Raw genomic sequence first — 126,119 nt, forward strand, 5'->3', positions numbered from 1 at the left:
AATCAAGCTGCTGTAAAACATCTTATGCACTTCACTAGGAAAAATTGCAAGCAGTCTTTTTTCTGAGAATGGTGTGTTTTATAGTCCTATTGGACTCCTCTTTTAAACAAAGAGGCATGCTTATTAGTACATAGTATTGCAGAATAATGCTAAGTAAAGGAAAAAAACCAGGTCATAGTCATGGGATACATAAATCATGTTTATGTGCGCATGTTCTCCTCAGAGTGATTGTATGAGATGTTACATTCTCTCTATTTGCTGTCTACCTGCTTTAGTTTTTTTTTCATTGGCAAACTGAATCAAAGTGCAAAAAATGGTTGAGAAACGTGAATCCTGCTCCAGAGTGTCTCAGTGGCAGCCCCAGATTTAGGCCGTGTGGGTGGTTCCCCCGCACAGGGCGACAAAAGGAGGGGGCGCAAAATAATAATACAGTGGTACCTCAGGTTAAGAACGTAATTCGTTCCGGAGGTCTGTTCTTAACCTGAAACTGTTTTTAACATGAAGTACCACTTTAGCTAATGGGGCCTCCTGCTGCCTCTGTGCTACCAAAGGACGGTTTCTGTTCTCATCCTGAAGCAAAGTTCTTAACCTGAAGCACTATTTCTGGGTTAGTGGAGTCTGTAACCTGAAGCGTATGTATCCTGAAGCGTATGTAACCCGAGGTACCGCTGTACATAAAAAGAAGTTATTGTGAAAATTATAAATATTATGGGAAGGCACTAAATTTTGTCCTTGCTCAGAGTGTCATATTACCAAAATCTGCCTCTGTCAATGGGCAACATAGGTCCTCATATCTGAGAATGAGAACTAAGGAAATCTGCAGGGAACAAAACAAGTCCATTATCTGCTGGGGTGACATACGCGGCAGTGACCAGGATCCAAAGGGATACACATGATTATTGCATGTGTGCACTGTGGCTTTTCTGCTAGAGAGAAAGGCTTCTCAAAAATAAACCTGTCTTGGCTGCCCCAGCATCGCACCGTTCCAGGATGATGCATTTCTGCAAGCCCTGTTCAAGAGAGGCTCTCATTTTCATGGCCTCAGTACATTGGCGACAGAAATGGTGATGATCTGTGGCTTGCTGAATTAGAGGTTCCTGCAGGGTCATAAATGCTACTCTAAAGGAGAAATGCATTTTTGACAAGATGTTGCTCACAAAGGACTCCTTATTAGCCTTTCCTGTGCCAGCTCCATACAGCCGAATGAGACGGAGGAAGAAGTGAGCTGCAGAGTTTTGCAGCGCAGAAGGATGACTCTTTCTCTATACAGGCAACATTAATTGAGTAGTAAGAGGCAGGAGGGGGAAGCAGTGACGGTGTTCGAGGAACACTGCAGGGCAGATGTAGGCACAGCAATAAAGGGCAATACAGTAAAAAGAAGAGGCTTTTCATCAAAGCCTATTATTTAGCTTAGTGAACAATAATAGCTTAACTGCTGCTCAGACTGCTGCCCTCTGAAGTGCATATTATTTCAAGTATTTCTAGATATGAAACGAGGACGGCATGATCCTGCATTTTCAAAAATAAAAAGTGGGAGAAAATCAAAATGTTTTCTGACATTTTTCTGTACTTGAATTATAAGGACTTCGAAAGAAAGGGGGAAAAAAAGAAAGAAAGATCAGCACAATAGCTTAAAGTTTCCCTGAATGCCTATTTCCAGCCAAAGAAAATTGTGGGTTCAGATAACTGAGAAATGAAAAAGAGAGAGGCAATTTCTTAAAGGTTTGTCGTGTTAACCGGTTTTGCCCAGTTCTATTTTTTAAAAGCGTGACAGCTTTCTTGCATGCATCTCTAAAGTGATTGCCAGCTGCAATGTGGGTTTTGTTAACTTGAAATGCAAGAATGGGCATTTCCAAAGCATTTGTGTAGCACTTCACCAAACATCATTTGCTGAGGTGAATTTAGGATTAAAACTGTACACAAGTTAAAATGGCAACCTTACTGAAAACTAGGATTCAACCAGGCTGTCACAAGCTGGACCAGGCGTAAAGCCTAACTGGTGCTGCCCAACCTATGCTATGCTTCTTAGATCAACATTGTTTAATGTTTATTTATTACAGATTAAACCCCCTATGAATTTAGGCTTCATAACTACTGTAGCTACTGATCCCTTTCCTCTCCCAGGTCTTGTGTGTGCTTAAGGAGCCGAAGGCAAGGGAAGTGCCAGTATAGCACACAAAAGATGGGTTGACAGAGGCTGCTTTAGGGGATCACGACAAATTCAGTTGCACGGGGCAGGCACGGGGCATTGGGGCTGCTGCAGCAGGGGCCACCGCAACTATTGTTCAGAATGGAGCATGAGAGGTCGGGGCCTGCCAAATTTGGCATTGCACAGTGCACCGCCGAAATCCTAGACCCCAAGTTCTGCCACTGGGAATCAGGCAACACTATGGGCATCCCAAAGAGTGGAGGAGAAGCCGTGGTCGTTTGTTAAGGGGTGTTTGGAATTGCAACTCCGTGAGAGGTAAACCACAGTGCCCAGAATTTTTTGACGGAATGAATGTGCTTTGAATGTATCTTAAAGGTACAGTTCTAGTTACAGGTAGGTAGCCGTGTTGGTCTGCCGGGGTCGAAACAAAATAAAATAATTCCTTCCAGTAGCACCTTAAGAGACCAACTAAGTTTGTTATTGGTATGAGCTTTTGTGTGCATGCAGATACAGTGTGAGGTGTGGCTACGGGTTCTGGGATGGGGCAAACACCACTGGGAGGGTGAAAGCAAGAAAAGGTCCTCATATGTGCCAATAAGCTCATTAGCAGCTCAGATCCAGTTTTTTCTCCTTCCTCTTGGCTCCTGCAGCTGAGGCTGGATGCTGAAACATTTAATACTGTTCTTCCCAACACACTGTTAGGAATTGCTGATGCTGGGGGGTGGGGAGTTGCAATCCCTTCCCACAATTCAGTCTCCTGAATCTTTCCCATCCTAAGCGGAAATACCAAATCAAACCCTCTTCTGTATTTTTTGCATACACCAGAGGAGTGGACTTGGTCATCTAAGCCTAAGATCCCTTCTTTTTATGGTATTCATTTATTAAGCATATGGGCAGCTGTTGCAAAATACCATCATTGAACAACAGTGAAGAAAACGATACCCAGAGAAACTGGGATATATCAGAGCTTCATGAATGAAGCTATTTAAAAAGTTTGTGTTAGAAGAACAAGCAGTAGATAAAAAATTAAATGCATTCAGAACTCCAGTAGAGATAGGCATTGTTCTCAGGCATGTTTCGTGCTTTTTTGCAGCTCAATGTATGCATATTTCTTGTAGACAAGGCCTTAGGGAAAGAGGGAATTCAAATGAGATGTGCCATAGCTCAGCTGTCTGCGTCAGTCTGATTATCCTTTCATATATTCAAGAAGATTTACAAATGGATCGGCGTGCGCTTTCATTCTGCAAATGTCCTTGTCTGCACGATAGTCAGCAATTCCCAGCTATGGTCCTCTCAAGGACGCTTGTTCTTTGTGCAGAGAGGTGGCATGATCTTTATAAGGGAATATCTCTGGTTCCTTGGTGCTAAATAGCAAGGATAACTGATGGGTAATTTTGCCTGCATGCAGTATCAAGCCTCACTGTAAAAAAACTAACACAGAAATCAGACTTAGTTACACATACATGCACTAGCACACTGTGGAGGCCCACTATTCCTATGTTCCTTAAACTACAAAAGTGTCTTTAAGAATGATTTTATTTGGGGGGAAATTATCGCTCTATACTGCCCCCTTCTGGGCTACAATGGCGTTTTCTTGCTGTTTCTATTATGCAAGCACTTCTACTCTTTTTAGATAGTGCACTGCTCTCCTCATTCATTCTTATGTCCTAGTCCTGAAGGGTAACACATTTCTTTAGCCCAAAACATATTTAGAATAAATTTGCACAAGTCAACCTGTAGTTTCAACACAGTTCCAAGTACATACACATAAAAACAATGGCTTACTAATCTTGCTAAGCTTATTGTAACATATGCTGCATAAGGACTTTACAGTTGATTCAAAATACTATGGACTGCATTGCCATATTAGAACAAAGTATTCTTTGCCTTGTGATCTTGTTTTCTGCATTTTATTTTTCTTCCTTTGCAATCCATGGATCTACAACTTATCTTGAAGAAACTTTACTAGATAGCTGTTGTCAGTGCACCTCCAGATAAGCCTTCTTCAACCCTGAGTATACAGATATTATTGGAACTACAACTCCCATCATCCCTGAGGGTAGTCCAACAACACTTAGGAAGCCCAGGTTGAAGGAGGCTGCTGTAGAGTATAGCAAAGTCAAGAGTGGGCAGTGGGGTGAGGTGGGGAGGCAGCAGTCACCTGACCTCGTGATTGATGACTTTGCTCCTACTTAACAGAAAGTAAGGAGGTGGTGGTGAGGAGGTTGGTGCAGTGCAAACGCAGCAGCAGGAGTACTGAGTTGCCTCTGCTAGTACATTTGCAGCAGGGCTTGAGCTGTCAGGAGATCAGGTGAGCACCTTTGGCCCACCACCCCATCTGGCCCCCTGTTCCATCCTAGCACGTTCATATTACTTGTTAGCCCTTCAAATGGTCAACCAAATTACATTGTGGAGATTGTCCTAATATTTGAGATTGAGGAACTAGGAATAAAAAGGCCATTCTTTCACATCTGCTTGAGTCAGCAGTGTGTCATTGTAACATCACCAACACTGACAGAGACTGTTTTGATAGCATCATGATTATTACTGCAGTCTTTGTTTTCTAACAAAGTTGAACTTTTAGCTCACTTACAGTGTCTTCAAGTTTATTGTAGAGGGCTCACCAGCAGTAGATATGTATGTTGTCTGGAGGCAATCTTGAGAACAAAGCTCTGAACGACATACTAGCTATTCCAAATGTCACCTTATTTTTCCTTCTTACTGCATCAAGCCAACTACAAAACAGGGGTAAAATGCTTTGAATGCTATCCAGGAAAAGCAATGTATCAGTAGAGACAACTGACTCATGTAGCTTACCAATGGGTCATTGTTAGATTATTGGCTATATTCACAATAAAACCCAAACACTTTTTTAAAAAAAGCATAGTAAACAATATATAGAGACCAGTTTGGCTAAATAAGAGGCTTATCTTCAGTTTAGATTACCCTTCAGTAAAACCCACAACTGTAAGAATCATAAAACCATAGAATTGTAGAGTTGGAAGGGTCTCTAAGGATCATCTAGTCCACCCCCTGAATGTCAGAATATGCAGCTGTACTGAACCTACAACCCTAGTGTTATCAGCACCATGCTCTAACCAGCTGAGCTATCAAGTAGGCCACTTTTAACTCTAGACTACAATCATCCTGTACAATCATCCTATGGAAACACATTTCCTGTAAAAAGAACATCAGATGATGAACTTTATAGACATTTGATTATATGGACTGCATTCATAGACACATGCTGTCCCCTAATCTATAATTGTGTGTTTCAATGTATGGTTAACATCTTTAATTATTCTTTTAGGATGCATTACATTTAGTGAATTATATAAAAATAAGGCATTTTAGAAAGTAGGGCTTTCACTGTACTAAGAAGAAAATACTCAGAGAAATGTTAACTGAACCTATCATGTAACTAGATATGGACCTTATGGGCCTAACTTAGTCAGGTTTCACTTTGAGTAGGTGGGAAAGGTTCCAACCCTTTTCAGAGCATGTTTCTCACTGTGAGCTCTCCATGGTGCTGAGGCAACTGGCCATGTGTGACCTGACTAGAACTCATGTAGCTACAGTAGCAACTTGGGGGAGGGATCTGCAATGGTGTTGATGGGGACTTCTCTCCTAAGGCTCCTAACTTCAGGAGTGGGTGGTTTTATTTTTGCAAGGGAAAAGAGATAATCCTCACTCTCACACACATGCTGTATCCATGGTAAGGATCTACCCCTTGTGTGTCTGCAGTTTTTCAATAAAAAAAACCAGAACTGCAGCTAATGAATGTTTGTTTGGCCCTAAGGCAGGATTAGTAGTTTTGCTGCTGGCTGAGAACTTGATTTCACTATGCTCTGCTTGAATATTTGAAACAAAGACATCATGGATCTCAAGTACTCTATCTCATCCGAAGAAAAATAAACCCTGTAGCAGTATCCTGGATTCCCTGCTGCATTTAATGTTTCAGTAAGTGAATGTTGGCATAGGAAAACTTAACTGATTAACAAGTATTTATTTCTGGGGCTGAACTATTTGTAATGTTCATTATGAAGCTGCAGTCCTTCAGCTAAGAGCAGACACCAAAGTCCTGACCTTTTGTGTTCCTTGAAGTTCCCACAGTATTTTTGCAAGACTAGATGTATTAAACATAGCTTGTGGCCAGGTTCCAACCTGGGCAATTATATTCTGCCTTAAATCTCTTGTGCAGTTCTAAATAGTACTCTGCACTTCCTGACACCTTTAGCTGTGCTTATTATATACTGAATGCAATTGGAGCTGAAAATATAGTAGCTCTATTTAAGGAAAATACAAACTGAACATTATTGGCAAGTGAACAATGTTGGAGTAGTTATCACAAACAGGAATGTGCAAAGGTTTTCACAGCACAGTCCTATGAACATTTACCTGAAAATAGGTCTGTGTTCACTGAGGCTTACTCTTGAGCAAATGTGATTAGGGTTGCAGCTGAGGAGAGTGAGAAATTCAGTTTTAGTTCTGATACTCAGTGCTAAATTACCTGGAGTAGCTTTTCTGTCTTTTAAATGTAAGTACTATTTCTCACTGAAATAATGACCATGCAGGCACAGAGGCACCATTAATACCATGCAGGCAAATGTTTCCAGACTTGATTTGTAACTTTCATGGTCTTTTATGACTGTGGAGAAGGAGGAAAAGAATGTGTGTGCGCATGCACACACACACACACACACACACACACACACACACACACACACAAACTGTATGGAACTGTCACGAGCCTCTCATGTTCTTAGTAGCAATGATATGTGCAGTGCATTGGAAAGTTCAAACCTAATATCTCTTATGAGAAGGGAGTTGAGGCTGGGGGGAGGGGACCTTGGGTGACCTGGTGAATTCAGAGTCTGAACAATGATAGAGCACTTTCATAGAATCATGGGATCATAGAATTTTAGAGTTGGGTATGTTATAATAATGTCCCAATGGGAAAACCTGTGAAAGAATAATTGGAAATCTACTACGTGCTAAGCCATAAAGGAAAACTTGTTTATTTTTTTAAAAAAAAATATTTTTATTGCTTTTTTCCAGATAGAGTATACAGTCAGCATAGAAAAATAACAGTAATAGAAAAAGGAAAAAGAAAAAGAAAGAAAACAAAAGAAAACCATCTTTCCAGAATGTTTTCTCATAACCAACTGGACTTCCCCACATCTCCCTCACCCTGCATTTTTTACAATAAAGATATCAGCAAATTATTACCTTGTTTCATGCATTCCTTTGTACTTTCAAATAGTTATACTTTATGTTTAAGATACTTATCTGATTACTTTATCTTAAAATAAATATGATGTTACTTTAAACATTAGTCCTTTCATAATTATAACTTAGTTTCCATATCACCGAATCTTGTTGCTGAAGCTAAATTTTCTAAATCATGCAAACTCTTAACATTCATATAACTTATAATATTTTTGTAGATAGTCTTTAAATTTTTTCCAATCCTCTTCAATTGTTTCTTCTCCCAAATCTCGGATTCTGCCAGTCATTTCGGCCAATTCCATGTAGTCCATCAACTGCGTCTGCCACTCTTCCAGTGTGGGCAAATCTTGTGTCTTCCAATATTTTGCAATTAGTATTCTTGCTGCTGTTGTTGCATACATATAAAAAGTTCTGTCCTTCTTTAGCACCTTCTGGCTGACAATGCCCAGGAGAAAGGCCTCTGGTTTCTTAGGAAAGGTGTATTTAAACACCTTTTTTAACTCATTGTGAATCATTTCCCAGAAGACCTTCACATTTGGGCAAGTGCACCAGAGGTGAAAGAATGTCAAGGAAAACTTGTTTAAAAACACAACACTGGTGGTATTTAACTCCATGGAAATTAGCCAAAATGTACAAAAGAGCCAAATTAATTGTTGGAGATATGGAGACCAAACAGGCTCACTGTACCATATGTGGTGGCAATGTAGCAAAATAAAGAAATTTTGGGAGGAAATCCACTTTGAACCAGAAAAAATGTTAAGAATCTCATTTATTAGGAAACCAGAGGCATATCTATTGGGCATTACTGATTCAGATATTCCTAAAAAATTTAAAGATCTTTTTTTGTATGCAACAGTGGCAGTGAGAATTCTTATAGCTACAAGGTGGAAGAGCGTCATAATTCCTTCTAGACAAGAGTGGATACAAAAATTGATTGAATATGCTGAATTAGATAGTCTATCTGAAAAAATAAAAAATAAACTGAGAATTGAATTTGTATCAAAATGGGAGGCCTTCAGATCATATCTTAAACAAAATTATACCATGTTAAAATCTGTAGCAGCTTTTGAGTGATCCCAGCAGTTTTTAATAATTGCTTATATAAACATTTATAAATGTGAAAATATTAACATAAAAAACAGTATTTTGACATGGCAGTAAATTTATGTAAAAAGAATTAAGGAATAAATGGGAGGTCAGGTATAAAAGATAATGAGATTTTTATTTTTATTGTAACATGAAATTGCAATCACAAATTTTTGTCATACTTTTTATCTTATTAACAGATTGTGCAAATTTTATTTTCTTTCCTTTTCCCTCCCCTCTTAAGTTGTACCCCCTTTTGGTATTGTTTTCTTTTTGTATGTAATAAGCATTAAAAAAATAAAATAAAAAGGGGGGAAGAATTTTAGAGTTGGAAGGGATAGAATAGAATAGAATAGAATAGAATAGAATAGAATAGAATAGAATAGAATAGAATAGAATAGAATCATAGAGTTGGAATAGACCACAAGGGCCATGGAGTCCAACCCCCTGCCAAGCAGGAAAACCATCAGAGCACTCCTGACATATGGTTGTCAAGCCTCTGCTTAAAGACCTCCAAAGAAGGAGACTCCACCACACTCCTTGGCAGCAAATTCCACTGTCGAACAGCTCTTACTGTCAGGAAGTTCTTCCTAATGTTTAGGTGGAATCTTCTTTCTTGTAGTTTGGATCCATTGCTCCGTGTCCGCTTCTCTGGAGCAGCAGAAAACAGCCTTTCTCCCTCCTCTATGTGACATCCTTTTATATATTTGAACATGGCTATCATATCACCCCTTAACCTCCTCTTCTCCAGGCTAAACATGCCCAGCTCCCTTAGCCATTCCTCATAAGGCATCGTTTCCAGGCCTTTGACCATTTTGGTTGCCCTCCTCTGGACACGCTCTGGATGACCAGGGTCAACTAGCCCAGCCCCCTGTGATGCTGGAATCTCAATGGAAGCATCCATGACTGATGGTCATCCAGCCTTTGCTTTAAAACCTCCAAGGAAGGAGAGTCCAGAACCTTCCGAGGGAGTCCATTCCACCGCCAAACAGCTTGTACCATCAGAAAGTCCTTCCTGATGTTTAGCCAGAATCTCCTTTCTTGCAATTTGAATTCATTGGTTCAGGTCCTGCCCTCCAGAGCAGGAGGAAGCAAGTCGGCTCCATCTTCCATGTGGCAGCCCTTTCAATAACTTCCTGGTTATTTACTAATTCTTTCCAAAGCAGCAAAAGAGCAAATGCGTAGCTTTTTTTTCTAGAAGGAAAAGGAAACGTTTCATTTGTTAGCGTTGTTTTTAGCTAGGTGAATCAAATGTTTTATTTGTTTTCTATTTTAGGTATTTAATACAGGGGCCTCAACCAGGATACCCAGACCACAGAGGGAAAAGAAACCCAACTGTTATGCAGATATTAATCCTTAAGACTAAGAGAACAACAGTAACCCATAACCCATTAACTGCACCACATCATCACCCAGACCCAGCTGAGGTCCATGATTGTTGTTCAGCTGGTTGTTGCTGAAATGCTGGCTACTCAGCCAAAGCAGGCATAGATCAGTGCTGTTGTGGCATTTGTGAGGGAGGGTAGAGAACAGGATGGATCCAGACTAACAGCGCAATCCAAATCATGCCTACCTAGAAGTAAATGCTTTTAAATTCAATGGGGCTCACTCCCGGTAAGCTGAGTTAGGATTGCAGCCTTGACTTGAAGGTAAAGGTAAGGTTCACCGGAAGCGGCTTAGTCATGCTGGCCACATGACCCGGAAGCTGTATGCCGGCTCCCTCGGCCAATAAAGCGAGATGAGCGCCGCATCCCCAGAGTCATCTGTGACTGGACCTAATGGTCAGGGACCCCTGACCATTAGGTCCAGTCGTGGCCGACTCTGGGGTTGTGGCGAACCAGAGCAGCGCACGGAAACGCCGTTTACCTTCCCACCGGAGCGGTACCTATTTATCTACTTGCACTTTGACATGCTTTCGAACTGCTAGGTTGGCAGGAGTTGGGACCGAGCAACAGGAGCTCACCCCGTCGTGGGGATTCGAACCTCCTACCTTCTAATCGGCAAGCCCTAGGCTCTGTAGTTTAGACCACAGCGCCACCCACATCCCATGACTTAGGTCCCACTTATTTCAGTAGGAACTGGCCTAAACCCCACCTACATGGGAAGAAGCTCCACTGAATTCAATAGAACTTGTGTCTAAGTAGACACAGTTAGGACTGCAGCATAAATGTTCCTAGCTTCCGGTCCAGATCCAGCCCACTGTGCTTAGCTTATGCACCGAGTTTGTGAGAAGGCAGGGCAAGAAGGACTCTTGGGCAGCAACCGTGTCAATGAACAAGGAGGTACCTGTTCTCATCTTATTCACTTCAGAGGTGGTTCACACAAAACACATTGCCAATGAACTATACCCTAGGTTTGCCCGTTTACATTATAAACCCATAAAAATAATTCAAAAGATTCAAAGCATTTGGAACTTTGATGTTTTATCTCATTGGTAGCTGATTCAACTTTCTTCTCTGGATTTATTACACAGTAGGAGATCTTTGACTTGAAGAACTTGGGCAAAGAGAAGAGACAAACAAATATTGAACTAAATGTAAGTGTATATTTCATAATATGCTTGGTGTTTTATTAATTACAACCATCAAATTGCAAGTCAGAAAGAGGGTGGGTGGGTGCTCACACCTGGAAGACATTTAAATATTTTCATGCGGCATGCATCCATGTTCTTATTTTATAAAGTATTCTGGTTTGGCCTTTTCTAATCTTTACATAACTCACTTACTAAAAAAAAATATTGCAGGCTTTCCACAAGTAGCTATTTTCTGAAGTCGCCCCTGGAAATTTGTGTGATATGAAATCCATATGCTTACATTATGTCCTTCACACAGCCTTGATGCGCAAAGGCAGCAGTAGCATTGTGTGTGGCCACTTTTGCAGTTTGTAACCTAATGGCAGCAGTATTTATTTTCAGATTGATGGGCTGAAAGAGACCAAACCCTGGAAAATATCCATGAATGCTACCCAAATTATACTTGCGATCTCTTCTCCCAATCCACTTAATACATTTTTGAAGTCAAAAATGTTGTCTTGGTCACATGCTCAAAGCTCAAGCAAAGAAACTCCAGGGAAGTATAGAGATCCTATTACCATAGCAATATATAATAGGAAATCAACACACATCAGCTTCTTTAACTTGATTCAGAAGACAAATGAGAGGAAAGAGGAACTGAGGACCTGTGTTGTACAAAGGCTGTGCCAGGATGTGGCAGCAGCAATATGTTCATCAAGTTCCTAGCTTGGTCCTGGGACCACTCCTTGTTTAGGCTCGTGCTGGAGTCACTTTGAATCGTGGATCTGGAAGCGTTGTATCAGTGTAATTAAACTGTAGCAAAAGTATTATTTTTTGGGGAAAAAAATATTTTATTCCTTATTCTGAGGAAAAACAAGAGGATTTTTTTGTTTTGCTTATCAGTCATTTTCCTCTCACACCTCTAGGTCAGGCATGTCCAACCAGAAGTAGGGTGTGATCTGCGATCCAGTATAAAAACTGGCAGTGATCTACCACCCAGGGATGGGTGCAGGGTGGGCGGGCGCACGCCACCGGCTGCTTCTCCCGAGGGGGCAGGAATGGGAGCAGGGTGGGTGGGCGATGCCAATCCTGCCCTCCTTCCTCCCTCCACCCCCTCCCGTCAAAGAGAGCCACTCAGATGATTCTGATGCCAACCCTGCCTTCTCCCACTGCCTCCCTCCACCCCTGCACAGGCAATGCTCTTGCTGGTCCTGATCCCGCCTTCCCTCGTCAGCATGGGAGCACCAATGACTCACACTTCCTCTTCCAGTTTACTGTACAATGTTTCCTCAGATAACTAGCAAAAATGTGCATGTTCCAGGTAAGTGTGGAATTTGAAAATCTCGTTGCAGAGGAAGGTGTGCCATTCCCTTCATCAACATACCGCCCTGAAGTAAGAAAGAAATTTCCACAAACTAATGTGGGAAATGTTGCAAAATGCAATCCTGGCCCTCCCGAAGATCTGGATGGACGGTTCTTATAATGCAGGGGTCCCCAAACTACGGTCCGCAGGCCAAGTCCGGCCCGCCAGGCTCATAAATCCAGCCCGCCAGCCAAAACGCCCCGCCGGGTTTACCTCAGTGCGCGGGGACTGACTTAGCGGACGGCGAGGACCTTCTGCTAATGAGGGAACGTGATGCCATTTCTTCTTTCATCCCGGCCTTTTCCACATTCTGCATAATCTAAATAGGATCATTTGTTTGTATAGTTAGGTTACTTCCTAAACAAACAATGGAAAATTAAGAGACAGTCTTTTTTTAAAAGAAGAAGTAGTAGTAAGTGGTTTGTTCCCTATGGCTGGGAGTGCTAGGGTGGGAAGCATCCACGTAATCCAGTGACGATGCATCAGGGGAGCAAGTTGCTTGATTTAGTTCTTCGGGGGGAGAGATAGATAAAGAGAGAGAGAGAGAGAGAGAGGTTGCATTGGAAGTAAGCAAGGGCACCGCAGTTACTTGAACCCCATCCTGGAAACCAGGAGTGCCAACCACCAGTGCCTTTTGCTCTCTTTTTTGGCAATGCAACAAGGTGAAAAGCAAAACCTGAGAGAACACTCTGAATACAGAATGTTCTCTCGGGGGGGGGAGGGGGGCTTAAGTGTTATGAAGTTGCAGACAGAACACAATCAAGGATTTATCCCTTGCCAAGCATATTCACCTAGATGTGTTTAAGTCACAGAGTGCCATGTTGACTGCCATTAATTTGCAGGACACAACAGAGAGACTGGTTCCAGTCTTCAAACTCTTCCTTTAAGCTCACCTTTTTGTTTGTCCCTCTGAAGTGTGAATTCATGGGCCTGGAAGTTCCTTCTGCTGGTCTGTGAAAAGCAATCTGGACTCATTCGTTTGTCCCCAGCCCTTTCCCGCCAGTTCCGGAGAAATGTTTTTGGAACACAGCTGTTCTGACTGACCTGACTTCTGCAGGAAGAGCTGGCTTCACCTGAGTGTGGTGGGCTCTTGGGCAGAACTGTGAAGAGATCAAGTGGGGGGAAATGGAGAAGCCAGCACTAAAGGATTGTACTGAAAAAGATCACTGAATTGTGGAGTGTGAAGTTCACTTGCCGTTAAGTTTCCTGAAGGCTTGCAAAATTCTATTTCTTGCATCCCTGAGATGCACCTGGAAGAGACTAGGGTCTTCAGCAGCCCTCCCCTCCAGACACAGGAGCAAAAACAGCTGGTTACCTAAAGCAGCAAAGTCAATCCCACACTGCAGATGTTCACTTGATGTATCAAGAGTTCTGACACCGCCTCTTAATTGTCAGTGGAGCAGATCTGCTTCTGGCACAGGTAGGTCTGTGAGGTCTGTAAAAGAAGAACTGGAACAAAACAAGGCTGGCTGTCCCACCAAAAGGTGTACCTTATTGTGTGCTGATGGCACAGGAAAGGGCCTCCCCTGCAGTGGTGTCCCGACAAGAGAAGTCCCTCCTGCTGGAAGCACCGAGACAGACTGCATTGGCTTTCAAGATCGCAGCTCTTCTGATAAAGTGATTGGATAACCAACATTGCTCATTACAAGCTCTTTGGAATACGTGGTTTGCATATTTAATGTATGATTCCATTCAGAGCCTACCTTTTCTCCAATGGGCTCACGGTATTTGAATGGTCCCCTCACTGCGACCTGAAAGAATCTTTGTACAAAGAGTTACAAGCAGAACACAAGAGAGATTTTCTCCTTAGCCAAGCAAAAGGCTGCTACAATTACAATGGAGCATTTAGAGACCAGTGGTTAGTTATTAGTGCCTATAGCCACCTCTGAAAATTCAGAGGAAGCAGCCAGCCCCCACCCACCCACCCACCATGCACCCCCCCAGGGATCCCTCCAGCCCCCAACCTCCACCCACCCCTGCCCCCCCCAGGAAAGAAGCCAGCCCCCACCCTACCACACTGCCCCCACCCCCACCCCCAGGGAAGAAATCAGCCCCCATCCACCCCCCTGCACCCCTCAGAAGAAGCCAGCCCCCACTCACCCAAACACCCTCCCCCATTCCCACCCCACCACCAGGAAAGAAGCCAGCCCCCACCCAACCACCCCTGCCCCCCACAGGAAAGCCCCCCCAGGAAAGAAGCCAGCCCCCAGGAAAGAAGCCAGCCCCCACCCAAATACCCCTGGCCCCCAGGAAATAAGCAACCCCCCCAGGGAAGAAGCCCCCCAGGAAACAAGAGAGCCCCCACCCAACCACCACTGCCACCACCAGGAAGAAGCAAGCCCCCCATAAAAGAAGCCAGCCCCCACCCAAATACTCCTGCCCCCCAGGAAAGAAGCCAGCCCCCACCCAAACACCGCTGCCCCCCCCCAGGAAAGAAGCCCCCCAGGCAACAAGCCAGATGACGACCAGAATCCGAAACCAGGGGAGAGAAGCAGCGGAAGAAGAATGGAGGAAGTTTAAGGACTATTTAAAGAAATATTGTAAAATTAATGAAGTTTAAATTGATGTTGGATTAGTGAAATAAATGGTTGACAGCGGTAATGGTTAAGATAAGGAGAAAAACAAGAGCAAACTAAGTTAAAATATGAGAAGATTTGCTGAATAATCGATTAGAAATTGGATCCAGAAAGGGGTAGCATGAGGAAGTCGGGGAAGTAAGGCTTTAAGAAAATAAGCTTTGAAATTATACTTGTTATTATTTGTTTGTTATGCTTTAATGTATTGTTATGTTTTGTTTTTGTAACTATACGGAAAAAACCCTTAATAAAAAATTTTATAATAATAAAAAAAGAAGCCAGCCCCCACCCAACCACCCCTGGCCCCCAGGAAATAAGCAACCCCCCCCCAGGGAAGAAACCCCCCCGGAAACAAGAGAGCCCCCACCCAACCACCCTGCCCCCTCAGGAAAGGAGCCCCCAGGAAAGAAGCCAGCCCCCATCCGCCCAAACACCCTCCCCCATTCCCACCCCACCACCAGGGAAGAAGCCAGCCCCCACCCAACCACCCCTGCCCCCCACAGGAAAGCCCCCCCAGGAAAGAAGCAAGCTCCCCAGGAAAGAAGCCAGCCCCCACCCAAATACCCCTGGCCCCCCAGGAAAGAAGCAAAGCCCCCCAGGAAACAAGAGAGCCCCCACCAAACCACCACTGCCACCACCAGGAAGAAGCAAGCCCCCCATAAAAGAAGCCAGCCCCCACCCAGCCACCCTGCACTCCCCCCCCAGGAAAGAAGCCAGCCCCCACACAAACACCCTGCCACCTCAGGAAAGAAAAGAGCCCCCCAGGAAAGAAGCCCCCAGCAAAGAAGAGAGCCCCCACCCAACAACCCTGCCCCCATCCCTGCCCCCCAGGAAAGAAGCCAGCCCAAATCCAAACACCCCTGCCCCCCCCCCAGGAAAGAAGCCCCCCAGGAAAGAATCCAGCACCCACCCAAACACCCTGCCCCCCGGAAATAAATGAGCCCCCCAGGAAAGAAGCCAGCCCCCACCCAAACACCGCTGCCCCCCCAGGAAAGAAGCCCCCCAGGCAACAAGCCAGCCCCCACCCAACCACCTTTCCTCCTCAGGAAAGCCCCCCCAGGAAAGAAGCAAGCCCCCAGGAAAGGAGCCCCCCAGGAAAGAATCCAGCACCCACCCAACCACCCTGCCCCCCCCGGAAATAAATGAGCCCCCCAGGAAAGAAGCCAGCACCCACCCAACCACCCCTGCCCCCCCAGGAAAGAAGCAAGCCCCCAGGAAAGGAGCCCCCCCCCAAGAAAGAAGCCAGCCCCCACCCAACCACCCTGCACCCACCTCTCACCAGAAAGAAGCCCCCAGCGAAGAAGCCAGCCCCCACCCAAATACCACTGCCCCCCCAGGAGAAAAAAGAGCCCCAGGAAAGAAGCCAGCCCCCACCCAAATACCACTGCCCCCCCCAGGAGAAAAAAGAGCCCCAGGAAAGAAGCCAGCCCCCACCCAAATACCACTGCCCCCCCCAGGAAAGAAAAGAGCCCCCCAGGAAAGAAGCCAGCCCCCCCTCCAACCACCCTGCCCCCCCCCCCCCGCTGCCTCCAGGTGGGAGATCACTGCCAGTTTTTATCTTGGATTGTTGATCACGCCCTACTTCTGGTTGGAGCTGCCTGTCCTACTCCTTGGGAGCCACATTAGAAATACATTCAGAGAGGAGCTTATCTGTAGTCCCCAAGAAGCGTCCCACATTGGCAGCATCCTGAGCTAACATGAAATTAAATGGACCTATGCTGTCTTCTGCGCCTCTGCTTTGCTCTTTATCACATGCACAGCTTTCTTTCCCCCTGGATCCCCCTGGACCCTTCTCACTTTCAAGTCGTACCTCTGTTAAAATCTCCCCAATCTTGGTTTTTCTAACTTTGGCAACAGAAACCCCTTCCTGTTCTTTTTACGAAATGGCTTCTCCAGTTGCCTTTTAAATGAAAAGCCTTCTATTTTCTATATTTATTCTTTACGCTGCTTGAAGCCGACTTCATACCCTCCTACCCTTGACTGGGCTTCTTTTTACATCCAAGACTTGTTGGTTGAAAGGTAAAGAAACTTGATTTTGCCCCTGACATTCTTTCATTTCTCTTAATTTTCCCTTGGCTTTTCTAGTCATCAGGTGTTTTTGTTTATCTTGATTCTCTTTAAAATCTTCATCTTGGTATTGAGTTTTCAGTTTAAATTTTGCTTTTGGGACTTTCTCAAAGTCTACCATCTGTCCACAATGTATTCTCCCTGTTTTATTAGGATTATTTGATAGTCTTCTATTTTCTTTCAGTTTCCTTTAATTTAAAATGTTTTGCCTCTCCTAACACTTTTTCCAGAGTTACTGAAATAAGATATCTATCTATCTATCTATCTATCTATCTATCTATCTATCTACAAGCAATATTTAAAATTGTCAACTATGAAAGTGAAAATTCGTTGTATCTTTATAAAATTGTAAATAATATTTTTTCCATGCAGTACAATTCCTTTGTTTACTTTAAAAAAATATATATTAACTATAGTTTTGAAAAGAAATCTAACCTAAGCTGGTTTGAGTTTCCACTTCTTCCCCCAGCCTCTCTCTCCTACTCCCTCTGCCCATTAGCTTCTCCAGCCAGCTCTGACCAGTGAAAGGGTTGAACCAGTACTGTATCCAGGGACAGTCTCACTCATTAGAATCTGGCTCGCTCCTTCCACCACCTGTTGGTCAGTAAGGCACATAAAAAAGTCCCTTGGCGCATTAATACAGTGGATACAAATGTGTTTGTTTTCAACATGGGATCACTGCGCATGGGTGAGAAATTAGTACCGGCCCAACTCCCTAACAACAGGGTTGCTGGGATGCCAACTTGAATAAAATATGGGGTGGGGGGCAGTAAGCCCCACCCTACACAATCACATGGCATGGCACCCCCCATTTGAATGGCAATACCCATCACCTTTTGGGGGGAGTCCCAGCCCCCTCAAATATTTGGGGGGGGGGGCTTAAGAGGAGTTAGCTCCTAAACTGGGGTATATGTCATTCCTGGATCAATGTCTTTGCTTGCTTGGCCATGTGTAGCACCTGCTGTGCCTTTGAATGGCATTTTGCCCATGTATCACACTGATGGGAGCATTAAAGATTTGGGCAGACACTGCAGTCGGAGTTCGAATTTTTCATTGAGTGGGAGCCAGGAAACTCTCCTCCACTGTGTGCTTTTGTGAAGGTTCTCCTGACCCTCCCATGGCCAGTTTTGGGGATGATCTATGCTCTTCACTTTCCCTATAACAAGATGTTCTGGTTCCTCCAATAATTTCTAGCCAGTTGTAATTGAAAGTGGCATCATGAACAAACATATCCTAGGTTATCCAACCCCCATAAAACATGAATGTATAACCTGATAAAGGTTTTTGAATGACACTCTTTACTGTCAGGTTTGGAACTTAACAGGTTAAGAAGTTCCCAGGATGCCTCAATTCTGACGTCAGCTTGTAGAAGCTGGGAGGAGCCTGGGAGGAGTTTCTGTTCTGTTCCCCTCTGGTCGTTGAGGGAGAAAGACGTAGCCTGTAATGGCTGAAAGGAGCCCAGGAGATTCCTGGGGGAATGTCGGAATAAAGAGCTGAAATGGACAAACCTGGTCTCTGTGTGTTTGTCTGGAAGCTAAGTGAAGGACGTGACAGTTTCACACCGCTGTGTTTATCTCTGCTACTGGCGTGACTGGAGCTGACTGAGAGCGTGCGCAGGGGAAACGCGCCGGACCCAGCTGCGGTAATAAAAGCTAATTGTGGACCAATAAATCAATTAGCGGGGGTCGCGCCAATATACGAATTTCGCCACAGGTTATGGGTAATTACCGCTTGTAAAACTGTCACTCAAGAAGTGCCGGAATGCGTTTGAAGTCGGCAGGAGTCTTTGCCTGGTGCTAAGAGGCGAAGGAGCAGCTGCGGAGTTTAAAAGCGGCTGGCAAAAGGCCACAAAGTGGCTGCCTGTGTTGCTGAGTGCTGGGACCAGCTGGAGCTCTGGATCTGAGAGCTGAGAGCAGCAAGGAATCGTTTCTCCACGGAAGGGAGTGCCAGAGGAGCTGTAACTGACTGTAAGTACAGCTTGGGGCCCCTTGGGAGAACGGAAGAGGATGGCAGGCTGCCAGGTCTTGGAGGACATTCCATGCTCACTTTAAGAAGTTGGGCAACCTGGCTGCTGATTTGAAGTCTACTGTTCTGGGTGCCAGGAAGCCAGAGGCCACTTGGCTAGTGCTCCAGGGAGTTTTGTGAGGCTGGAGGCGGAAAGCAAGGGCCGGGAGATGGCTGCTTCAGAACAGAAGGCAAGATGGCGCTGACCACCTTCGTGAGAGCCGGTGCACAGCTGGGAAGGGCTGTGGGCCCCAGAGGGGGGGCAAAGGGACTATTGGCACTGTTGCTGTTGCTGCCAGGTTTGCAGAGTCTAAAAGGGCACTTGGAAATGTGCTGCAGTTGCTGTGAAGCTTCAGCAGGAAGCCAGAGCCCTGGACAAGAGCCTAAAAAGGCTGGAGCCCCTGTCCCTGATGCTTTAGCCACCAGGAGTGCTGCTGAGCAGGTCGGGGGGGCGAAGGATTCCAAAGGCAAGTTTAAGAGCCTGCTGGAATGAAGTGGCGGTTCAGAGGGGGCAAAGCTGGCAAGGAGTGCTTTTCCGGAAGAAGGAGAAGGAGGCCAGCGGGAAGAGCCCAAGGCAGTGATTTTCCACTGGAGTTCAACGTGTCTGCGTGAGGAGCTTGGAGAGAGGCAAGCTGCTGGGAGCCCTTTACCTACCACTGGGGGTGCAGGAAAGCGTCCTGGGAGCCCTGGGAGCAGTGGGGGGGCGGTGAGCAGTAAAAGCACAGAAAAGCCTCTTTTTCCAAAGGCTGCCAAGAGATGTTTGCGTCGAAAGTCGAAGCCTGGGAAACAGGACACAGCTACAGGCTTCAAGGCCAGCCATCTGCTGCAGCGGGAGTTACGTGCTGCAGGGGTGTCTGGGAACTCTGAGATAAGTCCAGTCTTCAGAGCAACGCAGGATGTTGCAGTTTCAGACGCTGCCAAGGACAGAGGCAGCGGGACGTTTGTTGCTTCCATGGCAACTGTGGAGAACAACTCCAGCCAGGACACAGTGACACGCTGGGTGTTTTGGTTTCTGCTATCAGGCAGCACCTGATAGGCAAACTGCGGAACTGCAGGGCTGTTTTCGACAGGAACAATTGTTTTGTTCGCAGACGGAATGAAAAATCAGTCTGTGGTGTGGCTAACGTGTTTTCTCTCCTTTACAGGAGGAGCAAGAGGTCTACGTGGTGCCGGGACTGAATTGTTGTCGGTTATCTGTATCTGCTCTAATGACGCAGGGGTTCAAAAATTTGCTTTGAAAATGACACCTGTTCCATTTTCAGAGGGGGGCGACAACTGATCAACAAGGCGAAGAGCAAGAATAATTTCTTTGTTCTGGAGACACCTCTGGAGGGTGGTGGGAATGCTGAAAAAAAAGCACAGGTGCAGTGTGCTAAGGTTCCCAAAGATGTGCAAAAGTTGCACAGGTGCACAAAAGGGTACAAACTCCGGAAATGTGGGAGGTCCCTAGGGTGCAGGGCATGCAAAGGTGCAAAGGTACTTGGTTTTCCCGGGTTTGGGAGGGTAGCCAAGGAAGCCTTTGAGCTTGTTCACACAAAGATCTGTCAGGACCCATGAGGTGTGAGAGTCTGGGTGGGGCCAGGTATGTGCCATTGCTGACAGATGGCCACAGCCAGGTTGGCTGGTGTCTCTCTCTCAAGTCACAGGGGGAGGTGGCGCAACTGATCAAGGATTGGGTTGCGGAGGTGGAACTAAGGTTTTCCACCAAGGTGCAAGGGTTCAAGAGCGACCGAGGGTCACAGTTTACTGGGTCTGCTCTGGAGGAATTTTTCAAGGAAAAGGGAATACGTCACCAGGTGACGGGTGCAAAGTCTTCTCAAGGGAGAAGGGAGGCTGTGGCTGAGCCCGGTGATGGGGATGAGGTCCAGAATCAGGGTTCAAAACCCGGTGATGGGGACCAAGTCCAGGGTCAGGGTTCAGGGCAGGTTTGGGCATCTCCAAGGGTTGTGAAAGGAGTGTCCAGGTGTGAGGCTTCATCTCCGGTAATGGAGAAAGCTCACAAACAGGGTGTCAAGTCAGAGGGGGAAGAGTCTGACGGAGAAGACACAACTGCTGGCCTTAATGGGTCAGTAGGGTATCAGGTCACAGGTGCGTGGAAAAGTGTCGCACAGTGTGATTCTGGGAATGTTGAAGGGGTTCAACAGGTGCCTGGGAAAGATGCCGGGAAGTGGCACAAGGCAAAGGGGAAGGTGTTGAACTCAGAAGGTCTTGCCAGAATGTGAGGCATAGAGGGGGTGTCAGGTTTGGAACTTAACAGGTTAAGAAGTTCCCAGGATGCCTCAATTCTGACGTCAGCTTGTAGAAGCTGGGAGGAGCCTGGGAGGAGTTTCTGTTCTGTTCCCCTCTGGTCGTTGAGGGAGAAAGACGTAGCCTGTAATGGCTGAAAGGAGCCCAGGAGATTCCTGGGGGAATGTCGGAATAAAGAGCTGAAATGGACAAACCTGGTCTCTGTGTGTTTGTCTGGAAGCTAAGTGAAGGACGTGACAGTTTCACACCGCTGTGTTTATCTCTGCTACTGGCGTGACTGGAGCTGACTGAGAGCGTGCGCAGGGGAAACGCGCCGGACCCAGCTGCGGTAATAAAAGCTAATTGTGGACCAATAAATCAATTAGCGGGGGTCGCGCCAATATACGAATTTCGCCACATTTACTCCTGGTTTGAAGCAGGGGTGCCAACTTGAATAAAATATTGGGGGGCCATGTAATCCCACCCCTCATTGACAAGGCATGGCAAACACATACCATATGAATAGCAATGTCCATCACCTTTAGAGGGGCAGCCCCCTCAAATATTTTGTAGGCAAAAGGACCTCAGCACCTAGGGGTTGTCTCTGAAAGTTTGGAGTGTCCTATGGTGATTTGTGAGGGACGCGGGTGGCGCTGTGGGTTAAACCACAGAGCCTAGGACTTGCCGATCAGAAGGTTGGCAGTTCGAACCCCAATGTCGGGGTGAGCTCCCGTTGCTCGGTCCCTGCTCCTGCCCACCTAGCAGTTCGAAAGCACGTCAGAGTGCAAGCACCCACCCAAACACCCTGCCCCCCCAGAAATAAATGAGCCCCCCAGGAAAGAAGCCAGCCCCCACCCAACCATCCTGCACCCACCCCTCCCCATGGAAAGAAGCCCCCAGCAAAGAAGAGAGCCCCCACCCAACAACCCTGCACCCATCCCTGCCCCCCAGCAAAGAATCCAGCCCCCCCAAAACAGCCCTGCCCCCCACAGGAAAGAAGCAAGCCCCCCAGGAAAGGAGCCCCCCAGGAAAGAATCCAGCACCCACCCAAACACCCTGCCCCCCCGGAAATAAATGAGCCCCCCAGGAAAGAAGCCAGCACCCACCCAACCACCCTGCCCCCCCCAGAAATAAATGAGCCCCCCAGGAAAGAATCCAGCACCCACCCAAACACCCTGCCCCCCGGAAATAAATGAGCCCCCTAGGAAAGAAGCCAGCACCCATCCAACCACCCCTGCCCCCCCAGGAAAGAAGCCAGCCCCCATCCAACCACCCCTGCCCCCCCCCCAGGAAAGCCCCCCCCAGGAAAGAAGCCAGCCCCCATCCAACCACCCCTGCCCCCCCCCCCAGGAAAGAAGCAAGCCCCCAGGAAAGGAACCCCCTAGGAAAGAATCCAGCACCCACCCAAACACCCTGCCCCCCCGGAAATAAATGAGCCCCCCAGGAAAGAAGCCAGCACCCACCCAACCACCCCTGCCCCCCCAGGAAAGAAGCAAGCCCCCAGGAAAGGAGCCCCCTAGGAAAGAATCCAGCACCCACCCAAATACCACTGCATCCCCCCAGGAAAGAAAAGAGCCCCCCAGGAAAGAAGCCAACCCCCCCACCACCCTGCCCCCCCCCCCCGCTGCCTCCAGGTGGGAGATCACTGCCAGTTTTTATCTTGGATTGTTGATCACGCCCTACTTCTGGTTGGAGATGCCTGTCCTACTCTTTGGGAGCCACATTAGAAATACATTGAAGTTCTGCCCATTCGGAGAGGAGCTTATCTGTAGTCCCCAAAAAGTGTCCCACATTGGCAGCATCCTGAGCTAACATGAAATTAAATGGACCTATGCTGTCTTCTGCGCCTCTGCTTTGCTCTTTATCACATGCACAGCTTTCTTTCCCCCTGGATCCCCCTGGACCCTTCTCACTTTCAAGTCGTACCTCTGTTAAAATCTCCCCAATCTTGGTTTTTCTAACTTTGGCAACAGAAACCCCTTCCTGTTCTTTTTACGAAATGGCTTCTCCAGTTGCCTTTTAAATGAAAAGCCTTCTATTTTCTATATTTATTCTTTACGCTGCTTGAAGCCGACTTCATATCCTCCTACCCTTGACTGGGCTTCTTTTTACATCCAAGACTTGTTGGTTGAAAGGTAAAGAAACTTGATTTTGCCCCTGACATTCTTTCATTTCTCTTAATTTTCCCTTGGCTTTTCTAGTCATCAGGTGTTTTTGTTTATCTTGATTCTCTTTAAAATCTTCATCTTGGTATTGAGTTTTCAGTTTAAATTTTGCTTTTGGGACTTTCTCAAAGTCTACCATCTGTCCACAATGTATTCTCCCTGTTTTATTAGGATAATTTGATAGTCTTCTATTTTCTTTCAGTTTCCTTTAATTTAAAATGTTTTGCCTCTCCTAACACTTTTTCCAGAGTTACTGAAATAAGATATCTATCTATCTATCTATCTATCTATCTATCTATCTATCTATCTATCTACAAGCAATATTTAAAATTGTCAACTATGAAAGTGAAAATTCGTTGTATCTTTATAAAATTGTAAATAATATTTTTTCCATGCAGTACAATTCCTTTGTTTACTTTAAAAAAATATATATTAACTATAGTTTTGAAAAGAAATCTAACCTAAGCTGGTTTGAGTTTCCACTTCTTCCCCCAGCCTCTCTCTCCTACTCCCTCTGCCCATTAGCTTCTCCAGCCAGCTCTGACCAGTGAAAGGGTTGAACCAGTACTGTATCCAGGGACAGTCTCACTCATTAGAATCTGGCTCGCTCCTTCCACCACCTGTTGGTCAGTAAGGCACATAAAAAAGTCCCTTGGCGCATTAATACAGTGGATACAAATGTGTTTGTTTTCAACATGGGATCACTGCGCATGGGTGAGAAATTAGTACCGGCCCAACTCCCTAACAACAGGGTTGCTGGGATGCCAACTTGAATAAAATATGGGGTGGGGGCAGTAAGCCCCACCCTACACAATCAGTCACATGGCATGGCACCCCCCCCCCATTTGAATGGCAATACCCATCACCTTTTGGGAGGGAATCCCAGCCCCCTCAAATATTTGGGGGGGGGGGCTTAAGAGGAGTTAGCTCCTAAACTGGGGTATATGTCATTCCTGGATCAATGTCTTTGCTTGCTTGGCCATGTGTAGCACCTGCTGTGCCTTTGAATGGCATTTTGCCCATGTATCACACTGATGGGAGCATTAAAGATTTGGGCAGACACTGCAGTCGGAGTTCCAATTTTTCATTGAGTGGGAGCCAGGAAACTCTCCTCCACTGTGTGCTTTTGTGAAGGTTCTCCTGACCCTCCCATGGCCAGTTTTGGGGATGATCTATGCTCTTCACTTTCCCTATAACAAGATGTTCTGGTTCCTCCAATAATTTCTAGCCAGTTGTAATTGAAAGTGGCATCATGAACAAACATATCCTAGGTTATCCAACCCCCATAAAACATGAATGTATAACCTGATAAAGGTTTTTGAATGACACTCTTTACTACTGGTTTGAAGCAGGGGTGCCAACTTGAATAAAATATTGGGGGGCCATGTAATCCCACCCCTCATTGACAAGGCATGGCAAACACATACCATATGAATAGCAATGTCCATCACCTTTAGAGGGGCAGCCCCTCAAATATTTTGTAGGCAAAAGGACCTCAGCACCTAGGGGTTGTCTCTGAAAGTTTGGAGTGTCCTATGGTGATTTGTGAGGGACGCGGGTGGCGCTGTGGGTTAAACCACAGAGCCTAGGACTTGCCGATCAGAAGGTTGGCAGTTCGAACCCCAATGTCGGGGTGAGCTCCCGTTGCTCGGTCCCTGCTCCTGCCCACCTAGCAGTTCGAAAGCACGTCAAAGTGCAAGCACCCACCCAAACACCCTGCCCCCCCGGAAATAAATGAGCCCCCCAGGAAAGAAGCCAGCCCCCACCCAACCATCCTGCACCCACCCCTCCCCATGGAAAGAAGCCCCCAGCAAAGAAGAGAGCCCCCACCCAACAACCCTGCACCCATCCCTGCCCCCCAGCAAAGAATCCAGCCCCCCCAAAACAGCCCTGCCCCCCACAGGAAAGAAGCAAGCCCCCCAGGAAAGGAGCCCCCCAGGAAAGAATCCAGCACCCACCCAAACACCCTGCCCCCCCGGAAATAAATGAGCCCCCCAGGAAAGAAGCCAGCACCCACCCAACCACCCTGCCCCCCCCAGAAATAAATGAGCCCCCCAGGAAAGAATCCAGCACCCACCCAAACACCCTGCCCCCCGGAAATAAATGAGCCCCCTAGGAAAGAAGCCAGCACCCATCCAACCACCCCTGCCCCCCCAGGAAAGAAGCCAGCCCCCATCCAACCACCCCTGCCCCCCCCAGGAAAGCCCCCCCCAGGAAAGAAGCCAGCCCCCATCCAACCACCCCTGCCCCCCCCCAGGAAAGAAGCAAGCCCCCAGGAAAGGAACCCCCTAGGAAAGAATCCAGCACCCACCCAAACACCCTGCCCCCCGGAAATAAATGAGCCCCCCAGGAAAGAAGCCAGCACCCACCCAACCACCCCTGCCCCCCCAGGAAAGAAGCAAGCCCCCAGGAAAGGAGCCCCCTAGGAAAGAATCCAGCACCCACCCAAACACCCTGCCCCCCCGGAAATAAATGAGCCCCCCAGGAAAGAAGCCAGCACCCACCCAACCACCCCTGCCCCCCCAGGAAAGAAGCAAGCCCCCAGGAAAGGAGCCCCCCAAGAAAGAAGCCAGCCCCCACCCAACCACCCTGCACCCACCTCTCACCCCTGGAAAGAAGCCCCCAGCGAAGAAGCCAGCCCCCACCCAAATACCACTGCCCCCCAGGAAAGAAAAGAGCCCCCCAGGAAAGAAGCCAGCCCCCACCCAAATACCACTGCCCCCCCAGGAGAAAAAAGAGCCCCCCAGGAAAGAAGCCAGCCCCCACCCAACCACCCTGCCCCCCCCCCCGCTGCCTCCAGGTGGGAGATCACTGCCAGTTTTTATCTTGGATTGTTGATCACGCCCTACTTCTGGTTGGAGATGCCTGTCCTACTCTTTGGGAGCCACATTAGAAATACATTGAAGTTCTGCCCATTCGGAGAGGAGCTTATCTGTAGTCCCCAAAAAGTGTCCCACATTGGCAGCATCCTGAGCTAACATGAAATTAAATGGACCTATGCTGTCTTCTGCGCCTCTGCTTTGCTCTTTATCACATGCACAGCTTTCTTTCCCCCTGGATCCCCCTGGACCCTTCTCACTTTCAAGTCGTACCTCTGTTAAAATCTCCCCAATCTTGGTTTTTCTAACTTTGGCAACAGAAACCCCTTCCTGTTCTTTTTACGAAATGGCTTCTCCAGTTGCCTTTTAAATGAAAAGCCTTCTATTTTCTATATTTATTCTTCATGCTGCTTGAAGCCGACTTCATACCCTCCTACCCTTGACTGGGCTTCTTTTTACATCCAAGACTTGTTGGTTGAAAGGTAAAGAAACTTGATTTTGCCCCTGACATTCTTTCATTTCTCTTAATTTTCCCTTGGCTTTTCTAGTCATCAGGTGTTTTTGTTTATCTTGATTCTCTTTAAAATCTTCATCTTGGTATTTTTATGAATTTTCAGTTTAAATTTTGCTTTTGGGGCTTTCTCAAAGTCTACCATCTGTCCACAATGTATTCTCCCTGTTTTATTAGGATTAGTTATTTGATAGTCTTCTATTTTCTTTCAGTTTCCTTTAATTTAAAATGTTTTGCCTCTCCTAGCACTTTTTCCGGAGTTACTGAAATACGATATCTATCTATCTATCTATCTATCTATCTATCTATCTATCTACAAGCAATATTTAAAATTGTCAACTATGAAAGTGAAAATTTGTTGTATCTTTTTAAAATTGTAAATAATATTTTTTCCATGCAGTACAATTCCTTTGTTTACTTTAAAAAAATATATATTAACTATAGTTTTGAAAAGAAATCTAACCTAAGCTGGTTTGAGTTTCCACTTCTTCCCCCAGCCTCTCTCTCCTACTCCCTCTGCCCATTAGCTTCTCCAGCCAGCTCTGACCAGTGAAAGGGTTGAACCAGTACTGTATCCAGGGACAGTCTCACTCATTAGAATCTGGCTCGCTCCTTCCACCACCTGTTGGTCAGTAAGGCACATAAAAAAGTCCCTTGGCGCATTAATACAGTGGATACAAATGTGTTTGTTTTCAACATGGGATCACTGCGCATGGGTGAGAAATTAGTACCGGCCCAACTCCCTAACAACAGGGTTGCTGGGATGCCAACTTGAATAAAATATGGGGTGGGGGCAGTAAGCCCCACCCTACACAATCAGTCACATGGCATGGCACCCCCCCCCCCATTTGAATGGCAATACCCATCACCTTTTGGGAGGGAGTCCCAGCCCCCTCAAATATTTGGGGGGAGGGCTTAAGAGGAGTTAGCTCCTAAACTGGGGTATATGTCATTCCTGGATCAATGTCTTTGCTTGCTTGGCTATGTCTAGCACCTGCTGTGCCTTTGAATGGCATTTTGCCCATGTATCACACTGATGGGAGCATTAAAGATTTGGGCAGACACTGCAGTCGGAGTTCAAATTTTTCATTGAGTGGGAGCCAGGAAACTCTCCTCCACTGTGTGCTTTTGTGAAGGTTCTCCTGACCCTCCCATGGCCAGTTTTTGGGATGATCTATGCTCTTCCCTTTCCCTATAACAAGATGTTCTGGTTCCTCCAATGATTTCTAGCCAGTTGTAATTGAAAGTGGCATCATGAACAAACATATCCTAGGTGATCCAACCCCCATAAAACATGAATGTATAACCTGATAAAGGTTTTTGAATGACACTCTTTACTACTGGTTTGAAGCAGGGGTGCCAACTTGAATAAAATATTGGGGGGCCATGTAAGTCCCAGCCCTCATTGACAAGGCATGGCGAACACATACCATATGAATAGCAATGTCCATCACCTTTAGAGGGGCAGCCCCCTCAAATATTTTGTAGGCAAAAGGACCTCAGCACCTAGGGGTTGTCTCTGAAAGTTTGGAGTGTCCTATGGTGATTTGTGAGGGACGCGGGTGGCGCTGTGGATTAAACCACAGAGCCTAGGACTTGCCGATCAGAAGGTTGGCAGTTCGAACCCCAATGTCGGGGTGAGCTCCCGTTGCTCGGTCCCTGCTCCTGCCCACCTAGCAGTTCGAAAGCACGTCAAAGTGCAAGCACCCACCCAAACACCCTGCCCCCCCGGAAATAAATGAGCCCCCCAGGAAAGAAGCCAGCCCCCACCCAACCATCCTGCACCCACCCCTCCCCATGGAAAGAAGCCCCCAGCAAAGAAGAGAGCCCCCACCCAACAACCCTGCACCCATCCCTGCCCCCCAGCAAAGAATCCAGCCCCCCCGAAACACCCCTGCCCCCCACAGGAAAGCCCCCCCCCAGGAAACAAGCCAGCCCCCCCAACCACCCCTGCCCCCCCAGGAAAGAAGCAAGCCCCGCAGGAAAGGAGCCCCCCAGGAAAGAATCCAGCACCCACCCAAACACCCTGCCCCCCCGGAAATAAATGAGCCCCCCAGGAAAGAAGCCAGCACCCACCCAACCACCCTGCCCCCCCGGAAATAAATGAGCCCCCCAGGAAAGAATCCAGCACCCACCCAAACACCCTGCCCCCCGGAAATAAATGAGCCCCCCAGGAAAGAAGCCAGCCCCCACCCAACCACCCCTGCCCCCCACAGGAAAGAAGCAAGCCCCCAGGAAAGGAGCCCCCAGGAAAGAATCCAGCCCCCACCCAAACACCCTGCCCCCCCGGAAATAAATGAGCCCCCCAGGAAAGAAGCCAGCCCCCATCCAACCACCCCTGCCCCCCCAGGAAAGAAGCAAGCCCCCAGGAAAGGAGCCCCCCAAGAAAGAAGCCAGCCCCCACCCAACCACCCTGCACCCACCTCTCACCCCTGGAAAGAAGCCCCCAGCGAAGAAGCCAGCCCCCACACAAATACCACTGCCCCCCAGGAGAAAAAAGAGCCCCCCCAGGAAAGAAGCCAGCCCCCACCCAAATACCACTGCCCCCCCAGGAAAGAAAAGAGCCCCCCAGGAAAGAAGCCAGCCCCCACCCAACCACCCTGCACCCACCTCTCACCCCTGGAAAGAAGCCCCCAGCGAAGAAGCCAGCCCCCACCCAAATACCACTGCCCCCCAGGAGAAAAAAGAGCCCCCCCAGGAAAGAAGCCAGCCCCCACCCAAATACCACTGCCCCCCCAGGAAAGAAAAGAGCCCCCCAGGAAAGAAGCCAACCCCCCCACCACCCTGCCCCCCCCCCCCCGCTGCCTCCAGGTGGGAGATCACTGCCAGTTTTTATCTTGGATTGTTGATCACGCCCTACTTCTGGTTGGAGATGCCTGTCCTACTCTTTGGGAGCCACATTAGAAATACATTGAAGTTCTGCCCATTCGGAGAGGAGCTTATCTGTAGTCCCCAAAAAGTGTCCCACATTGGCAGCATCCTGAGCTAACATGAAATTAAATGGAACTATGCTGTCTTCTGCGCCTCTGCTTTGCTCTTTATCACATGCACAGCTTTCTTTCCCCCTGGATCCCCCTGGACCCTTCTCACTTTCAAGTCGTACCTCTGTTAAAATCTCCCCAATCTTGGTTTTTCTAACTTTGGCAACAGAAACCCCTTCCTGTTCTTTTTACGAAATGGCTTCTCCAGTTGCCTTTTAAATGAAAAGCCTTCTATTTTCTATATTTATTCTTCATGCTGCTTGAAGCCGACTTCATACCCTCCTACCCTTGACTGGGCTTCTTTTTACATCCAAGACTTGTTGGTTGAAAGGTAAAGAAACTTGATTTTGCCCCTGACTTTCTTTCATTTCTCTTAATTTTCCCTTGGCTTTTCTAGTCATCAGGTGTTTTTGTTTATCTTGATTCTCTTTAAAATCTTCATCTTGGTATTGAGTTTTCAGTTTAAATTTTGCTTTTGGGGCTTTCTCAAAGTCTACCATCTGTCCACAATGTATTCTCCCTGTTTTATTAGGATTATTTGATAGTCTTCTATTTTCTTTCAGTTTCCTTTAATTTAAAATGTTTTGCCTCTCCTAGCACTTTTTCCGGAGTTACTGAAATAAGATATCTATCTATCTATCTATCTATCTATCTATCTATCTATCTACAAGCAATATTTAAAATTGTCAACTATGAAAGTGAAAATTCGTTGTATCTTTTTAAAATTGTAAATAATATTTTTTCCATGCAGTACAATTCCTTTGTTTACTTTAAAAAAATATATATTAACTATAGTTTTGAAAAGAAATCTAACCTAAGCTGGTTTGAGTTTCCACTTCTTCCCCCAGCCTCTCTCTCCTACTCCCTCTGCCCATTAGCTTCTCCAGCCAGCTCTGACCAGTGAAAGGGTTGAACCAGTACTGTATCCAGGGACAGTCTCACTCATTAGAATCTGGCTCGCTCCTTCCACCACCTGTTGGTCAGTAAGGCACATAAAAAAGTCCCTTGGCGCATTAATACAGTGGATACAAATGTGTTTGTTTTCAACATGGGATCACTGCACATGGGTGAGAAATTAGTACCGGCCCAACTCCCTAACAACAGGGTTGCTGGGATGCCAACTTGAATAAAATATGGGGTGGGGGACAGTAAGCCCCACCCTACACAATCAATCACATGGCATGGCACCCCCCCCCCCCCATTTGAATGGCAATACCCATCACCTTTTGGGAGGGAGTCCCAGCCCCCTCAAATATTTTTTTGGGGGGGCTTAAGAGGAGTTAGCTCCTAAACTGGGGTATATGTCATTCCTGGATCAATGTCTTTGCTTGCTTGGCCATGTGTAGCACCTGCTGTGCCTTTGAATGGCATTTTGCCCATGTATCACACTGATGGGAGCATTAAAGATTTGGGCAGACACTGCAGTCGGAGTTCAAATTTTTCATTGAGTGGGAGCCAGGAAACTCTCCTCCACTGTGTGCTTTTGTGAAGGTTCTCCTGACCCTCCCATGGCCAGTTTTTGGGATGATCTATGCTCTTCCCTTTCCCTATAACAAGATGTTCTGGTTCCTCCAATGATTTCTAGCCAGTTGTAATTGAAAGTGGCATCATGAACAAACATATCCTAGGTTATCCAACCCCCATAAAACATGAATGTGCTACACAAATGTATAACCTGATAAAGGTTTTTGAATGACACTCTTTACTACTGGTTTGAAGCAGGGGTGCCAACTTGAATAAAATATTGGGGGGCTATGTAAGTCCCACCCCTCATTGACAAGGCATGGCGAACACATACCATTTGAATAGCAATGTCCATCACCTTTAGAGGGGCAGTCCCCTCAAATATTTTGTAGGCAAAAGGACCTCAGCCCCTAGGGCAGGGGTCTGCAACCTTTAAGACAAAAAGAGCCACTTGGACCCGTTTCCGAAGAAAAAACAACAACTGGGAGCCGCAAAACCATTGCGACATTTAAAACAAATATATCTCTGGAGCCGCGATCTGACAGCGGGTAGGAAGGTGACGTCACAGCCAGTACAGCGCCCCCATGCAACGTCACAGCCAGTACAGCGCCCGCCACAGTGAGGAGTGTCGGGGCGCACGCATGCACCGCCCCCATGCGACGTCACAGCCAGTACAGCGCCCGCCACAGTGAGGAGTGTCGGGGCGCACAACGCGCCTCCTCCCCTCGCTAGTATCCGCCCCGGAGCCGCGGCAAAGATGTAAAAGAGCCACATGCGGCTCCGGAGCCACGGGTTGCAGACCCCTGCCCTAGGGGTTGTCTCTGAAAGTTTGGAGTATCCTATGGTAATTTGTGAGGGACGCGGGTGGCGCTGTGGGTTAAACCACAGAGCCTAGGACTTGCCGATCAGAAGGTTCGAACCCCAATGACGGGGTGAGCTCCCGTTGCTTGGTCCCTGCTCCTGCCCACCTCGCAGTTCGAAAGCACGTTAGAGTGCAAGTAGATAAATAGGTACTGCTCCGGTGGGAAGGTAAACAGCGTATCTGTGTGCTGCTCTGGTTCGCCAGAAGCGGCTTAGTCCTGCTGGCCACATGACCCGGAAGCTGTATGATGGCTCCCTCGGCCAATAAAGCGAGATGAGTGCCGCAACCCCAGAGTCGGTCACGGGGTCCCTTTACCTTTACGGTAATTTGTGGACTTGTGGAAGGAAATGTAAAATAATTATATGGACTATGAGCATCTAGTGAAATCTGATGGTGCAATTTTAATTCTCCTAGTTTCTACCTGTTACCCTTTTGAAATCATTCAGATCTTCTGAATGAAAACCTGTATGTATCTAAAGTTGTTTTTGCTTTAAAAGCTGCAACTGGCCGTTTTCTGCTTTTATTTTAGACAAATTTATTTTAATTTTAGACAAATTATGAATGTAATCCTTGTTTTGTAGGTGGCAACAGATGTTATTTATGAAACAGTTTCTTTTTTGGGTTTCCCAGTGCTTTTCTTCACTTAGGAACAGATGGAGTTTGATTTTCAGAATTACTATAATCTCGGAACAAAATGTCATTTTTATCCAGCAAGGCAATGACACAAGCAATGAAGACCCCATGTCATCTGGATCCTGAGGTGCAAGAATATTGCTTCTGTATAGGAGATTTTAACATGGTCATGGATTAGGCTGTTGTCAGAGCCAGAATTTTTCTATACCTGTATAAAATGCATGCAGGTATGGCACAATTTAGCATTGTTTCATGATAAACAGGTTATTTTCTAGCAGGCTTGCTAAGGAAAGAGTTTCTCAAATGCGTATCAGAGGAAGAACACAAGTTTTGCACCCCAAAGTCTCATGGAGAGGAAAAGGGGAAACCTGGACATTCCGGAATCAAATCAGAAACCAGGGTGGCTTCTGTAATTCGGGAGCTGTCCCTGGAAAATAGGGACACTTGAAGGGTATGCTGCTACCATTCTGCCACAAGGATTATTGTGGGCATGTTTAGCAGAAGAGAACACTATGAAAAAAAGAAACAACCCCTTGCATAGGAACCTGGAATGTAATAACCATGAACCTGGGTAAGTTGGATGTGGTCAAAAATGAGATGGCAAGAATAAATATTGACATCCTGGGCATCAGTGAACTAAAATGGACAGGAATGGGCGAATTCAGTTCGGATGACCATCATATCTACTACTGTGGGCAAGAAACCCGCAAAAGAAATGGAGTGGCCCTCATAGTCAACAAAAGAGTGGTGAAAGCTGTACTGGGATACAATCTCAAAAATGATAGAATGATCTCGATACGAATCCAAGGCAGACCTTTTAACATCACAGTAATCCAAGTTTATGCACCAACTACTGGTGCTGAAGAAACTGAAATTGACCAATTCTATGAAGACTTACAACACCTTATAGAAGTGACACCAAAGAAGGATGTTCTTCTCATTATAGGGGATTGGAATGCTAAAGTAGGGAGGCAAGAGATAAAAGGAACAACTGGCAAGTTTGGCCTTGGAGATCAAAACGAAGCAGGGCAAAGGCTAATAGAGTTCTGTCAAGAGAACAAGCTGGTCATCACAAACACTCTTTTCCAACAACACAAGAGACGACTCTACACATGGACATCACCAGATGGGCAGCATCGAAATCAGATTGATTATATTCTCTGCAGCCAAAGATGGAGAAGCTCTATACAGTCAGCAAAAACAAGACCTGGAGCTGACTGTGGCTCAGATCATCAGCTTCTTATAGCAAAATTGAAGCTTAAACTGAAGAAAGTAGGAAAAACCACTGGGCCGGTAAGATACAATCTAAGTCAAATCCCTTATGAATACACAGTGGAAGTGAGGAACAGGTTTAAGGATTTAGATTTGGTGGACAGAGTGCCTGAAGAGCTATGGATGGAGACTCGCAACATTATACAGGAGGCAGCAACAAAAACCATCCCAATGAAAAGGAAGTGCAAGAAAGCAAAGTGGCTGTCCAACGAGGCCTTACAAATAGCGGGGGAGAGAAGGTAAGCAAAATGCGAGGGAGATAGAGAAAGATACAGGAAATTGAATGCAGATTTCCAAAAAATAGCAAGGAGAGACAAGAAGGCCTTCTTAAACGAGCAATGCAAAGAAATAGAGGAAAACAACAGAATGGAAAGAACCAGAGATCTGTTCAAGAAAATTGGAGATCTGAAAGGAACATTTCGTTCAAAGATTACCATAATAAAGGACAAAAGTGGTAAGGACCTAACAGAAGCAGAAGACATCAAGAAGAGGTGGCAAGAATACACAGAGGAATTATACCAGAAAGATATGGATGGCTCGTACACCCCAGGTAGTGTGGTTGCTGACCTTGAGCCAGACATCCTGGAGAGTGAAGTCAAATGGGCCTTAGAAAGCACTGCAAATAACAACTGATTGGTTCAAAATTGGGAAAGGAGTACGACAAGGCTGTATATTGTCTCCCTGCTTATTTAACTTATATGCAGAATTCATCATGCGAAAGGCTGGGCTGGATGAATCCCAAGCCGGAATTAAGATTGCCGGAAGAAATATCAACAACCTCAGATATGCAGATGACACAACCTTGATGGCAGAAAGTGAGGAGGAATTAAAGAACCTTTTAATGAGGGTGAAAGAGGAAAATGCAAAATATGGTCTGAAGCTCAACATCAAAAAAAATGAAGATCATGGCCACTGGGCCCATCACCTCCTGGCAAATAGAAGGGGAAGAAATGGAGGCAGTGAGAGATTTTACTTTCTTGGGCTCCATGATCACTGCAGATGGTGACAGCAGCCACGAAATTAAGAGACGCCTGCTTCTTGGGAGAAAAGCGATGACAAACCTAGACAGCATCTTAAAAAGTAGAGATGTCACCTTGCCAACAAAGGTCCGTATAGTAAAAGCTATGGTTTTCCCAGTAGTGATGTATGGAAGTGAGAGCTGGACCATAAAGAAGGCTGATCGCCGAAGAATTGATGCTTTTGAATTATGGTGCTGGAGGAGACTCTTGAGAGTCCCATGGACTGCAAGAAGATCAAACGTATCCATTCTTAAAGAAATCAGCCCTGAGTGCTCACTGGAAGGACAGATCGTGAAGCTGAGGCTCCAATACTTTGGCCACCTCATGAGAAGAGAAGACTCCCTGGAAAAGACCCTGATGCTGGGAAAGATGGAGGGCACAAGGAGATGGGGACGACAGAGGACGAGATGGTTGGATAGTGTCTTCGAAGCTACCAGCATGAGTTTGACCAAACTGCGGGAGGCAGTGGAAGACAGAAGTGCCTGGCGTGCTCTGGTCCATGGGGTTACGAAGAGTCGGACACGACTAAACGACTAAACAACAACAACAACAGCAACAACAACAAAGAGTGGTTTCTGCAAAACTAGTTTGGCACGTTCTTCACCTTTTAAACTGGGGGGAGTGGAGTTCCCTTTTACTCTTAACAATTGGACAATCAGCATGTTTGTTTGCAAATGATTTTGACTATACAAACAGGAGACTGGGAAAGTGCTTTTTTTAAAAGGCACTTTCAGAAAAATAAAATCTGTACTGAACCTCTACTCCCCTCAAAATGTTTCCTTTGTATCATTTATTAAATCTCAGCATGGCTTTTTGGAGTGAGCTTCTTATTTTCTGACTTAGAACAAGGAAAAGCTGCACCTGAAGTAATCTGACCTGAGTTAGAGACCACCAATTGAAACCAAAGATTTTCTGCTGTCCTGTTGTGATAGCTGATGAAAATAGTGTGAGTAGTAACCTTTTCAATGTAAATAGAATGTGCCTTCTAGCGGCAGCTCTGGATTACCTTTTCCATTCCTCTTTATGTCCCTTTGATTCCCTGCAGAGACAAAGCTATAATCTTTACATTCTCTATTTAGATGGAAGGTGGTGCTGGATGCAGCTCCAGGTTCCTAAATAAAACTAAACCAGCACTTTTGAGGGATGATGAAAACTCCTGGCCTGCGAAGACACTCTGGAAGATGGGTTTGCCTTTGGCATGCATCGCCATACGCTATGTACCTACCAAACCTCACAGTAGGATTCAGTACTGTTAGATGAATAATCTCTGAAGTATATCATTTAATCACACACACACAAAAGTGCATCCAGATTCACAAATATTTGCATGGACTATATATATTAAAGCTCCCAGTATTGTGGGGGGAGGTTCAAGGAAAAATAAGAACAAAGGCAAAATGTTATTTGGTATAGTCAAATGTAAAGCAACAGTATTTGATTTCCAAAACTGCAGTGGTTTTCCCAACTCAAAAATAACTTTGCATGTCAACACAATATGACGCATATCGCCTCGTTAACTATTTGTATGTTAGCATGAGATTTAATTTTATCTACTCCTGCAATTTTTTAATATTTATTGTAGCCAGCTTCTGTTTATATGATGTTATTCCACTGTATGTCGGTGTTGCACCGTAAACAGTGTCTGAACTGTATAAAAAAATTTAAAATTTATGAACCAAACATTATGGTTTCAAGAAACTGAATCTTTAGCTATTCATTACCTGTGGCAACCTTTGCAGAAGATTTTTGCCATATATTAACCATGAATGTTTCATCTCAGTGCAACTACAGGTGAAACTCGGAAAAATTAGAATATCGTGGAAAAATTCATTTATTTCAGTAATTCAACTTAAAAGGTAAAACTAATATATGAGATAGACTCATGACATGCAAAGCGAGATATGTCAAGCCTTTATTTGTTTTAATTGTGATGATCATGGCATACAGCTGATGAAAACCCCAAATAAAAAATTTCAGAAAATTAGATTAAATGAAATCAGCAAAACAAGGACTGCAAATAGAGCAATATTGGACCTCTGAGAAGTAGAAGCATGCACATGTACTCAGTACTTGGTTTGGGCCCCTTTTGCATCAATTACTGCCTCAATGCAGCGTGGCATGGATGCTATCAGCCTGTGGCACTGCTGAGGTGTTATGGAAGAGTGCAGCCGTCTACCAGGAGATTTTGGAGCACTTCATGCTTCCTTCCGCAGACAAGCTTTATGGGGATGCTGACTTCATTTTCCAGCAGGACTTTGGCACCTGTCCACACTGCCAAAAGTACCAAAACCTAGTTCAATGCCCATGGGATTACTGTGCTTGATTGGCCAGCAGACTCGCCTGACCTGAACCCCATAGAGAATCTATGGGGCATTGCCAACAGAGAGATGAGAGACATGAGAACGAGCAATGCAGAAGAGCTGAAGGCTGCTATTGAAGCATCCTGGTCTTCCGTAACACCTGCATGGTTTTCATCAGCTGTACACCATGGACATCACAATTATAACAAATAAAGGCTTGACATATCTCGCTTTGCATGTCATGAGTCTATCTCATATATTAGTTTCACCTTTTAAGTTGAATTACTGAAATAAAAGAACTATGGATGGAGGCTCACAACATTATACAGGAGGCAGCAACAAAAACCATCCCAATGAAAAGGAAATGCAAGAAAACAAAGTGGCTGTCCAACGAGGCCTTACAAATAGCGGAGGAGAGAAGGCAAGCAAAATGCGAGGGAGATAGTGAAAGATACAGGAAATTGAATGCAGATTTCCAAAAAATAGCAAGGAGAGACAAGAAGGTCTTCTTAAACGAGCAATGCAAAGAAATAGAGGAAAACAACAGAATGCGAAGAACCAGAGATCTGTTCAAGAAAGAAAGAGAGTTCCAGAAAGACATCTACTTCTGCTTCATTGACTATGCAAAAGCCTTTGACTGTGTCGACCACAGCAAACTATGGCAAGTTCTTAAAGAAATGGGAGTGCCTGATCACCTCATCTGTCTCCTGAGAAATCTCTATGTGGGACAAGAAGCTACAGTTAGAACTGGATATGGAACAACTGATTGGTTCAAAATTGGGAAAGGAGTACGACAAGGCTGTATTTTGTCTCCCTGCTTATTTAATTTATTTGCAGAATACATCATGCGAAAGGCTGGGATGGATGAATCCCAAGCTGGAATTAAGATTGCCGGAAGAAATATCTACAACCTCAGATATGCAGATGACACAACCTTGATGGCAGAAAGTGAAGAGGAATTAAAGAACCTTTTAATGAGGGTGAGCGCAAAATATGGTCTGAAGCTCAACATCAAAAAAAACGAAGATCATGGCCACTGGTCCCATCACCTCCTGGCAAATAGAAGGAGAAGAAATGGAGGCAGTGAGAGATTTTACTTTCTTGGGCTCCATGATCACTGTAGATGGTGACAGCAGTCACGAAATTAAAAGACGCCTGCTTCTTGGGAGAAAAGCAATGACAAACCTAGACAGCATCTTAAAAAACAGAGACATCACCTTGCCAACAAAGGTCCGTATAGTAAAAGCTATGGTTTTCCCAGTAGTGATGTATGGAAGTGAGAGCTGGACCATAAAGAAGGCTGATCGCCGAAGAACTGATGCTTTTGAATTCTGGTGCTGGAGGAGACTCTTGAGAGTCCCATGGACTGCAAGAAGATCAAACGCATCCATTCTTAAGGAAATCAGCCCTGAGTGCTCACTGGAAGGACAGATCGTGAAGCTGAGGCTCCAAGACTTTGGCCACCTCATGAGAAGAGAAGACTCCCTGGAAAAGCCCCGGATGTTGGGAAAGATGGAGGGCACAAGGAGAAGGGGACGACAGAGGACGAGATGGTGGGGCAGTGTTCTCGAAGCTACCAGCATGAGTTTGGCCAAACTGCGGGAGGCAGTGGAAGACAGAAGTGCCTGGCGTGCTCCATGGGGTGACGAAGAGTCGGACACGACTAAAAGCCTAAACAACAACACTGAAATAAATGAACTTTTCCACGATATTCTAATTTTCCGAGTTTCACCTGTATACCTCAGTGAAGATCATATAGCCATCAGTTAAATATCATTGGGTGATGCATAACTTCATTCTTATTACCTTGCAACCAGAAAATCCATGAAGTTAGTTAGAATGCCTGCTTATATCTGACTTTAATGTGAGTTTGTTATGCAGGGAGGGGTCACCAATTTTGGTATATTCCCATTATTTCTCCCTTCTACCAGCTTAAGCAGGCCTTGGATACAGCAGTAATTCTTCTTACGTATCTCTCGCAGTCTAACTATAGGATTGCTCCGTCCATTTAACTAAAGTTTTAAAAATAATGGTTTAACAAATTCATTGATTTTGGGGGATGTTTTCAGATGAGAGTTTATTGCTGAATAGGTTCTGCTCACGGGCAAAACTATTTTTGTAGATTCTACGCGTCATCATCAGAATGTCAGCCCGTATGTCTTTTACATTTTCATGCACCATGAGAAACCTGGTAAGTGAAATATATCCCTTTTCAACACCAGAGTTAATAGGAGAAGTAGTCCTCGAAAGAAGCGCGGAACTTCAGGGAGAAAGAAGAGCGGCAGCGTCTGGCGGAGCAGTGCTTCGGCCGGGCGGAGAGCCGAGGCGCGCGGCGGCTGCGGACGAACACTCCGCCCCCTCGCAGGTGGGCGGGGCAAGGGCGGGCGGGTGAGCCGGAAGCGGAAGTGGTGTGGCGGCCGCGCTTTCTGCTGCGCGCGCGTGCGCCCGCCCGGCCTCCCGCCTTCCTCTTTCTCTCCGCCCGCGGCGCCATCAGGTAACAGCCCCGCAGCCAGCGCTGCTAGAGGGGCCGGGGGGGGGGGAGCGGGGCGGCTTCCCCGGGAAACGGCCCGGGATAGTGCAGCGGGGCGGGCGGAAGTCGGCTCCCGAGGCAGCCGTTAGGCGCGCGCGGCCGACAGCTCCTTCCGGCTTTGCTGGGGCGGGAGGCGGAGGAGGCGCCGCGCGGGTTCCTAGACCGGCCTGCCGCTCTAGGGCGCGCGGCCGGCTCCCTCTCCAGTCTCCGCCGCTGAGGGAGCCGCGAGGCAGGTGAGGGGCGGCGGGCGGGAGGGAGGGGGAGCTTGCATGTTGTTCATTTGTGGCACTTGCTCCCCGCAGAAAAACGACCCTGTTGTTTCTGTGCGTGGAATTTGTATATGCCGAGTCTTCACCCTTCGATCTCAGGAGGGTTCGCAGCATGAAATGAGAACACAAGAAGAAAGCCACAACCCTCAGGCCCATTGAAGGAGCCGAACGCCCCGGGGAGCAGGGTCGGGGTTTTCTGCCGGGCCCCTCAGGGCGCCCAGGGGGGGGTCCTGGGGGAGCACAATCCCCGAGGCCTCTGGAGAGGAGGCAGGGACCCCGCCCCCCCCCCCCCACTGATGGAGGGTTTGAACCCTGGCCTCTCCCAGGCCTCAAGTCAAACACTCTGGCCACGATCCCCATCATTATTCATATTCTTTATTGCATTTCTATACCACCTTTTGTCTGAGAATCACAGGGCTGTTTACCATATAAAAAAAAACAAAGATACATAACTTATTAACAAACAAAGCAATGACCCAGCCATCACCACACACACACACAGGGTTTTAAAGGCCATAGCTGGTTTAATGAGCCAAAGGAGAGAAGAAGAATTAGTCTAGGGGAAGAGGAATGTTTTTGCCTGGCACCTATGGCACACTGGCTCCAATTCTGGGGCTTGGATTGCCACCTCCTGTTTTTCTGGTCTTGCCTATGTTCTGTCAGCAGCAGCCTAAGCACAAAAGCACAGAGAAAATTCAAGGTGGTGAAGCTTTTCTTTTTTTATTTGGCATGGAGTTGAGTGGCAAGTAAAACATTTCTTCCTGCTGAACTCTTCAGAGTGTTATGGTCCTGTTTAAAATACAGGGGCACGGCCTGTTTTTAAATCTTGACAACAGTGAATCCTTGCAGCTTGCCATAGTCCTGCCTTGATCTTTGTTTTTATTTACCACCTACAGCACATTCCTCCTGTGAAGATGTGTGTGTATACTGCATAAGAGCTGCTTGATTTGTGTGGTGCCTGGGTTTCAAAGGTATGTGTGAGTGGTTGGTCACGGGGGCCAATTTGGAACGAATGTGAACTTTAATGCCCTTTTTAAACAAGTGGTTAAAATTAGGTAGAGTGACTGCTTTTTGTCAGTCCTAGGCAGGGCAAGAGTTTGATTTCTAAAAGAAAAGAGAGTTGTCAGTAAACACTTCAGCTGCTTAATGTCTGTAAGTTAGGCAGCTGTTAGAGACACCAGGAGCAGGGGCCAGTTAAGAGAGAGAAAATAATGGGACTCATAGATGGGCTCCAGCTAGCTGGCCAGTCAACTCTCAAGCTTCAGAATTATTCCTTATTATCCTAAATGTGGTGAGGGCAGGTACTTAGTAGTGTGGGAAATATAGTTTATGCATGTTTAGAAATACTGTCACCTTGATTTCTTCACCTGATCAGATTGGAGGCCTGATGTTGGGAAAGAGGTTCTGGGTCAGATTAAGCCTTGTGGCACTCTTCATTTGCACCACAATGGTTGAAAAGCTAGAGTGTTTGGTTTGCATCTAAGAGATGTGAGCTCATGTCTGCTTTCAGACATGATTATACAGTGTTGCATTGGGCAAGTGGCTTTTTCTCAGTTTTCTGTTTATACCAACCTATCTTACAGGGCTTTTGTTGGGAAAACAGACTATGAATAACAACCCTTGCTACTATCCCAGAAGCTAGAGGATGCTCTCCTCTTTGCCGCCACTGCATTATGACATCATCAACCATATATAGGAGCTGCTGCTTGCCTTCTCTGAAACATAGCTTCATCTTCCAGCATTCTGAAAGCATTAGGAGATAGATCAGGAACTTCTGGTTTGTGGTGGTACAAGTGGGAAGCTTATAATGATTATGTACTATAAGTAAACATGAATTCATGGTGCTTGAATGTTTTGACAAGTGAGAGGCACAGGTTCACTTCTCATATCATTCCAAATTATATGCCTCTGTCCTACTGAGGCAGACCAATCTTGCCCCCTACCCACCCAAGTTTCTCCATTTGGCCCCCCAGACCACTTTGGGCATACTTTCCAGCTGTACACCTGACATCATACAGGCAAAGCACACCTGACATCATACAGACAACCAGCTGCTTGTCAGGAACACCTGACAAGTGGCTGTGCAAAACAGGATTAAACTTATCAGCTGATGCAAAGGTAGGGCGATCCTGCTTGGCCCAGGTATGTAAGAGAGCTCCCTGCAGAAAACCTGCTTCGTTTGGCTGTGCCTTCAAAGCAGAGATGTGATACATATGTGCCCTGAAATTTAAGAGGTTGCACCCTATGATATTTCTATGCTGAACTTAGATATGTGCAAGATAGGTACAGTGACTGCTCACAACACCACTTGATAATGCATTCTTCGTTGATTTGCTATGCTAAGGTAGTAGCCGTTTTGCAGTCTTATCAGCACAGTCTATTTCTTTGGGGCTTAATCAGTCTCAAGAATTTACTCAAGTTACTTCCCAGTACCTGAGTAAATTTAAATTTCCAAAGCAAGGAATAATTGCTACCAACAGTTATTACTGTTGTGAATGGTCACTGTACACACTTGCATATTGCATTTTGCATCTCATGCTCGTCTTGTGCTAATGTTAACATTGGGTGATAAGCAGCTATGACTTGCTGCTTGTGCAACTGACTTATTGCACAGTTTAGATTTCCTTGTCTACCCAAAAATCTTTTACAGAGGATCAAGGGACTCTCTGGAGCAGATGGTATCACAGGGGACTTTGAGGGACGGCAGGTGAAGGGGACATTCTGTTGCATCCACCTGCGTGTTATTGGATGTTGCCTATTCTTTCCCCCCATACATCTGTTTTAGTCAACTGACACACTAAATGCTTCAGCTGATTAATTCCTGATTGTTAGAGAAACCAGGAAAAGGCCCACAAAAAAGTAGACAGCTATATGCTTTTGCTGAGATAAAGCACATTTCATGAGCTACATAGAGGCCTAATTTGAATGATTGTTTGAGGCATCTCAAACAGTTGGCTGTTCAAGACCTTTATGTAGTTGAAGAAGTGGGTGTTTAATTCCACCAAAGTTTATGCCATGATAAGGTGCCACAAAACCTGGGGTTGTAATTAACACAGTGCTAAAGAGATAGTATTGTCAGCAGAAGTATTTCTTCTTGCCTGATGGATCTCCTCTCTCTTCCCCCTGCATGCTGCTATGGGGATTTTCCTGATCCTCCAGAGCATCTTTGGGAAGTGTACACTGTGGCAGGAGAGTGGAAAAGCCCATTGCACTAGCAGGTATCATTGTGCTGGCTTCTGCTAGTGCAACAGTTTAGTTGAATGCAGCCCTTTGTTTTGGTGGGGAAATTTTAATCTTCATAGCACCTGGAATTTGGTTTCCTTAGTATCTGATAAGCAGGAAAGATAAAAGTAAATATGTTGTAGGTGTTAATAATTCAATCCATAAAAATAATGAAAAATATTCCTGAACGATACTAAACATTATTATTCTATATGGGATGAATGTGGGATGACTCCTTCCTAGCGTTGAACTAGATCTGTGATGGCTAACCAAGAAGAGTCCAAGAAGTAAATTCTAATTTGTGAAAAGTACCATGTAAGCATATGAGTACACATGCAGTAGCTACGGCCACCCAATGACTTGCTGTGCATTTGCTTCAAATATGCTGAACCAGGGGACAAGTGGGAGTATAAATCTAATGCATTCATAGCTGGACCACTGCGTGTCTCCAAGTGTGCCGCAAACATCCCTTTTCCAAACCCAAAATACTGTGTAAAGGAGGAAGTAGTCTTCCAACAATGTGATGTTTTCATATACCATCAAAAGTACCAAGTGACTGAAACTGTAAATTTATTTTAATTCCATACTGAAACTCTCAATGAACTATTTCTGTGGGAAATGTTGCTGCCTGTGTAGGTTCAACAGATAAGGAAACAGACAGGCAACTGGAGAACACATTGAGATACATAAAGCTACATTCTTTTATGGATGAAATGGTTTACATTTGTAGAATCTGATTACTCTTTTTGTGACTTATTTAGTTTTAACACTAAGGCATTACATAATGAACCATTTAGTGCATTTTAGTTTTTTTAAAAATCCATCACAAGTCACTGAATTATTACATAGTGTCTGGTAATGCAAGCTGCTCATTGCAAGTTGCTTGCCACCTATTTAAAACCACTAGATGTGAAGCATGGCTGATTACTCTTTTGCTTTATCTGTTCTAATACAGTAGTGCTGTACAATGGCTAAGAGAGTAGCAGAAAAGGAGCTGACTGACAGGAACTGGGATCAAGAAGAAGAAACTGAGGAGGTAAGAAAGGTTAGATGCTTTTGTTAGAAATAAAATTGAAATAGTTGCTAGAATCAATAGGAAGATCATGGAAAACTAAATGATTGCATTTTATTACTACGTTGGCACTGTATCACAAGCTAAACATAAAAAGAACAGATTACACCAGGTAAGCGGATTCTCCCTTGTAACTTTCATAGATCTATGGGCAACAATTAGTTGCAATCACATTCATAGAGCTAGTATCGGGGCTGGCTCATTCACGAGGCAAGTGATCCACAGGCTGCAATGGCTGCAGCACACCTCTTGGAGGCTGGACCTGCTGTCTCCTTGGCAGCTCCCCCACCCCCACCCTGCAGTGCCATCTCTACAGCAACATCTCAGCAGATAGGAGGCACTGCTTTTCTCCTCTCACCCCTAGGGAGGAAATGGCAGGAGCTGCCTTCTGGGGTCATCACCTCCCCCTTTACATCCTTTGATTCCCACTTCAGCTCTCAAGTAAGGTTGATTTGATTCCTCTCCTGGTTCCCGGTCCCTCTTGTTCCTGATGTAGATCTGCATTCACTCCTTCTTCCCTGGTGGGGAGGGGCACCATTTCATGGCTTGCCTCAGGTGCCAAAATGCATTGGACAAAACCCTGGATGGTTTTGTCAGTTATATGCAACGGATGTGTTTTGCCTAAGAGTTGCGGTGTGAGGATTACATTTTGTGTAGTGAAAATCAAGGCCTTTATTCTAGTCCTTTGTCAAACGAGTGCAACAGAAAAAAGCTTAGAGGTCCTGGGGTGTTTGTGGTGCTAGGCTTTTCAGTAATGGCCCATCTCAGAGCATCATTAAACCTTTTCACACCTTTGCAAATGGAATGCACTTCCTGAAATCATTCAAAATGCCAATAACCAGAGGTGTTTCTAGTCTTCCTTAGCAGCTACTACCTACATTTCCATAAATCCGTTTTATTGGATTGGAAAACTTGCAATCATCTCAATAGCCATAAGTGAAACCTAATAACATTAAAATTAGTTCAGATTTTTCCCTTTGACCTTAACTGTACATGAGTTGTGTCATATGTTGTATCAGCAACCTAATAACTTCATGAATGTATTCAACTTTGGCTTCTTGTTTCCGGTGCTCCAGGAATGGAGTTTCTCCCAACACTGTGTGAGAGAGACAGATGGAGATAATCAGATAATGATGGGGGAATTTCATTATCTGTTTTCCTCTTTGGTTGGAAGAAGGACCAAGCTCTCACCCGCAGTTTGCCTGGCGGTCTGGCACTTGCTTCCCCATGGAATGCAAGGACAGGCAAAGGCACTGGGTGCATGGAGTACTCTGGCTGCCACAAACCCGCCCCCCCCCCATCCCGTTCCTGGTTGTCCTGTTAATTGGGCTTTAATTGGAGCAAACTACAGGCCAGAGACGATGAGATAAGAAACTGAAAACAACCCAGCTACAAAGATGTAAAAGGTTTGGACTGAGAGCGGATTTCTGAGAGCAAAGGGCCTTCTCGGTAGTAGTGCCTGCCCTGTGGAACTCCCTCCCAGCAGATGTCAAGGCAATAAACAACTATTTCAACTGAAGGCGGCCCTGTTTAGGGAAGTTTTTAATGTCTGATGCTGCATTGTTTTTAATATTCGGTTGGAAGCTGCCCAGAGTGGCTGGGGAAACCCAGCCAGATGGGCAGGGTATAAATAATATATTATTATTATTATTATTATTATTATTATTATTATTATTATTATTATTATTATTATTATACCCTAAATCAGTTAGGATCCAATTTGGCATGTTCTGACATATTTAATGTGTTGATTTTACTTAGTTTTACTTATTTCACAAGTTTTCCTAATATCCCATAGTAGTTGCAATGAAAAATTTCATTAAGAAAAAAAAAGCATTGAAGCACACAATGTATTTTAAATGCTATATTCAAGCAGAAACCTGTTAAGTATATTGACATAATTTTTAATGTTATAAAGGTGGAAATTATTTGACTTGCTATTGATGCAAATTTGGGAATGTGATAAGCCCTTTATCGACAAAAGATTCACAAGTAGTTTTTGTAAAATGCTATTATTAAAACTGAATATACAATGTCTATTTGCTTATTATAAAATGTTGAGCCTTATAGTGTTAAAAGTGAATGTGTATTTTGACATTAGAGTTTTGTAATACAAGGGAATCAAGAAGCAATTTTCTGTGTGCAAGTGGAACCTTGTTTGTTCTAAGAATATAATATTCCTTGCAGGTGGGAACGTTCTCAGTGGCCAGTGAAGAGGTTTTAAAGAACAGAGCAATTAAGAAGGCAAAGCGTAGAAATGTGGGGTTTGAGGTACATAAATGCGCTAATTTTATAATAAATGTCTGGTTCTTGGCCCAACCATTTGTATTGCCAAAAATGCACAGGTAATTGTTTCTTATGTGGAAAGTACTGTGAATAATGATGCACAAATTCAGCCAAGTATTGAAATGGCTGAAGGTTGTTTTGACGAAATATAACATTTCCTGTTGAATTCATATTGTGTGAAATGTCCCCAAAGGAGAGCAGAATGTTGAAAACAGTTGGAGGAAGACAAGAGTGATAGAATACTTCCCATATTTATTTCACCAGTCTTTCTAGGAGCCAGACAGTTGCAGTTGGAGTTGCAGATGTTTCCAGTTTTCAGTTTGTCTGTTAAAAGCGATTTTATTGCTGGTGAATTCCATACTGATTGCATTCACATGACACAGCAAGCCAAACTGTGACTTACCAGGATCTCACAAATGTACATGCTACCAGAAAGGAGCCAGCAGCCACGTTGTTCCTCCATGGTCTTTTTACTGCCACACTGAGCTAAGCCAAAGTTTGCTGAGCCAAAGTGTGAACCAGGACTCATGATTAAGGTCTCACCTTGCATGCGAAGCCAAGCCTTTGTTTGTTAATGTGTGTGTTACTGTTGATTGCTCTCTATATTGAAGGGTGGGGATAGCCCTTCAGCTGGCTCAGGAGTAAGTGATTACTCTGAGCGCTCAGGTTTTGTCCACATGGGTTGGGTTTTCTTTAATCAGAAGATACCATTTGTCTTGTGATAGTGAATCTAATTTCACAATGGCTCAACATATATTGGCTGGTCCACACATACATGTACACTTCATTGGTACCCATGGGTTAAAGGCAAGTCAAATGTCTGAACTATCTTCATGGAAAAGATTCTTAATGTTTGGTGATAAGAACATTCCATACTTAGTTTCCAGTGATGTCTGGAATGATACATTTCATCATTTGATGAATATGTGTGTGAGAATCAGACAGGGACCAAATATAATATTTCCTGTAGAATATTTACCTTGTATAAGGGAAGCAAAGATTTTGTATGGGTGGACATTAACATAATCATACGGATGGGACTTTGTGGGGCTACAGCTGAAAAGTGAGATAACTGTTTGACATCTCTTTCAGGCTGAGAGTGGTGGAGCTTTTAAAGGTTTTAAAGGTTTCGTTTTGCCGTCTGGAGGTGGAGGATTTTCTGGCTTTGGCAATGGCACCGGAACAAAGCCTTTAGGGGGGCTATCCAATGGCGGCAGCGGCAGCATCGCAAATAGCTCATCATTCACCAATTTAAAGACTGCTGCTGAAACAACTACTACATTTAGTAAGTTCACCAGTAAAATTTTCTCATCAGACGATACTTGTAAAAATGCCTTTAATGATATTAAGGGAGCTGAAAGGTTTGTGTAAGTATGTGTCACATCCAGCCCTCATATCAACAAGCATATAGATGGAGGTGATCATCCACTTGGCATTGTGCGCTTCAAAAAGCTGTTGGGCAAAAAAAAAATATATCACATATCCATGCATGGTTAAAATGGTTAAATATGAGCCAAACATTTTGGCTGTTCAGTATATAAATCACTTACATAAGCTGATTATTTACCTATTGCTCATTTATCACATCTTGAAAGTTGCACTATTTCCCCCCACATTCCCCCCTCAAGAGATCTGCACATATATGAACATACCAATTACTACATATTTTTGTTTCTGTCCCCAAGGCTATTTAGGTTGTGTTAGAAAGTAGTTAAGTGTTCATAGGCATCTATATCTGGATATATTGTATATATTTTATTATACACACATATACTCATTATATTTTACCATTATTAAGTTAAATTATTATATATTATTGTAATAGCAAATTATAGTATGGAGCATATATATTTTTCTTGTTATATGTTGCCTAGGAGCACGTAAGGATTTATAGTGTCATTCATTTTTTCATTTCAATAAGTTATGAAGAGGGCTGGTCTGTCCTACCCTGAATACATTACTCATTTAGACCATTTGTGCAGTGTCCAAGTTCCTTATGAGCCAGTCTTCCACCTTTGGTATATCTTGACTTTTACCATGCTTGCTCTGCTATCATAGTGCTGCAATAAATGAATGATTATTTCTTCGTCTTCTTGAACAACTACTTCCTTCACATATAAAAGTGATACATTTATATCAAATGACCCATTAAAAGTTCTAAGTTGGGCAAAATATTTTAATTTCACCTATTTGCTCTTGGAGCTTGAACTGACTCTGGCTGGTTGGCAATGAGACCTTGGGGTCATAGTGGATACATTAACAAATATATTGACCCCAATATCATGATGGAACAGAGCTCTGGTTCCCAGTCTTACGATGGTACAGCTATCCAGATAGATAGATAGATATAGATATATTTTAAAAATTGGCATTACTGGGAACAAATCAGTAGAACAAATTCAGTAAATAGATTGGGGGGGAATGCATTCTAGAAATGGGTTCAGGTTAGGTTTTTGTATGCATACAACATTGTAAAGAAAGTTCATAAAATGCTCTTCTTTCTAATAGGTTCTGTGGTGTCCAGTGGTTCAGTGAATAATACTGTAACTGAGAAAAAGCCTGTAAGTGTGGAAGCAAATGGTGAGAGCCAGCAGCCCTTGTCCTCTGGATTCACTGAGAACAAAGCATGCAGCCCTGATTCTTATCATAAACAGTTAGCCGCTCTAAATTGTTCAGTGCGTGACTGGATAGTAAAACATGTAAATGTCAATCCACTCTGTGACCTGTCGCCGATTTTCCGAGACTATGAGAAATATTTAGCTGAGATAGAGCAACGCGGAATGAGTAGTGACAGCGGTTCTGAAAGTGACAGTAACAAGACAGTTGGAACTCAGCCTGGGTCTGCATTTGGGAGTCCAAATCTTCAGCAGAGTTCAACGTTTTTCTTCAATAGCAACAAATCTGAGAATGCACCAGGAAAGAAAACAGAAATGGAAAAGAAAACGGAACCAAAACTAGGGTCTATGTCAACTGTCTCCTTTACTTTTAGCAAGAGCGTAGACAACTCTGGTCTGAATTCTGGTGCATTACCTAGTTTCTCATTCTCTCCTGGAAGTGCAAGTTTATTTGGAAAAGATACAAGCCAAGGCAAGGTTGTTTCTTCATTTTCCAGCAAAGCACTAGATATTCAGACAGAAAGTGGTGGCAGTGAAGATAAAGGTAAACATTTATTGTTTTAGAAGTTGAGAAATGGGATTCAGTCCCATGTTTCATTGAAATCTGGTGAGCTTCCTGCTGATATGCAGAATTGGACCCCCTAGAGATCTGTTTCTCATGCCAGAGGACTCTAGGAAAGGGTGTCACTGAGGATTACAAATAATAGCTGGCTGCCCAGGTCAGCTAAAACTTATGGACCCCTGCAGGAATGCCTTTTAGTATTGGGTGACTTTGAATAGAATTTGGTGCTTTACTAGCAATCTGCGCTGCTTTTTTCTACTTTGAAACTTCCATAACAAATGTTTGTAGGTGAAATTATTGAAAGCCCTGCTTTGGTTCCCCTTCCATTTAAATAACCTTAACTATAGATTGGGTTAAGCAGGGGTTGGGGGATAGGAAAAGGCTAAGAGCACCTCCACTGCCCTGTCACATGATGATGGTAATTTTAATTAAAAAATAAATAATTGATAATAATAATTGATAATAATAATTATTTATACCCTGCCCATCTGGCTGGATTTCCCCAGCCACACTGTGGCTTCCAACAAAATATTAAAAATACAATAAAAAAATCAGACATAAAAAACTTCCATAAACAGGGCTGCCTTCAGATGTCTTCTAAAAGTCAGATAGTTATTTATTACAAAGAATCTCTCTCTCTATATATATATATATAAACCTTTTTGTTATTTACTTTATGGCAATTAGGAAAAAATAAAATAAGCTTTTAAAGTTACAGTTCAAGTAGATAATTTTAATCAAGAGTGTTCTTTAAGAAATGTAGAAAGCTTATAAGCCATATTTTAATGTTCAAGGCTTATAAATGTAAGTGTTGAAGTAGAAGTTGAGTGGGAAATGCAGCAGTGTTAGTGCTAATCAGCACAGTTTAAAATATATTCTAATATCCCCTGGGCCAGTTCACTCCAGCGGAGGTCCCTCCGTGGGCCAGATTGCGTGAGCATGTGCGCCCACAATTTCCGGCGTCTGCGCATGCACAGACGCGATTTCTGGCGCCGCGGAAGCAAGTCCCTGCACCGGTTTAGTGCAGCACGCAGGGACTCGCTGAGCAGGTGGCTCAGTTCAGGGGCAGCTCGTGGGCCGGTTAAACGACCCCTGTGGGCAGCTTGTGGCCGATGGGCCTTAGGTTGCCGACCCCTGCTAATATCTGTAACTTTTTTCTCTCTAGCACATTGTTTGAAGATTTTTTAGAAATATATTTTATACTGATGACCCTACCTTTTTAGACATACTGTGATCTTGCTCACATGCAACCAGAAGCTGAGCCATGGTTTGGCTTAGTGTTATGGTCGAACCTTGAGCTCATGGTTTGTTTTCCCCAAACAAGCAATGGTGAGTGGTAAGCCACAAACAGACCTTGGTTTCAGGTCACAGCTGTCTGGGGCAAGGCCAGCCATGAGCCCAGGCTTGGATGCAACGCCAAGCCATGGTTTAGCTGCTGTTTGTGGAGCAACGGAGGAAAAGTAAAGCACTTGTGAGTTGCTCCTTGTCAAGCCATAGTTTGGCTTTATGCCATGTGAACCAGGTAGCTGTATCTGATATCTAATATCCCCGTGTATTTTTAAAACATCAAAAGATTTTTATGTACTGCAGTGTCTTTTCTTGTATATACGTAACACTTACCTGAAATTATTCTTCCTACAGGGGGTGACGAGGAAGATGAGGAGCCACCAAAGGCAGTAGTGAATGAAATAAAGGAAGATGATGCCTTCTACTCAAAGAAGTGAGTTGTGTTCTTTGATACTACAGTGGTGCCTCGCAAGACGAAATTAATTCGTTCCAAGAGTTTTTTCTTCTTGCGAGTTTTTCGTCTTGCGAAGCACGGTTTCCCATAGGAATGCATTGAAAATCAATTAATGCGTTCCTAGGGAAACCGCCTTCAGACCAGGTCTGGGGACAGTCTGTCCCCCGACCTCTTCTGAAGGCTGGGTGGGGGGGGACAAGGGCTTTTCTTCCCATCGCCAGCCTTCAGAAGGCTGTTCTGAAGGCTGGCGGTAGGAAGAAAAGCCCTTCTCCCCCCCACAGGACTTCAAAAGAGCTGCGGGAAGTCCGGCGGGGGTCCAAGGGATTCCCTCACTGCCGCCTGCGTTTAAAAGGACTCTGGGGAAAGCAGCGAAGCGCGCTGCTTTCCCCGAGCGCTTCTAAAGGTGGGCGGCAGTGAGGGAATCCCTTGGACCCCCGCCGGACTTCCCGCAGCTCTTTTGAAGTCCGGCGAGGGTCCAAGGGATTCCCTCCCAGCCGCCCGCGTTTAAAAGCACTCCGGGGAAAGCAACAAAGCGCGCTGCGCTTTGCTGCTTTCCCCAGAATGCTTTTAAAGGCGGGGGCTGGGAGGGAATCCCTTGGACCCCCCCCCCCGGACTTCCCGCAGCTCTTTTGAAGTCCGGCGAGGGTCCAAGGGATTCCCTCCCAGCCGCCCGCGTTTAAAAGCACTCCGGGGAAAGCAACAAAGCGCGCCGCGCTTTGCTGCTTTCCCCGGAGTGCTTTTAAAGGCGGGGGCTGGGAGGGAATCCCAAGGACCCCCGCCGGACTTCCCGATGCTCGGGGAAAGCAGCGCGCTTCGCTGCTTTCCCCAGAGTGCTTTTAAAGGCGGGGGCTGGGAGGGAATCCCAAGGACCCCCGCCGGACTTCCCGATGCTCGGGGAAAGCAGCGCGCTTCGCTGCTTTCCCCAGAGTGCTTTTAAAGGCGGGGGCTGGGAGGGAATCCCAAGGACCCCCGCCGGACTTCCCGATGCTCGGGGAAAGCAGCGCGCTTCGCTGCTTTCCCCAGAGTGCTTTTAAACGCCGGCGGCGGTGACCATGCCCCGCCCCGTCCCCGCCGCCCGGCATCGGGGCATGGTCCCAATGGCGGGGGGAGGCATTCCCGCCCGCTGCCCGGCATCGGGGCATGGTCCCGATGGCGGGCGGCGGGGGGAGGCGTTCCCGCCCGCCCCCGGCATCGGGGCATGGTCCCGATGGCGGGCGGCGGTGGGAGGCGTTCCCGCCTGCCGACCGGCATCGGGGCATCGTTCCGAAGCCCGGCGGCGGCAGGAGGAGCTGTCCCCGCCCCGCCGCCAGCCTTCGGAGGAGGTCCGAGGACAGCGGGGAAGACGCGCTGCGCTTCCCCGCTGTCCCGGAGATTTCCCTATGGGCTGTCGTCTTGCGAAGCAAGCCCATAGGGAAATTCGTTTTGCGTAGCGCCTCCGCGACGGAAAACCCTTTCGTCTAGCGGGTTTTCCGTCTTGCGAGGCGTTCGTCTTGCGAGGTACCACTGTATTACCACGATCATGCTCTTACTGTAGAGAGTTCAGTATGCTTTCCCCCCTAATTTTGTATGTGTGAGTAAAAGTCTTTAGCAGTTTATAGTGCATTACAACTACAAACTAAATGAAATTTCTTTTGCCGAAGCTATTTTGTCTCTCTTTATACTACTGGAGTTCAAACTTTGATAATTCCAGGGGGTACAAGTTACAGGCTGCCTCTGTTTTGGCACAGAGTGACTCAAAGAACTGCTTAGTGTTTGTCTCACCCAAAGACCCACAGTCTTTTTGTCAGGAGCTCATTTTAAAACACTCTAAAGTTTAAAGGCAGTTTTATGTGCAGCTGGGGGGCTGCTGTTTCTCAGAGTAAATCTGAGGCCCTCTTGAGCTCATGGTTCTTTAAATCTTGGCCATTATTTTTGGTATACTCTGGAAGATTCTAACAAATAGTTTTATCATGTTGCAAAGACTTCTTTTCTGGAAGGACTATTTATATAACTATTAGTCTGGCTAGTTCCAGCCTGAGTTTAAATGTATTATTTGTTTGCATGCTGGTGTTTGCCACATACAAGCTATTTGGAGGCTTTTATTCACCTTTCACATTCATGCACGTTCTGTAAAATGAATCTTGTCTATGTTTCCTTTTTTCAGGTGCAAAGTTTTTTACAAGAAAGATAATGAATTTAAAGAAAAAGGTATAGGAACGCTACACTTAAAACATGCAGGAAATCAGAAGATTCAGCTATTAGTACGGGCAGATACCAACTTAGGTACGTTATTATTATTATTAGTTCAGTAAACTTCCAAGCCACTGCTAAGTCAAAGGCTTCTGGCTTCTTTCAAATAATTAAGATATTTATGATGGTCCTTTTTTGCTCTCATGCCTACAACTGTGTAGAATTTTACACATGAGTAAACAACAGGCACATCTAGCAGTGGCTGTGATTTGTGTCCCAAGTTGGATGTGTGCAGTTGCTAGCACATAGTTGGATGACTTCACAAATTATTTGTGTTTGGAATCTTGATGCAAACCAGCACTGACAGCCATTATTGCAAGTTTGGCTTATCAACCATGTAGTGTTTGGCCACTGGATCTCAGGAATTTGTTTTTCTTTTTTAATTGCTAAGTATTATCACAATGAGATCTTGCCCATTTTTAGGAATAGTGGCTAATGTGGTGAGGAAATGAGTTGAGGAAATAATGGAGGCTTGTAAGTCAGTAACAGAGCACAAGCTTTTTCCAGATAAAAACATCTCTTGTAGCAAGGAGCTGTGGCTGAGACCTTGAGAGAACCACTGCCAGGTGGAACAGCCTGTGGTTGGCTAGGTGGATCAGTAACACCTGATTTTCTCATACCTCAGGTCACCATACTACTACCTAGACATTCATATTTTGTATTTATTTTGCTCTTTTCCCAACTTCCACTCTGTTGCAGGCAACATATTGCTGAACATTTTGGTGCCTCCTAAGATGCCGTGCTCCAGAACAGGGAAGAACAACGTGCTCATTGTCTGTGTTCCAAATCCACCCATTGATGAGAAGAATGCTACCGTCCCTGTTCCTATATTGATAAGAGTGAAAACAAGTCAGGATGCAGATGAGTTGCACAAAATTTTACTGGAGAAGAAGGAGGTCTAAAAATCTGGGCTGTTGAAAATTACAGACGAAACTTGCCAAACTGCTGCTGCTCATTTCCCCTCTCTTGACTCTGCTAGTAACTTTTTAAACCACTTCTGACATTCTAAGGACTGTTTAGGAACTCTGAAGAGCTTTGGTAAGGGAAAGAAACTAAGATGGCCAATAAAAGCTTTTAACTTGACACAAGAGTCAGTTCTTCCTCCCTTCTAATTTGAATATCTAATGCATGAACCATATTTGAAGAAAACTTGCATATCAAAAAATAAACATTTTTATTATACAGAATAAAACTGATTTATACTCAAATGGTGTAAAATACTACACCGGAAATTGTGTAGGAAGAATTTTGTGTGGGTGGAAAGAAATTTGACAGACTTCTTTATCTTGCATCCAAGTTTGAATTGAAAAACTCTCCTAAATGTGAAATCACAGTTCAGATTATGTTGAAGGAACAAATGTTTTAAACTGAACAGTATAGTTTTTGTGTTTTAGTAACAGCTGTTAAAAATCAGTACCCTGATTTTTAAGGCCAAAGTTGCAGGTTGTTATTTTCTCATTCCCTAGAGAAACAGCTGAGGGAAAAGGTAGCATGGCTATATTTTTTTCAATCCAATCCTGTCTCTTGGATTTTATCAAACCTGGGGCATCTTGTGTTGAGGGATTTGATGGACTTTCTTCCATTGTAAAGCCTTATCTTCAGGCTTGAAAATTCTGTACAGTCCCCTTTAATGTCAAGGGGCTTGTGCAAGAGAGCTGTGAATTGTGCCCACACTATTTTGGGTGTGCGCCAGTGTGCATTTAACGGGATCAGCAGTCAGACCGTGAATACCCTGCTATTTAAATAGTTGTCTTACTAATGTAGCAGTCGCTAGTAAAGCCACACATAACCAGTCCACAAATATTGGTTATCATAGGTTCCGAAACATCTGAATCTTTAAAGTTCTAGTCGTACCTTAAAACTGGAAGGGAGCTGGGATGCTGTGGAAGCAGGGCCCGTATTGATTATGAATTGGTGCCTTTTTTGCATCAAGTTTTAAGTGTTGGACTTCCTAAAAAGTAAGTGTGAGAGTATTTCAAGAGTTCAGCACCCCACACTGAAATATCTTGGGGTACAGTCCAGCAAGGAGTAATCTGACCCAATCCCCATTAAAATAAATCAGAGTTACCATTTATGTTAGTGAGGTTTGGGCTAATGAGCTTCACACTGGATTGTTCTCTTTAGCATTCAAGATGGTGAACAATCAGAAATGCTAACTTGCATGTTAATATTATAAATGGGAACATGCATATGGAGTCCAGTCTTACTGTTAAGAGGCTCAGGTTGAATGGCCAAGAGCTTCAGTAATATTGTGTGCTCTTGTCTTTGAGAAATAGTGTCTTAAAAATCCTCAGTGAGCTTTGTTTACTCCCCTGTGTCTGGGCAAACAGCCTGCTCTTTTTCTAGAAAGCAGATAGCCTGTTCCCACACCCTCCTCTAACATAATTTTTACATTGAGAGACTGTTAATATTACAGGTATGCTATGTATTTTGCACTTGTCTGATTCCTAAAGTGCAACTGTGTATATGTAACAATTTTTCAGTTACTGAGTAGAATAAGAAATAGCATTTCATTGACATGCAGTTTGTTCTCATAATTTTTTTGCTATGTCTTACGTGATGCTGCTTCTGTAAGAAATCCAGAGTGCGCATGTTGCTTTTCAAAGTTAAAAGCAGCATGAAAGAATAATCGTAATGTCCATTAAATGTTTGCAAGAGCTGGTCAAAAGGTGTTGCTTGAAAGTGGTTGTGTTATGGAAAGTGGTCAGTTACTTCTTTCTTAGAGCAAGCATAAAATGGGATTATTTCACACTGCTGCTGAGGAAGGCATTCCAGAAATGCATTGGAATTTCCTGCACCTCTTTGAACGTATGTCTGCTGCATAAAAATGTGAAGATCCCTGCTGTGGGTGCACCTTGGCCATCCTGTGTGGGTTGTGACATGATGTAGCGAAAGCTTACCAGGCACTGCTCTTCACACACCCTCTTGGGGAAAGCTCCATCAGCCTTCCGCAACCTGCCCACTGCCAGATTCTTAGGCTGCAGCCCCATCTAGTAGGTTTTGGATGGAGCTCATGTGAGCTGTAGTCCAAACCTGGAGGGCACCAGGGTGGAGAAGGCAGTCATAGATACACAAAACAAATGCATAAACCAGCAGACTTTAAATCCTAAATGTAAGTGTTGACTTTGTGATTGGCCCATCGCTTTCAGTAATAAAAATTATTACAAGAATAACAATCTGAATTACTAAGTGGATCAAAATTGGCTTGCTAAGAAAGAAGGAGAATGTGCATAGACTTCGTTTTGTAGGTTTCTGATGTTGATCATGTTGGCTTGCTCCTGCTGTGAAAGGTAAGATCTCATTTTTGTGTGTTGGTTTTACTCTCTGAGTAAGTTTAAAAGGCTGTATAAAACTGGACGATCATTTTTCTTTTGCACAAAATTGTAGCTTTAATTATATTTAAAAATCTTAATCAAGTCTATTGATACTTGCTGCATAACAATAAGGCAGTGTCTTAATTTGCAGTCTGATCACTTGTCGCCTTGTAGACATAGTGTTTGTAGTCTGACTTTATTGCTGTAGGATTTAAGTGACTGTTGTTCGCCTGTTGCCTGTTTGCAAGATTGCCAACCAAACTTGCAAAATCATTTTTACATTTTGACAGAAGTAGAGAGTCTAAAGAAGTCCCATCTACTGATTTATTAGATACTGCTGCTTTGCACGTGCATAGTTTTCAGCTGGTCCCTGGTGTCTGACCTGCATCTCTTCAGACCGCAGGCAGGGGTTCTCTTGATTGGATTCATGTTGGGTAGAATGGTTGTAGCCTAGCCTTCTCCCTGACATTCAGAATGCTGTGCGGAAGGAATTATTTTGTAGGAAAGAGTGTTTTGTTACATGAGCCCCGTCTGCCACTCAGTCCAGATGCAGGCCTGCCACTCAAGGGAGAACTAGGGCAAACCTCAACTTGTTTGGGGAGTGTGCTATTTCTCTATTTTTTTAATTCTTCAAAAGGTTTGTCATCAAAATCCTGTATAGAAGGGGTGTGGAGAATATTTGGCTACTTTTGCTCTGTTCTCAGTCTGCTACAAGTAGTTTGTAAACTGAAAATCTGTCGCTACATATAAGGAGCAATAAGTACTGTATTGCATCTTGCTTTAACTCCCTTTGCAACATAATGTAATTTGACAACTGTTCTGTCTAATGCCTTAAGTTATTTTTAGCAGAAGTTGCTAAACTGTATACCACAAATGTAAAGATTTGATAAATTTCACAGTGCATGGAAACCATGTATAAAAGCTTAATGAACAGCTATCTGAACAATCGACATGAACCTTTCTTTCCATTTGACTGTCAACATTTTTGTTTGTTCCCCATCTCATAGGACGCCATCTGAAAGGCTAAACAAGAATTGGGACTTGCCTTTTATCATTTTTCACATGTCCATTTGCTAGCTGTAGTTCTTTCTAAGGAAATGTATAAAAATCCATGGAAATGTGAATAAACAAATAGGATGTGTGAACTCCGATCTGTACATGTTTGCATTCTACCTCCTGGGCTTGGTGGCGAAGATGGTCAGTGCAGCCAGGTAAAGAAGATGCTGCAGAAAGACCAGGAGTGTTATTGCCTTGACAATGAGGAGGGTAGTGAAGACTTACCAAAGTATTTCATCTTACAAGACCGTTTTTAAGCAAATGTAGTTCCTTGACTTCTTTTGCGGGGGGGGGGGTAGTATTGCTGGACTATGAAGCAGGATTTGTAATAATAGATGGATTCAATTATTTAATAGAATCTTATACTAATGGTGCTGAGAATTGCTAAATTACCATGTCTAGCCACAGCATGCACTGGTGATTTCTTGCATTGTGGTATTGCATAGCTCACACAATGCACTACAGTTCTGCTTTAATTTAAAGAAAAAATGGTTTCTGAGGCTCTGGAGAAGTTTGAAAAGAGTATAGATAATCTTATTTGTCATCTAGTGATTTGCAGAGGTCAGGCAGGGACACAACTCACTCTGTCCTTAGTAGAAGCAAAAGAAGTGCAAGTTGGAAAAACCCACTGCCATTTAACTAAATTTTGTATATTTCAGAATATAGCACTCTAAAGTGATGTTTCTACCATATACTTGTCTAATATCAATGCATACATATGACAACTTGAATTTCATGTTGCAGGAGGTGAAGACCCACAAGCATACTGTCCTAGGGATATGAACTCTAGCCAGAACTAAGCCAGCCTTTGCCAACCCAGTGCCTCATCAGCTCCAACCAGCATGCCCAATGGTCAGGGGTGATAGGTGTTGTATTCAAAATAATAAAGGGCCTGAGGTTGGGCATAGCCTTAAATTATGGGAAGTGTTTGTGTTTGAGAAACAACCAATTGGGACCAATCTGATAGGTGCTTCTTACCCAAGATCTACATACAGTGGAACCTAGGTTTACGTACCATCCTTGTGAATGCTTCGGGTAATGAGCTCTGCTAACCTGGAAGTAGTACCTCGGGTTGCGAACTTTGCCCTGGGATGCAAGCGGAAGTCGTGCACCGGAGGCACGGCAGCAGCGGAAGGCCCCGTTAGCAAAAGCGCGCCTCAGGTTAAGAACGGTTTCAGCTTAAGAACGGACCTCCGGAATGAATTAAGTTTATAACTGGAGGTACCACTGTATTGAATTAAGTTGAATTGTTTTTTACCCTTGTTGTATATGACATTTTAGCTTTCCTCTCATTTGTTGGGACTTAAACGTTACCTTGGCACACCAAAAAGGCGTGGTGTGACTAGTTCTTGGCATTCTTTTCAATGCCAAATACTCATGCTTTTTTTTAAAAAAAATCACCTTCCAATTTTGATAGATTTGCCAGGTAGATGTAGCTGCCCAAGAAATGCAGAGGCCAAAACTTGCAGATGCAGAGCTAGTTGTGCAATTTTTTGGCTCCAGGGTTTTTGCTACTTTGGATGTAGTAGTAAAATTTACTGCTTGCTGTTCCAGCATGAACAAGATGTTGAATGTCCACAGTTCAGTTTTTATGATCACAGTCAGCATCATGGTAGAATCCATCACAGAACAACATAGAATCCATGGCCCATATTGTAGGCATGGACTTCCGAATAATTTCTCACAAATCAGCATACACACACACTTAGCATAATGTTTTTAAGAATAATTTATTGGCAGTCACTGTTCATCATAGGTGTATGTAATATTAGTTTTTTCCTCATGTACAAAAGTGTTCCTGTTGCATTTTCCTTGCTTAGTGGGCTCAGCTACATAGCTGTAAAAAATTATAGCACAAAGCTGACTGAGGCAGAAATCATGCAACATGTATATCTGATCATACATAAAGTATGTGAAGCAGGAGGGACCACAGTGGTCATTTCAGTCTCTTTATCTTGGCCTCTCACTGTAATTACAATTAGTGTACAAAATACTATTTAAAGAGTATGAGTATAGGCAGTTTATTCCACTGTACACTTTCAGTTGCTGTTGCCTTAAGTGTAATAAATTCAATGGTGAATGAGCACTGACTACGGGCAGCTAATTTCTTGGGCAGATTCTAAACCACTGTGGTCAAAAAAGTTACATCATATTTCATCTCAATGGGATAATGTGCACTTTTGGGCCCAGGAAAGCACTATAATTGTTTGACCTACATATAATTGTGTGGGCAGTACTAGAGAGAAACTGGTTCCTATGACTTTGATGGTGATATGATGAGACAAACATTCATAATACCCATTCTAGATGGCATTCCATTGACAAAACAGGTCAAGGCTTGGTTCCCATCTGATTCTGTGTAAAAAAGGTAAAGGTACCCCTGCCCGTACGGGCCAGTCTTGACAGACTCTAGGGTTGTGCGCCCATCTCACTCAAGAGGCCGGGGGCCAGTGCTGTCCGGAGACACCTCCGGGTCACGTGGCCAGCGTGACATCGCTGCTCTGGCAAGCCAGAGCCGCACACGGAACACCGTTTACCTTCCCGCTAGTAAGCGGTCCCTATTTATCTACTTGCACCCAGGGGTGCTTTCGAACTGCTAGGTTGGCAGGCGCTGGGACCGAACAACGGGAGCGCACCCCGCCGCGGGGATTCGAACCGCCGACCTTTCGATCGGCAAGCCCTAGGCGCTGAGGCTTTTACCCACAGCGCCACCCGCGTCCCTCTGATTCTGTGTAGACTCATTTAAAAGTCACAAACAGGGTCTCAAGCTCCCATCATCTTTGACCCCTGGTACTGCTGGCTGGGGCTGACGAGTCCAACAACCTCTTTGGCGGGGGGCACAATTGTTCCCACCTTTGCTCTACTGAGTCACTGGGCCTCATGGCCCTCTCTGGGGCAGTGTCCAAAATCAACACTCATTCCAGAAATGTAATTGGATGGTGCAATCTAATGCATGTCTATACAGGAGCAAGTCCCACGGTGCTTTGTAGTGTGTGCGTGTGTGTATAGAGCTGCAGCCTGAAAGAAAAAGCAGGATCCAACAGCAACAGATTAACATCCTAAGAAAGTTCTTAAGATCTCTCTACCTAGACTAGTAGTGCTTAGAATGTTAAATTGTGGTTTCTGGAACCGACTGCAGGAGGTACTGGTTTTGTACTGTCATGGTTTTCATATTGATGTTTATTGTAGCTATTTGAATTTGATTTTGCTTGGGATTTGAATTACTGTGAACTGTTCTGAGAGTCAATTTCTCCATAGAAATTTAGGTTATAAAAAATAAGCAAGAAATTTGCAAATGATGTTCATGTTCAATGTACTGAAAGGTATTTCCATGTTGACTAGCAGCTTGAATATATCTTTGCATGAAAGAACAGTTCTTAGCATTCTGTTAGATGCTAGAATCAACATTTGCCCTGCTTCAGGTGTATAAATGAAGGTCCTCTGTTCATATTTAAGAAAGGAAAGGAATGCACTGTTTGTAGTTAAGGTAAATCCTGTCCATCACCCCTGATGGGAGGGAAGGCAGGCCTCATGGAGCAGGGATCCTAAGGCAGGCACAATGAGACAAAGGTCAGAGAGATGCACAAAAAACTAGGTTTATGGCCAAAGGCTGCTTTCAAAAAATAACCATTGGGAAGGCTACTGTGTGCTTCCCATGTGATAGCAATCAAGAATGCTTGTTCCTCAGTTATCACCCTAAGGATTATTAAGAGCATTCACAGTGTCTGTGCAGTGAAGTACCTCTTTGTTGCTAGGAGGCCATCCTATATGAATTAAATTACCTGCCATTGATTCCAATACAGGATATTCTAATACAGTGGGAAGAATTAACATTTAAAAAGCTCCAACCCCAATGTGATCAAGAAACAGATCCCACAAGTGGGCTATAAAGGTAAGAGTAGGTTTAGTTCTGCATTGTTACGAGTCACCAGGAAGCCACCTTGGGCCAAAGTGTACCGCTTTTCCTAAATGGCTTTCACAAACACCTCAGAGGTAGAAAGCGAAGCCCTAGTGAGGGGGAACTGAGTCAACGGAGGGCAATATCCATCTTCTACCGCCTAACACTCTGCAGCCTAGCTCTCACCGCTCGCTGGTCTCTGTTGAAATGACTCTAGTGTGCCTTATAATCAACAAATCCACAGACACTATTCCCACCTATTGGATATTTTGCTCATACGCATTTCTGGCATCTCATTATGACCTGAATTCATGTCTCTTACTGAGAAATCTGAGTGCAAGAGTTTCTTCTGCCTACGCACTAGCTGCTGAAGGTAGCAAGTGAGCTTATCTGGAGTGCTTAAATTTACATCGTTGCTCTAAAGAGACTGCCCTCTTACTCATAGGAGCGTATACTAAAGTTGCAGTTCGGGTGGACGGACAGGAAAACCATTTGGTGTTCCAGCGTACAAAGTACTGAACACGCCTGGGTGAATAAGGCCCTGTGGTAACTGAATAGTTCATTTAAGGTATTTAACATTAACCATAAAAATTGATCTAGCACTTAGAAAAAGCAGACCACACCGTCTGAAGGCAGCAGGGGGGGGGGGGGGAGAGCTGAAACCTTGAGATGTAAATTACGAAGTGGTTTGGCTGATGTTTGGTAGTAAATAAAAATTAAGGCTGTGTCTAACTAGACAGACTTGCCTCTGGTACAAATGTGGTTTGTGCCAGTATATACAGCAGGGGCAGGGAACCTGTTCCCTTCAAGGCGTTTCTGTAGCCTGGCAAACTGAAGCAGTCAGTTTTCAGCTGCATCTGTTGACGTAAAAACACTCAGGTAATCATCAAGTAACAGTACAAATCTTGATCAGAGTCCCTACAGTTCTGAGGTTCTTAAAACTCTGAGTTGGGCAGGGCTGTGCAAAGATCTGGTCAAAAGCACCCAGGAAGGCTCCGCCAACCCCCCTTTGGATGGCTTTAAAAGGGGATTAGAAAAATTAGTGGAGATGATGACTGTGAATGGCTATTAGCCACAAAGGTGATATTCTGCCTCCAGGGTAGGAAGCAAAACTGAAGACCAGTTGCTGGAAACAGCAGGAGAGATGCTCTTGTGCTCCAGTCCTGCTTGCAGGCTTCCCACAAGTATGGGACTGGCCACTGTGAGAACAGGATGCTGATCTAAATGGGTCACTGGCCTGATGTGGTTTTGCTGTCAGGTATTTTATGTAGCTGCTAAGTTGCTTTGAGATACTGTTCTATAAAGTGACAAATAAATGCAATAAATAATTGATAAGCATACAACCAGTCATGACAGATTTTTTTTTTACTTCCTTTTGAATCCGAAAACCTTACGTAGTGTGAATGAAGTATGAGGAGACCCTGACGGACGTTCTGACTGGTCCTGCTCCAATGATGTAAACCAGCCCACGACCATTGCCTATAAAGGAACGGGTAGAGCAATGACTTGGCAAAGCTGCCTCAACACTTCTCTGCCTCAGCCACTTCTGAGCATTAAGTGGCTCAGCCCACAAAACACTTCTCAAGAGAGTGCAGCATAAATTTAGGGTGGAGGGGATTCTTTGTGTCATTAAAGTCCTTCAAACCCAGCTGTGTACAGCTGCACATTATGTTCACATATAATCACAGAGCTATTTGAAATTTAGATTTTACATATAGAGCTGGATTTTAAAAGGCACAGAATAGGCTGGCAACAGCCCAACCACAGTCCAACATTTATACCTAAACACAACCCCTGCAAGAGGTGGTTGCATTGTATCCCCACTGCTGCATGAACCTGACATACAGAAAGGCCTCCAGATCAGCCCCAGAAGCCCCAGGCATTTCAATAGAAATATGTGGGCATGGGAGCATCTTCACGTTTCTATGTATCCAGCTCTTTATGCCACTTTAGGGGGACTAAAACAGGCCTCACCAGCACAATGTGGTCTAGCCTTTACTTTCTGAGGTAAAGCGTGACAATAGCTGGCAGAGGAGGAACCCCGCTCTAAGCAAAAACTGACATTAATCTGCAAAACTTGGAAAATTTAAACGTGCCTCTAGGAGTGAGATGATCTTTTCCCCTTTTAATCTTTCGGCGATTTGAATTTCAAAGGTGCATATAATAAGAACTGTAGGTAGGCATTTTGCTGAAGAATTACATGTACAATGCCAGCCTGAAAGAGATACGGATTATATCCATCTCTGATCAGTTTAATGAGGAACAGTAAAAAAATAAATGAACAATTAAGACTTCAGTTGCATTTTTTTCCAAGAATGCTCAGTCTAAAGAATCCCTCCCCCCTTTTCAGTGGGACTTGCATTAAAGTCACCAGCCTGCCTCTGAATTACATTATCTTAAGGCTACAATCTGATGCACACTAATTTAGGATTAAGCCCTGCTGAGCACAGGGGGGCTCACCTCAAAGGAAACATGCATATAGGACTGCACTGTCAGTTTGGAAATGAAGGTGGACCTATTCTTTTACCCTCATTAACTGCATTCTTGATTTGGCAGGGGTTTTAAGGTATTCCCATTTCATATTCTCACCTCTTCCACATGTCATTTCACTGACTGATGACCTAGGATGAGGGGCAGGGAAATTCAGAACTTGAGTCGCAGCAGGAAAAGTAGTACGAAAAGTGACAGAGGCCATTTTTGGCAGCAGCACCTTCTTTGCTGTAACGTGCAAGTGTACTTTGTTCCAGCATGGTGGACGTTCCAGGTTTTTGTGTGTGTTTTTTAAAAAAATCCACAGTGGTTGTAAGTTTATTTTATAGCAATTTTTGTCACTTGTTTGCAACTGCTGTTTTAAGGAAGCACCAGTTTTAAGAGCTAAGATATACCATCAGCAGCCACACACAATTTGTTTCTTGGCTATACCACTTCAGACAGTAGGCAGAGAACTTCGTGTCTTAATGTCTCCAATAAAACCCTGCCACGTACAGAGTAGTTCCGAAGGCGGCTGACTTCTGCCCCCGACACATTGACTTTTTGTGTGTGCAGGAAAGGCTTTGGTCATTCCTGTTCCCCTTAACATGTTAGACCATCCCAACAGCCCCTGTTTCACCTGCAGTAACTCAGTCCATGACCAGGTGCAGCATGCTAGGCTCTCAGGCGAAGTGGCTCAGTGCAGGAATGAGAGTGAGGGAAGCAAAGGCTTCAGCAGGAAGAGGGATTCCACAACAAATATTCAATTACAACTGCAAGGGGAACAATCCATGATATAAAGAAATAGTTGCATTTGAGGTGCTGAACTACTTAATGCCATAGGTAAAGTTCACGACAAAAAATAGTCGTGGAAGGAAGAAAAATAGTAGTCCAGGGTTTGTGTTCCATGGTATTAATCTCCCTACAGAGAGCAAAATCCCACGAATTTGAGTGGCACTTGCTTGTTTACATTCCCAAATGCTCTCTGCCAGAGGAATACTCTATATTTGTTGCATTTGCTTTAGAATGGAAATGGCACTAAATTTTTTAAATAAAGAGAAACACACCCATCCCTGCACAACACACACACATTTTTTCTTCCTACCCTTTATAGCTGCCAATCAGACTTGTTAATCCATGTTTTGGCTATAATGCATTATTTTAAAAGGCAGGGCAGTGACAAAGGACAGTTAATGAGATTTACAATTAAAGGAGCCATTTCAAGAACTGGAGTTTGAGCAAGCTGAATTTCAGGATGAAGGCAGCCATACTGTTATTCCAAAGAACACTTTCAGATGATTTTTCACTTAAGGGGGAGAGCCAGGCTCATTCCCAGCACCACAACTGGGATGATGATCACACAGAGCAGGAAATGGCACACTGGAACAGTCACCCTGCTCATCCTTCCCCATGTGAGTTATTCAGGCTGTCCATCATTTTTAAAAAGAAAAGAAAGAAATTAGCAGACCTGGGCGTGGTCATGTTGCTCCACAAACACTTCAAATGCAAAACTTATTTGGGGATTGAGAAATGGGGGTGGGTGGGAGAGAGAGAGGGTATTTATGACAAGACAACCACCAACAGATGCTCTCCATGGGCAGATCTTTTAAACTCAAGTTTAAGAACCTTTTTAAACAACTCACCTCAGAACAGTACCTATGTTTGTAGAGCAGCGAAACCTTTGCTATAAGCAAACAGGTAAGCGTCTTATGCATCCTCTGCTACAACTGCAACATACTTGGTTCTGCAATCAGCACCCCACAAATACCCACTCTCTGCCCTTGCCAGGATTTCCTTTTTCTTTCTTTTTGCATAATGTCACAGTAGTGTTCTAGAGAATTTTAAATAATTAGGCTTCTGTATACCAAAGCACAGCGAATCACAGAATTAGCAGAACCAAGATCCAGGAAAACGAGTTTCATTATATAGTACTAATGAAAAGTTTGATGTATAAAAGATTTCTAGTAGCCCACTTCAATTAGTTTTAATTTCCAATGGTGTGGTAACTGGCTGAGGTCTGCTGCGTTTTTTGGTACTAGAGTCTTTAAGTTTGTGTTTCCTGCTTCTCATATGCAGACATTCTATGCTACTAGAGACAGGTTTGCTCCTAGAAGTAATAGCCATAATGAAACCAAATCACATTTAGCACATTTCTTCAAAGTGTTGAGCTCACTCTTTCAAGCCTTTTTGGCTGTACTTTTCGCTGATCTTTGGTAGGTGAAGATGTCATTGCGGAATCAGTTTTTGCTACGTGAGCTTTAAACCTATATCACTCATGGGAAGTGTAAAGACCAAGACTTCAAGTTCCATTTGGTCTGCTCCATTTAAGTCCCCAACTTCCCTTTGCTGTTATACTATTCTGCTACCCTATCAACTTTAAAACACATACACAAAGTTGTTTTATGATGCAACAAAGGAGTGTTCTCAACCATCTCTCAGAAGTTCATTGAAGTTCATTGGTACATCAGTATGAAATCCTATGGACATTTCTCTCGAAATATATAAAGGTTAATACATTCTGTACAGGTTGGTTGGTTTTCAGTTATGAAGTAAACACTGTAACAAATGGTTCATAAAGCATAGTTTTAAACACAGCCCCAACTTTTGTGTTGTTGGGGGCTCTTTTTGTTCTTTATTTCCCCCTTTGTCTTCTTTATTGGTCAAGTTATTTCTGCCAGTCATAACTATAAAGAGGTGTAGTCTTTTTTTTAAGGGAGTATATAGTATGTATAGCAGAGGGAGGAAGGAAGAGGCACTTTTTGAATGGCTGGCTGGTAATTCCCAAAACATCCCTTTTTTCAGTGTTATGTTAAGTTTCTGACGCTAGGTGGTGCTGCTGTGACAGAAGAGCACTGTAGTTGTTGTTTTTAGGCACTTGGCTGCATGGCTTCCAAGGCAGTGCCCAGCTCTCTGCTATGTCATCAGAATCGGTTTCTGCCGCACCTCCAGAATATCTAAGCAAACAAGAAAGATGACAGGATCGTGGTGAGGATTCCGGGCCACAGTTCTTTGGCTACAATATCTCAATGGGTAAAGATGGTTGGGCCTCATTCGCAGAGATCTTGAAATCATTGGGGTGCTTCCACATACCATGTTTTTCGCTCCATAAGACACACCTTTTTCTTCCTAAAAAGTAAGGGGAAATGTCTGTGCGTCTTATAGAGCGAATGCGTGGTCCCTAGAGCCGAATTGCCCAGGGGCAAAAAGCAGATCATGCTTCTTCTTTCTTTCTTTCTTTTTTTTTTGAAAGAGGGAAGTGGGTGTTGAAACAAAACGCTGATCGTTTGCCGATCAGGGGACGCTAGAGATAAAGCAGGCTGCCTGGGAGTGGGGAGGTAAAGACAGAAACTTGCAGAGTGGGGAAACAGGAAGACTAAACCAATAAGGAGAGAAATTAGAAGAAAAGGAGGAGCAAAAAACTGCTCCAGCTAAGGAGAAGACACTAAGGCAAACAAGAGGGAAGGGAGTGTTGAAAGGAAACAGCTGGTCGGTGGGATCGGAAGAGAGATAAGGGACGCTAGCGATAAAGGAGGCTGCCTGGGAGGGGGGAGGTAATAGCCCATGGATCCTCAGGATTTTTGCATTGGGTCACCCCAAATTCACCATCAGATCACATGTCTGTGGCCAAAGCATGAACCACAAAAAACATACATCCACTGTTTCATTCAGAATAATTTTTTTCTTCTTGTTTTCCTCCTCTAAAAACTAGTTGTGTCTTATGGTCAGGTGCGTCTTATGGAGCGAAAAATATAGTAAGCTAGAACCCTCACATTTTAAACCACATGTACTCAACATTGGCTTAGTGTTTAAAAACAACAACCCAGGAGGGGAACATTATTTCCTTTCGGCTGAAATTGGGAGGTAGACAAAACATACCCCCAAATGGTTAAAGTGCTTCCACACTGTCACAAAAGCTGAAATTTGAAACGCACACACAAACATTCAAAGACACCCTGACTATCAAGGGCGGTGAGTCTAATGGGGAAAATGTACCTTTCTTTCTTGAAATGAAGGTGCTGCTGCTGCCATCACAACCATCCAAAGCACAATGGCTATTTGGCAGAGGTTGAAAATGGGGTATTGCTTTGAACTATCAAAACAAGAGACATTGTGAGTTGGATGCTGGCTGTGGGCTGAATCCAGCCCTGCTGGGCTGCTTGCACAATGAGACTTCTCTCCCCTGCACACCTTCAGATTCCGGTCGGAAGAGTTGGCGGATCCTCCAAAAACCGAAGCAGGTTTTGAGGGTGTGCAGGAGAGGAGAGGAACCTCTATTGCAGCATTGGACGCAACCCTAAATTAATTGCACTGAAGTGCAATGGAATTTGAATTATAACTAATTTTTCACACTGATTTCAACAGGTTCGAAGTGCAACTAGCTCAGTACGGATCCAATGCCAACGTCCCTAATTCCATGAATGTGGGTTAATACTGCTGTGACAAGCTGTAGCACAGGCTCTCCTATGTGGTCCCAGGGCTGCTCAAACTCTCCTAGAGGTGCTGGATGGAACAGAAGAAGAAGCTCACTTCAGTACTTAATAGATAATGGCTGAATTCTCTTCACCACTTGCCAGACAGATCAGCAGCAGCTCCAATTGTTTGGGGTGTCTTCACTTACCCAGCTGTGCTCCCTTTTAGAGTTAATTCACGCTTTTGAGAGAACTGTCACTTGGACAGAAGGGGCACACTCCACTGGAAATGTCTCCTCCATGTGCAGAATGGGAGATGTTCCTCCATACCTGCCACTCATTTCAGCAAGGCACGTGCAGGAGACGCTGCTGGTGAGCGTCAGGGTTGTCCCGTTCTGAAATGTGGATGAGGCTTTTCTCACCTGTTAAGATCCGATGCAATGGCAATGTGACATAGGTTAGGTGTGCATAGAGAAGGAAGTTTCCATCTGTTCTGTTTAGCTTCAGCCATGAGCCCACCAGAGATCTTCCCGTTCCAGACAAAGACCGCGAGCGTAGGTTTGTTGCGTTGTGCAGATCTGCCAAAATACAAGAAGGCTGCAGGAAGTAAGCAAAACATTACTGCCCCCAATACCATTGTCCAGCAAACAGACTGCAAGGCCCTTCAAGGGCAGCACCCCATTTGCCAACCCTGCCTTGGGAAGCTCACAAGGCAAGGGATGAATATCACAGTCTTGCACCCAGCAATCACAGGCCTCCTGCCCTCTGAACAGGAGAGGCTCCGTTCAGCACCTAAGAGCTGTGTGTGTTTTATATACAAATCAGCCCATTATTCAACTCAATACTACCTTCTCTGACTTGGAAACTCTTGAAGTTCCCTGCTCGGTTCCCTGTGATTCGGTTGCTGGAGGCATCATGAGCAGAAGGTAGAACCTTTTCTGAATTAAATGCATGTCCTTTATCACTGATTTATTTACAATGCCATCATCAGGAATGTAGGATGGCAAATGTCTTTCTAAGCAAGTCTATCTTCCTCAAGATCCTAAGCCAGTTAGTCAAAAGTCCTTCCCACTACACAGAATAGCTTGTTCTGCATCACCTTAGACCTGACCTACAAACGCAACAGAAAATGAGTTGATAGAATTCTGCAATGGTAAGTTGAACCAACACATTTTGCATTTCGGGGGTGGGGAGCCATTTCTGAAGGTTCCCTCACTTAAAAGCTCCCTGCAAGTAGAAAACTAGCAACTCCTGGGAGAAAAGGTTCTGGTCTTGCCCTCCCCCACTGGGCTAGTTTTCCGCTTGCAAAGAGCTTTTTAAGTAAGGGAACATTAAAAAACGCAATTTCCACCGCCTTCAATATGAAACGGTAATGTCACCTCATTATCCTGCATGTGTATCAACCTCAGCAGATTTCTTGTCCAGTCCTGCTAATTTCACAAGATAACCTCCCACCATAATGTAGTGTTTTCCACAGTTGTGAATACCACAATCGGATCCACTAGGAGGTTCCATGGGTCAAAGTGATGATAATAAGCAAATAAATCTAAGTTTAGTTTGCAAAGGCATGAACTCTAGTTCTCACTGGGACTACTACCTTAGTTCATCTTTTCTCATTTTTGTGTGTCACACAGTTGGGCTGAGAGAATCCCAGCCTGATTTAGTGACATCAGTGTACTCCCCAGCAGCAAGCATCCCTTAAGCCCCGCCATGCCTCAAGATCACTCTTCTCTCACCTCCACTATCATCATCCCTAAAGAACTCTTCGCTGTCATTGGCAGAATGGGATTTCTTCATTTCAGCAATTCGATTCCGCGGCACTTTCCTTTTGAGGGATGGGGAGAAGAAAGAAGGGCGGTTGTTGCGTTCCGGAGTCGGAGGTGTGCTGAATGAAGTGACCTGAAAGAAGAAAATCAGAAATAAATTGGGAAGGAAGGTTATGAGATAATATTGACTGCTCTGTGTTTTGATTGACATTGTATTTTATTTTGAACCTCATTCAATGGTTATCTGCTCTGAGTTGCAGTCTGGTGGATATAAAAACTGCTTCCTGAACACTGTTTTGAAAATGCATTCTTCTGGCTACTGAACAAACACACATGAACAAACCACCGTTTATGTACAGTGACCATTTAGGGACAGCTGACCTTTTAATGCAAAATATCCAGTACTTTAATACAGTGATTGCCAACTGGCAATATAGAAGACATACCTGGACTTCAAAGGCAATTTTACTTAGAACCTCTAACTTTAACAGAGAAGGAGATATTTAAAGGTTTTCTGACAGTTTCACTTTAGAGTCAAACTTGTTTCCAAAGCTGCAAGATGAATTCTTTCTACTGTTTTGGTTTTTATTTGATGCAGACATCCTGCCCAACAGAGGTAGATTTGAACAGCAAAGATACACTTCTGGCTCCTCAACAAACGGAGTTCTCCAGAGTCCAAGATTGGAGAACTTAACTCACTCTCTCATGCAGAGGTGAACCTGGGTTTGAATCTTCCTCTGTCCCATAGGGAGACGTGTCACCAGTTGAAACGCGACTCACGGCCATTTCCGCGTGTCCTTTTCCTTGTGGCCCTTTCATTCGCACAAATTCCATATTATTGTATTTGTAAAAGCCAAAGGACATCCTTTGTGCCATTTTCGCTGCAACGCTTACCTAGAATGAACAGTAAAAAGGTAAGAGTGGTTATGGGAATCCCAGACCAGGGAAGGTTGATGCCTGCCTTGCTGTCATTCAGGTGCCAGGTTGAGGCATTTTGTTATCTCAGGGGTTAATAATAATTTAGATCTGTGGAAAAGCCAGATTCATTTCTGTGGAACTGGCACTTCTAAAACTCTCCCTTAATGTCCATTCCGTGCTTTTCGTTCTGCCCGGACGCTGAGGTCCAGCGCCGAGGGCCTTCTGGCGGTTCCCTCATTGCGAGAAGCAAAGCTACAGGGAACCAGGCAGAGGGCCTTCTCGGTAGTGGCGCCCGCCCTGTGGAACGCCCTCCCATCAGATGTCAAAACGATAAACAACTACCTGACATTCAGAAGACATCTTAAGGCAGCCCTGTTCAGGGAAGTTTTTAATGTATGATATTTTAGTGTTTTTTGGTTTCTATGGAAGCCGCCCAGAGTGGCTGGGGAAACCCAGCCAGATGGGCGGGGTACAAATAATAAATTATTATTATTATTATTATTATTATTATTATTATTATTATTATTATGAACTTCTGGGGCAGCTCCTCTTCTCTGGAACTTCCTGCCTATTAATATTTGGCAAGGACAATCATACTCTTATTGACACCTGCTAAAGAGAGTTCTGTTTACCTAAACAAGTATTTTTATTATCTACATTTGCTTAAAAAATTTTTTGATCTATATTTTGATCATTTTATTGTGTCTGCTGTGTCTAAAGTCTGCATTTACTGTTGTTTCATATTTGTGAAGCACTTTCCACTAGTTTATGCCACTATACCTACTGCAGCCTTCTATGGGCAGAGATGCCCTTTTCAGTCTTATCCATGTTCTGGCCACGTTCAGTTTCAATAACTGTAACTGAATGTGGGCGAACCCTTGGAAACATTTGGAAACTTCAGCTGGCTCAGAATGCAGCAACCAGGTTGTGGACCAGGACTTGCATATCTGAGCATATTTTGTCTGCACTAGAAAATCTTATCTGGCTTCCACTTACGTCTTGGATACAATTTGAAGTGCTGATTTTAGCTACCAAACTCTTAAAAAAGAAAAAAAAAGTGGCAGCACTGTATCTAAAGGACTTCCTTCTTTCATACAAAGCTATTTGTTTATTAAAGGTCGTCTTTGGTGATCTTGCTCCAGGAGCTTCCACCTTCAGATATTAGGTGGGTGACAACTGGTGTGAGGTCCTTATCTGTGGCAGCCTATGGAATTCTCCAGGCAGTCTGGTTTGTTTATACACAACCATTTAGGCACATAGCTAAAAACAGAGGATAATCTAGAAAGTTCTTGAAATGCACAAAACATTTTTGCATGAAGCTGGCACAACAGCCTGCATTTGGACTGAGAGTTTTCTACACCCAAACACCTTTCACATTTCCAAGAGAACTCAAGTGGATTTTGCTTCTCCTAGTAACAGTTTATGGCTCCTTAAGAAATTCTGGCTTTACCTCCAAAGAGTCAGAGGCTTAGGAGTAAACTGGGACTGAACCCTCCCTGCTCCCCGACCACATAAGCACTTTTCTCCCAGTGAGCTGTAGCAATGCAGCACAACAAGGTAAAGTGAGGAAGGGACCAGGGTAAACTTTCCCCCCATGTTGTTGTAGAAAACAGGCACCCCACTTCCCAATAGTCACTTTAGGCATAAATGAGGCAAATGCAAGAATACCTAGTGCAGTCACCTGTGAGGTATCAACCTAGCTAGGCAGGTGACCATCACCAAAAGGGCTCTCACCCCATTGTCTTTTTTTTAATGCTTTTTTGAATTCAAAAAAGCATACATTCAGAAAAAGAAAACTACATATTCCCACATGCTTAGTTTCTTTCCTTATACACAATTTCTATAACAGCTTCCCATCACCCCATCGTGGATCCTAAAGGCTTTAATCATGTGCCACACTTTTCATTATCAGTCCAAATCAATCTCCATTATTTTATTTTCCTATAGTTTTCCATATTTCTGCAGGGCTCTCACCCTATTGTCATAGACCTTCTTGAGGGCTTCGTAGCGGATCGATCCCTGGAAGATAACTCCTTGGAAGGTGTTGCTTTTGTCACTGGCCACCAGCTCCACACAGACCATCTCACCTTCTCCTACAGTCATATCGCTGAACACCTAAATGAACATCCAAAAAACTTGCACTTAGTAGAAAGAGGGAAAAACAGTAGCTCTAGATAACTAAAACTTCATTTGCTGCCGCCTATTTTACATAGAGGGACGCGGGTGGCGCTGTGGGTTAAACCTCAGCGCCTAGGACTTGCGGATCGCATGGTCGGCGGTTCGAATCCCCGCAGCGGGGTGCGCTCCCGTTGCTCGGTCCCAGCACCTGCCAACCTAGCAGTTCGAAAGCACCCCCGGGTGCAAGTAGATAAATAGGGACCGCTTACTAGCGGGAAGGTAAACGGCGTTTCCATGTGCGGCTCTGGCTCGCCAGAGCAGCTTCGTCACGCTGGCCACGTGACCCGGAAGTGTCTGCGGACAGCGCTGGCTCCCGGCCTATAGAGTGAGATGAGCGCACAACCCTAGAGTCTGGCAAGACTGGCCTGTACGGGCAGGGGTACCTTTACCTTTTTATTTTACATAGATTGCAAAATACAAACGTCCTTTTCAAAGCACACGATGCAGGACTTTGTTTCAGAAAAGCAAATTGCAAATAATAATAATAATAATAATAATTTATTATTTATACCCCGCCCATCTGGCTGAGTTTCCCCAGCCACTCTGGGCGGCTCCCAATCAGTGTTAAAAACAGTACAGCATTACATATTAAAAACTTCCCTGAACAGGGCTGCCTTAAGATGTCTTCTGAATATCAGGTAATTATTTATCTCTTTGACATCTAATGGGAGGGCGTTCCACAGGGCGGGCGCCACTACCGAGAAGGCCCTCTGTCTGGTTCCCTGTAGCCTCACTTCTCGCAATGAGGGAACCGCCAGAAGGCCCTCGGCGCTGGATCTCAGTGTCCGGGCTGAATGATGGGGGTGGAGACGCTCCTTCAGGTATACAGGACCTGATTGGCCTGGAAGCACTAAAACCTGTAGCAGTTAAAAATGTATCCTATTTTATTTTTTTGAGCAAGGAGGGCAGTAGGGGGAAGAGCATTAAACATGAAATTGCCCAAAATGCTCACAAAGGATAACTTAATACAATATAATGCCGGGGGCGGGGGGAGAAATTGAGGGTTGTGTGAACAGAAAGGGAACCAATTTTCATTTATTTCCCCTTCCCCACTGAAGACACCTCTGCTCTTCCTAAATGGGGCATGGGGTGGGGGCAATCATCAGAAAGTGCTTCCCTCCCAATTCTGCTGACAGAAGGTCTACTGTCCACTGAGGAACACAAGACAATCATGGTAAGGCTGCAGTCCTCTGGACCCCTGGGAGGTACAGGGAGAGAGAGAGAGAGAGAGAGAGAGAGAGAGAGAGAGAGACCACACATCAGGTCTCCCATCACCACCTTGTCATCAGCTGAGCCAAAAGGTGGTATATGGGGGGCCTTCTTATTCCCCCTAAAGACCCCCAAGTCCAAGGGAAATTTAAGAGCTGACTTGAATCTCTCCCTTTCATTTCTAATGGGAGAGAAATAGCAAAGAGGAAGAGAAGGAGAAGGAGGAGGAGGAAGAAGAAGAAGAAAGGACAATCTCTAAGCCTTTGGCAATATCTGATAAAGCTAAAGGGACCCTGACTGTTAGGTCCAGTCATGGACAACTCTGGGGTTGTGGCGCTCATCTCGCTTTATTAGCCAAGGGAGCTGGCGTACAGCTTCTGGGTCATGTGGCCAACATGACTAAGCCACTTCGGGCGAACCAGAGCAGCGCACGGAAATGCCATTTACCTTCCCGCCGGAGCAGTACCTATTTATCTACTTGTACTTTGACGTGTTTTGAACTGCTAGGTTGGCAGGAGCAGGGACTGAGCCATGGGAGCTCACCCCATCGCGGGGATTCGAACCGCCAACCTTCTGATCGGCAAGCCCTAGGCTCTGTGGTTTATTTGATAAGATACTGCAAAATTTTGACATGCAGTTTATTTAACTAGGTTAAACAGTTACTGAGCTTTTCCAAGTCTTTCCTTTGGGCTTTGAACTTGCTTTACAGTATTTTGCATATATCTGTCTGCAAGTGATTAACACATGTAGGTAAGGTTCCTCTATGTTTACAGGTCCTCTATACCAACAGAGAAGCTGAGAGCCAGCCTAGGCTCAGAGGGGAGACCGTCAGGAGCCCCACATAATCTGCTCCAAGCTTTCTAAGGAAAAGGAATACAAGTAGAGGAAACAAACAGATGTGTCCAGATGTTCCCATGCAGTGCAGTTACGTTAAGTAAACACAGCACTGTTGGCTGGAGCTACCACAACTATTTGAAATTAAAGACAAGCACAAGAAATGGCATCTGTTCTTGTGAGTGACCTACCTCTTCAAAGTTGTCAATCATAAAAAATATGTTTGGATAGCTGATCTTCGATTCCTCCCCTTTGCTATCCATAGGGTGCTTACTTGGAGATGCAAAGACTTGCTGGAATAAACCATTTGGAAGATGTTATTAGCTTGCTGCATGGACATTGGCATGTACATGAAGGGAAAGGGGCTGAGATCAAGGCTGTCCCTTCAAGTTTCTCACCTGGGATTTCTTTTTATGAATGTGGATATCCCCTCCATCTGAACGAGTACACACCGCACAAGTCACTATGTAATCCAGCTGAAACAACACCAAGGCGTTGGAAAAGAAGCATTAATGGTTGTACACAACCAAAGCAGAATGACAGCCTTAAGAGCTTTTTCATTAAGCTTTCTTCCCCAGAGTCAGCAACTAAAGGAGAAAATGTGACCTTCCAGTTTCCATTTCCTCTCTGATTCATAAATACTCTGGTCTGCTTTTTAAAGGCAAGTTCCTTCCCCAGTCAATGTCTAACTGCTCTGCAGATACCCTCCTCCCAGGACACGCACAGCCTAGTTCAAAAACAGCACTTTTATCAAACGAGGATCATGCAACCAGAGATTTCAAATCAACATACAATTCCTCACCTCTGCAGCTCCTCACCAGGTGCACAATTTCTACTTTGCCCATTGTTTCCACAAGTCTTCCTCCTCTTCTTGCTGACGTTCCCTCATTCAGTCCCTTCTTACATCCTCTTTCCCCAACATTCCTTGATCTGCAGCCTTTCCCAACCACTGTCTCCTCTTCTTCTGAGTTTCCTCTTTCCTCTATACTCCTCCTTGGCCAAACCTTTCTGCTTACCTTCACCCTTCCTAAGATCAGAGCAGGTCAGCCAAGGGCAGGAGTGCCAGCTCAGCCCCCAATCATGGGTGCCCGGGGTCGTGGGTGCAATGCAGCGTGCATGGCCCTGGCACTGAAATTTGTGGGTGCTCAGGCCCTTCATGGAGAATTTTGTGGGTGCTCAGGCCCCAGGGACTTGGCACCTCTGGCCAGCGGCAGCCAGAGACACTTCTACCTGCAAAGGTTTCACCATCACAACTTTAATATCCCTACTCTGTGACAAGAAATATAGCAGGCCAGAGAACAAAGGCCAACAGAAAGAGGAGGACTTCTCCAAGGGCAAAACCAGCCTGAAAGGGGAACAGAAAGCTACATCCGCAAATCTGAAACCTGGGGGGAGGGGGGGCAGAGGGATTTTATTTTTTTAAGTGCAGACACCATCTTCAAAATTTTGTACAGTGGTACCTCGGGTTAAAAAAGGGAACACAGCACATGACAAACATTCTAGAATGACTCAACATCTATTTTATGGAATCTGAATCCAGTCTTTCCTTAAAGAGTGCTCAAGTCAGCTAAAACCACAGATTAAAACTAAATGTAAATCAACAATATAACAGCTTTAAAAACTGAATCATTTATCTTTTTTAAAAAAGTCAAGATTCCAAATTTTTAGCAAGAAAACTCCCAGGCTGTACATGATGTCTAGCATCTTCAATGAGTAATAAAACTGCAGAGAAGTCTAGACTGTCAATTAAGTGGAAACAAAGATCCGTCTCTGTACTCCAACATACTGTGCAACAGCTAAGGCAGGAGCTGCTAACCTGACACAATAGGAGACAATTGTCTTCTAGATCAGAAATGACAGGCACAAGCTCAATCTAGAACCATGTATATTCCAACATAGCAATCTCACCAGCAATTGTTTTCATCTATAGCTGATATAATTCAGAATGGATGTCCACTGGTGCACAGCCAATGTATGATTACAGTAAATTGCAGACAAATGAAAATATTAAATCAAGGTTTAAAACCAACAATGGCTTAGCATTATGTAGGAACACAACCAGCGTGGAAAGAAGAGACCAAGGTGGCCCAATTAACCAGGGTTAAACAAGAATGTTAAGATTCGGAAAATCCAGTCTTCAACAGTTGTGCTTAGGTTTGTGTGGCCACCTTATCTCCAACCACCAAGCTACAAAGACACAACCAAAGAACAAATGGAAAACAAAACAAACTATGGGGGCAAAAGTCATGGCTTATCAGTGAGACAACTTATGGTTTGCTGAACAAACCTTGTTTTAAGACCAATGATGGCTTAGCATTACATCGGAACATAGCCAGAGTGACTAGGGCTGATCACATGGACCTTTCCCACAGTTTGGACAATCCCAGGATGAAGAGAGTCCCATGTGATCATGCCTGCCAATGCCACTGCAGTCATTTATACACTTTATTACTGCTGTGGAATGAACCCACAAGTAAGTAGTTTCCATCTTCCTAGCATATGTATTATTTAGAACCAGGGTAGAGAACCCGTGACTGCCCAGATGTTGCTGGACCCCTACCAAACCTGAGAATCAAGTCATAAAGGCTGAAAATGATGAGGGATGAAGTCCAGCACTGGAAAAGCCAGAAGTTCACCACCCCTGATTTAAGAGGATACCCGAACACTTTCTTTTTGGTGGTTTGGACAGTTAACTAGACACTTACAACGCTAAGAAAAAATAGACAAGGCATTAGCAAAAGCTACATACAGAAGGGCACACACAGAATGGAGTAAAGCTGGACCTCTGAGGTTTATGTGATGGGTGTGGGTTAGTGATTGTGGATATGAGAAGAGCAGAGCCCAGGCACATGAACTGGCTAGGCAGAGGAATGATTATTTCACAAAATCCAAGACTGGTTCTTGTGCCTCTACCTGCCATGCTACTGAATAATGGAAGGTGGCACAGTCAGCTTCTGGATCCCCTCCCTTTACCCTTAAGTATCTGAGAAGCACTGAAGTTGTGCTCCCCACCCCCTCCCACGAGAAAATCAAGTTGCCACCTCTGAATGCAAATTCTGGGACAGAGCTGATTTTCTTTCCAGACTTAAGGAACATTCCTGTATTGCAGGGGCCTGGACAAGACGACCTTCAGGGTACTGTTCTTTCCAACCCTACTATTCAATATTTCTATTATCACCCCAAGAAGGCACTTTAAGAAGTTCTCTCTTTCCCCTTCTTGGGCCTGCTGGACAGCTTCCATTACATTATCCTATTTGCACTAAGGAGAAGGACGATGCTTCTTCTGAATAATCCCCAAAATACTGGTCTTGCCTTGCAGCCAGCTAGGAAACAAAGCTGCACCTGGAAATGGTAGGCACCATTGGTCTTTGACTGATTCCTTAGATGCCTTCCTCCAGCTTGGAGCAACAAGCAACACAGCTCACCATCAATTCACAAGTGACACATAAGCCCCAACACTCCATGAAGAGCTCATAGATGGATGACCACCTTGGATGCAGCCTTATACCATTTAGCTCAGTATTGTCAACACTGACTGGCAGTGGCTCTCCAGTGTCTCAGGCTGGAGACATTCCCACCCCTATCTGGAGATGCCAGGAACTGAGCCTTTTGCATGCAAAGGAAATGCTCTACAGCCTTTGCCCTTGACCAGGCAGCCCGGCTGTCAAAATGCAGGCAATTTTGGACAGATGAAAATCCTATATCCGGATGAAGCAAAGGGCACAGGGCCAATGAAGCTGCCTTCCCTTCACAACCACACACAGACAAAAGACCTGTGTTCCATAAAGGGAAGGGGCTTCCTATATTAATAAATCAGAGCCTGGAGAAACAGAAAGGTTAGGCTACCTTTTGAAGGATAAGGTTCAAGCAGACACTTTCCTCCCAGTCGATATCTGGATCTCCCAGGCCAGGCAGCTTTTTAGAATCCCTGCGGTACACTTCCACTTCAACCTGCTGAGGGGGGAAACCAAAAGGTGTCTTTAAGTAACGGGAAAAGTCATATTTGAGTGGCTACAAATTTATTAAAAGCAAAGGGAGCCCCTGCCCACAGGCTCACAGTCAAGGAACATAAGCAAAGGAGAAGGGCAGGGAGATTATTCAAAGCAGTGGTGATTCAAGGTTGTAACTTCCAAAAATTGGGTTTGTACCTCAGATTACCACAATTCTTTTCTGTAACTGAGAGGAACAGTGATAAGAAGCAGTGGTGCCACCACTACTCTAATTCAAAGTAACCGTTATGACCTCCAAATACTTCTCCCTTTGGACTTTAACTCAACCAGCTCCCAAACTCTCTCCTCCCCCCTTTAAAGTTTAATATGAGAGGTGTTATAGCTCAAGGCTGCCTAGAAGTTCCACTCATTTTGCAGCTTATGCACAGTAAACCTAAAGAATTGCAATAAATAAGCTGTTTTTGCAATTCCAGAATGCAGCACCAGATATTTCTCAACAGGAGGCTATGGAGGTTACTGAACAGACTGGGAGGAGTTGGGCCCTTATATCAATTGTATGTGCAATAGTTGAGTTAGCACTTAAAAAGAACTTTTTTTTCAATTTCAGGAAGAATTGCACGTATAGCCAAAAGTAAGATTCTGTTCTGGTTGCTGTTGCCAACTCCTTCTTTCCCAGGCCACAGATCAAAATCTCGCCCAACTCTTGCATGAAAATCAGGGTGTCATCCAGCTGAGAATAAAAATTTTCTTTAATGTCTTCATCGGCATCCAGTGTTGGTGCATAAGCGCTTAGAATAGTAGCCTGTTGGTTTGGGGCGAGTTTTATTCAAAGGTTTGAAAATCGCTCATTAGTAGGGACTTCTGACAAGAGCTTCACAAGATTATTTTTGATAGCAAAGCCTACTTCATGTATTCAATGTTCTTGTTCATGTAGACCTTTCCAGAAGAATCTGTAGCCTCCTTTTTCTTCCTTCAGTTGTCCCTCTTCTGCTCTTCGAGTTTCCTGAAGTGCTGCAATATTAATGTTAAATTGTCTCTTGTGATGATGGCAGTTCTGTGTTCGGAACGCTCATTGTCTGTGTTATCCAACAAAGTCCGTATATTCCATGCTCCAAATTTCAACTGTCTTTTGTGATCGCTGAGTGGTGACCCCACTGGGCACAGTTATCCAGTCAGGGGAAAAGGGAGACAGACTACGTTTTGGGCGCCTTTTCTAGCCCTTGCCCCTATTCAGGGTGAGCAGAGTGGATCCTAAAAAGGGCTGCTCAGTCATGGATACAGCTGCCAAGCTGCTCAATTGCCTCATTCCTTGAGTCAGAACGACTGAATCTGTATCCACCGCCCATGTGCTGGTTCATGACTAGGGGCTTCCAGATTTTACACTGGGAGGAGGACAACAGGAGAAGGCAGGATAATGCTTCTGAGAAGGCTGCTGGATGAGTGGACCACAGAAGGACCAGATGAGGAGGGCAGACAGTGCGTGACTTTCAAGGAGACACAAGATTTCCACACCAGAGAGGTCAGGCACAAAGCAGCCCTTAGTGAAGCCAAGATCCAGAGAGTGCCCAGGGCAGTGTGTGCTGAGAGTCAGTTCAGAGGCAAAGACTGGAGGAAGAGGAAAGGGAGAGGAGACAGGGAGGCAGCTAGGTCAGAGGGACTAGCCACATGAATGTTGAAATTTCACCTCACTGCAGAGAATGGGCACTGTTGCCGAGGAAGGTGACTAGCCAGACATCAGGAGGGTGACAGAGAACAGCAACATGGGGATGCAAAGGACAGCAGAGGGTAAAAAAGCAGCAGGATAGGGATGTGGGGGGGGGGGAGCAGGGAGGAGGAGGAGGCAGCATTGGTGGGCTGTGTCATAGGGAGGAAGGCCATGTTTCAGCAAGGAAAAGTAATTGAAAGGATCAAGGGAACAGACTATGGAGGATGACCACTTTCTCCATAAGGTCACAGCAACAGTTGGGGATGCTCAAGGATTTGTCCAGGCCACAACTTCAAGTGAAGTGACTTGATTTGCACATCCCAGACTAATCTTCTTTGGTTTTTGCACTTCTCAAAGTTTGACAAAAACACAGTTCCCAGTTCAGAGAAATTATTAAAAAACAAAAGCAAAATGCATACAAAAAGGCAGTGTGGTTTTATTCATATAGCACTGATAATTATTTTATTATATTTTACATAAACACAACTCAGGGTTGTGTCTGATTAAGTAGTTTATAAAATTATTCTAAATCAATAACATTATTTTGTGGACAACTTATGCGAAAATAAGAATGTTTGCACAGTTTGTTTGTTTTTTGCAGGCGCAGCATGGAGTATGAGAAGGGGAAGAGGAGCTGGGCAGAGAGATGGGCAGAAGAAGGTGCCACTTGCCAAGGGAAAGAAATATGCTTTCCATGTTAACAATACATCTTTGTTTGGGGCCGAATGCAACATCCCAGCAGTGTCCACACCGTAAGCACACGCAGAGCTCTTACTGCTCATCTTATTGTAGAGTCAGGAAAAGAGGGGCTTCCAAGAACACAGAAGGTGGCCATCCTTGGTCTATATATCTAGGGGCTCTCACCACACGGGTTCAGGGCACCGACTGTTCCACTGTGTTGAAGACCCAAGATCAGCCATGGTAGGAGAAGCAAAGAGAGCCAAAGGAGGTTCTCCTTCCTCCCACTGTCTTGTCACCTCCAAACACTGTGATTTCTCATTTTCTCCAACTTAAAGACCACAAATTGATGGCATATCAAGCTGCCACTTTCTGCTCTCTCATTGAAAACAAAATTGTCACAGCTACCTATGCCACAATGAGCCAACACAAGCATGCACAGATCCACATTTCTGCCATGACAGGAAGCAATCATTCTGCAGGAAATGGAAAATTTTGCATCCTCCTCCTCCTCCTCCTCACACAACCACCTCTGCACTGGTGAGAAGATTTACTCTATACAGTGCTTCCAGCTTTCAGGTCGCATTTTATGTCAAATCAATATACATTATCATATAAACATCTGGTTGCACTTTGCCTTAAACGAGACTCATAAAAAGGAAGAGACATTTCATCAACCTGTAATCTATCACTAAATCAAGCTTTTAACCTATCAGAAGGAAAGAATACGCTGCTAGAAGTGGTGTTAGTGATGCCTAAGTAAAGGAGGGAATGACTCATGTATATTTCCCTGCTTCTCTTCCGCTCCAGCCTTCCTCATTTCCTGCTTCGCTCGATAGCTCTTCACTCCATCTCTCCCACTCCCTGGCTTGCCTTATTTCCCCCCAGCACATTGATGCTGCCACAGCAGCTGCCACCTACTCAATTCTTCACCTGGGCAGATGAGTTGGAGATACTGACGGATGCCTAGAAGAGCCATTTTATTTCCTCTCCGGCAGTTCTAAGAGAAACAGAGTAGTCCAGATTTAGGATAACAAATATCCTAGAAAGAGAGGAATGTATAGCCCTGTGCAATAGTTCTTCAAACATTTTTTTCTACCTTCTGTTGCTTAGAGGTGCATGGTGAGGAATTCCTGTGCACCTCACACAGGGTATAGGTAAAGGTAAAGGGGCCCCTGACTATTAGGTCCAGTCATGACTGACTCTGGGGTTGCGGTGCTCATCTCGCTTTACTGTACAGCTTCCGGGTCATGTGCCCAGCAGGACTAAGCCGCTTCTGGTGAACCAGAGCAGGGAAACGCTGTTTACCTTCCTGCCAGAGCAGTATCTATTTATCTACTTGCACTTTGAAATGCTTTCGAACTGCTAGGTTGGCAGGAGAGGGACCAGGCAACGGGAGCTCACCCCGTCGCAGGGATTTGAAACGCCAACCTTCTGATCAACAAGTCTTAGGCTCTGTGGTTTAACCCACAGCGCTACGCGCGTCCCTCACACAGGGTCTAGTGCCACATAAACTGAGCATGTGCCCTGACCCAACCAGGATTCTCTGGTAGCTGCATATGGCAGGGGAAAGGTGCCAGGACTGGGCAAGCTCTTTGTCAGAAAAAAGGCTTCTCATGAATGCTTCTCATGAATGCACCCCACCTCAAGAAGCTTCTGAGGAACTCCAAGAGCTCTCCAGCACACATTTTGAAATCCACTGTGGTATAGCCTTGACCCTGAGCAAATTCTCAGGTAGCAGGAAGTTTCAAATATAGTTGTACCTTGGAAGTCGAACGGAATCCGTTCCAGAAATCCGTTCAACTTCCAAAACATTTGGAAACCAAATTGCAGCTTGGAAGCTCCTGCAGCCAATCAGAAGCTGCGGAAGCCCTATCAGACATTTGGCTTCCAAAAATAGTTCGCAAACCAGAACAGTCACTTCTGGGTTTGCGGCATCCGGGAGCCAAAACATTCAAGAACTAAGCTGTTCGAAAACCAAGGTACGACTATACACAAGTACATAAATAAACACAGAAACAATTCCTGTCTCACAGAGACAGTTCTTCACGTTGCGTCAATGTGTTTTGATGCAGCATATGTGTGATTTGCTGCTCTCTCACAAATGGAATGGTGTTCTATATGAGAATAAAGATGAGCAAAGCCCTGAAGTCTCTATTGGAGCCCTTAAGTCTAGGGCTGGGAAATACGAAGCCCAGGGATGGACTGTGGTCCTCCCAGTCTCTCTAGTTAGCCCTTGAGACTCTCCCAAGACCAGGCCCCTCTTGTCTTGCTCTGTTTTTGCCTGGCTGGAATGTATCCCTGAACTGCAAGAATGGTTCTTGTTTGCCTGGAGGGAGAAGAGAGAGAGAGAGAGAGCAGAAACATTGGACTATTCACAGTTGAATGTGCCCCGTTGCATCTGTTGCCCATAGCCTGACCCACTTCTGCCTCTGCCCATCACTGCCATCCATCCCCCAGAAGATTGCCTGTGAGGGAACGCAAGTCTCTGGCTGAGAAATGTTTGCTACCCATGAGCTATATCATACAATCACTTTCTAAAAACAACAACATCAGGTTACAATCTTTACATTTCATAATGTCCAATCTAGAAACAAAATGCATTTGTCTTCTGACTTCCAAGTGGATTTTTTGTTCATCACAAAATAGCTCCAAATCAGGTTGATTTAAGGGTACTTGTGGCCAGCTTCACAAACTTTATATTCAAGGAAATGTGGTGAGCGGTTGTTAAGTGGGTATGTTTCATTTCCTCTGGAATTTTATAACATGAGCTAATACCTACCACATGATCGCAAGCACCGACTGTCATACAAATGGCCTCCGGGTTCTAAGTGCTATAACGTGGCAAAGCACCCCAGAACACATAATTGTAGTATTCTTTTCCCATTTCATTGCCTAAGATCATGATGGCCAAATATTTCATGTAAAAATATCTTTAATTTTTATAAGCCAGCAAATCACACACATCCCAAGAGTCTATCCAAGCTTTACAGCATCTCTCAGAATGCAGGCAGTGCCAAAACACAAATTGCACTTAACCTGAAGGAAAATGTGCCTCTTGGGTGTAAGATTCCATTACCCAACTTACCTTCTTCCCATCTGTATTGTCTCCACCAACGTATGACAGTTTCCTTCGGACATAGAAGAGCATGTCATCTTGCCGGGGGGCCCATTTCTCCATAAAGTAAGTGGAAAACATCCAAGTCCAGAATACAATGCGGTCATCTTTGAAACAACCTTTTAGAAAAGAGATCCATATTGGTTGGTTGGTTTGATTTACTCCTTGTCTGCCCTTCGCCCTAAGGTCCCAGGGCAGGTTACAACATTAAAACACAATACAGTAGGCCCACAACTTACATGCATTTAACTTGTGTGTCTTCAGCTTTACATATGTGGTAAATAAAAAAGAAGTGGAAAGGAGGTGGGTTTCCAGGAAAAATGACTTTGGAAATCCCAACCACCACTGAAGCCAATGGGTTTTGACTAGAAACAATTTGGGCTTTAGGCACGATCCCTGGAATGTAACCGCAGCATAAGTTGCAGCATTACTGTATTTAAAAGCAACAGCTTACAATCACAATCAAGATGACAATTAAGAACCACCGAACCCACATTGCAGCGGTTTTTAAAACACCAAATGCCTGACCTTGTAATGCTGGCCAATTTTTTCCATTTGTTTCCTAGCAGGATCCTACCCAGTTAAGTCCCACCTTTTATTATGTGGCAGCCACGCAAACCTCATATGTAACGCAACTTCCTTTGAGAGTGGAGGTTTGAAGCAACTGTCTCCCTTGCCAACCTGCCCCAGGTGAGCTGCAGCTCCAGTTGGCTCTCCCCAACCCCAGGGAGTGAGAGGAGGAGAGAAAACTGGCCAAGAGGACAAAGTATTGAACTGACTTTGCGCTGGGCCTTTGGAGGAGGGCATCTCAGCGGCAAAAAGGAACAGCAATGACATTTAGGAACCCATTTTTACAGCGGTGTCCCTGCTTGCCCCAGCAGTAATTTAGATCAACCATTATTAGTCGTTGTCATTAATACGAGGCAATCGTTTTCAGCTTATAGACAACTTGAGCAAGGCAGCTTCCTTGCTTTGGCCGCCCTCCGCTTCAGCTGCCATAAGCATGCTGATTTCAGAGGAGGGGAAGTGGAAAGGAGAAGCACAGCTGCTTCCTCACACTGAGATGACTGGAGGTGTCCCGTCCCCCCCAGGACAGGGTGTTTTCAGACTGCTGGCTTATTGAGGTCCCGTTGTGTTTGCAACAGTGACCATCACTCAGCTCCAGCACTACCAGAAGGAAGACTTCATCCTGAAAAAATGTACAGTATTTCTGTTTGCTCAGATATCATAAGGGGGAGAGAACAGAAAAGTCAAGCATCATTAGAAAGGCCCCTTGTGCAGATCATGTGAAACCCAGCTTTTATCACTATTTACTACAGGTTATTGCTGAGACTTGTCAGCTGGTGATGGAGGCTTGCAGCTCACTGCCAAGAGAGTCTTGGCAAGACCCCACATAAAAAGCAAATCATTTAATTACCACTCCTGCATTAGCCTGCATGAAATATGCTACCATCTTGAAAAGGTCCCCTCTTAATTACCCTACAGGGACCCAAAACGGCACGGGGGAGAGGAAGGGAAGCTGCACACCCAGTCCCTGCTGCCAACTGAAGCACTTCTAGCAGAAATAAAAACAAGATCATTTGTAGGGTGAATGAGGACAATCTCGTGAGCAGAAACAACTCACCGATTTTGAAAGAGCAGGAGTCACTTTGCCTCTACTCCTAGGCAAAGGCACAGCCATAAAACTCAAGTGACAAAGCTCTTCCTTCAGGCTGAATATCTGAAAGCTGTTTCCTAGCGGGGGATGTGAAAACCTGCATACCAGTTCTCTGTATGCAGGGTCTTTTCTTTCAGGGAGGACCACTTTAATTAAGCAATCTTTAATTATCCAAAAATTTAAAAGATTCAACATTTATAATGCAATTTTATATAGTGCTGTTTCTGAGTGCTCAGAGTTCTTCCTGTACATCTTTTAAAGAATCTTTTCCACACCCCTGCAATGTTAAGTCACCATTATCAATAATAATAATAATAATAATAATAATAATAATAATAATAATAAATTGTATTTATACCCTGCCCTCCCTGGCCAGAGCCAGGCTCAGGGCGGCTAACACCAATAAAATCACAGTAAAAACATAATAGGGGGGGAAAGAAGGGGGGGGGGAACCAATTTAAAATACAGGTTAAAATGCAATTTAAAATGCAGCCTCATTTTAAAAGTAGACGATAGATCAAAACCATAAGGGGAGGGAAACAGAAGGGTCAGACTGAGTCCAAAGCAAAAGCCTGGTGGAACAGCTCTGTCTTGCAGGCCCTGCGGAAAGATGTCAAGTCCCGCAGGGCCCTAGTCTCTTGTGAAGAGCATTCCACCAAGACGGGGCCAGTACTGAAAAGGCCCTGGCCCTAGTTGAGACCAATCTAACCACCTTGCAACCTGGGACCTCCAAAATGTTGTCATTTGTGGACCTTAAGGTCCTCGGTGGGGCATACCAGGAGAGGCGGTCCCGTAGGTACGTGGGTTCTAGGCCGCATAGGGCTTTAAAGGTCAAAACCAGCACCTTAAATCCGACCCTGTACTCCACCTGGAGCCAGTGCAGTTGGTAAAGCACTGGATGAATGTGATCCCGCAGCAAGGACCCACAGATGGTGAGCCAACTCAGATGACATCATATATTTAAGGCAGAAGAGGTGAGATCTGAAATGGGAACTTCTTAACTGATAGCCACTATGCTGTACTAACTCAATAAAGAGAAGCCGCCAAGAGAGGCTAACTATAAAATATAAACACACAGCAGCTTGTCATAAAATAAAACCTGCCTCCCTCAAAAAACAATCTCATGGTGCTTCAGTTGGCTGAATAAGAACCTGACCATTTTCAAATGTCTTATATAAGTAGACCGTGGCACTGCAGCTCACTATAGTTGCATCTGTGGGGTGGGGGACACCTGAGCATAGACCAGGGACATCCAGGTTCAAATCTCCACTCAGCCACAAGGTTCACTGGGTACCTTGACCAGACCCTTGAGGAACACTTGAGGGAGGTGGGCATGTTTAGCCTGGAAAAGAGGAGACTGGGGTGACATATGAGAGCCTTCTTCAAATATCTCAAGGGCTGTCACGTGGAAGATTTCTTGTTTTCTCCTGCTCTGGAGGGAAGGACTTGAACCAACAGATTCAAGTTACAAGAAAGGAGGTTCCAACTAAACATCAGGAAGAATGTTCTGACGGTAAGAGCTGCTCAACAGTGGAATGGATTCCCTTGGGAGGCTGTGGACTCTCCTTCCATTGAGGTTTTTAAGCTGAGGTTGGATGGCCATCTGTCATGGATGCTTCAGTTGAGATACTTGCATGGCAGGGGTTGGACAAGATGACCCTCACACTCCCCTCCAACTCTATATCAACTTCACATCTTTACTGAGACTGCTTGAAATCTGGATCTAAAATTGCAGGACACCTGAAATGGACAGATGAGCTGATAAAAAAATTCTGCTGCAATGAAGACAGCCAACCTACACATGCTCTGAACTGGCCTATTATGTCCCTAAGGCTAATGTGAATGTACAAAATAATTGCTTGCCATGGTTCATGGAGAATCACAGCAATGCCCTGAAGTGGTTAAACTGAGAGTTCAACTGAGATGCTAAAGCCCAAGTAATAATTGCTACGGATTCTTTCCATGCCTGCACCTGCCCACTTTTAACATATTTCCTTACTCCTTTAAACTGGAGAAACAATCTGTATAAATAAAGCATCTATTCTGAAGCATCTCTCCCTGATACATTTTTATTAGGACTGAATAAAATGGCTTTGTTCAGCTGATCTAGACTTAGTGAGTGGTATTCATCTAAGTTTTACTCAGAAGATCTACTGAAATTGAGGGACCTAACTTAAGTCATGCTCATTAATTTCTGTGTAAAACTTAGTTGAAAAAAATCCAGTACAGTGGTGCCCCGCAAGACAAACGCCTCGCAAGATGGAAAACCCGCTAGACGAAAGGGTTTTCCGTTTTGGAGGCGCTTCGCAAAACGAATTTCCCTATGGGCTTCCTTCGCAAGACGAAAGCCCATAGGGAAATCTCCGGGACAGCGGGGAAGCGCAGCGCGTCTTCCCCACTGTCCTCGGACCTCCTCCGAAGGCTGGCGGCGGGGCGGAGAGACCTCCTCCCGCCGCCAGCCTTCGTTTCTCCGCTATCCCGGACGGCTTTTGAAGGCAGGCGGGGAGGGAGCAAAGACTTTTGCCCCCCGCCGGCCTTCAGAAGAGGTCCAGGACCTCTTCTGAAGGCCGGCGGGGGGCAAAAGTCTTTGCTCCCCCCTGCCTGCCTTCCCGACGGCTTTTAAATTGCCCCGGGACAGCGGAGAAGTCCTCCGCTGTCCCGGGGCGATTTTAAAATGCTGGCTGGTGGCAGCGAAGCCTCCGCTGCCGCCCGCCAGCATTTTAAAATCGCCCCGGACAGCGGAGAAGTCCCCCGCTGTCCCGGGGTTTTTTAAAATGCTGTCCGTCCCCCCAGCCTTCAGAAGAGGTCGGGGGACAGACTGTCCCCGGACCTGGTCTGAAGTCGGTTTCCATAGGAACGCATTGATTGATTTTCAATGCATTCCTATGGGAAACCGTGCTTCGCAAGACGAAAAACTCGCAAGAAGAAAAAACTTGCGGAACGAATTAATTTCGTCTTGCAAGGCACCACTGTAGGTTGCTGGTTTTTAAAAAAGTGTTCAGGTGCTGCTGAGATTTCTGTACTGCAGGGGGTTAGACTAGATGACCATCAAGGTCCCTTTCAACTCAAGAATTCTATAATTCTTCTGGTAATCTAAATATAAGTATGTTTTGCAATCTATTCTCCATTTCTGTAATATTCCTAAAGGTTTGTGGTACTAATGTCAGGACTCAAGTCTGCAACAAATCCTGAACTTGATACCTGAGAAAAGTCAATGACAAATTCAGTCTGTGTAGCATAAAACCGATTACAGTCAACAGCAGGAACTAAAGCCACACCATCCGCGATAGGCCAGAATGCATCAGCCGACACGTCCCCAACTTCTGTAGGTGTCCAGATTTGGCTAGTTGGCTAGTTTGCTGGGCAAAGGAATAAGGGACTCTGCTGTTGCGACGGTTTGTACTTCTTCAGACTGCTTTCATTTTCCTGTGCATCTGCCTTGCCTCACTCCCAAGTTTGCTAGAAGAAGGACCTGCCACATAGCTTTTCCATCAACTGATTTATAAGCCTTTTATTTTACCTTCTCCTTCATTAATTCCAAACCCAACTGCTCGCTAGTTCTGAGATGGCTCATTGCCATCATACTGCAATATTACTATTAATATCACAAGCAGTGTACCCTTCCCACAGTAGAGAAAGCACACACAGGTTAGAAAAGGCACCCTTCATTAAGCGTAGCAAATTTACAACAAAAGCAAATTACAAGGCAGCAGCCTTTGGGCCAACCTGTACTTCTGTTTTACTTGTGATCAATCTTGTAGCACATATAACCCATTTCTGGTCATCTTCTTCTTGAGCCCTTGCAAACAGCAGAATCATTTTGTGCATGGTATTGAACTCATGAGACTCTGTAATATGAAATACATTTATCTGTGTCCTTGGGAGAGCTGTTGCTAGTCCAGGTAGACAATACTTACCTAGATGGATAACACACTACAGTATAAGGCAGCTTCCTTCCTTTCCTCCTGACATCCTTCTCCCAAGCAGAGAGAGTGAAGTTTAAGAGCTACCCTGCAGATACGAAGGTTCATGCATTCCAAACTGTTTCCAACAGCACCACCCAGAAGCTTCTGGGAAGATCAGAAACAAGGCATGGAAACAGCCACCTCTCCTGCCTTGCGCCCCTTGCATTTGACACTCAGATATGCTGACTCTATGGGCTCTATGCTCATATGCTCTAGGCTCAATGGGGAAATATCTGCTTTGCATGCAGAAGGTCCCAGGTTCAATTCCTGGCATCTCCAGGTAGGACTGGAAGAAATTCTTGCCTGAAACCCCAGAGAGCAGCTTCTGAGCCACATGGATCAGTGGTCTCATTCAGTACAAGGCAGCTTTCTGTTCCTCTGAACATGCAGTTAATCATAGCTAACAGACCTTAAGACACATCTTCTGAGCAAATTCCTTACCCACTTGGAAAGCCATCTGAACTAGTGATATGTCTTAGCAGTAAATAATCTAACTACGCATTCGATGGAAATGTATTTTTTCTGCATCTATTACTAATCACTTTGAGTACTGGGTGATCCCAAAGTTCTAGTATTATGAGAGGAAAATATATTGCCCCACAACACTGATTGCTCTGCTGGTCTCCCCTCCCACCCCCCAAAACTCTAAATGCTACTACAGTGGTGCCTCGCAAGACGAAATTAATTCATTCCGCAAGTTTTGTCGTCTTGCGATTTTTTTCGTCTTGTGAAGCACGGTTTCGGGAAAGTTTTGGAAAAGCTTCAAAAATCACCAAAGTCTTTAAAAACCTCAAAAAAGGCTACCACACCGCGTGCTATGAGCTGCTCCTCGAAGTCAAGTCACAACTGTATTAACGGTGTTAAGAAAAAGGAAACAAACTTGCAAGACGTTTCCGTCTTGCGAAGCAAGCCCATAGGGAAAATCGTCTTGCGAAGCAGCTCAAAAAACAAAAAACCCTTTCGTCTAGCGTGTTTTTTGTCTTGCGAGGCATTCGTCTTGCGAGGTACCACTGTAGAGAGTATTGTACTGGAAGCACAAGTGATTCTGACAAAGGATGCAAAGGATAATAAGGCTGTAAGCCACACAGAGTTCAATACAGCTTACTTTCTTGTGATGGCACTTTGGGTAGCAAGACTGCATCCCTGGATCACCTCAATTCTGATTTCTGATTTTGCAGATTCTTCATGACATCAGAATTTGTGTCACATACATTTATTTCTACATTCAGACACACCATTCCCTGAAGAACACCAACTGCCCCAAACTGAGGAGGATGAGTCAAAGACATGGGCCTCTGTAGCGGATCCCATCACTCACTGCCCCAATTAAAGCTGTAGTGAACCTGGCTCTGCTGCCCATCACAGCCTGCAGTATTTTCCCGTGTATAATACGCCTCCATGTATAAGACGGCCCCTATGTTTTTTAACCCAAAATTAAGAAAGTAAGTTGTTTTTTTTGGGGGGGGGGAGGTCACTTCCGCCAATTGCTCACCCACCTGCCCGCCACTGCCGATCGCTTGCCACAGCCACTGCCGATTGCACACCTCACCACAGCCACCAATCGCCTGCCCACTTGCCACCACCAACAGCCCACCCACCTACTTGCCGCAGCCGCCAATCGCCTGCCCAACTGCCACAGCCACAGCCAATCGCCGGCAGGCCATGCTGCAGCCACCAATCACCCGCCCAATCACCGCTGCCAATCTCCTGCTTGCTGCTGCCATTAATCGCACGTTTCCCCCCCCCCCTCTGCATTCACCATCCATGTATAAGACGACACACAACTTTTGCCTAATTTTTTGTTTAGCAAAAAGCACTGTCTTCTACATGGAAATATACCGTCATTTAGCGAAATTGTAGCTTACTCCAACTGTGGCTGGTTCAGACAAATGAGGATCAAATCATGATTTCGGATGAAAAACTCTCCTGAGACTCACCACTGATAGTTCTAATAATGCTGAACTGTGACTTAGTATTGTGTCTCAGCCAGTGTCAGAGAAACTTTTCTATGACTGAGAGTTTGGCAAATTCTGTGGAGTGTTTTAGAGACAGAAGGTACATGAAGGAGCAAGCCACCTACTCACAACTGTCTTCTGTGTATAGAAACAGATATTTATTTCCATATAATCACCTCTAGATAAACACTGCTGTTATTGTATTCTGTGCTAATGAGTGGCTTGGCTGAGGTACTGTGCAATGTTATCAATGTCTGTGTACTGTATGATACTTCTCCCTAGAGATCTGAAGGCCTGAGGGCATGGCGTCTGACAATTCTTCTTATCCAGGTGCATTTATCAGTTCAGGGTGAGGTTTCTGGCCTCGTTTAATATGATGAAAAGGTTGTGGATTTAACTTCCACGTGCTACATGGCTAATGTTCATAATGTCACAATACATCAGAAATGAAAACTGCATCCTAGTAAATGCAGCCACCGTACGGATAAAGGAGTTTGCTACAAGCACTGACTTATCCATCCTTACTTTGTACAAATTCTTACAATGTGAGGTTGTTCCCTGTTTGTGAAATGCTGTCCCCAAGGAGGCTTGCCTGGCGCCTTCACTATACACCTTTAGGCGCCAGGTAAAAGCCTTCTTCTTTCACCAGGCCTTTGGCTAAGCAACATCCAATGTCCTTTTAAAATGTGGGGTTGGGGGGGGCGTCGTATTGGATTGTAGTTGTTTTTGTTTTTATTATGTATTTTGCGTTTTTATATTGTGATTTTATGTTGCGACCACCCTGAGACCTGCGGGTATGGGGAGGTACACAAATTTAATAAACAAAATAAATAAATAAAAATTAAAAGGTTTATTATCCAGTTATTTCCTCTCCACATGTATTATCTTGTTGTAATCTTTACAACAACCCCACAGTTCAGTATTGGTTATCCCTACATTATTTGTGTGTCTCTGCATTTACTGGAGATAAATCTAGAGGAGAAATTAATTTTGCTTCAGGTTTTAATGTGAACCCACCCAAATTACATTTCCTGAACCCATCTGTGACCGAAGCATAGTTGTCCTTTGGAATTTGCACTTCTCAGTATTTTGTAATGCCAATAAAAGTGTGTACAAAGATGTGTATATAAGTGCAGTTACTGTGCAAAAACCCACTACAGTGGTACCTCAGGTTACAGATGCTTCAGGTTACAGACTCCGCTAACCCAGAAATTGTACCTCGGGTTAAGAACTTAGCTTCAGGATGAGAACAGAAATTGCGCAGCAGTGGCGCGGCAGCAGCAGAAGGCCCCATTAGATAAAGTGGTGCTTCAGGTTAAGAACAGTTTCAGGTTAAGAACAGACCTCCAGAACGAATTAAGTATGTAACCAGAGGTACCACTGTATACTAGAGACAGTGGCTTGTAAAAATACTGTACTGTATTAGCCAATTGTGTTTTTAAAATGTATCTTTTAGGAGAAATGTGCATACACTTTATGCAGAAATGAGAGTGAAGGGCACTCAACACTGTAAAAATGAGAAATTGGGAAAAGCCAAAGGCAACACATTCTTCCCTCTCTAGCTGAGCCGAGGCTCTCCCAAGGCTTCCTGGAGAGTTCAGGGCAGAGGCGAGATTTGAACTCCACTCATTCTTGATTTGTAACACTGTCCCTAAACCACAACACTGCTTCAGCTCTCTCTCATATACCACGAAAGAATCTCCCCTTCCCAGCCAGGGTCTCAAGCAGCTGTAGATTGGTTTTTAAGACAAATATTACACTAAACATCAATCACTATGAACAAGAAACAGAAGCACAGTAAGAGGGGAAACAGTACTTTTCTGCTTGTACACAATGGAAATTGCCACACGGATTTTCAATAAAGGAAAAAGATTACCAACATTCTATTCCATTATTCCAATACAATTTAAAGTGTTTCCAGTCTCTTTCGAAGTTATTAACACTCCACAGAGTGTTACGTTAAAGAATTCTGATAACTTGTAAAGTAATGAGCATCGAACCCCAAACAACCTTTTGAAAAATCTCTTTGGTTTCCTGGCACCGGCAACAGAAGTCAGTGTGGGAAGTTATTTTGGGCATTGCTACAAACTGCTCTTTATTCTACTCACCGTTACCTACAGAATTGACTGGATGTTACATGCATGTTGCAGGATGACCAGTACAGGTTCTCCAGAGAAATGCGAAGGGAAGGAAATGTGTTGGCTCTCTAGAATACGGCTTCGTTAACAGCACAATACTTATGCAACACATTTCAAACATTTGGAATGTTTTGCTTATGTTGTCTCAATAGCTGATCAGAACAAGAGTTTGTAAATGTGTTGGTCGTGGTGTCTTATGTGCAACGGCTTTTGCGTTCTTTTCCATTAATTTATTCTCTCTACACTCACATTGTGCTATTCACATACGGATCTTATACAAACACAATGTCCAAACAGCTGGCCCAGTACAATCTGTGCTGGCCAAACTCCTTTCCATCTGTAGCATGCAGACCCACAGGGCCCTATGTCTTGGATACTAACAGCTGGAAAGGCCCATAAACTTTCTATACCATCTTGGTATCTGAGCCAGTGGATTATGAATGGCTTGCATCAACTGAAGACAGAGTTGTTGTGGCCAGTGGTTGCAGAGGCTTTGACGTTTGCAGCCTGTGTGTACTTTATTAATACTATTCTACTTAACTAATACCTAATTAGTAGTTTCTTACCCATGTCAAGCATCCTGAGCCAGTGGATATAAAACCAGTTTAATACAGCCATAGAGCTTCTGCGGCCAGTTTCTATGTTTTCCTCGGAAGGTGGTGGACTCTCCTCCCTTAAAAGAATGTTTCAGAGAGAGATGCTTCAGCATAGAAGCTTTATTTATGCAGATTGTCCAGTATAAAGGAGGCAGGAGATGTGTTAAAAATGGGCAGATGCAGGCACGGAAGAACTCAGCAGCAATTTTTACTTGGGCTTTAGTATCTCTGTTGAACTCCCAGTTTAACCTCTTCAGGGCATTGCTGTGATACTCCATGAACCATGGCAAGCAATTATTTGTACATTCACATTAGCTTCAAGGATGTAATAGACCAGTTAAGTGAACTGTAGCGTAAGAGAGCAGACCAACAGATATGTAGGTTAGGCAAGGCAGTTAAACGCCACTCATCTCATATAAAATCCTCCAAAATTTCACACTTGAAAACAGAGATACTCTTGTGTAATTGTGGTATTCATTTTCACACACCAATCTGAACACACATATTCCCCTGAACATTTACAAATTGTGGAATTCTCTTCCCTGCCTGCTCTACGCTATGAACATTCATTGTACAGAATCTGTGAGACTATGCACATGGGCACTATGTACCAAGCCCTTCATGATGTTGGCACCCGTCTGCCTCATGAGACAATGGAGTGTGCCTCTACGGGTGAGATCAAACTGCTACATTAGCAACATCCATGGTGCACAAGCCTGGGCCATGTGTCTGGGGGTCCTGGGCTGCCCAGCCACCAATATCCTCCTCTCGGCTTCACTCATGTGGTCCAAAGGAAAGCAGAGCAATATGCTAGGCACCAGCTTGGCTGCAGAGTTGCCGGAGGAAGCTGTACAAGACACCATCCAACCATCTTAGGTACTACACTCTGAATTTGTGTAGGGTTTACAAAGATATCCCTCAAGGCACTGGAGGTTTAGGACCAAAGTTTTCCTTCTCCTAGATGGGCTACCTTCCCAGGTAGATGAGACCCACCTGCCCCTCACTGTGCTCCACAGCATGTGGAGTAACCGCCTTCTTGACCACTGGACCCATTACTGGTCATGTCCACTAAATCCGCTGGAGCCTGTCTTTGCACACAGGGGAAATCACCATCTCACCAAGGCTCACCTGGTTTAGCTGGCCAGTCACATGCTGATCGCTTCTAGAAGCCACAGGTAAGAGCTGTATCAGTCCAGCGACTGTTTGTATGGGAAAGTTGCATGCCAGCCCTAGGCATGCTTACTTGCAAGTATCCCACTGCAAGTTCATTCCACGAGGTTTCCTTTCAAAGTGACAGGACTTCAGACTTGCTTATTCCCCATTTACTTCAATGGTGCTTGAAAAGGAATGAGTCGGGCACTGTAAAGCAGTTCTACTGACCTCAGTGGAAAATTTAGGAGGAGGAGGAGGAGCTTGGAAGCTAGAGGAGGATACCTAGTTAGAAGACGGAGCCTGGTAGGGTGTGATTGGGACACACTAACCACACAGCACCTTGAGGGTGGAGCGTGTTAATAGCAAATATTATTGCGAGGTAAAAATAGCTTGTTCTCTCCATTTTAGCTACCTGCATTGAGACCTTCCTCCTTCCCCTGGAGAAACTGAGGCCAGAGAGTCTAGCCCAGGGGTCAGCAAACTTTTTCAGCCGTGGGCCGGTCTACTGTCCCTCAGACCACGTGGTGGGCTGCACTATATGGGGGGGGGGGGTGAACGAATTCCTATGCCCCACAAATAACCCAGAGATGCATTTTAAATAAAAGCACACATTCTACTCATGTAAAAACATGCTGATTCCCGGACCGTCCGCAGTTCGGATTGAGAAGGCGATTGGGCTACATCCAGCCCCTGGGCCTTAGGTTGCCTATCCCTGGTCTAGCCTGTTCAGTGTTTTAGCCATTCCATTCTGTTTCCCTCCCACCTGACTTTCCTTCCCTCCGAAACAGTTAGTTAGTTACTCACAAACAAACGGGGTTGTTTTTTTGGTGGGGGAGGGTTGAGAACTCCAGTGAGAAAACATTGGCACAGCACTAGGTGAAACCCACGCTTACCAGAAGCTGTATACTCTGGTATTATCCTTATTCAGCTAAACATATTAAGCAGTGGCGTAGCGTGGGGGGTGCAGGGGGGGGTGCGGCTGCACCGGGCGCAACATCTGGGGTTAGTGCAAATCCACAGGTTAGGGGGCACAAATCCACGGGTTAGGGGGCGCAAATTACTTGCCTTGCCCCGGGTGCTGACAACCCACGCTACGCTACTGATATTAAGAAACACCCAGCCCCAGATTTCCTGCGCACATCAAAAGTGTTTGTAGGCTCAAGGGTTTGGAATGAACTTATAAAGCTCAAATTGCTAAACCCTTTAGCATTTACAGGAAAAAAGCATAAAAGATTATAATGAAAATATTAGATTAAGCAATCCACTACTACCGAGTTTATTCTTGATCCTCTTATTGACACACAGGCTGAGCTGAAAGAACTCACTAATCTTAGGAAATATCACAAACAAGTCGCATTGCCCCACTAATGTTTAACAGGGGAACAGGCTGCCTCAGAAGGTTGTGGACTCTCCACTGGAGGTTTCCAAGCAGAGGCTGGATGGCCACCTGCCATCTTGAGATTCCTGCAGTGAAGGGGGGTGGACTAAATGACCATCAGGCTCCCTTCCAACACTACAATTCTATGGCTCTGTGATTCCACGTTGTCTCTTTTTCTCCAAATTCCTTTGCCACAGTAACATCATCATGGGCTATATAGACACCATTTGCTACATGATCCCCAGTTGGCCAAGTGTATCTGTTAGTGATCCAGAAAGAAAGAAAACCAGCAAGAAGAAGTGGGAGTGCCAATGAAGCAACCCCAGGAAAACAGCAGCAGCAAACCTTTTGGGGAAAAGTTGAATATTCTCATAATTAAATGTTATGGGGAAGAGTTGCTTTATCCTCCTCCCTCCCTCTCCCCCAGGTCAGAGAGAGAACCCTTTCTAGCCTGAAAATCAAACCAGGATATTCTACCCAGCCCAAAGATGCTGCTCAAAGTAACACATTAAATAAATCTGAGACAAATTTGTAAATGTGAGTTTAAAATGCACACGTGCATTCGTAGGAGAACAGTAATTCAATAAATGCCTCATTATCTCATTAAACAGCAGCCCTTAAGAACACAAATAGGCCTGTGACTGTCTTTCAGTTCGGAAGAGGCTCCCACACCGCATGTTTTCACTCGGCTGCCAGGTCCCAATGCCCTTTCAATGGACTGACCTGCTCTATTTCTTCACTGCTTCACATGCCAACCCAATTTTTGCCCGTCTGCAGTGTATGAGTCACTGGCAAACACACTCCTACACCTCACGCCAAACTCGTTACTCATACAACGAAGAAGCTGCCAGGCAGAAAAGTGGGACAATGGAGTCAAAGACTGTGGATCCAACTGCTGCAGAGGAGGAATCCAACTCTAAATTTCTGACCGCTACACATGGGCCGAAGTCATCTATGCTCCTCTGAGTGCCTTGCTCAGATACATGCTCAGCAGCAATAAGAACAGCAAAATGCCAAACAAAGAATTAAAACCAAAGCCATGTATACATTTATCATACACACACACACACACACACACCTAGATCTGCTATTGTGTCTATATACACAGACATGTGAACTCACATACTATATGTATGTTCTTGGAAAGAACTACGTTTAGGAACAAGCAATAACCGCTCTCAGAATCTTGACTGGGGACAGCTCCATGCTACAGACAGGTACTTACTACAAGTAGGTTGCTTGCTCTGCAGCACAGACCAATATAAGGTTGCCAGACGTCCTCCTTTCCCAGGCACAGTCCCCGGATTTACAAATCAATCCCCTGACAAAATCCTATCATTCCTACTGAAGTTGAAAGGTGTCCCCGAATTCATTGGAAAAAAGCTGGTAACCTTAGACCAATATCCCTGTGTTTGCTCCACAAAGTTAGCAATGACCTCGTTGTTGTTGTAATTGTAGCATTTATTTACAGGAAGTAAAAACCGGGCAACATACCATGGGTTAGAAGCAACAACATTAGTTCTTGTGTTTTTAAACGCCCCTATGGAAACACACACAGAGGGCAGAAAACATTAATGGTTCATGCTACACAGGCCAACCCAGCCGTGCATTGCCTAGACCAGCACTGTCCAACAGGTCGATTGGGATCGACTTGTAGATCATGTGATTGCTTCTCGTCAATTTCTGTCGATTCATCTCTCTCCCCAAGCAGCCCTTTCTCTGAGGAGCCAGCACACAGGGCTTCTCTCTCTCCCTCTTTATCTCTGAAGGAGAAGAAGCAAGCGGAGGGAGGCGTACGCAGACAGAGAGGCTGGGCAAGAGAGAGAAGGCCTGCATGCTGGCTCCTTGGGAGAAAGGGCTGGTTTGGAGAGAGAGAGAGAGAGAGAGAGAGAGAGAGAGAGAGAGATGGACACTCCAGGATCCAGCCCTTGAGGAGAGGACTGCCTTGCCCCCCCCCTTCCCACTGTAAACCGAGGAGCTCTCTCACTGAGGCTTACTCCCGAGTAAACACACGCAAGGGAGAGGGGATCCTTTCTGGCTGCTGCCATCCTGCCCACACAGGGCGGGGTGTGGGTGTGCAGCCCTGTGCGCTGGCTCCTCAGAGAGAGAAAGGGCTGGTTTAGGATAACTCGAAAGGAAGGGGTGGGTTGGATCCAGAGGAAAGGGCTTCTACAGGTTTCATCCAGTTCTTAAGGTGGTGCTCGAAGGCTGTCAACTCAGCAGTTGAGTTTACCCAGTTTCTGTTTCGAACTATGGAGGAAACCGCTGTGGTTGACATGCGTCCCTGACTCATTTGAAAAACAGCAAGAGTCCTGGGGTACTTTAAAGACTTAACACATTTTTTATGGCATGAGCTTTTGTGAACAACAATCCGTGCATCATGTTCTGATTGTGTAGGACCCTGTCCTCAATGCTATTTCCTTATGTTATTACAAGTATACAAAGTATTTATTTTTTAAAAATATATTGATTTATGATGAACTTTACAGGTTTTATGGAAGCGACTATCATTTGTTATTATTTTTATCATAAGCTCAGGCAAATATAATAAGTTTAAGTTGAAGAATGACAATGGGAGAGAGTGGCAGATCACTGCCAGTTTGTGATATTGGATGGTAGATCTCAGGCTACGTGCAGTTGGATCTGCCTGGTCCTGACTATTCCCTGAGTGCCAAGGTTGCATCCCAGACAAGGAATGCACACGACAGAGAGTTAACCCTTTACTGTTAAAGATAACACATTTGTATATATATAATACACACACACACACACACACACACACACACACACACTCTTTATATACACTTTATATACCAAACATGCAGCTGTGAGGAAACCATTTCTGTCCTGTGGGTGTACTTGCCAGCCAATTTCACTGGATCACCCTGGTTTTCTGAGAGAGGGAGAGAAACTTCTATCTACTTTCTCCACACCACACATCATTTTATATGCCTCTATCTTGTCCTCCTATGCTCCTTTTTTCCTAAACTAAAAGCCCTGGTTGTTCTACTTTCTTCAAGAGAGAATGTGCTTCAGTCCCCTTTCCCCTTTGTGCATGTTTTCCAGCTCCACCTCCTTTTTCAAAGGGAGTGATGGGAACTGCAAGTGGTTCAGATTTCTAACATGATAGGCAGGTGGATCAGGTTACAAGTAATCACAACTGTATCCTGCCCCTTCTCCAAGGAATTATGGGCTGTGCATATAGGGTGAACCCTCTCCCCAACTGGTTTGGCGGGGGGAGAGAGAGAACAAACCTCACTCAAGTGTCCTTTGAGGCTGAGCAGATATTTGAACCCAGGCCTGCTCCTGTCCAGGTCTGACCCACCCTCCAGTATAGACCACAGGCACCTGGCTCCCAGAACCCTCTTTTGCCTTTGTCCTCTGTGAAGAGAGATGCTGAGGCAACTCCCCTCCAGCATCTCCCTTAGTGTCTAAAGATACTAACTGACAAGGCTTAAAATAAGAAAATCCAGGGCAGCCTTAGGGCAGAGTGAGAGATGTGCAAGAAATCCACAGCACAGAATTCATAGAATCATAGAATCGTAGAGTTGGAAGAGACCACAAGGGCCATCGAGTCCAACCCCCTGCCAAGCAGGAAACACCATCAGAGGACTCCTGACATATGGTTGTCAAGCCTCTGCTTAAAGACCTCCAAAGAAGGAGACTCCACCACACTCCTTGGCAGCAAATTCCACTGTTGAACAGCTCTTACTGTCAGGAAGTTCTTCCTAATGTTTAGGTGGAATCTTCTTTCTTGTAGTTTGGATCCATTGCTCCGTGTCCGCTTCTCTGGAGCAGCAGAAAACAACCTTTCTCCCTCCTCTATGTGACATCCTTTTTTATATTTGAACATGGCTATCATATCACCCCTTAACCTCCTCTTCTCCAGGCTAAACATGCCCAGCTCCCTTAGCCGTTCCTCATAAGGCATCGTTTCCAGGCCTTTGACCATTTGGGTTGCCCTCCTCTGGACATGTTCCAGTTTGTCAGTGTCCTTCTTGAACTGTGGTGCCCAGAGCTGGACACAGTACTCCAGGTGAGGTCTGACCAGAGCAGAATACAGTGGCACTATTACTTCCCTTGATCGAGATGCTATACTCCTATTGATGCAGCCCAGAATTGCATTGGCTTTTTTAGCTGCCGCGTCACACTGTTGGCTCATGTCAAGTTTGTGGTCAACCAAGACTCCTAGATCCTTTTCACATGTACTGCTCTCAAGCCAGGTGTCCCCCATCTTGTATTTGTGCCTCTCATTTTTTTTGCCCAAGTGCAATACTTTACATTTCTCCCTGTTAAAGTTCATCTTGTTTGTTTTGGCCCAGTTCTCTAATCTGTCAAGGTCATTTTGAAGTGTGATCCTGTCCTCTGGGGTGTTAGCCACCCCTCCTAGTTTTGTGTCATCTGCAAATTTGATCAGGATGCCCTTGAGTCCATCATCCAATTCACATTTCAAGAACGGGCCAAGAAACCTAGTCAGCATTTTAAGCAGCACAGGCACTCCTGAAATAGAGTGCAGACTCTTTCGTCAGGCATACGAGGCAACCATATGCAAAACATCATGGTAACACATTAGCTTTAGGAATCTTAGCTTTGGGGAATCTGGTCTAAGCCATGCCTGCTGTGCTAATTCTACAGCAGGAGGGACACCTGTTGCCCTCTAGTGGTTGGAGGACTGCAACTCCCATCAGCTTGCACCACCATGACCAATGGTGACCAACGATGGGAGCTGTTGCGCAACAATATCGGCTGCCCCAGCCTCGTTGTACACCTTCAAACTTGCTTTTGGCCATTGCAGTTGGTGTCCACTTCATGTCTCTAGAACTGTGTCTCACCTTGTGGTTCTCAAACTGAGAAAGCCTTCGCAGTATTAGCCGAGGTTGCTTTATCTGAAGGTCAGTAGTGGTGCAGCAACAGGTAGACCACTACCACCAATCTGCCTCTGCAGTGCAGCACAGGAGCGATGGCCATGTTTACGCTCTGTTTATACACTGCAGCAATGAAGCCCGAGCATGAGCTGCCTGCAACCAAGAGCACTGCCCAGAATCCTATGCAACATGCAGAGGTTCTTCAGCAGATAAAGGTTCATTTATAATCCACAGATTTAAGGGGGGGGTGAATAGGAGCCAACTCTTAGGGGCCAAGGTCTCTTTAGCTCCCAATAAAATATTTGAGGGGGCTGGATCCCTCAAAGTTGAGGGACATTACCATTCAGATTGTGTGTATGCACTACATCTTGAGATTGATTATGCAGGGTGGGGCTTACCTGCCCCCCATATTTTATTCAAGTTGGCACCCATGGGGGGGGGAGTAAGTTTCAGGAGCTGCTCTCACCCCAAATACATTTAGAACTTTCCCCCTTTCAACCTCCCATCTAAGCTAAGTGGTGAAAGAAAAAGGGGAAAGATAGGAAGTCACTCATCTAGGCATCTTTCTTTTACTTTCTACAAGTAACAGTTTAATTTCACCCACCAATTAAATGCTATACAACACTCTTTAAAATGCCAACCTTAAAATGTCCACAATCCATTGAACCTGCTCCATAAGCAAGATAAAGTTGAACTATTTCTTTGTTCCCAATGTAATCTAAAATACCGTACTGGTCTGGTTTGCAAGGCGGACTAAGCCAAAACTTGGCCTGATGAGACTGTGTGAGCTCCCAGACACAGTGCCCCTCCCTGGTAGCTTTCACTGCTGCAATGCACTGAGAGAAGGCAAGGCTTGGTTCAGTGATGTTGTCCAATGTGGTTAAGCCGGGGGCAAAACTAGGCTCTATTTCCCATGGGTGAAAGACCCAGTTTGGCACACCCAAGTGCATTTGTGTACACACACACACACACAGGCTGGGACCCTCAATGATGCGCCTCTGGAGGCTTCACCTGGGGCAAAAATCCTAGCTAGCCCCTCCTCCCCCATATCTAGGGCTCTGGGTCAAGCTCTCTCTTCTCACTAACCATAAGCTGATCTTGGCAAGAGCCTGTGGTTAGTGAGCAGAGAGAGAGAGCTTAACCTTGATTCCTGCTTCAGAGAAGTTGCTCAGCTAAATCTTGCTTAGCCTAGTACAGCAGAACACCTCTTATTTCCTTGCTTTCCCTCTCAAAGCAATTAAGAATATTTCCAATTAAAGGGCATCCAGCATGTTGAATCTCTTTCTCAACCAGAAGCCTTTGTACTCTTAATTACAGGTTTGCTCAAAATCTTTGGTTATAAGATTAAAATGCTGAGATACAAAGAGAATCATTTAAAGGGGCGCCTAAGGCCGATACTGCATTGCAGGGAGCTTTAAAAACATCTTAGAAACCACCTGATGAAGGAAAAAGGAAAATCATTGCCCTTGCCTATTTTATTTATACAATTCGTATCCCACTTTTCTATAAACAATTATATCCACAGCACCTTACAAGACCCAAATAATGTTAAAATAATCACTAAATTTAGTACATGCAATTACAAAGGAAAAAGCAATAAAATGCAGCAGCAGACTAACACAAAATGGCTAAAGATTAAACGCTTGCTTTAATTGGGAGAGTTTTTAAAGCTCAGCTGAAAACAAGAAGAGCAGGAGTCCAACCCATCTTCTCAGGGAAGGAATTGCAGAATGCTGCGGCCACGGCCCAAAGGCTTTGCAGCTGCCTGTGGTCTCCCTGAGGGTGCCAAAGAGCAGGGCCTCTGAAACTAAGCTTAGAAACCAGTCAGCTTCATGTGTGGAAAGAGGACTCAGGAGCTGTCCTAGCTGTGGATCATTCAGGGATTTTAAAAGGTTAGCATAACTTTGAAAGCACTTTAAACTGAGCCTGGAACAGGACAGCCAACCAGTTTGAGGTAGCATCGGATGAACTACTGAATATTCTTGGATCTCCAGCTCCACTCAGAGACATTTTGCAACAGCAGCAATTTCCAAAGCATCTTTAAAAGGCGACTGCAAGGGCAAGGAACCTCTGGTTCTTGATCAAACCTTGGCCCAAGAGGTTGTTGGGGGAAGTCACACCCACCTGCCATACACCTGACTTCATACACAAGTAATTTCGTTGTCCATGAGAGGGGGCAATGACAATAAAGATATTATTATTATTAACATCATATATGACATCAGGTGTGTGGCAGGGCAGGGCAGGGCAGGCCTTCACAGGAACTGCTGGGGGCATATAGTGGGCTCCGATTTCTTCTTCGCAAGGGGGTCCACTCCCAACCGTCCCTTGGCTGATGAGGAAGAGGAGAGTGCCTTGTTCAAGGATGGGGAAATAATTTCCATTCACCAGAAACTGCTTCACCCTCTTAGCACACCTATAGAGAATCCACAGTAATCCATTGTGAATGGATCTAGCACGAGAATTATCATGGCCAGTTCTGATTTGTCTCACTAGCTGAAGCTTGTGCTTTTCACCAATATCATCATCTGAATAGCCAGACCTTTGGGCTATTCTGTTCCTGCTGCCATTTGGACTGTATATCCATGGTAAAAATATAAGGTCTTGTTTGTTTTGCTTTAGGTTTTATATTGTGGTTTTGGCTTTTAATATAGTCATGAGGGGTTTGGATGTAAACATTTTAAATAAATAAATAAATAAATAAATAAATCAAGCATCAAGCAGGGGGGGGCCACTGGATCTACAGGCTGTAGTTTGGATCCTAAACTGCTTGACGTGGGGGGTGGGGAGAAAGATTGTCATTCCAGTTAGGACAATATCTAGTTGGATCATAATTATTTTACAAAAATGACTTTAAAACCCATTCTACACTACCTTGGCCTGAGGCAATACAACCCAGACACAAGGGAAAACTAGGCCAGAACTGAAAGTGGGAGAGGTGGCAGTAATCCCTTCTTCCATAATCTAAAAATCTACACACTTCCAGCAGAGGTCACGCCAACCCTCCAAAACTATTTTTCTCCAGTTATATCTCACATCTTTTTGTTTTAGACAGCTGTTTGCCAGATGGGGCGTGATAGCCATTTAAATACATACAATAAAAATGGTGAGAAGAATATTAAAATATAAAAAGAGCCCTGCTGGGCTGGAACAAAGCTCCCTCTAGCTCAAGATCCCCCTTTTCCACAGTGACCCACCAAATGCCTCTGGGAGGGGCAGAACGAGGGCCTCTTGCTCTTCCCCCTGGCAAAGTGAAATGGAGTGGCATATCATCTCTGAAACCTGGAAGCTGCATACAGCCACCATCAAACACGGCTAATAGTCAATGACAGACTTTTGTCTAATGAATTTGTCTAATTTCCCTTTAAAGCCATCAAACCTAGTCATAAGCAGTCTTTCTCAACCTGTGGTTCTCCAGATGTTGTCGAACTACAACTCCCATCACCCCTAGCTAGCAAGGCCAGAGCTCAGGAATGATGGGAGTTGTAGTCCAACAACATCTGGGGATCCACAGGTTGAGAACCGCTGTTTGAGGCATAGAAGTTCATAAACTGAGGCTATTCCTTTGGTCTGTCCTGAACTTCCTGCCAAGCTGGTTAATCAGAGGACCATGAATTCCAGTGTTCGGAAGAAGAAAACCCTCTGTGTCATAGAATCATAGTCATAGGTCTACACTATCTGTTTTGAGGTGCAGTGATCAGAACTCTGTACCTTCTTCAAACTGTTTCCTTTAATTCTCTTTAATTGCCACTGCCTGCTCATCATCATCATCACTTTTAATTTGTATACCCTCTTTCTATCTTACAATACCCAAGAATAGAAGCTGAAGAAACAAAAAATGTACAACAATCTAATGCAATACAAAAATGTGATAATAAAACATAACTTTAAAATAAGCAACCTACATAAAATAAAATAACATTCAACAATCATTAGAATAGTATAAGATAATATTTAATATTATTTTAATATATAATATTAAATATCAGCATATAAAAATTAAAACAGAAACCCACTCTAAATAATTTCTAAACTACAATCAATAAAACAACGGCAAGCCACACTGCATAAAATAATACAATACAAACTGAGAAGTAGAGACTGGAGGGTGGAGCAAGGCAGGTGGAAGGAGGCCTTGCCTGATGAAGTCTCTTCCCTCACAGTTCTTCCTCCAGGCACAGCTTCCTTATGAGGAGACCCAGGGCCGGTGTGTGTGTGTGTGTGTGTGTGTGTGTGTGTGTGTGTGTGTGTAAATCCCCATTATTTCAATGCCTTCCAGCATCTGCTCCATTCTCAAATGAGCACTTTACACAAATCTCACTAGATTATCAAGAGGCTCAACTGTCAAAGCGAATTGCTAAAATCTAATAGTTAGATGACATTGGGATGCGGGTGGCGCTGTGGGTTAAACCACAGAGCCTAGGACTTGCTGATCAGAAGGTCGGCGGTTCGAATCCCCGCGACAGGGTGAGCTCCCGTTGCTCGGTCCCTGCTCCTGCCAACCTAGCAGTTTGAAAGCACATCAAAGTGCAAGTAGATAAATAGGTACTGCTCCGGCGGGAAGGTAAACGGCGTTTCCTTCGCTGCTCTGGTTCGCCAGAAGCAGCTTAGTCATGCTGGCCACATGACCCGGAAGCTGTACGCCGGCTCCCTCAGCCAGTAAAGCGAGATGAGCGCTGCAACCCCAGAGTCGGCCACGACTTGACCTAATGGTCAGGGGTCCCTTTACCTTTACCTAATTGTTAGATGAACAAAGAGGATAGGAGTAATCTAAAAACATATTCACAGATCTTGCAGAGCAAGCAGTTACAAACACACCAGAAATAGGCTTCACCTTCACCTTCTACCTCATAACAGGCCAACAGTAAAATCAAAAGGATTTATACTGATATTCAACTGAAACCAACCCTATATATGTTTAATTTAATATTTGCATTCTGCTTTTCCAGTGACAAATGTTGAGCTCAGAGTGGCTCAGAGTAATCATAATAGTATTTTTAAAAAGCATACAAAGCAAACAGCAGCAACAAACTCATCAAAACAATTAATACAATTGAATAAAGTCATAGTAACTCATTGCCCAGACACTTCTTGATCACACAGAAGCTTATTCCAGAACAACAACAAAATGGATTAGCTGTATGTACAACTGCCACTTCTCTCCTTCCTTGACCTATGCCCTTCCCAATCTAAAATCTAGACTGGGAACTCCTGAGCAAAAGGGGCTGCTGTTTTGCCTTGTAAACACCATGTTTTCAAAACGCCAAGTTAATTTTTGTCAGATGCAGAGAACATGTTAGGGCTCCTGCTTGGATTCCATTGGCAATGGTCCCCTCTGGCAAAAGTGTGGCAGAGCAGAACACACACACACACACACACACACACACACACACACACACACACCGCCATAGTGGTCACTGTCAGTGACACTTTTGCACAAAAAGAGGATATGTCATACCAAGATGGTTGAGTTTCTGTTGTTCTGATCGGGAAAATGTCTAGTTTCTAATCGGGAAAATTAATTTTAGACTTTTCTTGGCAATGCGCTTTAATACACACTTCCTGTTTCAACAAACTGCATGCGCATTGAAAGGGGAACCATCTCTGATGGTGCCTCAGAAGCAGACCAGCAAACAGGGTTTAGGAAGATGAAAGCATCTAAAAGCTAGCTGGTAGACAAAGCATTGCAGAATAGAGAGTTATGGATACATACAGAGCTGAAGCAATCACCTTGACAAAATTGCAGCCACTCTAGATCACTTTCAAATCATGAAAGCCATTATTGTCTCTGCCATGCCATGCCCTGACAGGGGAAGTGCCTTGGGAATACTTGTTAGTTTAAAGAGGCAAGGATGGTGGCACTAGACCATCATTGCTCAAAGGCCAACAGAACCCTGTTGCAAAAGGTAAGTGGCAAGAGAAAAGAACAGAGTGACCCAGATACCCTCTTGCCCGCAGATTGGGCATACCAGTCAAGTTTTTAAGATGCATTTTGGCTGTATATATAATAGGTGCAAAAGCATAAATATTGAGGAAATATAAAATTAGTGTGTTAAATACCTTCAATATCTTAAGACATTTAAGACATTGCTTACACTGTTTGAAATTTTCAAGAGCAAAAAAGTATTTCAGCAAAAAAAAAAAAAATCCAGGCAAAGCTTTGAATTGGATTCAATATTTTGTGACATTTAAGCTACATGAAGCGTATTTTACTGATTCAGCCCCCAATTAAGCATTACAGTTCAAAAACTTTTCACTATTGGGAAAACATTTCAAGATATTTACACAGCACATAAAATTAACATGGTTCACTTCACCAACTTTATTATTTATGTACTGTATGTGTTTATTTACTGAAATACTCAGTGCTTTTCTTCGGGGGGGGGGGGAGGTGCCAGTCCTGCATATCCTTGAGTATCTCCAGAAAAAAATGCACTGGAAATATTTATAAACTGCACTTTTATAGGATATATCAAGGTGGTCAGTTTAGGTCAATGATTTTTTTCTGGAAAACTCACACCAGTGTTTACCAGCTCTATGAATCTGTGCTTCACAGAACCTTAAGACACCACAAAAGTGGTTAATCTTAAGTATGGGTAGTGAAAGCAAGCCAACCTCCAGCTGTAGTTAATGAAGGTGGCTGCTTTTTACAAACCATAGTTTAGATTAGCCACAATTCAGAGTTCAGATGCCACACTAAACCACAGCGCATTGTAACAGAAGCAGGTGCTTTCAATCCCATCTTCATGGCTATTGCTGGAGGGGAACTGGTGAATGGGGAGCAGGGGAGCCCAGGGACTGCTAGCGTAGTTCTTAGCAGTAGTAACCCATGGTTTCATATTCCATCTGAATACTGCTACTGTGTTGAAACATATTCTTACAAAGCATCTAGAAGAACATGTTTATGACCGATCTTGCACATTTCAGTTGCTGTCTCCGTTATTGATCTTCAGAGCTGTTGAGCACCCAAAGCTGTCATGCCCTTCAACTGGATTTGCAAATGCTCTGCAGTCCCCTTAAATCAATTCCTCTAAAGCGGAGCTGCCTGTTGGGGTTTGGCAGCAGCCCAATGGAGGCTTACTAATTCTGAAACAAGGTATCCCTGGAAGCCCTGCTCAGCACTTTTCCATCACTAATAATAGAAGTGAGATCTAAATAATGATCATTTAAATTCTGGAGTTCCTCCAAATGCAGCCCAGGGAGTTCTACCACAGGACTGACTGCATTTTTTTAAAAAAGTACTGAACTGCAGCCAAAGTTATATGTGGGCTTTTCTTTGGACCGCTGGCATCTTGCATTAATAGAAGAGAAAACACATTCTACTGCCAGGAAGAGATCTGAGTCCCCACACAAAAAGTGGCACTGTCATGGATCCCTTCATTAACGGCAGCACAACAAAACAGAAGCAGAGCACATGCTTAGAACCCCTGGCATCCTTAGTTAAAGGATATTATGGAAGAGCGGGGGGGGGGGCAGGCTCTGACTGAGACTTTGGACTACCACAGGCAATGGGGCAGATCAAAGGTCTGGCTGTGTAAGGTAGTTTCATATTTTTTTAAAAAGCCTGTTCGCTATTTAAACAATTGTAAACTCTGAAAACAACATATGAAGAGCTATAGGGTTACGTCTCACTGGGATGTGTTGGCCTTCTGAATAGTTCACCCCAAATTTTAGCTCTTGTTTTCCTTAAGGGGAATTAACACAAGCAGAAGCAAACCACAAGTTCTCCTTACTAATAAAATGGGAGTTAAATACTAAGAACAGATTGCTCACCCCTCTGTGACTTCCTGTATACAACTGGCAGTAATTAAACACACGGACACCAATCTGAAAAATAAGAGCTACACTTCCAAGTGAATGGCAGCTCTATTTGTCCATAAGGAATTTAAAGAGGTATGTTGTTGTTGTTGTTAAGCTTGGCATGCAGGGTTTGCTTCCTCTAAGTGGCAGATTACGTAGGGGGTGGGGATCAGAAGGTAGTGTCCTAAAGGCTTATCATACTGAAAGCAAGGGGTTTGATATCCAACTAAGTCATACTGCATGACTAACATTCGATATCACTCAAATCTTATGGACGGAAGGGTCCTTTTCTATAGGTGCCAGAGGATATGAGAGAGAGAGAGAGAGAGAGAGAGAGAGAGAGAGAGAGAGAGAGAGAGAAATTGTACACATTTCTAAGCTACGCTTTAAATCAAAGACAAGAATGCAGAGCCTGAGACTACTTGCTGATGCTATCGAGGAAAAATACAACAGAGAAAGAACCGATACTAAGAGCCAGTTAGAGCTCTGAGCAACAGCAGGATGCACATGTTAAGGGCAACACCTGAATGTGCAGCCAAGACCTGTGGTGACATCATCCAGTCTGCTGAGCAAGGGGAGTGAGTTAAAATCATGTCCTCCTGTCAGAATTCTGGAACAAGGCATAGGATGCCTTTATGCCACAATTCTGCCACCAGGCGTATTGACAAGCAAGCAGAAACCTTTATTAACTTCCTGCTCACATTCCTTTTTCTTTTTCAGCAAGCTGCAAGACTAAGAAACAAAGCAGACAAGACAATCCTCTTTCCAGGCTGCCAGCCACCAATTAACCTAGATCACCCCTCCCTCCCCTTGTACAGTTTCAGAAGTCCAAACACTCTTTCAGTAAATGCAACAGTAGTGTTGTTTTTCAACGGTTATCAAAAATATATTTGACACACAAATTAATAGGTCCAACAATCAAATAGAGAATTTTAGTGACCTGCTTTTTCATCAATTAAAGCCTATTACATTTACATAAATGCGCATGTTACCAAAGTCTGACTGTGGATGTTGAAGAAAGTGCAAGGTAGCTTTTGCTTACAAAACTGTAGCTACACATTGATAGAAAAAGCTGCCAGCTTTAACATTTTATTTTTTTATTCCTCATTACAGTAATAATAGAGATTTAAATATCACCATCCATTTGTCCCACATGTTTTCTGAATTCAGCCATTACAAGTTTGACATAGGAACAGACTACATTGAAGAGTTCCCACATCAATTCCATATACTAAGAGTATACCAGGCTCACACTTACGTAACTCAAAGGACACCATTCATACATGAGACATCAGCAGACAAAGGGGTGAGCAGGAGGTGTGCAGAATACCACAAACTGCAGAAAAAACCTGGGGGGTAGAACTGCCCCATAAGTAACTTAAAAGTACAGAATGTTCAGTGGTTCAGATGGGGGGTGCCAATTGAAATAGGGGGGCAGAGACACATTATGAAGAAAGCACCAATGTCAGAAAAAGTCACTTCCTGATTCACAGAACAGAAAATGATTCAAGAAATCCTGTATTTTAATATAGGGACAACTGGGCAACAGCAAATCCACCCTCCCTAAGCCCAAAAGGCAGCAGCAAAGACAAGACTACTCTAATTCAGTTCTTCTTTAGCAGAAGTTTAAAAATGTAAGTGCCAATGCAAATTTTCACAGCAAATACAGTCCATTATCCCCCAAACTGCAGGTTAGGAAAGAGTGTCTTAGAAAGCCCTGCTGTGTAGCTCCTACACTGGTCAGGCTCCAAAAAACAAGCTTCCAGTGTTGTCCAGAGATACTGGACCCCATCACAGGTTGAGAGATGGGCTACAGCTATCCATTGTTTTTATCCTCAGATTGCAGGTCGGTCTGAGAAAATAATGCACAACAACCCTGCAATGTAGTTGATCATTATACCTCTATTGCAAGTGGCAGGGGGGCTATGCTCAAAATCCACTGTTAAATGCACACCAGAAGTTGGATGGCTTAGTTTGCCTCCTCCCGCCTCCCCTCAGCCAAATCCATTGGCTTGGCTGCAAACTGAACTATTGAACTATTAAAATGTTTCAGATGACAAACACTTGGAATTAGGGATTCCTGCCTTTGGAGCTCACTTTTGTGTTATCTACATCCTCAGCCACAGGCTCAGCAGGGCCAACTAGGAAACTGCTGAGGGTACAGAAATCAGAGAGGAGCAGTACTCTCCACTGAGGGACAGGGTGTTTTATAAAGATTAGTTTTGGTTATATCGTATAAATTTCTGATAATCTTTTACTTTTATCAGTTTTGAGTAATTCATACATTAGAATTGTTGTTTACGTATAATTGAAATAGGTAGTCCATAGAGTAGATTAGTGGTTATGTTGAAGAGAGATTCCAAAAGTTACAACATTATAATTCCCTATTTGGCTACCTGTATGATATATACAGTATCAACAACAAAAATCTACTGAAGATGTACTTAATGCCTGTGAGAATTTGGAAAAACCACTACTGCAAAAATATTGATGCTGAAGATCTGTGCTGTGAACTTATAAAAATAGTTCAAAGACTTCCAAAGTCTATGCAGCTACAAGGAGAACTTCTCTTCATACTACAATAAAAACTCCTGGATAATGTGCCTAATGTTTCTGTTGCTCTAAGGATCGTTCTCACACTTCTTCCCTTGTCAGTGGCAAGTGGCGAACACAATTTCTCAAAGCTCAAACTAATAAAAACTTACATACGCTCAACAATGTTGCAGAAGAAACTAGTTATTGGCTTGGCAACTATATCCATTGAACATGCCCATGCATTAGGGCTCGACTTGAAATAATTGGTTGGGAAATTTACAAAGGAAAAGGAATGGAAAGTGAGATTTGGATCTTCTTTTGCATTTCAGAAAGATAATTAAAGGTTGTTGTATTATATATTCTTGCAATTTAAAATAAATTTAGCAATTTCAAGTTTTGTAGTTTTCATTTTTTCTACAATACATCTGTTTTTGAAAACTGAATTTAGCAATGGGGGCAGGGTTGCAGGTGCAAGTTGTTAGCCTTGCCTAGGGCTCAAACCAGCCCTACATGTCAGGGATACTGCAACGTTTTGTTGAAGGGCCCACTTGTTGAGAAGGAAAGAAAGGAATTGACCCTCATTGAGGGAGGGAGGCCTTTCTAAGGAAAACAGTTATCTGAAGTAGGCAGAACTCAGGTTGTATGTGTGCCCAAAATAAGCTGCCACTCACAATGACCCAACCTCATGTGGAAGGATGATGTGGCTTTGTAGCAAACAGGGAAGTATATGTCAGTTCCAGACACAAAAACATTATTACTCAGATAGATTGTTATTCCTTAAAGAGCCAGCGCTTCTCATTTTTCTGCAACTGAACATGGCAAGGTTCAAGCCTGTTTACCAACTACAACCCTTGGAAATCCTCCCCATTGGCCCACAGGTATGAATTCTGGCTACTATGACCAGTCAATACTGACAGACACCACCTCAACATATTCTAGGGCTGAGCCCTAGCAAGGAGTGAAAGCAAGCCGCCCACCCAGAGTGTTCCGCACAAACTCACACACAAAAAACACCCTACAACTTTCTTGTTGAAGTTAAGGTTAAGTAACAGTGTCTCACGCAAAAGGATAAATCCTTTACAAATCTGACATGAATTATGCAAAGCATGAAGGAATTATGTATTACCATTTCTACTGGAGAAGTATCTAATGGAGATAATCACAGATTACTATGCTAGGTGTGACACAGATGACAAAGAAATAGGTGGGTGGCCAATTCTAGTTGGCCAAGAAGAAAAAAGAGGGCACACATTTGCACATGCTTATATATAGATAGATAGATCGAAAGGATTGCAACAATTCAAACAGAAGTGCCCTCCATCCGCCCATAGTGGTGAAGACTGTGCCCAGGGAGACTTGCACACCTGCTCAGCCTCCTGCCCAGGTACCAACTGCTGATGGAGAACTTCTGGGCTTCTCCTGCTCTCCCTCCTTGAGCTTTTTCAGCCTTAAAGCTGACTTGGGCTTGACAGCCACTCACCAAGGGAAAAGAACGTATTCTCACTCCCTTTTCCAAAGACAGTCCCTGTTCTTCGCTGTCTCTTGTAAAACCCCATCCTGTATTGCCATTTGGAGAGGCACAAGGGTGCTTTCTTCAGAGGTCCCTGTGTTCTGATGCATGCTAGAGAACTCTCTAAGACCAGGCCCTTTCCCCTGGGCCTTCAGAAGCAGTATTTCCAGGTGGGTGAGTGCATGGAAACTGCACCTCAAGCTCTAATGCACAGCAGCATGCTGCTTTGCTGCCACTTCTTTTCCACCCTTGCCATCCTGAGTCAGGAGTCATCAAAGTTAGTCACCAGGTCAGCAGACGCCGTCTCATCCTTCTTGATGGCTACACCTGCTGGGTTCAAAGGCCAGCACAAGGATGCCCTCCCCGCCCTAGAACTTGAGGGGTGTGTGTGTGTGTGTGTGTGAGAGAGAGAGAGAGAGAGAGAGAGAGAGAGAGAGAGAGAGAGAGAGAGTCTCTACTGTACACTTTCTCTATTTCCATCGCTAGGATTTTAATCCAACATTATCCAAAACACATTTGTAATTTGTTATAAGATAATAGGGGAATTCCATGAACATGTCAATCTACTGTCCCATTTTTCTTTTTCACATATAGTTACCATGTTCTATATCATTCTAAATTTCCAAAGTTCAGTATCTGGCAAAAGTTTCTCAAAATGGTATTCTACACATGAATAAAACAACCAGAAGCATGATATGCAAAGCATGACTCAGAATTTCTCTAATTCCCCCCCCCCCCTAAGTACAGTTAAAAAATCTCTCAAGAAAACAGAGAGTCTAGGTTAATTACCCTTTATTTTATTGATAGTTTTGGTTTCTCATTTGGAGAAATGACAATAAATTTTGCGTTAGGAACAAAATTAGATGAGCTTAGGGCACTAAAATGTATGATGGTTTAGTATGTTACAATAGTTACAAAAACACAAGCCCCCCCCCCCAAACAAATGAAAAGAAAAAAAACTACATAATTTAACTTCATTCTCTTCTTTGAGATTCTTAGATATATTAATTGAAATGTGCTTTTCATATGTTTCTTGGGACCCATGTAACACAACATTGGTGCAACTTATATAGCATAAATGTGTTGTCTTGTGCACCATTTAATAATAATAGTGAAACAAAAGCTGCATGTTCAGAGGCAGCAATAAATATCCCTCTAAACTAGAGACAGGGAACCCGAGGCCATCCAGATGTTGCCAGATTCTGTCAGCCAAAGTTGGCACGATCCACACTTGGGCATGGGGGCAGTGGCGTAGCGTGGGCCGGCCGCACCGGGCGCAACATCTGGGGTTAGGGCAAATCCACGGGTTAGGGGGCACAAATCCACGGGTTAGGGGGCGCAAATTACTTGCCTTGCCCTGGGTGCTGACAACCCACGCTACGCCACTGCATGGGGGGAGGGCAACCCAACAACATACTGGAGACAAAGAGCCATAGCTGGCCAGCGTGAGTGGGGGTCACCCAGTTGATCCCTGGTCTGATCCAGCAAGACTTTTCTGACATACGTACCAAAGCACAGGGCTTGGCGTGTATACTGGACTGGCACTGACTCACACTGTTGTCTAAATCTGGCACATTTGCCAAAAACATCAACCACTCTTGCAGCAGGCAAAACAGATTAAAGGAAGAGGAAAAGGCAGGCGCTCAGCGTGGTTTTTCTATTAGGGATAGCAGGTCAAGGTACTGCTGCCTCTGCCTCAGGAGCCCCTTCTCTTTGGTGTCTGGATAGAAGAGGGAAGCCAGTATTGTACCTCACTGCATCCAACATTGTCAAGGGACATACAGTAATTTTCCATGGAAATTACAAAGATGCAAGCAAGTCCCATATTTAGGTGCCTGGTTCCCCCCCCCCCCCTTTTCATAACCAGAAAAAAAGAATAGGGTCACACTACTTTTATTCTGAAGGAAATGGAGCCTGGTGAGTCACTGAAGCAGCACCATATTCCCAATCTGGATTGGGCCCCTGCTAATGGCACTTTCAGGACCCGCCAGCTGCTTTTCCTAAAAAATAAAAGTAACCGTGTGTGTATGTTTGTTTTTGAACTCTGATTAATGTAACATGCAGTTTGGCCACAAATTAGGCAAAGTAATTAGCCCTATGCAAATATGCTTAATTTCTATAATTTATACAGGTCACAGTTTTCAAATTGCTCTGTGCAGGATTTCTCCCTTTCTGTTTTAAAAGCAGAACACAAATTGCCCTGCTTATGTGAGATGATGCTATATGGACATCTGATATTTTAACAGACTTTTTTCACTGTTACAATGACCCCACTTATATGTGATGTCACAGACTGAGGATCAGATCTCCTGATGTAATTAAAATAAACAGCTCCAGTAGGCAGGAGCATGCAGTTTATTGCTGAAATAGCTGGAAATGGAGCTACAACATGGCTCTTTATGTGTTAACATAAAGAGGAAATGAAATCTTGGCTAGATTTATTTACAGTACTACATTAAAAACATAAGACTGAAAATATAGAAAAATAGATATATGGTACATGGAACAAAAATGTAAATAGCGGGCAACATTCCTGAAGTGAAAGGGACTGGTCAAAACTGATGACTGGCCTATACTTAGATACAGCTTCATTATTTTACCTTGTGACTGCAAACATTTTACAGATGTGGTCACATGCAAGTTCATACATATTTGCACTGGAAAAACTGCAAGAGCAAAAATGAGTACATAACCTAAGTCACTTTGACGGAGAACAGTATTATATTCAGAATCCCAAGCTACCCACATTGCCTTCCTTGGCAGTTATTTCACAATAGGCTTCTAAAGAGATGGATTGGGCTGTATAGATTTTCTCAAGCTTACTATTTTCTAAAGAAGTGCCTAGTATGAACAACAAGCATAGAGAATCTTTAGCCTCTATTTGCACAGACCCAAAGGGAGCTCACTTAGACCCTGACAGACACTATGAAGTCACTCAGAGCAGGGAGGGTCTGATTTAGATGGAGATGGAGGTGGGAAGAAAAGCTAAACAAAAGAACATCAAACCATCTAATAATCTTGTGATTTCACACACACCCAACAACAACATATAACTCAGTCCGACAATAACCAGAGAACTGCTGCATTATCAAACACTGGGACAGAATTCAGGTGCTGTGTAAGAACTGCTGGTCAGTCCAAGATATCTTGGCACTATGGTGGCACATCAGACACAAGGCAGTGGCAGCACACAAAAGAGAAACAGAGAGGGCAGAATGCAACTTTAACAACAACAACAACAATTTATTTATACCCCAGCCACTCTGGGCGGCTCCCAACTGAATATTAAAAATAGAATCAAGCATTAAAAACTTCTCTAAACAGGGCTGCCTTCAGATTGCTTCTAAAAGTCAGGTGGTTGTTTATTTCCTTGACATCTGATGGGAGGGCGTTCCACAGGGCAGGAGCCACTACCAAGAAGGCCTTCTGCCTGGTTCCCTGTAACCTCACTTCTCGCAGGGAGGGAACCACCAGAAGACCCTCGGAGCTGGACCTCAGTGTCCGGGCAGATCGATGGGGGTGGAGATGCTCCTTCAGGTATACTAGGCCAAGGCTGTTTAGGGCTTTCAAGGTCAGCACCAACACTTTGAATTGTGTTTGGAAACGTACTGGGAGCCAATGTAGGTCTTTCAGGATCTGTTATGTGGTCTCGGCAGCCACTCCCAGTCACTTAAACTTGGCTAGGGGCTGGCCACTCTTAATGCCTAATTTGTTGCAATAAAGCAGCTACAATGGCAGTACAACCAAAAGGCAACGTTACAAAAAAGTCACTCACTTGATTCAAATAAAAGTTCATTGCAGAAACATCCACCACAAATTGCTTTTCCACACTTTCAACCTTCAGAGAACACTTTCCACACCAACTATTCTACTGAGGAACCCACATGCCTGTGCCCCAGAGCCCTTGAACGCTATGGAGGATTTTAGAAAGTGCCCTAGGGTGTCCCCTTCTTTCATGTGGGGCTGTTGGACCTCATCTTGACCTTCTGTGAACCCATGGAACCCAAGCAACTTGTGACTGCACATAGGTAAACAGGCTACCTGCAGTGGTCAACAGGCTCAGGGAATGTTGTGTACCATTACTGATGTTTTCACTGGGAAAGGGAAACCCTGCTGTGCCCCCAAATAAATTTCATGATTCGAGGGGGGGGAGGACAAAATAACTCTGCTGTTCTACAGGAATGTATTCCTAGGAGTGTAAGCAAGGCAAACCTGTTAGAAGTTTCGACCAACAGCTTCAAAGGATATTAGAAGCAACAGAAAACAGATTACTGTTAAAGCTCTTAACCTATTTACACAGAGATTAGGCCAGATCCTATCCAGACATAGACCTCAGAACACACAGCAGGTGTTGGATCAACACGGGAAGCAGTCAAAGTCCAATTTCTTTTTGGGGGGTGGGATGTGGGGAGAGAAAAAGATACTCTTGTTTACATGGCTTTCTAGATACAAAGTACACAGCCAGCTTTATTCTCTCAGCATAAAGCTTCAGTTTTGTTTTCCAGTTTGTTTTCTCCCAGAGAAATAAAATCAATGCTGCTTTATCAAATTCCCTCACAGATGGCTATAGATTGTTTCCATGTGATGTGAGATCTCAGCTGTTAGGCAGAGTCCGCACATGCAAAATGCTCCTGCGGCTCCTGCTCTGACAATAGGATCCATGCACCATAAATTACGGCCATGAGTCAGAGATAAGAGAGACAATGAAGAAAAGGCTCTATGCTGGCTATCTGAGCAAGTGTGTAAGTAAGAGAGGTGGGGAAAGAGGGAGAACCAAGCCATGTGGATTTCAATTAAACTATGATGCTGCAGTGCTTTCCAGTGAGCCCCCAGAAATGCACACTCTCCACCCCTTTCCTGCTATCTAGCTGTCTTCTCCCACCATCTATCTCAGACTAGTAAATAGCCCAACAAAAACGTTTAATAGCTCAGACAGGCATATCTCTGCTAGCCTGATGCAAACACAGACTGAAGAAGGGAAAACAAAACCCAGACTCTCTTACCGCTTGCAAAGGCCTCTCTGTGGGGAGACAGTTCTCTTTTGCCACAAGCAATTGGACTAGTGGCCACTTACAACAGTCTCCTGATCAATTTAACAACCGGAAGATAAGGCAAACTTTGTCCAATCTAGACAAGGAACCTCAAGACAGTCATGTACTGCTCCATTGCGGTTTTTGGCATTGTTAAGGGAGCAACAGGCATCAACTATACATTGAAGCAATATACAGAAACCCCAAACATGTGGATTTTGGGGCCTAGTAACCATATTTTGACAGGCAGAGTGTTTCTAAGAACTGCTTAGCATGCTGTTTCTCATACCTCAAGATTGCCTACATAAGAGCATGTGATGTGGGTTAGCTAACAGAATAATACATGCTTGCCACTGTTATTTTCACAGATCACCAGCAGACACAAATTCCCACCCTGCTTTCAGCATCTGCTTATCAACTGAGCAGGAATCCCTGAAGTGAACAGGAGGGGAGGGGAAGTTTGTCACAAAACTATATCCTAAAATTACCTTTTTCTTGTTTGGGTAAATAAAAATATTTGGGGGGGGGGGAGTACAAGGAGTCTTGTATTCTCTTGTGGGGTTTATATGCTCCTGGGCCCACCTCTGGCATATTTTAACCCTTGAAACATATGAAGGAGGGACAGGAACCAATGCCTCCTTGAGCAAGTGCAGAGTAGATTTCCTTCCCCACTAAATATCGACAAAGAGCTCAATCTTATCAGGAATCTGGCGGAAGGATTTGCAGATCACAGGAGCCTGTTTCCAAACAGACCTGGGTACTGGCATGTCTTCTTCTTAGAAATTAACTAGGCCTCCTTTGCATTGGTTCACACCCTAAAAGATATGGATCTATGAAGTAGCCAAAAACTGGGCTGCCACTTTTATAACAACAAAGAGAGCGATGTCTTGGTTCTGTGCCTTTGACAGCAGCCTCGCCCGCTCAGAGAAACGCAACGTATGAACTCCCCCTCCTCCCTTAATCTCCGTGGCACGAAGAAGGGTCAGCTGCCAGGTTTCTGTGGCTACCAGGTTGCCTTTGGCCCTGTTGGTCTGTCTCTTCCAATCTGAAAAGGTGGCAAAGGCCAGCCAAAGCTACGCGCTGCCTTTATTCTGTTTCAGCAGCAGCAACACGCAGCGCGACGGAGGCGCCTCGGGGCAGAGAGCTGCCCTGGCGGGGGTGTCCGCCCTCCTCTTCCTCCCTCACTCACCCAGCCCGCTGATCTCCTGGCGGATGTTGACGCGGTTCCTCTCCTCCACTATCGCCCGAAGCATCTGCTGGAGAGATCGGTCCAAGTCGCCTCCGTCCTCCTCGTCTTCTCTCGGCCCAGCCTGGCCGAAGGGCTTGAAGGATGCCATGCCGACGACGCCCCCCAAGATGCGCTCATCGCAGTCTGCCGGGGAAGGGGGAGCCGGGGCAGGACTTCCCCCTTCCTTCCTTCCTTCCTCCTCCTCTCTTTCGAGGTCGGCGAGGAATCCTTTTTAAAATATATATATGTCTTTTCCCTGCCTTCCGCGGAGGGCGATGCGCCGGGCGCGCGAGTCTCCGGCTCAGGGCGGCTTTTGTCAGGGGCTGAGCCGCCGGGGGCCCCGCGGGAAGGACGGAGGCGCGCTCGGCTTCCCTTCCATGGCCCAAGCGCGGGAGGGAGAAAGCAGCGAGATGCTCCCGGAATGAAGCCCGGCTCGGCGGCGCGCTTCCCCAGGCAAAGTCCGGCGCCGTCCAAGCGGGGAGGCGCTTCCGCTCCCCGATCAGCTGAGAGGCTGCGGCGCCAGGAGCCCGGCCAGCACTTCCTGCAACACGCGGCGCGGACCCGGGAGGAGGAGGAGGAGACGCCGCCGCCGCCGCCGCCGGGGCTGGCAGCCAATGGGCGCGCCCGGCAAGGCGGGGAGGCGAGCGGCTGAAGTCATCGCGACGCGAGGAGGGAGGGAGAGGAGGCCGGCGAGACGCGGAGGGGGACCCGGCCTGGCCTCGCAGCTCCCTCCCTTCTAAGAGAGACCTTGGAAAACAAAAAGAAACCAGTCCTGTCCCTGCTTGATGTGTAAAATAGAGCACCGCACTTTATAAGATGCTCATGAGATATCCGGAAAGTATAAGACAATGCAGCTACGTGAGAACTGGATCATGCCCAGAATAGTATACTGATGGTCCTTGACTCTTCCCTCTGCACTCGCCCCACCCCGACCCAAAGACACTCCCCGCCCTCATGGTCTGGCACATCCTAAGAACAGGTTTTCAAAGGCAAAGCGCACGCCCCCCCCCCCGCCTTTGTATTGCATGAATGCCACTAGGTCCTAGGCCAGACGTGTATAGAGTAGTTCTAGTGCTCTGTACATCAGCAAAAGGACATAAGAAGAGCCAGCCAGCTGCCTCAGCCCCCTGGCCCTTCTGGTCCAGCATCACAGCAGCCACCCAGAGTTGCGGGGGAAACCCAGCCAGATTGCGAGCGGGGTATAAATAATAAAATTATTATCATGATCATCATTGTTCTTATAGCCAAGCAGATGTCTGTGGGGAAAACCAGCAAGCAGGACTCCAGCGCAAGAGAAGGCACCCCTCCTGTGGTTTCCAGCAACTGGCATTCGGAAGCATTTGCTGCCTCGGGCTGTGGAAGGCAGAGCATGACCCCCATGGCCTTCAAGAGACTTCTCCTCCCACAATTTTTCTCATCCTCTTTTAAAGTCATCCAAGTTGGTAGCCATCACTGCCTCCTCGTGGGAGTGAGTTCCACAGTCCGTGCACTAACTACCCAACCTCAAGTTGATATATTATTTTTAATGGGTTGCACATTTCTGGAAGATGCATAGGCTCAGGCTTTGGCGCGTCTCCAAGGGAGACTCTCAAATAGCTACCCGGATCATCGTGCTGGGAGATAGAAAGAGTACTCCCCTTACAAAATATAAACAACGGGATGGACTGGTGCTTCCATGACTGGGAGGTGGGGAAGCATGGTGATTTTCACTATTGCAATGGTTCATTTGTCAAAATTTAACAAAACCAGGTGATGTTTCACAAAAGCTGCCCCTCTGTATGATCCCAACCGGAAGCTACCACACACACAAACCAGGAAATAATAAAATTTAATAATTTATTATTTGTACCCCACCCATCTGGCAGAGTTTCCCCAGCCATTCTGGGCGGCTCCCAATTGAGTGTTAAATACAATACAGCATTAAATATTAAAAACTTCCCTAAACAGGGCTGCCTTCAGATGTCTTTAAAAAATAGAATAGCTGCTTATTTCCTTGACATCTGATGGGAGGGCGTTCCACAGGGCGGGCAATGAGGGAACCGCCAGAAGGCCCTCGGCGCTGGATCTCAGTGTCCAGGCCGAATGATGGGGGTGGAGACGCTCCTTCAGGCATACTGGACCAAGGCTGTTTAGGGCTTTAAAGGTCAGCACCAACACTTTGAATTGTGTTCGGAAACGTACTGGGAGCCAATGCAGATCTCTCAGAACTGGTGTTATATGGTCCCAGCAGCCACTCCCAGTCACCAGTCTAGCTGCCACATTCTGGATTAATTGCAGTTTCCAAGTCGCCTTCAAAGGTAGCCCCACATAGAGCGCATTGCAGTAGTCCAAGTGAGAGATAACCAGAGCATGCACCACTCTCGCGAGACAGTCCACGGGCAAATAGGGTCTCAGCCTGCATACCAGATGGAGCTGGTAGACAGCTGCCCTGGACACAGAATTAACCTGTGCCTCCATGGACAGCTGTGAGTCCAAAATGACTCCCAGGCTGCACACCTGGTCCTTCAGAGGCACAGTTACCCCATTCAGGACCAGGGAGTCCTCCACACCAGCCCGCCCCCTGTCCCCCAAAAACAGTACTTCTGTCTTGTCAAGATTCAACTTCAATCTGTTAGCCGCCATCCATCCTCCAACCACCTCCAGGCACTCACACAGGACATTCACTGCCTTCACTGGTTCTGATTTGAAAGAGAGGTAGAGCTGCGTATCATCCGCATACTGATGAACACCCAGCCCAAACTCCCTGATGATCTCTCCCAGTGGATGCATGTAGATGTTGAAAAGCATGGGGGAGAGGACAGAACCCTGAGGCACCCCACAAGTGAGAGCCCAGGGGTCTGAACACTCATCCCCCATCACCACTTTCTGAACACGGCCCAGGAGGAAGGAGCGGAACCACTGTATGACAGTGCCCCCAGCTCCCAGCCCCTCAAGACAGTCCAGGAGGATGTTTTGGTCGATGGTGTCAAAGGCCGCTGAGAGATCCAGCAGAACTAGGAAACAGCTCTCACCTTTGTCCCTAGCCTACCGGGAATCATCGACCAGTGCGACCAAGGCAGTTTCAGTCCCATCACCCTTGTGGTTTCTTGTATGGGAAGGAGATTCTTCTATTATTTTAGAATAATGTGCCAGTGAATCAGATTAAATAAGAAACATGGCATGTATGGGCAGAAGAGTATACTATATTTAAAATGAAAACATATAATTTGTAAACAGAATTTGTCATTCTAACAACAAAAAGTAGGGATTGGAAAGCCGGGTATATAATTAAAGAAATTATTTACAAAAATTAGGAAGGATCCAAATCTCTATGAACTATCAGTTTTGAATACATGTAATTTCAAATGTCATATCCTAATCTGGCCTGTTTTGGCATAGGCATTTTATGATGCTTGGAGTTCCTTAACAATTGGAAACTTCGCTGGAAACTTTCCAAGACTCAAGGCACGTGACTTTTTCATCCGTTATAATTTCACTAACCCAGTTTGATACAATTATTTATTTTCTCCCCTGGAAAATCTCTGAAAGTAATTGCAAATAAGAAATATGGATGAAACAATCTGTTTCCCATTAAAGTCAATGGGGAAAATCCCATTGATTATAATGGAGCTGGCTAACTTACACCCAATGAGCTTGTCTAGCAAGCAATGGGGAAGATGTTTCCCAGCCTTTTACTTCATCCCCACCGTTGTTTAGAAGCAAATGTCAGACTTACGTATGCCAAAGCACACCTAGTGCATCTGGCTACTTTATTGTGGGAAATGAACAGAAGAAATTAATTTCCTGTCTGGAACTGCTAATATTTCTGTGCAGAATATTGGAGTCTAATAACTGTATATAGCAGTTTAGAATGCCCAAGCACTTCATGTCCCCTTTTTGGAGCAGCTCTGGGGAATGTCAGCATTGCTCTGCAGCAGAGGGGGCCTGTCAAAGCCCCTTAACTGAGTTCATGGAAGAGGGGTAAGAAGATCATAAGCAGGGAATTCCGGGTTCACAACTCCCATTTCTTTCCCAAGGCACCACAGTGGCTCTGTAGTGCAGGGGGGGGGGGCACATCTTTAAAGTTAAATGTTACAAATATTATGCCTGAATGTATCCTTTCAACTTGACAGCCCAGGAAAGTTAACTAGCTTTAAAAATAATATAAAATCAACTCCTTTGCCAGTTTCCTCCATTCCAAAGCTATTTTCCCCTTGAAAAGGACTCCAGCAAGTTTCCAGAGGTGACAATTGCTGAGCTGATTGTTGGCCAAGGAAAGCCTAATCGCATCACCAGACTTGCCAAGGGGTCCAGACATGCAAAGGAAGTTCTATTGTACTTTGGGTGGTGGGACTTCAGAGGTCTTTGCCTATGCTAATCTTATACCTGCCATGTCTGCTTTTGCTAATCTTGTACCGAGGACTTGTCTGGACACGTTTGCCAAGGTTAAACTAGTGTAACCCCTGTCTACCCCTCCCCTTTTGTGACATGTCAGTGATGTAGCAATGATGTAACAATGATGCTGTACGAACTGTATTCTGGGATATGGTGGGAAAGTTTTAAAAGTCTTTGTCACTCCATCCTCGGCGTTCAAAAATCCTCTTTGGATCTGTTGCGCAATAAACTTTGGTCTACAGCTATTTGCTCCGGTTGGTGGCTGGACTCCTTCCTTTATTCTGCAGGGACCCGCGGGCTCTGCCTGACGAGCTGGGTGACTGAGCAGCCTCACACCTAGATTTTTCCGTAACAGGCCCATAGCAGAGTTAATGCTTTGCATGCATAAGGTCGTAGCGTCAGTCATCTGGCATCCTTGATCAAATGATCTTGGGTTGTGGGTTAGGAAAGGCATCTGCCTGAGACCTTAGACAGCTGGTACTGGTCAAAAAAGACAATAATGAGCTCAGTAGACCAAGGGATCGAGAAGCTTCAGTCTTCTCTGTGGATCCTTCTATGGTCTTTACTGGGTGGAAAATTCTAGAGAAAGGGGTGTTGAGTGAGCAACAGATAAAAAAACCCAAGCTTAGGAATCCTGCAGTTCCCACCAGAAAATGTTTCTCCCAAATAC

The 126,119-nt window shown here is 44.7% G+C and overlaps 2 protein-coding genes across 25 annotated transcripts; one reads left to right on the forward strand and one right to left on the reverse strand.

The window, feature by feature from the left end:
* Positions 1 to 39,596: 39,596 nt before the first annotated feature.
* Positions 39,597 to 58,227, forward strand: NUP50 (nucleoporin 50). Of its 22 annotated transcripts, none has more exons than XM_028728666.2 (10): positions 39,597 to 39,732; positions 40,934 to 41,008; positions 41,621 to 41,824; positions 44,215 to 44,304; positions 46,519 to 46,602; positions 47,710 to 47,902; positions 49,126 to 49,776; positions 51,436 to 51,514; positions 53,679 to 53,797; positions 54,464 to 58,227. In XM_028728666.2, exons 4-10 carry the CDS (start codon positions 44,227 to 44,229, stop codon positions 54,664 to 54,666), a joined length of 1,407 nt encoding a protein of 468 aa, XP_028584499.2. In that variant the 5' UTR covers positions 39,597 to 39,732; positions 40,934 to 41,008; positions 41,621 to 41,824; positions 44,215 to 44,226; the 3' UTR covers positions 54,667 to 58,227. The 22 variants fall into 22 exon arrangements, with proteins under 22 accessions (XP_028584499.2, XP_028584510.2, XP_028584497.2 ...); XM_028728677.2 differs by having other exon boundaries at positions 44,215 to 44,295; XM_028728664.2 differs by having other exon boundaries at positions 41,621 to 41,814.
* An 8,693-nt stretch (positions 58,228 to 66,920) lies between these two features.
* Positions 66,921 to 121,639, reverse strand: KIAA0930 (KIAA0930 ortholog). 3 transcript variants are annotated; one of them, XM_028728660.2, is made up of 10 exons: positions 121,037 to 121,637; positions 85,237 to 85,385; positions 79,662 to 79,769; positions 76,214 to 76,291; positions 76,007 to 76,108; positions 73,569 to 73,709; positions 71,376 to 71,570; positions 70,647 to 70,809; positions 69,333 to 69,488; positions 66,921 to 67,455 (listed from the first exon to the last, which is right to left on the reverse strand). In XM_028728660.2, the coding sequence occupies exons 1-10, from the start codon at positions 121,182 to 121,184 to the stop codon at positions 67,415 to 67,417; spliced, it is 1,281 nt and encodes a 426-aa protein (XP_028584493.2). In that variant the 5' UTR covers positions 121,185 to 121,637; the 3' UTR covers positions 66,921 to 67,414. The 3 variants fall into 3 exon arrangements, with proteins under 3 accessions (XP_028584493.2, XP_028584496.2, XP_028584495.2); XM_028728663.2 differs by lacking the exon at positions 71,376 to 71,570 and having other exon boundaries at positions 121,037 to 121,639; XM_028728662.2 differs by lacking the exon at positions 79,662 to 79,769 and having other exon boundaries at positions 121,037 to 121,638.
* Positions 121,640 to 126,119: the final 4,480 nt, after the last annotated feature.

Source organism: Podarcis muralis, chromosome 6, assembly GCF_964188315.1.
Source record: "Podarcis muralis chromosome 6, rPodMur119.hap1.1, whole genome shotgun sequence".
NCBI classification, from domain to species: Eukaryota; Metazoa; Chordata; class Lepidosauria; order Squamata; family Lacertidae; genus Podarcis; species Podarcis muralis.

Bases quoted from the DNA above. Each gene is read 5' to 3' on its own strand.
- NUP50 (XM_028728666.2), top strand. From the start codon at position 44,227: ATGGCTAAGAGAGTAGCAGAAAAGGAGCTGACTGACAGGAACTGGGAT. The intron at 44,305-46,518 runs GTTAGATGCTTT...TATTCCTTGCAG, and splicing joins AAACTGAGGAGGTAAGAAAG to GTGGGAACGTTCTCAGTGGC. The intron at 49,777-51,435 runs GTAAACATTTAT...TTCTTCCTACAG, and splicing joins TGGTGGCAGTGAAGATAAAG to GGGGTGACGAGGAAGATGAG.
- KIAA0930 (XM_028728660.2), bottom strand. From the start codon at position 121,184: ATGGCATCCTTCAAGCCCTTCGGCCAGGCTGGGCCGAGAGAAGACGAG. The intron at 73,710-76,006 runs GTAGGTCACTCA...ATGTTCATTTAG, and splicing joins TGATTGACAACTTTGAAGAG to GTGTTCAGCGATATGACTGT. The intron at 69,489-70,646 runs GTGAGAGAAGAG...GTATTTTGGCAG, and splicing joins TAGGGATGATGATAGTGGAG to ATCTGCACAACGCAACAAAC.